Below are 144,179 nucleotides of genomic sequence, written 5' to 3'. Positions count from 1 at the left end.
ATAATCAGTGTATTAATAAAGGAAAGAGCTATTTCTGAAAAATATTTAAAGGCAAGGTATTTATATTTATGAATTGCATATAATTCATATAGTTCTTTATATTTAAAGGTATATTATTTTGTGCAAATGTCTAGAATCCTTGGGATTCTATTCCTTAAGGACTATGAGGCTGTAGGCTTCAGTTCCCACTGGTTGTTAGCTGGAAGTCAGCTCAGTTCCTTGCCATGCGATCCTCCTCAATGTGGGAACTTCATCAAAATCAGATTAAGAGAGAGACAGGAAGAACAAAGTCTTTCTTATGTTACCTAGTCACTGAAATGACTCCTTTTGGTGTTGCCATGTTCTGATGGTCAAAGCAAATTATTCAAGGGGAAAAGATAACATAAAGCCACCAGTACCAGGAGGCAAAACCCCTGGGGCGGGAGACGGGCATCTTAGAACTGAAGACCACAGGTATGTAGGAAGCAGACGACTTCCTGTTCAGTTCATAAATCTTGCTGTGGATCTAATGTAAATTGCATGATCCTGGTTGGATGAAGCTTTGGGTCGGCAAGTCACAGGGTAGAGGTTGAGTAAGTTGTATGTATGGGAGGAATGATAATACTTGTGACCAAGAAAACAACTACAGTAGATGAAATTGTCCCAATTGTTCATTCCCCTTGCGAGTTTCATGGTAGAGTAACCTTGCTACTGTGGGTCTTCTTGTTTCTGTACTTGATATAAACTAATAACATAATTACGTTCAGGAAAGATTAAGATGAATCTGTGAATGGTAAATCCAGATTTGAGTATTAAAGGAAACCGGGGAGCTTGAAATGCATCCCCAAACTTCTGAGGCCAACAGTAATGGAGGACTGTGAAACTTAGAAACCACAGACTGGTTAGGCCATTGGGTTGAGCAAGTATTGCATTTCATATATTCATATTATTGGGTTTTTGAAAATAAATACACATCTTAGTATAAATTCCTAAGGGAAACATGTAGTTTACTTGAAATGACTTTTCTCCATGTTTCTTTAAAATAATTATAAAGAAAGTAAAGATTCTCTGACTCAACGAAGGTAGGAAAAGGAAACTAAAAAAAAAGTGTCTTTTTTTTAAATTTCTGCAACCCATATTCTGCACATGGGAGATGGAAAATAGGATTTTAGAATGGTAGGATGTTAGACTCCAGGTAGAAAATTGTATGAGGCCTGAAATCATCCTGTGAAGAGATGAAATCTTTAGAAACCAAAAAAAGAAAAAAAAAAGGCTCAGATTACTAGCATTTGCTTCACAAAATTGCCTGTCTAAAAAAACTCCCAACTGTTTTTACCATACTCTATAAGTCTCACATCATTATGGTTTGGGAAAAATGCACATGAGACCATGATAGCAATAATTAGTTCAAATGAATGAATAAAAGAAAGCAAGATACTGTGTTCTTTTCCAGGCAACACTTAAAGGCAGAATCTTTCATTTTAGACACAGTAAATACCACAGAAGCCAGTAGATAAAGATGATGTCTTTTCTCCCAAAACCATACCAAAGGGTGAGAATTCCATTCAGACAGGCAGCTGGGACAAGGGTAGTAGGAAAATGCTATAAATTCTATTGGTCAGAAATAATGGAATGTCTGAGTTATGTTTTTTAGATATATTTAGTGATGCACAGTATTCTAGTACACTTCCAAAAGAGGACCAGAAAATGGATAGAAGTTAAGGTCAGTCTCTGTCTATAATTTTGTTAAAATATTTTTTTCTCTTCTCCATCAGTCATTTCAGTCCTTCTTAATACATCTCATTTTTTCACTCATCTTTGGTGCAGGTGTTACCAGAAATTGAAATGGTTAATGGACAAGAAAAAAACCTGCAAAACCTACACAGTGGATATTATCATTAGGAATAAGAACCAGAAAAAACAGAGAAGACATTATTTCATAACAACAAAAAGAAAGGAACTATAATGTTGGGCCCACTGGAAACATGAGGATTTGAAGACTTAGTTTATGTGAGGTAAATTAACTTTACTGTGGTTATCTTTTTCTGGCTTTTTGCTGGCTCGTCTCTTAGATTTGTCTGTCTGGGCTACTTTAATCTCGATTCTCACATCTCAGCCTGCTTTATAGCTACAAGTATCTGCCACCAGTGCCCTTCTGTGATTAATTTCTAAATAATACTCTTAAGACTATGGGGAAAATAGGAAAGCAAATCATGTGGACTGAATGGCCTTAGAGAGATGTATGTAATGTGCAAGAGGACTCTGCAGAGGTTCATCCCTTAGTTACCACAGAACTTACCTGCAGCTAAGACATCTAGCTGATGAAGCTTGCCCACCCTACCCCTCATACTTCCCAGAGGATCTCAGGGTGTGTTTTCACTGTTCCTTCCCTCCTGCTTAACATAAAACCAGATTGTGTTTCATCAAGGTACCCTTTAAACATCACCCTCAACATATCAGGCCAAAGCCCAATTAAGACCCAAAGAATATTAGATAATACCTCTTGCACCTATTGGAGGTTATTCCAATGTCATCTTCTTTGTGAAAGACATAGGGACCAAAGCTAGAAGTACAACCCCTCTCTGGATCCTGAATATGCTTATGGATCTGTAATACATCAGTTGTAAAAGGACATGGAGTCATTTCCATTTTCTCATATTCTCTCAGCCCCATGACCTCGTCTACTGGGTCTGCCTCTTCCTGCCACAATAAAATCTCTGGTTACCACATACCATATATTAGGCTACGTTCTACTGATGGCTTTGTCCTTGTCATCTTCTCGCCATCTGTATTGATGCCACACAGAATGCTTTCCTCCCAATGTTTTAAAATAGTTATGAGGATAACTGAAAAATCTGCCTTGTGTGTGTGTGTGTGTGTGTGTGTGTGTGTGTGTGTGTGTGTGTGTGTGTGTGTGTGTGTGCATGTGCGTGCATGTGTGTGTGTGGTCCTGGGGCTTGAGCTCAGCCTGGACACTGTCCCTGAGCTTCTTTTGCTTAAGGCTAGCACTCTACCACTTGAGCCACACCTGTACTTCAGGCTTTTTTCTGAGTAGTTATTAAAGATAAGAGTCTCACAGACTTTCCTGCCATGGCTACCTTCCAACTTCAGTCCTCAGATCTCAGCTCCTGAGCAGCTAAGATTATAGGCATGAGCCACCAGCACCCAGCTTTTTCTTTTTTTAGCCATTATTAATGGCATTAACATTTGATAATTATTAGAAAAGCATTTTATTGGCCAAGATTAAGCCACCGGTTACTTAGATTTTAGTACATAGGAATATATAAAATGTGTATACAACCGAATCTTGCCTATAAAACTCTAAAATGCATTATTCAGTCTCCTGACCCCAACACATTTCCTGCTTTTGAAAATAGAGAATACTAAACAGGATTTAAAGTCTTCCTTGATGACTCAGGCCACTATTATAGAAAACAATTTCATAATGATGTGATTTCCGGGGGATTATTAAGGTAGGCACAGCACTGGCTCCTACGGAGTGTCCAGGCCATTGTAGTCTTTGAAGCTTTCCTTGTTACCACTAACCTCCCTCTCTGTCAGCCCAGCCTCACACTTACATCAACATGCCTGCTGCTGTACGTGGCTAACTGGTTGCCCCGTCAGTCTGATTGGAAGGTCTTTCACCTATGCGCAGAGTACCGAATGACTCTTAGTATCTCTAAGTTCTGCTGTTGCCTGTTGCTTTCGTTGATATTAACATGCTTTTCTGTTTCTAATTTATAAACATGTTTTATGGTAATCCAGAAGAGCGTCTGCGGTCATTTTGTAGAATTGTAAAGCTGTGCATGAATGTTAAGATCTGTATTTTCTGCGTGAAAGTCCTTTGTCTCTAATATGCAGGACAACAGGTTGTGTTTCAAATGTTAAAAGTTGTTTATTTCATTTCAATGATAGACTGGTTATAGAAAATGTTTTGATGTTAGGCTTAGGAAGGAGTAAATTTAAAAGAAAACAATTTTAATATTTTAAGTAGCAACCTTAAGAATGTTCTGATATAATTTTACTCATCCATTAAAAAAAGAATGGTATTGTTGTGCCATTTGCAAAGAAATGGGAAGACTTAGAAAAAGTTGGATTAAGTGAAGTAAAGCCAGGCTCAGAGAAACAAAGGTTGCATGGTTTCCCTCATATGTGGAAGTTGGAATTAGCCTATAAACTTATAAATAAACACACTGGGTGGTATGCAAGTGTAAACAAATGTATTAACTGAAACATGGTAGATTCAAGGAAGAACTAAAATAGTATAATTCCTTACAAAGGCAGAGTCAAAGCCCAAGAAAATAAGTGCCAGGAAATGGCTTCTTGCAAGAGGTAGGGTGGGGCCAAGGGGAGAGAAGTAGACAAATGAAGAGGAGAAGGAGGGGAAGAATACAGTCAGAATTCAATGTATATGCTACAAAATTAAGAAAAGTAAGGCAAGAGGTGGGTTGGGAGGGGTGGGTGAGAATGTTGAAAGGGGTGACACTGCTCAAAATGCATTGTATTCATACACTGCTTTGTTAAACCACAACTCCTTTGTTAAACTACTTAAAGTTAATTAAAAATCTTGTTCTCATGACAAGAAAAAAATGCTCTGATAGAAGGGCCCAGATTTTAAGTTTCTAAATAAATGAGTGGATGGTTAGTTGAGTATTTTTAAAAGATTTCTTCTGCTGTAAACCAACAGTACTTAGAACCATCAAAAATGAAGATTGAGTTTAATCTTTTTGTACCAGAGTTGAACTCAAGAGTCTCATTCTAACTCTGTTTTTTCTCTCTATCTCCACCTCTTGAGCCATGCCTCAAGCTTTTTGCTGGTTAATTGGAGTAAGAGTCTCTCAGATTTTTCTGCCAGGAAGAGCTTTTAACCAAGATTCTCAGATCTCAGCCCCCTGATTTCCTGGAAATACAGTCCTGTGCCATTTGTGCTCAACTAGGCTTAGCTATTTCTTTTTTTAATTTTTAGAGGTTTTTGTCAGTCATGGGGCTTGAACTCTGGGCCTGGGTGCTGTCCCTCAGCTCTTCAGCTCAAGGCTAGTGCTCTACCACTTGAGCCACAGCACCACTTCTGGTTTTCTATTGGTCTTTTGGAGATAAGAGTCTCACAGACTTTCTTGCCTGGGCTAGCTTTGAACCGGGATCCTCAGATCTCAGCCTTCTGAGTAGCTAGGATTATAGGCGTGAGCCACTGGCACCTGGATTTGGGCTTAGCTATTTTTATATCTTCTATTGTGCCAGCACAGTGTGAAAAAACAGAATTCTCATCAATATTTGTTGAGTGTGATTTTACTGTCCAGGTGGCCATCATGCTATAAGATTCTCTGCCAACAGAAAAAGACAAAATACTCTGTCAAATATAATTCCAGTGTAGGAAGTAGTTATTTGTAGCAATTAAGTGGGGTCAAATAATCTGAATTACCTTCATGTCTCTCTTCTCTTCCACAGTCACTACCACCTTGTCTTTGTGTCTGCCACACACCCCATGCTCTTTCAATAAATGATGTCTCATTACATATTATTTTAGAACAGATTTTATGGATCCAGAATTCAAGTATTGATCTGAATCTGGCTTATATGTTGTGGTAATCTTCTTGCTGGTTGCTGAGCCTATGTCTTCATGACTAGCATTTTGCTGGCCCTGGGACAGATGAGCATATATAATTGTAAAGGATGGCTTATTTGAAAAAAAAAAAAGGATGGCTTATTTTGTGTTAACCATACTCTTTTACTTTTTTTTTCTTTGTACTAGTTCTGGGGCTTGAACTCAGGGCCTAGGCATGGTCCCTGGGCTTTTTTGCTAAAGACTAGTGTTCTACCACTTGAGCCACAGTTCTACTTATGGCTTTTTTGTAGTTTATTGACAATAAGAATCTCACAGACTTTCCTGCCTGGCCTGGCTTTGAACCTTGATCCTCAAATCTTAGCCTCCTGAATAACGAAGGCATGAGCCACTGGCACCCAGCTCATATTCTTTTACTTCTTTGTGTGTGTGTGTGTGTGTGTGTGTGTGTGTGTGTGTGTGTGTGTGTGTCCCGTTGTGAGACCTGAACTCTGGGCCTGGCTGGGCACTGTCCCTCAGCTCTTCAGCTCAAGGCTAGTGCTCTACCACTTGAGCCACAGCACCACTTCCGGCTTTTTCTTTTTACTTATGTGGTGCTGAGGAATGAGGGCCTCATGCATGCAGGGCAAGCGCTCTACCACTGAGCCACCTTCCCAGCCCCTCTTTTGCTTCTAAGTTAACACAAACATTATCCACTGTATTCATTGTGAATTCCTTGAGTCTAAGGCTGTGAGAAGTTTGCTGGGTCTGAGCAGGAACATAATTCTGTTCATGTTTTTCACATCTGATCCTTCCATGAATTGCATGCATGTCTTGCACACGTCTAGTGCCCGTTGCTTTCCTGCTCTTAGCACTTTACTCTCCATCACTCACAGATATTGTTTACCCAAGTGGCGGCAGGCTGCTATTTCCTCGAGGGTGCTGCAAAAATGGTTATAGTGAAGTTAAGCATTCGGCTCCCTGCTCGGTCTCGCCAATGTGCACCAGGAGTGCCTCTTAATCAAATGTGTGCTCACAAAGACATAATCTCTGCTTCTTGCTTTGAAAGCTGTGCCCCAACTGTCCTAGTAAATGAATGATTGCTTGTTAAACTTTTCTGTGTGTATAGACAAAAGTGTTACTCAAGAGTGTATATCATTATAAGTGATACACAATACAACAGGGACACTCTTATCTCAAAGCCAGAGCAAAAAAAGGTTTGAGTATGGTTCAAACATGAGAGCTCCCCCCACCCACACACAGAAGTAAATAACTATAAGATCACAAATTCTTGACAAGTATACTGGTCTATTGGGTTTTTATTTTTTTTCAAGTAATATTTCAAAGTAATTTTGTCTCTGGCAAAAACAGTACCTCCTTCTGGATCTACATTTATTGCCTTTGTTGTAAGTGATTCTGAAAAATCTAAGCGTGTACAACTCTCTACTTCAGATTTGTTAATTCTGTGTCTTAATATTTTCTGATCAATATTCATGATGGGCAGTTTCCATGGTGGATAACGTATCAGTAGCTTTTCAAAGTCTTTTCTCTAGATGGATGCTGGAATCTCACATCTACAAATCCTCACTCCTCAGGAGGCTGAGAGCCAGAGGATCATAGTTTAAAGTCAGCCTAGGCAGAAAAGTCTATGAGAGTCTATTTCCAACATAAACTGCAAAAAACCAAGCAGGAGAAATGGCTGAAGTGACAGAGAGCCAGACCCTAAGTTCAAAACCTGGTACAAAAAAAGTAAGTCTCTAAAAGCACTGAGAAGTACTATGAAGAAAACAGTATTTTTCTTCATAGTTTTAGGGTATTCTTAAATACACTAAAATCATTTAAAAATTAAGCTATGCCTATATATGCATTAAAAAATAGGTATCAAGTGATGGATAATTTTATCTTTCATATCCTTTCAATTATTATTAGCCAGTCCTGGGGTGCTGACCCTGATCCTCTTTCTGCTCAAGGCTAGTAGTGCTCTACCACTTGAACCACAGTGCCACTTCTGGCTTTTTCTGAGTAGTTCATTGGAGATAGGAGTCTCACAGACTTTTCTGCCTGGGCTAGCTTAGAACCTCAATCCTCAGATCTTAACACCCTGAGTAGCTAGGATTAAAGGCATGAACCACCAGCGCCTGGCTCCTTTCAATTAATTTTATTGAGTAATTTAAAATACTATTAATTTATTTATTATGAACATCCTAATTCCAGTAGGAAATGAAGCAACTTATAAAATTACTCCTTAGAATTAAGTCTCTTGAGTAAGACTTTTATTTATCCACCAGAAAGCCAAATAAGCAGGATATATAAGCATCCAAATATTCCAGAATCTTCGTCTTTAGATGACCTATGATTACCAAGACCATTCAGCTCCACTGCCCACAGTATGTAGCCTCTGGAGGGGCAGCTTCCAGATGATTCCTGACTCCACTTCTGTCTTACCCCACTTCCTACCTTTACATCTCTCAAGTTCAGATGTGGGGTTAACAAGACTTGCAGATAGACAGCAGTTTTTCACTGCTGTTCTCAGTATAGTAGGTGCTTAGAGGAATGGGGTAGAATAAGCGGCAAATGGCAATATATTTTCTATCAGGTATTGCATTTTCAAGTTTTCTTGTTTTGTTTGTTGAGGCAGAGTCTCACTATGAAGTATCAGCTGGCTTGAACTTGGAATCCTCCTGCCTCAGCCTTCCAAGTGGTAGGATTACAAGCATGTACTACCACATCTAGCTTAATTTTAGGTTTTCCATAAGAATTATTAAATTTCTTCCCATGATTCTTCATCTTCTTAATTGGGTTTTAATGTCCCAAAAATGATTTATTTTGAGTTATCACTTTCATATTTATATAGATCTTAGAAGGGGAATAACACTTCTTGGAAAAGCCAAATGATTCTGTATTATATTCCAACAAACAGAACCTTTATCTGGAAGTGACGTATCACCACAGCTAAATGTTCTCCAAGTGTGTACTTGGTCACCAGTGTAAAGAGATATTTTCCAGTCTGCATTTACCTCTTCAAAATATGGGCCTTGAGCCTAGTGCCAATAGTTCATGCCTGTAATTCTAGCTACTCAGGAGACTGAGATCTGAGGATTAAAGTTTGAAGCCAGCCAAGGCAGAAAAGTCTATGGGACTCTTAACTCCAGTTAACCACCAAAAAACAAACAGAAAAAAGTAGAGCTGTGGCTCAAGTGATAGACTTCAAACTTTGAGCACAAAAGCCCAGGGACCATGCCCAGGTCCTGAGTTCAAACCACAGGACTGGCACGAAAAAGTTACAAGGAAAGCATTTGAAGAGGCTCACTTTTAACTATGTATGACAGTATTTTTCTCCTGCTTAAGGTAACTAAAAGATATTGAAATAGCCTGTTGCCCCTAATCATTATCTTAAGTGGCTCAGACTCCGTGGGGATGCTGCCATCTCTGGACATACCCATCTTCCCAGAGACTTGCGATGAGAAATACAAATAAATGAAATAAGTAAGTGATAAGCAACAAGCAAGCCAGGCACTGGTGACTCATGGCTGTAATCCTAGCTACTCAGGAAGCTGAACCCTAAGGATTGCGGTTCGAAGCTAACCCAGGCAGGAAAAGCCATGAGACTCTTATCTCCAATTAACCACCTAAAAAAGCCCTCAGAAGTGGAGGTGTGGCTTAAAGTGGTAGAGCACTAGCCTTGAACAGATAAAGCTCGGGGACAGCACCTAGGCCCTGAGTTCAAGCCTCATGAACAACAAAAAAAGCGAATATAGTAAACCCTTGGTGTCTTTGGGTACATTGTTCTAAGGAGCCCACTGCTGAGGAAGACTGACTCAAGCCCTGGATACACGGCAGGAGCTTGATTCATTTTTTCTATAACATTGCCCAACTTTCACTAAAGACATGCTCCCTCTCAACAAATCTTGTATTTTCACTTTATCTCTGATTTTTTTTTTTGGTCGGTCATGGGGCCTGAACTCTGGGCCTGGACGCTGTACCTCAGCTAGCCACAGCACTACTCCCAGCTTTTTCAGCTTATGTGGTACTGAGGAATCGAACCCAGGGCCTCATGCATGCAAGGCAAGCACTCTACCACTGAGCTACCTTCCCAGCCCTTTATCTCTGAAATTTAGCATGTTAATGCGTGTGTGTACAGGGGGGCACACTAGTACCAGGGCTTCAATTTGGGCCTGGGTACCATATGGGCTCCATCTCTGATGGTCTCTAAATTCTGTAAGTCCTTGGACCAAGAGCTCTCACTTGAACTTCTCAGGGGCTTCCCTGAAAGACAGTGTGGACATAACATTTTCCCTTACATTGTTTTTTCTATGAGGACCAAGACACAGACACAAATACCCACAAATACCACTGACCCCCACAGAGCTTGTAGTTCACACGAGGAAACAAATATTATGTACATACTCTGAAAAAGATAGATATATATATATATATACATATATATATATATATATTTATATATATGTAGGTTCCAGAAGGAAAGGTTCTGTTTAAAGGGAGTATAAATGAATGTCCTAATCCTTTTTCTGTGACTATAACAGAGTACCTAAAATGAGTCATTTTTAAACTAAACTATGGCTTAAACTATGGTTCTGGAGGTAGGAAAGTTCAAAATTGGGAGGGGCATATCTAGCAAGAGCCAGACGGCATGCCACAGTAGGAGAATGTTAGAGAATAGCAGGGGTGGCATGTGTGAAAGAGGAAAAAAATGGAAGTAACTCTATTTTGTAGCAGTCCACTCTAAATAACCCAGACCTGTGAGCGCAAGAAGTCACTCTACCCTGAGAAGAGGACATTAATGTATTTGTGAGCGCTCTGCTTTGTGACTCAAAGAGCTTTCAACAGGGCTACATTGAGCACTGATGTCTCAGTGTACATTTTGGAGAAGACAAACTATATCCAAACCATAGCACCAGGTTACCTGGTTTAGATGGAGGAATCATCTAAAGCTTCTGCAAGGTAGGTGATGGGTAGGGAGGGAATAACATCAACAGAGTACTGGTCATCTGTGAAGGCCCATTCTTTCGATAAGAACCACTCCTATAGCTGGGTGGGAGGGTTTGTTTGTTGAAAGGACTGGAAAAAACACCACAGAAACCCATGTGCAGAAGTATCAGGATCATCATTAGACTGAATTGTTTTTTAGAAGATCAAAAATGATGGCTTATGCAAATTTGAAACTTTGAAACTGCTTCTTTGAAGATAATAAAACTTATTTAACAATTGATGTAACCAAATTAATCACATTATTAGGGTTTATCTAAAAATATCTTTGTGGTCTGTGTTTATTAAGAACTCAGTTCAACTATATGTAACAGAAAACTGAGCAGCAGTGAGAGAAACCACATCTACACAAATATAGAGCTAACCAGTGCCTGGGTTTTGGTGACTCAAAAGCACTTTCATTTCTCTTGGCCTTTCTTCCAGGATAACATGGTGGTTTCTTTGGCTCCAGCTCCAATCACTCTCGTGCCTTTCTAGCAAGGGTAGGAAACAAAAGGTAGGCTCTGTGGGTGTATCAGAAACACTGAAACCCTGAGCAGTCCTGCAGGCTTCACATAAAATTCCTTGGCCAGAAATGTATTACATTGTTATTCTAAGTGGTTTTTGGCTGTATATCCAATTTTTTGTTAATAAGGAAAAGAATGAGAACAGGTGTTAGTTGCCGGGGGTGGCGGAGTGATCACAGGTTTGAGCCAATGGCATCCAGCAGTTAAGTGCCTTTAAGATTGAGGATTCTTTAACACATTCCATGAGTAGAAATGCCTTTTTTTTTTTTTATCTATACCCACCCAAATGACTTGGTTACATGAGTTTCAAAAACATTATGGTTTACATAATAGCAACTACTATGGCCCTTACAGTCTGAAGGAGTCTGTTGAAATGAAAAGAAGACTTAAACCAAAATGAATCTTATAATAACACAGATGAGTTTTCTTTAGAGTTGCATATTGTCCTATTAAGTAAAAGTAGAGCCCTTAAACTGTTCTGGTTCCCTTATTTCAGGCAGGTAGACATGTAGCTGGCTTCTCTGTGTTGTACCTTGGGGGTGAAAGAAAACCAAGAAATAAGCTTTCTAAATTATGTAATCTACCCAAGACGTGTGTCACTTTCAGATTATCTATGGTACCTGTAATTACAAAATTCTAGATCAGCCTTGCACGTTGGTGTGTTCTGAGGTCTTTGTTTAACTGGGCATCTTTCTGGATTCAGCTTGGTGTTAGAGCCATGAAGGAAGCCTTGCCTGAGTAAGCATCTGGGATTCCATGACCCACGTGGCCTCAGGCGTCATTTCAGCCTGGTGGTACACATGGTTCCGTGTGGTTTTATGGTTCACGTTGTGCTGTCTCTGCTCCCTAAGTACACGTTTACCTATAGTAGTCCAACTACATAGCATTCCCCATTTCTTTCCATTTCTACCAACCTTAATCTTGTATAGTTTCTACAAAGCTTTGCATGGGCTTGTGTGACCAATAGCACAAATACTAATGAGTAGGTCATAAAAGACTAGTTTCTGTACCTCTCTCTCTCTCTCTCTCTCTCTCTCTAGCTGTTGGTCGGTCTATCTCTGTCTTTCTCTGTCTGTGTCTCTCTGTCTCTTTGTGTCTATATTTGTGTCTGCTGTGTCTGTGTCTTCCCCTCTTCCCTTCCCCCCCCCCCATGTCTCTCTCTCTCTCTCCTTCCCTCTGGTCCTTCCCAAAAGCTAGCTTCTAAAAAGTGAAGTAAAGACAAGCATCTTTAGTATGGAAGTGACAATATGATAACAAATAAGTCCCACTGCCTACGGCCAGTGAGGAACCAAAGTTACCTACCATCAGCTACGTATGTGCACCACCTTGAGAACAGTCTCAAGCACAAGCCAAGCACTAGATATTAGAACTTGGGGACAACAGTGTGGCTGCAATATTGTAGATAATCCTGAGCCAGTGTCCCAGCTGCACCAAAACTATGGGAACTATTTGTTTGTGAGTGGAAGGCATGAAGTTTTGGGGCAGCTTATTTTACAGTCACAGATAAGGAATAATAGGAGAGTTGGGTGGACCCAAGCCTCTGCAGAAATCAAGAAGTGAACTCTAATGAGGGATGCCTTTTGATTAATGGGAAGAGGCGGATGGATACTTGTGCCAGTTTCCTGTATTTCAGGAAAATTCTCTAAGATGTTAGGTGGGCTTCTCAGGTGGTCCTCTGTTCCTTACAGTGGCTGTTTTCCCCTTAACTACCTTACTCTCCTGATCTCTCTCTTTCTTCCTTGGATCACCTCCTAAATAAGCTCCCTGCCAGTTAGCCAGCTGCCAGGCTCTTCCATCAGGGAAACCCAAGCTAACACAGTAAGGGAGTAAGTACCCTGCACTTGCAGGAGGGTGTGAAGAGCAGTGAGTGGGCATGTATGGAAGAGACAAAACACAGCCCTGCTTTCCAATAACTGGCTCTTACGAGCAAATCATTAGTTCTAGGAGAGCTAGAGCACTCACTAGCTCCTGAGGGAGGGCATCAATCAACCAAGGGCTCTGCTCTGTGACCCAAACACCTCCCACTATACTCTACCTCCAACACTGAAATGTACCAGCCTGTGTTTGGGTGGGGGCAAGGCATAGAGTGGGGTCACTTGGTTAAATTGGAGGAGCTAGCAAAGGCCTGTGCCAGCAGGAGCAGGTAAGCTGGGGGTATCTTTTGTTTTTAAATGAGAATTCTAGCAATTCACTTGCTGAATGAGAGCAGAGGCTTAGCCTGGCTTACGTGGAATGTACAAATAGGAAGTTTATTTTATTGGAGAACTTCTTTAGCAGTATAATGATCAATTCCATTTTCTTTTTCTATTCTTTTAGGGAAAATGTGTGCATTTATCCATGGTATTAGCCTTGAAAGTTTCCTAATCAGGCATTTATACGTGAAGGGCACTTGTAAGCCTTTTCTCTTGGCATTAATCAAGAATAAAATAGCTCCAGAGGGAGACACAAAAGGTAAATTCTGCATATTGCATTCCTCCATCCTCAAGAAAAGGAGAAAGTTAATTCTCAATAGGTCTCATTGCCAAGTGCGGGCATAGTTAAGAACTTCCTAAGGGCTTTGGTGGGCGCAGAGGGGGCACTCCGACCTGCCTGCTGGCACTGTGGTCCACTAGATTAGCCAGGGCTCATTGGGAAAGTATTTTCCTAAGGATGAGGAATTCAAACTTCTTTTACTTTGTGGTTGTCTTTGCCCACAAACAATGGTTTTGTATCTAGTATGTTTTGTGGGAAACAATGGAATATGCTGTTTGGATTCATAACAGTCAGGAGCTCCAGGACACTGGGAGACAAAAGCAGGTCTTTCAACAGGTATTTAGCTCATTTGTCTTTTTTTTAATTAAGCAATTGTCACTGTGGCACTAGGTTTTGTCTTTTTTTTTTTCTCCTTTGGGTGTCCATACTGGTGCTTGAATTTAGTGCCTGGGTGCTACCCCACGCTTTTTTGCTCAAGGTTAGTGCCTTACCATTTGAGCCACAGCTTCACTTCCAGTCTTTTGTTGGTTTACATAGATAAGACTCTCCCAGATGTTTCTGCCCAAGCTAGCTTTGAACTGCTGTCCTCAGATATCAGCCTCCTGAGTTGCTAGGATTCCAGATATAAGCAACCAGTGTCTGGCTTTTTTTGTCTTAACACAGAGTTTTCACGCATTAATCATCTGAAGTCTGGAGGGATACTTTAAAGGCAGAAATTAAGGCAACTAAAGTTGTGGAGTACCTTTGGTTACAACACTGTTCTTTACCTTCCTATGAGGCAGATAAAGAGACAAAGTCAGCCAGGCACTGGTGGCTCATGTCTGTAATCCTAGCTACTCAGGAGGCTGAGATTTGAGGATTGTGGTTCAAAGCCAGCCCAGGCAGGAAAATTTGTGAGACTCTTATCTCCAATAAAACATTAGAAAACCAGAAGTGGTGCTGTGGTTCAAAGTGGTAGAGCTAAAGAGCTCAGGGACAGTGCCCAGGCTCAGAGTTTAAGCCCCACAACCGAACAACAGAGAGAGAGTCCAAAGTCCATCTGTAACAGACTCAAATCCAGGCCTATAACAGCATAAACTTACTGTTGTAGCCTCCAGTCTACCTTACAAGTTCAAATTCAGAGTTGCTGTGAAGATAAAAGTGACTTTAATCTGTACAGAGTTGTCCTCTAAATCTGGTGTTCAACATGAGCATTATCAAAGGAGAGGGGATCAAGTGGGAATAGGGAAAAATAAGGACTACATCAGTACAGTGGACACTTAGATCACAGAAACAGAGCAAGTGGAAGGCCAAGGTCGCTCATTCAGCAGAGTAGCAAGAGGCGCTCAGTAGTGTGGCCGCACTTGTAATGAGGCTGAAGGCACCAACCCTTTCCAAAATTAGTTCAACCCAGTGAGTTAAGACTTTCTTGGTGTCATTTTTTGAAACTTTTCCAATGAGAAATTTGGAGACAAAGAAGATGCAACCATGTCAGTGATCTAACCTCTTCTTCTAAAGTAACTTTACAAGATAATTGAAAACTTTTAGGGATGTCTTTACCAAGCTCAAGACCCTAAATTCCAATTTGTGGCCTTATGCTCTTAAGACAAAAAGCTGACTTTCCTAGTACCCGCCTTTTCACTACAACCCCCACCTTTCCTTGCTCCTTCTGGGGCAGAGGAGAGGGCACTGCCCTGGAGCTTGTCTGTGAACTGAGCTCCATTGAGAGCTGATCTTTTGAGCAAAGTATCAAAGCAAGCCAGCTGTGGATTCGAGAAACAGAGGGCTCTGCAGCTTTGGTTTAAGACTCAGGTCATAGAAATCTTTGAAGGACTTGAGCTCTGGAAAGAAAAAAAAAAGGGAAGCAAGTTCCAAATGCACACAGATAGTATCTATAAAGCAGAGTCCAAGGGATGAAGTAAGGGACAGATTTTTTTTTTTAACAAATAAAATAGAGCAATATTTTTCTTAATGAATGTTGTCTCCTTCAGTGTGAATTACTACAGAGACAAAATTCTTTCAACTCTGTCTCTATTGCTCAAAACAAAGTTGGCAGTGTTTGCTTTTTAATATCCACAGTAAAATGCATTTATCCTTTAAGAAATTATTTACTTATTTTCTTTAGAGTCAAAAGGCATTCAGAGCCGAATAAGTTGAGAGAAGGCTAATGACCAACCTGAATTGTGATTGTAACATAATGAGGATGTAAAGTAATGAGAGTATAGATACATGAGCGCAAACTTTCTAAGGAAGTTTCATAAAAGCACTAAAAGTATTTTTTGTGACAAGTAGCATTAGTTTGCCATAGCTGCCATAACAAAATAGCATAGACAATCTGTGCGCAAACTACAGAAATCTATTTTCTCAAGGGCAGCCAGGTTTCTTCCTCCTGAGGCTTCTCATGCCCTCCTACCGCTTTTGCTCTGTGTACTCCTGAGACCCTCTGTGTGTCCAAACCTTTTCATATAGACATCAGTTATAACCAACTCTTTGCAGGCACAAATCTCCAGCTACAGGAGTTAAGAATTCAAATAGGAATTTTGGAGAAACACAAGTCAACTCAGGGTACCATCTTCACTGAATTTCCTATGTGTTCCCTTCTGAGGGATGCTGTCATTTTCCCTTGCAAATACTGATGTGTTCATTAAAAAGTAATTATTTCCATCAGTGGATAAATGAATAAACAAAATGTGGCATCTACATGCAATGGAATATGATTCAGCCTTTAAAAGAATTGAAATTTGGATACATGCTACTATGTGGCTCAACCTAGAGGACATAATGCCAAGTGAAAGAAGCCTGTCATGTCCCACTGCAGTAAAGTACATGGAATAGTCAAGTGCATACAGAAAGAAAGCAGAATAGTGGATATCAGAGGCATAGGGAGGAAAAGTGGGGAGTTAAAATAATGATGCTTTCTATATGGAAGGACAAGGAAGTTCTGATGATGGATAGCAATGGCGCTTGCAAAACAGTGTAAATATTTCATGCCACTGAATTATACTCTTAAGTGCTTTTAAAACTGTAAATGTTATTTATGTATATTCAACCCTAACTTTGAAATTCTTAAGTGTTATGCATAGTGACTGGTCAAGAAATAGAAGCCATGCCAAGAGCCAGTGGCTCACACTTTTAATCCTAATTACACAGGAGGACCATAATTCAAAGCTAGCTCAAGCAAGAAAGTCCATGAGATTCTCATCTCCAGTTAACTAGCAAAATGCCAGGAGTGGAGGTGTGGCCCAAGCAGTACAGCAGTAGCCTTGAGTGGAGAAAAAAAGCCAAGAAAGAAAGAGAGAGAAGAGACAGAAAGAAAAGAAGGGAGAAAGAAAGGAAGAAAAGAAGGGAAGGAGAAAAGAAGGAAGGAAAGGAGAAAGAAAAGATGGGAGGAAGGAAGAAAAGAAGGAAGAGAGAAAAGATGGAAGGAAGGAAAGAAGGGAGAAAGAAAAGTTGGAATGAAGGAAGGAAAGGAAGGAAGGAAGGAAGGAAGGAAGGAAGGAAGGAAGCCACCCAGCCAGGTAGGAATACCTGCAATCCTAGCACTTGGGAGGCTCAGGTAAGTGGAGACCAAACTTGTCTAAACAGTAAGACATTGTTAGAAAAGAATAATCTAAGTTTTCCAGTACATATGGTTTAATACAGCCTGCCTATTGAAATAAAAGATACGTGTATAAACCCAGATGTATAGAGAACTCAGGACAGAATGGAGGTTGAATAGTTAAATTTAGGATGCAATGCCTTAATTCTAACAATTGTGATCACAGTCATACACAGCAATAGCAGTTCAGCATCCTCAATAATGCTGTTATGGTCCACAGTGGCCTTTCTAACCAAGTGTGGGCTGGGGTCAGCAAATTCTCTGTCCAGGATTCGGCCCCTGCCCAGGACCAAATCTAATTAAATCATAAAGCAAATTAAGTCTGGTTCTCGATTCCCTTCTTGTCTCCTTCTCCATCAGTTGCAATCTTGTTTCCTCTTCCCACAGTGCACCAAGAGATTTCAGAGCTGACATTTTGAGGCCCTAATCCTCTTGCCTTTAGTTCTCCATCCCAATCCAGATCTGACACAAATAACCAGAGCTATCCCTACTTGCACTTGTGCTCCATGCTACCTATCAAACCTTCAGAGTACTGTAAGTCATGGAAAGAACCACGATCTATTGTAAAACATAGGATTTATAAAAGAATAAGTTGAGAAAACATGTTTTGATTTTGCTTATTATTTAAGAAAACAAATTTGGCCAGGCACTGGTGATTCATGTCTGTAATCCTAGCTACCTGAGATGTAGAGCTCAGAAACATTGGTTTGAAGCCAGCCCCAGCAAAAAGTTCACAACCTTTCTCAGCTCATAGCTGGGCAAAGCAGCATATATCATTCTAGCTCTATAGAAGACTGAGGTCAGGTGGCTAAAGGTTCTGGGCCAGCCTAAGCAGAAAAGTCTCTGATGTTCTATCTCAATGGAAGAAGCTAGGCCAGGGGCAAGGGAACAGTAATGACTCTTACTCTCATCCTAGCTACAAAGAGAAGCAAAAACTAGAAAGATCTTGGTTGAGGTTGATGTCTGGGCAGGAAGCAGGACCACTTCTAAAACGTTAAATACATACATACATACATACATACTAAATACATTCATACATATATGACTGGAAGCCACTACCAGTGGCTCACACTTGTAATCCTAGATACTCAGGAGGCTGAGATCTGAGGATTGTGGTTTGAAGCCAGCCTGGGCAAGAAAGTCTGTGAGACGCTTATCTCCAATTAAATCACAGAAAAAACTGAAGTGGTGTTGGGGCTCCAGTGGGAGAGTGCTACCCTTGAGCAAAAGGAACTCAGGGACAGTACCCAAGCTGAAAGTTCAACCCTCAGGAAAAAAGAAAAGAAAAAAAAAAAAGCTCGAACCATCGCTCAGCAGCACAATGCCTTCCCTACAAGCATGAGGCCCTTAGTACTGCCAATCATCAAACAAAAAAATAAATTCATACTACAATATAAATGGCTGAAATAGTGACTAGCAGAGGGAGGTCATTCCTTAGTCTAATAGTTTACCTCTCGCTTCTTACTGTATTTGGTTACTCTGGGCCCAAGTCATAATTTTTTTTCTGCAAGATCAAGGTCAGAGAGGAGTTGTATTAGAACCTGGCAGTCCCCTGTGCCTAGCTCTTTTCCACAAACAACCGACCCTGCACAAATGCCACTAGAAAGTGACATTGCTTTTGTTAGCCATCTGCTTGACCAAGATAAGCATTCTCAGTAGTAGCATTCTTTCAAATAGGGAGACACACAATCAGGCTCCTGTTTTGCCTGGCTTCCCTGGACTTGTTTTTGAAATAAATGAAAAGCTATACCAAAATAGCATTACATTTGACATAGTAGCTTGGTTACTTTATTAAGTGAATGATTGTGATCTTGTAAAAATATTTGTGTACGTTGCTTCTAGTTACAAGAGACTCAAATAAAATTATAAAGTAATTCTTCAGAAAAAGAAGTAAAATACTAGGCTTTTTGATGTTTTTCAACGTTGGAAGGCATTTCAATCAATTCAGTACTTAACGGTGGTCTCATGACACTGGAGACTATCAAATCAAGAATTCGAAGTGTAAACTTCTGCCAGGTGCCAGTGGCTCACGCCTGTAATCCTAGCTACTCTGAGTCCTGAGAATCATGGTTCGAAGCCAGCCCAGGCAGGAAAATACACGACTCTTCTCACCAATTAGCCATTAAAAAGTTGGAAATGGAACTGTAGCTCCACTGTAGAGTGTTAGCTTTGAGCCAAAAAGCTCAGGGATAGTCCACAGGTCCTGAGTTCCAGTAGCCTGAATCTAGAGGTGAGGAGTGAAAGTTGGGATCTGGCCGTGGTGAGCATTTGAAATCTTGAGCCCAGGAGAGAATTCCTCAGAGGCAAAAGTCAAGGCAGGGCTCCTGGAGGGAGAGCCGCGCTGCTGCTTCTGTTCACTGGGTGTCTAAAGTAGCTTCTACTAAAAGGAAAAATGTCTTCTGGATGGCCCCCTGCCCCCTGTCTGGTGCTGTTTTGATCCTCCTCTAGCCCAGGAGTGAGGAATGGGAGAGCAGGGAGCCCAGGGCCTGCCATTACAATTGCAAACTTGGTAAGCTTGTTAGATCACCTGAAAAGCAGACTTGGGTGAGGAGGAAACCGAGTAATTGCAAAGGCACAGGGTAAGTACCTAACAAACGCTAGCACCCCAACTTGGTCCTGGTACAGGGGGGTCTGCAAAGGTCAACTTGAGTGCTCAGCTGCAAATCACCCAGGCCTGCCAGCAGCCCTTTCCCTGAGGTCAACCCAGGGAGGAAGTCCAGCATTAGCCAGAAGAATGAGGTCTCTCCCCCCCCCCTCCAAACTCCACAGCCCTGAACGGGAGAGAGGCAGGCTAGGCCCACAGCAGGCCTGGGTGGACCTGGGTGCTCTGACTCCGAGGAAATGGCCCCGCAAGGGGGTTCGCGTGCAACTGAGTTGGGCGAAGGTTCTTCTTCGTTGCACACACCAAGTAAAACCGAACCAGGAAGATGCATTGGGAGCAGCTGTCTCTTGAGATGGGATGTGGAAGCCTTCGTGATTCAGGGACTGCGGTGAGGGCGGGCGCGGGATGGCACTGCGGGGGAGGAGGGAGGGAGGAGGGAGGGAGGGGGGAGGGAGGGGGGAGGGAGGGGGGAGGGGGGAGGAGGGAAGATGGAGGAGGGCGCGGGCCCCGGCTGGGAAAGCGCAGCGGCCGTCCGCCCCACCGCGGGGTCCCCGGGAGCCCGCGCTTCAGTATCGCTCCGAGCGACGCGGAAAACCGCCCTGCGCCCCACTACCGCGCGCGCCGCCCGGGGCCCGGAACGCTTTCAAGGCGGCCGCTGGGACGCGGAACCGAACCGCCGTCACCGTGGCCCGAGGCGTCACCCATCACCCCTGACGCCGTGGGAAAGCGGGGCGCCCTCCTCGCCCCGCGGCGCACGGCCCGTGTCCTCCCCGGGCCCCAAGTTCAAGAGCCCCGCGTTTCCCAGGACCTTTTCCTGCCGCGGCGGCCTCGCCCCCCCACTTCCTCCCAGTCTCCCCCCACACACGCACTCTCTTCCCCTCTCCCTTCTTCTCTTTCTCCCTTTCTCCTCTTTTTCTCTCCTCCCTCTCCTCTCTCCTCTTCCCCCCTCCCTCCCTCTCTTCTCTCTCCTCTTCCTCCGTCTTTCCCCTCTCTCCTCTTCTTTTTTCTCTCCCCTCTTCTACTCTCCCTCCCTCTCTCCTTTCTTTTCTCCCACCCCTCCTCCTCCCCTCCCTCCCTCTCCCCCTCCTCCTCCCCTCCCTCCCTCTTCCTCTCTCTCTCTGTTTCTTTGGGAATGGGCCAGTGGCGTTTGAGAATTCGAAAACGGAACCGACGACCTTGTTTTCTCTGCGGGCTGGCCCCTGCCCCTCCACCCCAGCCCCCGCCTCACGCGAGCCCGCGGGGCCTGGCCACAGCCTGCGGCTCTTCACCGGGGTCACACACGCGCACACACGCACGCGCGCGCACACACACGCGCGCGCGCGCACACGCACACAGTGAAGGACACTCTCCCCAGAGCTCCACTTCGCCGGGCACCGCACGTAGGCAGGAGGCTCCCCTAATCGGCAGATCACTTAACCTGTTTACCCGGCACCTGACAGGAAGGTGGCTCGCTTGAGTGGAAAGGACAAAGGCCTGTGCGTCAGGAGCCGGGGGTTATGTTTCCACCTCTGAGGAGGTCCTAAGCACCTCGGCGGGCCCAGCCCCACTTTCTCCATTGAGAGCCGCGAGAAAGGCGCTTTGAGAAAGCCCCATTGAGGATTAGCGAGATAGCATCAGCGAGCTGGGAGGGAAATGCTGAGCAAATACGACGGGCTGAAATCACTTCTCCGTGCAATTAATCCGGCCTTTGCTTCCAAGCCTTTGGCATTGTTATATAACCTAATGTGTACAGATGTGTGTGTGTGTGTGTGTGTGTGTGTGTGTGTGAGAGAGAGAGAGATTTGAATTCTGAATAAAAGTCAACCACTTAAACTACTGGAGAACTGCAAACAGCAGACCCCCTAAGCTTGACAGATAAAGCCATATCTTCATTTTTGCTCAACTTCTCCATACTTTCCCTTCTCTCCTCTGACTGCTATGTTAACTTTCAAATGGCACTCAATGGCCAGGGTACCCAAAAATAAATTTGAAGTGTTCTCTTTTTTGCCTTGCCTGCCCATACACAAACGTTTATCTTAAAAAAAAAATTAAGTAATTTGAGCAAGAAGATAACTAATAGCACACAGCTTCTAGTATTTTCCAGGACACTGCCATATTCCTGTGGACAAGAGGCCGCCTAGGAGTGCTCTCTGTCCAGTGATGGATGAGTCGAGGCCGGGACCCAGCTCTGCTGTGGCCTGGTGTCCTCTCACCCACAGGCCAAGCTCCCCTACCAGGGTACCTTGGGGCCAGATAGAAACTTCTGGGCTTATATCTAATGTCAGTAATGTATATCCTCTACAGTGGCTTTTGTGGTTCCTGCTTACATTTGAAAAACTAGCCTCCTGAGGATTCTAATCATCACAGACACCTCTTCCAATTTAAAACAAAACAAAATGTGTTCTAAAAGGGCGGTTGATTTGTAGGCAAAATGTTACTCTCTTAAAAATCAAATCTAAATTTTAGAAAATCAACTGGAAGAGAAGGAAGGAAGAGGTGACATTGCCCCCAAAGAAATGTACTTATGGGCTGGGAATGTGGCTTAGTGGTAGAAAGCTTGCCTAGTATGCACAAAGCTCTGGGTTTGATTCCTTAGTACCACATAAACAGAAAAGGCCAGAAGCTGTGGCTCAAGTGGTAGGGTACTATCCTGAAGCAAAAGACGCTCAGGGATAGTGCCCAGGCCCTGAGTTTAAGCCCTAGGACTGGCAAAAAAAAGAAAGAAAGAAAAGAAAAGAAATGTATTCATTATCTGACTTACGAAATGGTGACCCTTTGCAATATTATAATAAAAACTTTTAAAAATCAAATCAACCTAGTCCTTTATATCAGGTGGAATTACAGACAATGTGCAAAGCATCCAGCTCCTTGCTCTTTGTCACATGTGCTTCAAGGGCCACAAGATTGGCAGCAACATCAAATCCCAGGGGATGGAGAAAGCCACCATGAGGCACCCAGTGCACCAAGAGAAATGATCAAGTGGTAGCCATCTTTCTTTAAGATGCTCATTGGTCTTTCAATTTACAGAAACTAAATATTTAGAGGAATCATTAAGTAGAGTATTGTTACAAGCAGGTATCACATTTTTGATAGCATATGATTTACTAAAAAAAACAACAAAGACCAAGGATGGTGGCATACATTTATAATGCCAACTACGTAAGAGATAAAGACAAGGAGGATGAGATTTTAAGTGGGCAAAGGAAAAGTTAGCAGTACGCTATCTCTAAAACAAGTTGAGTGTGATGACACACATATATGGTCCTAGATACTTGGAAGGGCAAAGTGAAAAGATTGAAGTTTAAAGAAAAAAAGACCTATTTGAAAGACTAAAGCATGACCTTAGTTTAGACATGGCTTAAGTGGTAGAGCACTTACCTAGCAGGTACAAGGCCCTGAGCTTACTCTCCAGTAATAAAAAATAAGTAAAAAATGAAATAATAGCCTATAAGCCCTTATAAGCCATTATGAACTCACTGAACCAGTTTGGATCTTAACTATTTTCCAGAGGCCCATGTATTAAAGTCTTAGTCCAGGAAGTGGAGCTGTGGCTCAAGTGGTAGAGGGCTAGCCTTGAGCTGAAATGCTCAGGGACAGCACCCAGGCCCAGAGTTCAAGCCTCATGATCAACCAAAAATAAATAAACAAATATAAAATAAAGTCTTAGTCTTCAGCTTGGCTCTATGGGGAGGTGGTAGAAATGTTAAGATGTAAAACCTAATGGCAGGTCTTATGGGCACTGAGGATTGGCCCCACTTTTTCCTCTTTTTGCTTCTCAACTGTGTAATGAATAAGATTCCTCCACCAAGGGCTCCTGCCATGATGAACTGTACTACCATAAACTCAAAGCAACAGAACCAATTGATTGTGGACTAAAACCTCCAAAACTGTAAGCCAAAACAAACATTCCTTCATTGTAAGTTGATTATCTCAGGTATTTTGTTACAGTAATGGAAAGCTGACTAACAGACAAGTTAAAAGATTAAATTTCTCAGTCTCATTCTACCTTTTGTACTGACCATAGCTAAGTCATTTCATTTGTCCTTCCAAGTAATAAGTGCAGGAAAAAGTTAATAAATGCAGGAAGGCAGGACGGCCATAAAACTGCCTGTGAGGTAAGAGGGCTAAATACTTTATGTTCTTAATTCTCTTGTAAGGAAATTGCCTGGTGAAGTGACACCTACTCCAACAATGGCTCTAACCTTACTGCCCACATACAGCTATCAAGTAAAAAAGCATTTCAAAACAAAACAAAACAAAAAACCACCAACCCAAACTTAAAAGCCTGAGCCGTGTATTGAAGGTCATTTTTTTTTGAGGAACAAATCATACAGTATTGAGTCTGGTTTTTCCAAAAATGGGATGTAAGAAAAAAATATCTCATCTTAAAGTTAAGCTTAGCTTTGACCATCAAGACTACATCCAGACCAGTGTGTTGCTTTTCATAAATCTCTCTTGCCTTCCAGCTAAATTGTCTAGACAGAAGATTCACTACTATTTCATTCTACAGTAAACAATTGCAATAAGACAGACTACAACTGATCATGTGAAAGAAAGTTTAAGAGGGCTAGGAATGTGGCTAAGTGGTAGAATGCTTCCCTAGCATGCATGAAGTCCTGTGTTTGATTCCTCAGTACCACATAAACAGAAAAAGCCAGAAGTGGTACTGTGGTTCAAGTGGTAGAGTGCTAGCGGTATGCAAAAGAAAGCTAAGGGACAGTGGCAAAAGAATTTTAAAAAAAAGTTTAAGAATTCAAAATAGAAGTGATAAGAAATTTAAACAATAATCATCATAGGAAGATTTTACCTGAGTCAACTTTCCTTGAAGCACGAAAGAAGTGGAGGCCATCAGTATATCACAGTATAAATGACAATTACAAACTTTAATCACTAAGACAATGTAACTATTTTGGTCATTGCACACCATTTAGAGAGGCATTGATAGAATAATTTCAATACAGATTTCTACCTAAGATAGAAATGAACGGAAACAGGCTTTTGTTGATTGTGAAATATGAAAGTAGAATTCCTCCTTGCTCAAGAATGTTAGCATAAGCCAGGCCCTGGTGGCTCATGCCTGTAATCTTAGCTACTCAAGAGGCTGAGATCTGAGACTCGAGGTTCAAAGCCAGCCCAGGCAAGAAAGTCTTATGAGACTCTTACCTCCAATAAACTATTCAGAAAAAGCCAGAAGTGGTGCTGTGCCCAAGTAGTAGAGCACTAGCCTTGAATGTAAAGAATCTCAGAGACAGCACCCAGGCCCCAAGTTCAAACCCCAGGACTGGCAAAAGAAACAACCAAAAAAGAGGTGTTAGCTTAATGAAGCATTTTAATAGAAAAAGCTAATAATGCCTTAGTTTTATGTATTATTCTAATGGGTGGTTTCTATTTATACCTTAGACTACTAGGGATAGCTAGTTTAGTGACAGCTGAGGAAAGATTGTCATCCTCTAAATAATTCAATTGCTCTCCTGTTTTCTTTGTCCAAAAACAAATGTACTCTTTACCTGAGTTATGCAACTATAACTCCTCTGTACAGCAACTTCATAATAACATTAAAAAGGGAAACAAAGAGATGATTCATAAAAAGCAACAGACTGATCTGATCTGGATAGTCTTGACCCTATCAAGACAGTGAAAACTGGGTTTAACTTTGAGGTGAGAGATACTTTTTAAAATCGTATCTATCTGTCTGTCTGTCTATGATTGGTTGTGGGGCTTGAACTCTGTGCCCGGGCAATGTCCCTGAGCAATTTTGCTCATGGTTAACACTCTACCACTTTGAGCCACGGCATCATTTCCAGTTTTCTAATAATGAGTTAGATAAGTCTCGTGGACTTTGCTGCCTGGGCTGGCTTTGAACTGTGATCCTCAGATCTCAGCCTCCTGAGTAGCTAAGAGTACAGGCATGAGCCACCAGCACCCGGAAGATATTTTATACTTATGTCCCATTTTTGGATAGATGATATCTCGCTCAAAGCTTCTTGGCTAATTAGTAAAGAACTAGGAGCTGGGAAGGTGCCTCAGTGGTAGAGCGCTTGCCTTGCATGCATGAGGCCCTGGGTTCAATTCCTCAGTACCACATAAGCAGAAAAAGCCAGAAGTGGTGCTGTGGCTCAAGTGGTAGAGTGCTAGCCTTGAGCTGAAGAGCTGAGGGACAGTGCCCAGGCCCAGAGTTCAGACCCACAACCAGCAAAAAATAAAAATAAAATAATAATAAAAAGAACTAGGACTAGAATCTTGGTGTTAGACTCTGTTTTGGCAAATCTCCTTTTGGAGTTCTATGACCAAATGTTGGTTTAGGGCACCAGAATAGTCCAAAACTAACCTCCATCCAGCAGTCCTGGGCCTGAGGTTGAGGTTGTGCTTATTTGTAGCTGGCTAAAGGTCTGCCATTGTTCTGACTTCTTCATGCAGCAGGAGGATTTCCTCCTAAAACTAGAATCTGGCCTGCTGCTTCTTTTGGCTGTTGAATCCCTCCCTGCCTTTCCTTGTTAGAAATGAAGAGAGCAGGAGCCAGCTGTGTGCCTGTTCTGTACTGTTAGGTATGGCTGTGCCCACCCCCCTCCTGGCAGAGTAAACAGCTACAGTGAGTGAGTGGGATTAAGACAGCCCAGGCTAACCTGGAGGCCCAGCACATTTGCTGGCCAAGAGAGCAGCAGAAGGAACAGCATGCTGCCAATGATGTATCCTTCATCCAATGCCCTTTCTGTAGATTGAATACGTTTATCTTTTCCTCTAAGCACGAAAGATAAGTGTCTATAAGCCTGACGCACAGCCTGGGCCCAGATATTCAAAGGGCAGTTATTGTTGAAGGTTATGTAACTTGGCTCATTGGGAACTGATAAAACATCAAAATCACACAGTTCTGTTTGTTTCTGTTGTCACAGTGAGATATGAAGCAGGGAAGAAGGAAGGAAAAGATTTAAAGACCTGTCAGGTAGCACACGGATGCTCATGTACAAGCCAAACTGTTTGATCTTCTAATGACCACAGAATAAGCTTCTGAGAGCGTGTGTGTGTGTAAGGGGGTCAGGGCCCATCAGGCTGAGCAAGGCTGGAGGTGAGACCTGGCATAGGACTTCCACATTGGTTCTGCTCCTCTTCAGAGTTGGAAAATGAGGTCCCTTCCTCTATGTTTCTGCTTCAGTCAATGGCATCTTGTCTGCTCATTTGTCTGTTGGCGGCTCTGCTTCTTCTCCTCTTCCTCTTGCCCATCATCTGTGTCCCTCAGTGCTCCCTCCTAACCCTCCCATATCCACCTGCTTCTCTTCATCCCTAGTGGCATACCCTGGGTCCAAGCCACATCCATGTCTCCTCCTGCAGGCCTTCAGTAGTATCTTAACTAGTCTCTCTGCAGCCGATCTTGATACCCACCCCAGTCCTTTCTCCACTCAGCAAGCAGGATATCTTTTCAAAGGGCAATCTAATCTATTTAAACCATCAGTGGCTTTTTGTTTCTCTTAGAACAAAACTGAAACTCCTTCACATGAATTTACTGAAAGCTTCCTGGGGTTCATTCTTCCTGTCTCCTTCTTCAACTTGTTTTGCTGTTCCCTTTGTTAGGGAGCCGTCACCTACCCCAGCATCCCAGTGCTGGTATAGGTCCTAATGTAGCAGAAGGGCTAAATAAAATTTCCTCAGTTGAGTTCAAATCAATTTGGAAGTACAATTTCTAAGGGCTTATCCCAGAAAGCTGCTATCTCTTATAACATCCATATAAGCAAAACTTCACAGTGAATTTTACTCAATTATTGGCTTAACTCACACCTATTGATATCAGTTTATAAGAACTATTTGTTGAGGGTTTGTCTGTTTTTCTAGTTGGGCTCTTTGAGTTTATATCAACTTATAATGATCTGAGGGAAGATTTCAGGTGAGGATAGTTTAGCAGGGGACAGAGGCAAAGCTTTATAAAAAAAATCTAGTTTTTTTTCACAAGTATGTATGTATGTATGTATGTATGTATTTTGCTTTGAGACAGGATCTTGCCCAGGTGGGGTTGAACTCCTGGGTTTCAACAATGTTCCTGCCTCAGCTTTCTAAGTAGCTGGGATCCACTGTGCTAGTTCCCATATAATTCTCGGTCTCGTCCATCCCTTCTGTCCCCTTCAAGTCCTCCAAGATTTCCTCTGACCTTGTTCTTAACAGAAACAACCTATTAGAAAGGTACATCAAGGTGGAACTCTTTCTTCCTTCTATCCAGATGTATTTTCATTAATGCTCTCTTCTTTCTTCCTCTTCCTTCCCTTCTTCATCCTAGTATTTCAGAATCCGCATCTTTTTACTTTTTCCTTCCATACTCTCAATTCCTATCTTCCTCATGTCTTTGGTCTTTCCATTATGACTTTTCTCTTTCAGCTTTAGTTTCTCTCCCGGATGGGATTCTCCACAGTGCTCATGCAAGTATTCAGTCTTGAAAAATTCACAATTTTTTCCCCCAAATTTCTTTTTGCACCTCCATTTATTTTTGTATTTTGCTGGTCCTAGAGCTTGAACTCAGGGCCTAGACACTTCCCTGAACCTCTTTGTGCTCCACAGCACGACTTCTGACTTTTTGAGTAATTTATTGGAGATAAGAGTCTCACAGACTTTCCTGCCTGGGTTGGCTTCGAGGTGTGGTTCCCGTATCTTAGCCTCCTGAGTAGCTAGAATTATTGGCATTAGCCACCAGTGCCTGGCTTTCCATTTAGCCTTCATTTCTGTCTGTCTGTCTGTTGGTTGTGGGACTTGAACTCAGGGCCTAGGCACTATCCTTGAGCCTCTTTGTGATCAAGGCTAGTGCCTTGATCCACTTGAACCACAGTGCCAATTCCGGTTTTTGAGTGGTTAACTGAAGAGTTTCAGGGGGACTTTTCTCCCTGGGCTGGCTTTGAATTGGGATCCTCAGATCTCAGCCTCCTGAGTAGCTAGGATTACAGGCATGAGCCACTGGCCCTTGGCTTCTATTTCTCTTTTTATTATTATTATCTAATTGCTTGAAAAATTAATTTACGGTTACTACTGTTAGTAGTAACTAGTGCTGTTAGTAATAGTTAATTCCTACTCTTAGCTTTTTTAAAAAAAAACAACTTCTCACACTTGCTCTCATGGCAGTATTGCTTGTGACCTCTACACTTTACTAATGATGTAAACAGAAAATCCAGAGTGACCACCGAACAGCTAAGTTCAATGAGCATGTGAGTTTTATGCCATGCATGAAGGATTCTATTGGGGATGCAATGAAGCAGAAGCATCATTCCTTCTCGCCTAGAGCTCAGGGTCAGAGAAGCTCATAAGTGAGTACAGAACATGAAGTAAGTGCTGTATGGAAGTGATATCACACGGGAGCTACCTAGAGGAAGTGACTAACACTTGAGCAGAATGCCAGTCATTCAGCTGAGAGTTGCAGGAAGACGCGGAGATGGACAGGGTTAGAACTCTGTACTATAGAGAACAGAGTGCACAGGTACAATGACTGAGGAGAGCAGACTTCCTAGGATTGTGGACAAGTGGAGTGTTTATAGGATTCTGGAACAAGATGGTGCTTAATCTGGACCCTGAGACACGGGCTGGATGTGGATGTTTTGGAAGTCAGATGGCTAAAAACTCAAAGGCTTTCATTCCTAAAACACTGCAGCATGGAAGGCAGAAAAAAATTTCATCTGCTGGGGGGGGGGGGGGGGGGGAAGGGAAGGGGGGGGGAGGGAAGGGGAGGGGGGGGGAAGCCCCCTGAGTTTTAAGTATTTTCAAGGAATTGGAACCATACCTGTGCAGATACCGAATGGTATTTCCTTCCTTTAATCACAAGTACAAAATATTCTTAGTGAAATGGGGTATACACAAGGTTGGGGGCACCACTATGAGTATGAGCTCTTCATCTGCTCTAGGCACCCTAACTTGCCCTCAAGGAGAGAGGATCATGAAACTGTAGAGACGACTTTACCTCTCTCTGGTTTCTAGGTATTCAGCTCTGACGATGAATGATATTGTAGACCTTTTCCCTGCCCCAATTCTTTTTTTTTTTTTTTTGTCGGTCGTGGGGCTTGAACTCTGGGCCTGGGCGCTGTCCCTCAGCTCTTCAGCTCAAGGCGAGCGCTCTACCACTTGAGCTACAGCGCCACTTCTGGTTTTCTGTGGTTTATTGGAGATAGGAGTCTCACAGTCTCTCCTGCCCGGGCTGGCTTTGAACCGCGATCCTCAGATCTCAGCCTCCTGAGTAGCTGGGATTACAGGCGTGAGCCACCAGCGCCCGGCTCCCTGCCCCAATTCTTAACCTTCCTACTCGGTGCTGTTGGCAGAGGAAAAGGGGACAATATTTCATTTGTGAATGAAAGGGCACAGATAGAAAGGTTTAGAAACAGAAACAATAGCTCCCTCCCCCCCCCAAAAAAGGACTTACAATTGGCTGAAAATTCTCAGCACCCCCACTAAGTTGTTCTGAACTCTCAGGACACTCTGACCACACCATTGTCTAGGGAGACAGGACTGGCTTCTGTGGAGTGGTTTATTTTTCAGTTTCAGCCAATGCTACCATCAATCAGGACATCATAAATTAGAAAGCAGGATTGCCCTAGGATAGGAAAAATGAAAGCACACATCAGAATAAAGCAGAGAGGGGAGAAATCATTTGCACTTTTGCTTTTCTGCTTCTAGAATCAGGCATGTGAATGCTATTTTTATTAGTCATATTGTGGCTGCCCTGGCTCTGGGATCAGTAATGAAAACATTACAGAGTGCTGAGGGAGGCCTAATCCCTGCGGGGAGTACAAAGAGGACAAGGGCCTGCCTTAGGCAGGCAGGCAGGCGCAGATAAACACGACAAAACAATAAACAGTGAAGGTGAACAAGGCCACAGGAGGAAGAATTTAATAATCCAGGGCTCTTTTGCCAGTGGAGAATAACCCCCTTCACAGCCACCTGCCAACTTCGTCTCGGCCACTGAAGGACGACTGAAGGAAGGTCAAAGAGGCTCTTTATGCATCAATGCCTGGCCTAGAGCGTGCAGTTTTCTGGCTTCAAGGGAAGTTAGCATTTTGGCGTGTGTCATGCCCCATGATATCTGAATGAATTAGACTTCACAACTACTCTATAACTCTAACTTAGTCTCTCTAATAACCGAAGCACCCAATACATTTTGTCCTCCATTTGTAAGGTCAGAAACTAGATTGTATGTTAGAATAATTATATAAATTAATGTATATAGATCTCAGAATGATGGAACTTAACGATTGTATACACTTGTCCATTTTCCTGTTGGTTCTCTACTAATAGACATCGGGGTTCATTGACATTTGCCAACTATGCATAAGGCTCTTTCTGGGAACGTATGTTTTCATTTCTCTTGGTCTAGTACCTACAATGAAATCTCTAGTTCATAGGGTATACGTAAATTTAACATCAGGAGGAACTTCCAAACAGATCTTCAAAGTAGTTGTGACATTGTTTTCTTGCCTGAAATGTATGTGAATTCTATGTATTTTTACATCCTCAACAACATGTAATATACATGGGAGTATTCTAGCCATTCTAGGTAGACATGTGAAATGTTATCTTACTGTGGTTTGAACTTGTGTTTCTCTAGTAGCTCTTTATGTTTACCACTTTTTGGTTTTGTTTGGGTTTTGCTTTTTGTGAGACAGGATTTTCGCTATGTAGTTCAGGCTGGCCTCCAACTCGTAATTCCCTGTCTTTAGCTTCCTCTGTGCTGGAATTATAGACATATGCCACAATGCCTGGCTAATACCTTCCATTTTTAGATGTGCTTATGTTTATTTTGTAAATTGCTTATTCAAGTCTTTCATATATGTTAAAAGTAATATTTGGCTTTCTATTTGTAATCTGTAGTTCACTATATATTGTACAAATAATCCTTTTATCAGCTGTATATTTGCAGTTACTTTTCCTGTTCTGTGACTTGCTTGTTCATTTCCTTAATAGTGACTTTTAGCAAACAGAAGTAGTCTAATTTGTAATATTTGGTGGTGGTGATTTTTGCACCTAGTCCAAGAAACACTTGCCTTCTTCAAGATGGTAAAGATATTCTGTACAAAAAAGAAAAGTCCTGTCTAGACACTTTATGGTTCTTAGTTTTGTTTAGGAGTATGATCCATCTCAAATTAATTTTATATATGAAATGAAATATGGATCAAAGCATGCATTTTTCTCCACATTGATTTTTAGTTGGTCCAAACATTTATTAAACATACTTTTCTGTACTTGAACTGACCTGGCACCTTATTTTGGAAATCAATTTTCTATATATGTGTGAATCTATTTCCAGAGGTTTCTTTTTCATTGATGTTTGTCTATACCTGTTTTACTACTATGTGTTTGTGTTTGAATTCAGACCTTCAATCCATGCGCACATGCTGCCCTACAAACTCAAGCATATGGTCACCAGTAGTATTGCCATCTGTTTAGGACTTAATACTCATCAAATCTTTAGTATGTTTATATTAGTATGTTAATAGTCCTAATTAATTGCCTACTCTGCTCCAGTGTTCTCTCTGCTCCTGTAATCTTTTTTAATTTTTTTTGAATTTTTAAACTTTATTTATTTATATAATTAATTATTTTACCGGTCCTGGGGCTTGAACTCAGGGTCTGGTCTCTGTTTATTTATATAATTAATTATTTTACCGGTCCTGGGGCTTGAACTCAGGGTCTGGTCTCTGTCCCTGAGCCCCTCTGAGCTCAAAGCTAGTGTTCTACCACTTGAGTCACAACATCATTTCTGGCTTTTTTTTTTTTTTGGTCAGTCGTGGGGCTTGAACTCTGGGCGTGGGCACTGTCCCTCAGCTCTTAAGCTGAAGGCTAGGGCTCTATTACTTGAACCACAGCGCCACTTCCGGTTTCCTGGTGGCTTATTGGAGATAAGAGTCTCACAGAAAAAAAAAAAAAAGAGTCTCATGTAGGTTCCTGCCCAAGCTGGCATTGAACCGTGATCCTCAGATCTCAGCCTCCTGAGTAGCTAGGATTACAGGCTTGAGCCACTGGCACCTGGATTTTAATTGTTATTTTAAGGAGTTGTACAAAGGGGTTACAGGTTTTATAACTCAGATTATGAGCGCAATGCTTCTTGGGTATTTCTACCTCTTCATTCACTACCATATTTTCCCCTCCAATTCCTACCCACAAGTTACATAGTATTTTTTTTACTATGGTGTATATAGCGTACAATGACTTCATTCACTTCCCCTTCTATCCTCCATTCCAGTGCCCCCCCCAACCTTGCCCATCTCCCCCCAGAGGAAGAAAAAACAAATAAATTAAAACAAAGAGGAGTTTTGATAGAGGAGTTACACATTTGGATCCCTCCCTTTCATATTTAGTCAGTTTGTGTGCAAATACATAAAGCTCTGTATAAGTTATCACGTTTTACAGTATTTTACATCTAGCTTCCACATATGAGAGAATATGCGCTGTTTGGTTCTCTGAGCTTGACTTACTTCACTTAACATAATTAGTTCTGGGTCCATCCATTTTCCTGTATATGACATAATATTATTCTTCCTAATAGATGAGTAAAATTCTGTTGTATGTAAGTACCACATTTCCTTGATCCATTCATCTATTGTAGGGCACCTGAGCTGTTTCCATAACTTGTCCTTTGTGAGTAGTGCAGCAGTGAGCCTGGATGTGCAAGTGTCTTTAGCATATCCTAATGTGTAATATTCTGGGTAGATGCCCAAGAGTAGTATAGCTGCTTCATAGGGTAGTTCTATATTTAGGTTCTATAGGAATCTTCAAACCATTATCCAGAGTGGTTGTACTAATTTGCCTTCCCACCAACAGTGTGATGGTTTCCTTTTCCCCCCCTTTCCTGCATTCTTTTTTTTTCCCCCCAGGGCTGAGGACCGAACCCAGGGCCTTGCGTGCGCCGGCGGGCGCCATTCCGCTGGGCTAAACCCCCAGCCCCATTCCTGCATTCTTGATAGTGGCCAATCTTACTGGAGTGAGATGGAATCTCAACATTGTTTTGACTTGCATTTCCTTTATGGCCAGGGATGCTGAGCATTTCCTCGTGTGTTTATTGGCCATTCTTACTTCTTCTTCTGAGAAGGCTCTATTTAGTTCCTTTGCCCATTCATTGATTGTTTTATTCATTTTGGTAGGATTAGTTTCTTGAGCTCCTTATATATTTTGGGTATTAGGCCTATCAGAGGTATAGCTGGTAAAGAGCTTCTCCCAGTCTGTTGGCTGTCTTTTGAGTTTTGTAATTATGTCTTTTGCTGGATAGAAGCTTTGTATTTTGATGTAATCCCATTTGTCAAGTCTCTTTCCTACTTTCTGTGCCCCTGAGACTCCTTTCAAAAAGTTCCTGATGATGCCTATAGTTTCTAAGGCTTCTTCTACTCCACCTTGCAGTAGTTATAGGGTTTCAGGTTTGATGGTGAGGCCTTTAATCTACTTTGAGTTGATATTGGTATATGGTGACAAACAGTTTTCCTATAATCTTTGTAAGTTCTTACAGATGTACTGTCTTCATTTTATTGAGGAAGAGACTAAGGCATAGAGTTGCTAGATTACTTCTGTAAGGCCACACAATTAGTCAGTCCTAGAGCTGAGATTCCAAACCAATCTGATGGTTCATTTTCCCCTCTTATAGCAGAATAATGAGGTAATGTAATCTATTTTAACCCAAAATGTGCTCCTTACAGATCACTTAGAAAGTGTATTGTCTTAAGGTAACATCTTGACCCTGTATTTACTTACTCAGCCAATGTTTGTGCTGTTCTGTTCTACTAGTACATCTTTGGCGTGGTTGGCGAAAGTATTACAGAGAACTACTTATCACATAGAAGGAATGAACAGAATATCAAATGGAGATGAGTGAAGAGTGGGAACCTATTTATGTTTTATATAGACTTCTATATGTAGGCCGAAATACTCCTCTACAATATTTTTAGTGTGGCTGCCTTTTGACTGTGACCTGTCACAAGAGGTCAGGGTCAGAATTTTCTTCTTGTGCTATCCTGTCAGTGCTCAACATTTTAGATTTCAGATGCTCAAGTTAAAGATGCTCACACCTGTATAATCAAGAATTTGCCTTCTTGAGTTCTCTGAGTCTGGTCTCCTAGCTGTGACCATACCACAGTTCCTGGGACTTGGGTCTCACACCTCTTAATCAGTTCCAACAGCCACGGAGCACAGGAGTCAAGTGCACAAAGGGAAAAGAATGCAACCTGATCAAACTGCTCTGACTTTTAAAAAGAGCAGAATCATGTTGTTGTTGTTATTGTTGTTTCATTTTGAGACTACTTCTGGACTGTCATTTAAATGCTACCTTAGACCGTGGAAAGTCCTCTGAGTTACTACATGTGAAAAAAAAATACCAGGTTCTAGGCTAGAAACTTTTTAGAAGCAACCATGAGTTGAATTTTCATTCATTTTTTTGACCACTCATCCATTTGTCTATTCATCCATCCATTAATCATTCAACAGGCAGTTAGTCCTATGCTAAATGCTGCTTGATTGACATTTGTATTCTCTGTATCTTTGTCCAAGTTATTTATTCCCTGCTCTTAAAGAAGTATGAGATAGAAATTATTATGAACTTGATAGAACTCTGATGGGAAATAGAGGAGACGCAGAGGGTAAGAATATTCTAAATGTAAAATATATGGAGAAAGCAGAATATTATTATTCTTAGGGTTCTGCTTCAGCATTAAGATACCTTGGAATAGTGTTAAATTCTGGTAGTACATTTACTCTGTGTGTGTGCATGCCAATATTGGGGCTTGATCTCAGATGAATTTTATTTATTTTATTTTATTTTTTTGGGTCCGGTCATGGGACCTAAACTCTGGGCCTGGGCACTGTCCCTCAGCTCTTCAGCTCAAGACTAGCACTCTACCACTTGAGCCACAGCGCCACTTCTGGCTTTTTTCTTTTTGCTTATGTGGTGCTGAGGAATCGAACCTAGGGCCTCATGCATGCAAGGTAACCGCTCTACCACTGAGCCACCTTCCCAGCCCCATCTCAGGTGAATTTTAGGACATTGTGATAATTTAATTTTTGAGATAGGATGAATATTTGAGGGTACTGGAAAGTATTTGTAGACAGTTCATGTGTTAGTTTAATATTAACAATATTTCCAGTTTTATAAGCCAGTTGATTATGTATATGAGTGTAAGACTAACTGATAGACTTACTTAGCTTTTGGGGGGAAGAATGGAGTGGCAGAAGTAGTATTAAAGTGTTTTGCCAGCTTTTCCTAAGTTTCATCAAATAACAGCACGGTGGGTCTGATGGTCAGGGTCACTGGTTTGTGGAAATTGCTTCACTTCTATCGCCTCACAGACATTTTCCAAAATACTTTTAGGTTTCCAGCTAAAGAACTGTTGTCATGCCAGGGCCCTGAATTATGGCAAATATCTGAAGCCAGGAGCAGAGACTGCCAAAGCTAGGCTGGGAAAGGAACAAAGAGAGGGCCAGACCCAGAAGCTGGCAGGCCCTAAGAGTGCTTAGAAACTAGCAGTTAAAGATGGAGCCAGAGAATAAGAGTCAGAGAACTGCGCATGTCTGGGCCATGCCAGTGGTCAGAATGGTCAGTCAGGAGGTGGCTACGAGAAGCTTGGAGATAGAGTTTGTATTTCTCTGCTGGGAAGCCTTTTCTAGGCTTTACTTTGTGGCCAAGGCTGCTCTTAGGTGTGCTGGCCTGGTGATCCCGGTGGAGAGTTGCTTAGACAGTGGGGAGAAGACATGTGTAGACCTGCTGGATGTCAAGGGCCAATGGCAGCAGCGCAAGTCCTCTCACTTCTGCCTTTCCCTGTGTCAGATGACTGCTGTTTCTCATCTGGAAAGCTTTTCTCAGTACAACAGTGGCCCCTCATCTTCCCCAATTCTAAGGAGATTAGTGAGTTACAAGGCAGGAAGTTGAATGGCTTGGGGCTTTAATCTCCTGGTTATTCCGAGGCTGTTTGATGTTAGCTCTTCCTTCAGACTTGGGCTTTGAAAAGGGCTTATTCTTTTTCTGTGACAGAAAAATGACCAGGACACAGCCATATTTTAAGTTCCAAGAGCCCTTACATCTGTCTGTTCATGAATTCTGTGTACAAAAATACACGGTAATGTTTACAGACCATTTCTTTTATTCTGTCAATCTAATGCATTTTTGTTTCTTACTCCTCTTGGCTCATTTTTATGCCATTAGAGCTGGCCTGAGACCCATGGTGGTTGCTGGGCAGGGGAGAGGGGAGAAATACATGCATGCAGGACCAAGCACACAGGCTTAGCCAGACAGTCCTCTTTAATTGTTTACTTACTTCCCCCTTAACAAGTAGCATCAGGCCCGTTACCATGCTTCCTAGCAGCTGCAAACTTGAAAACTGCAGCCTGACTTAGATAAATCCAGCTTGGATTTTAGAATCTGAAAAAAAAAGTAATAATTTAAATGTTTTGAAGAGTAATAAAATACTGTTTCATATGCATTTTAGGGGATCCAGTTTACTTAAAAAAACAATATTTGTAATCCAGATGAACTGTACTTATATAGTACATATGAAAATTTGAAAATTTGATGCTCCTAATTATTTTACAACTTCCATCATCAGTTTGGCAATGGTTATTTGCTCAGAAAATGCTTTTGGGGCATCCACAATACAAAAGTAAATGCTATTTTTATTTATATCCACATCATATGACATTTTATTCCCAATATAACTGGGCCACTCATCCTGGTGTGGGATATGAGCTGTTGTGTATGGTCTACATCATCCCCACTTCTGTTTTCCTTTATTCATAGGTATAATTATTTTCTTGGACAATCACACTCTCCTGAATAATCAATTAAATCTGCTTTTGGATAAAAATCAGCTCTAGGACTTTATAGCTTAGTTGAGCAGAAACAGATGAATGCTTTGCTCGTAAGCTTCCAAGTTTGAAAATGGTACCATTTTTCCCCCTTAAGAAATAATAGGTTTACAGTTCTGGATTTGGTCACTTCTGTCATGTGACCTTTCCCTTTAATTTTCATAGCACTGTGATCATTATTCAATGAAGAACTCAAATGAGAGTCAGCCCAGGACTCTGGAGCTCAAGTCTGAATAAGAAGAAAGAGAAGGCAGATGGGAGGAGGGTTCAGAAGAGGAAAAGGAAGTAAAGCATGGATTTAGGGCAACATGGCTGCTGGTGTGTTCTGCAGAACACTGCCTGTCCCATCACAAAGCCTCCAATTAAGCCACAAAGCACAACCAATTTCACTCTTATCCAAGAGAATAGTCTGTCTTCCTGAGGAGGTAGCATATGGAAGCTGCTGCTAAGGCTTTCCAGTCCAATTAAAAGGCAGATAGATCAGAGGATGCAAGCTCCTGAAGCTGTCTGATCTTTTGCCTATGATTTGTCTCCAGTGCGATTGACAGCCCCAACCAGCAATTATAACACAGAGACTGGTATAGCTGGAGAATGGTCCAACAGGGAGCAAAGTCTTGACCATTTACATGAGTTAATTATTAAAGGTTGTCAGATGTCAGAATGGGAATTGGTAATATGGTGGTTAAACGCTCACCACATGTCTAATTTGAGTGTTATTCACTATCTTCAGCACCAGTTCAAATTAAATCTACATTAATGTCTGATGACTCCCAGCTGTGCAGCCTACAACTTTATTTATGTACTCTTCTGGGTGGGAGGGGGAATTTGCATACCAGATAGTGCCCGAAGAGATTATGAAAGATGTGTATTTCTCTTTGTTGGAATAAGCACCCTATAAGCTCATCCTCAGTGCTTAATATGATCTGAGCCAGGCACCAGTGGCTCATGCCTCTTATTTCCAATTAATCAGCAAAAAGCCAGAGTGGTAAGAGTTCTAGCCTTGAGCTAGAACCTTGAGCTTGAGCTAAGGGACAATGCCCAGGCTCTGAGTTCAAGCTCTACTACCAGAACATAAAGAAAGAAAGAACAAATAAAGGAAAGAAGGAAGGAGGGAAGAAAGGAGGGAAGGAAGAAAGGAAAAGTGTTGGTCTGCAAATTAGCTTCTTGATGCCACTCCAGCTTTTTGGGTTTTTTTTTGCCTGTCCTAGGCCTGGGAACTGTCCTTGAGCTTCTTTTTACTCAAGGCTAGCACACACCACTTGAGCCACAGCACCACTTCCAGGTTTTTCTGTTCATGTGGTACTGAGGAATTGAACCTAGGGCTTCAAGCATGCTAGGCAAGCGCTCTACCACTAAGCCCACAACACTAGCTTATGGAAGATGATTCCAGGTGAAACAATATGCGTGTTGTTAATGGGAACTAAATCAGCCACAGAGAGATCAGAATTTGGTTGAATAAAAATAAAAATTAGGAGCCGGGCGCCGGTGGCTCACGCCTGTAATCCTAGCTACTCAGGAGGCTGAGATCTGAGGATCATGGTTCAAAGCCAGCCCAGGCAGGAAAGACCATGAGACTCTTATCTCCAATAAACTACCAGAAAACCAGAAAACTGGAAGTGGCGCTGTGGCTCAAGTGGTAGAGCGCTAGCCTTGGCTGAAGAGCTGAGGGACAGCGCCCAGGTCCAGAGTTCAAGCCCCACAAGTGACCAAAAGATAAAAATAAAAGAATAAAAATTAGACCTGTCTCAACAATACTTCTCTATTCAACTTGATGAGAGGCTATGTTTAGGGTTGCCAAAATGCTTTTTTGGTGGGGATAGATGATCCTAATTTGGAGTCTAGTTCTCCAAACAGGTGTCTGGAACTGTAGCCATGGGGCCCACCTGCTTAGCATTTGGTTAAGGAAGTCTCCAGGGGTCTTGTGCCATGCCAATGATGTCACAGCAGGGTTCTACGCATGCAGAAAGGCAGGGAGCAGGTGTCATGCGGCTCAGAGGTACTTTCTGATGGTGTCCAGGGATTGCAGAAGCTCTGAGCTTGGTGGCCGGTTTCCAGCAATCCAGAGGGCTGTGTGGGGAAGCCTTCATGCAGAAATATTTTGGGGTTGTGGGCATACATATGGCTTTGTGATACATGCTGAATGAAGGGGTGTGGAAACTGGTGGGAGCCAGGTTGGCATGTTGGCATTGCATATTCTTGGCCATTGCATGGGCTGTCTTGTTAAGAAAAACAACAACAAAACAAACACACACACACAAACACACACACATACACAAAACCTACACACTTAGCAAGCAGCTTGTGTTAGGCCTTCAAGAAAACTAAGCACTTATGAGAAGACCAGAATAGGAAATCTTTATTTATGAAACAGATTGTATGGACTCTATGTAAGTCATACCATCTCACCATATATAGAAAATTGTAATGAAATGACCTCATAAAATACATGAAATATTTTAATAAAATGATATTCACTCTTAATATCAGTATAATTTGAAACAAAATGCTGAATAATAGATAGATGAAGGAAAAATAGGACTTTGGTGAGATTTAAACATTTCTGATCATGCTGGAAGAAGAATTTGAGAACTACAAGTGGATGTAAATAAGTCAAAGAGCTGGTTTTGTGCTAAACACACAGCCGGAACTATGACACGGAGCCCTCAATCAGGGCCAACAGACTATCTGACTGTTTCCATCAGAGTGTCTAAAAAAAGCTTGTGTAGGGTATTGGCCTCTGGGCAGGAGCAGGAGGCCAAGTGCAGGCCTCAGCCTGGTCAGTCTGGTTAGTGTTCTCTTTCTGTCCTCCAAGTGGGTGATTAGGAATCCAAAGTATAATGATCTGTTACGGACAGAGATCACAGTGTCTGTGGTTTCCAGAAGCTGCTGCTGACATTGTCTTGACAAGAGCTCCAGCTCAGAGATCACTCAAGTGTAGCTGTGGGCTTGTTGTCCTGAGAAAACTTTAGGATTGGGGACTATGGGCATGGCAGAGGGTGAGGCTGCTTTCTTTCATGAGAGTTTGGTGACTGAGCTGGATTACAGTGTTCTTGCTTATCACTTACAGTAGTTTATTTTCTTCCTGGAGCACACAGCACCTGTGACTGTTGAAACAGCAAGACTTTCTCAATAACAAGCAGGTGTAATGACTGCACCAGGGTTCTTTGGGGCCATCTGAAGCCGATAGCATGTGGCATGAGGGGAATACTCTTACAATGGCACATAGATTTTCAGACTGAGCTTTCCTTTGAGTTTATTCTGGCATTCTGTCTTCATAATCAGTAATGAGCCCCATCCTTCTTCTCTGTTTGCAACTTCTCTCCCTTTCAGAACCATCGTATTGATGACTTCTTCTGCATTTGACATCACACTTCTGCAAAGGCTCGAGTTCATGACTGGGATAGAAATTACATTTGTGTGGGAGTGTTCACCAGGTCTCAGGCAACACAGCACCTAGGAAAGGTGATATAACTATGTTAGTTCATATCATCCATCTCAAGGTGACACAAACCAATCATGTTTACTAACTGAAGCTGCAGATCAGTCCAGTAAGGCCCCCCCTTAAGGACCACTTAAAGTGGGGATAGACTAGTTTCCTTGTTCACTGGTTGACCAGTGGCCTTTATAATAGGGCAGGATGGAAGAAAGCTGTTAAGCTTGGTCCTAACCTTGCCAATCCTTTCTTTACAAGATGGGTGATCTTGAGCAAGTTGCTTAGGTCTTCAGCATCTTAGTAACTTGGTTTGCAAAGCAGGTGAAGCAACAACACAGGCTTGTTATGAGAAAGCAACAGTACTATCCACAGCCCCGGGTATGTGGTTAGCACTCATTTCAGGTGCCCGTCTTGTTCCTGTGACTTTACACTGTGGGTGTCATGATGTCATGAAGACATCTCCTCTTTTAGTTATTATATGCATGATTCTTAATAGTTCATATGAATGATGCCTTTTGAAATGTACTTTTATTTTTCTAACACCATAAATTCCACCAAATTTATGTTTTGTCTAATGATCTGGTTTTTTTGTCTGTCTTCTCCTTAATATAATGAATCTGGGGGGGAGGGCGCTGGCAGGAGGTGCATCTATCTTGCTTATTTCAGTGTTTCTGGTGATACTTTCACTCAGCATTCTTTTCATTCTGAAAAACATGTGTTGGATAAATAAGTCAATCTGACTCATATGGGATGAAGGAGAGGGAATCCTGATGGAAAGATAGATGCTTTATGGACCAGAACCTGAGCTACCCACTATCCCAGATCTCATGCTTTTTACTGGGACACTCACCCTTGCTGCTGCTCAGTGGAGCCGGCTTTCTCCTGGCATGGCCTTGGGCAGAACTGATTCCTGAGGTAGAGTGTATGATGAAAAGAGTTCAAGACACTAGTAACTTGAAAAACTTGGAAAACCTTAGGACAATTGAACTCTGTCCCTTTATTATCAGCCTGTTCTGGGTCACTATCTACTAGGCTTTCACTGGGAAAAGTCTCTATCATGTTAGGTTTGTGTCCATGACATTTCCTTTATCTTTCCTGTCTTGTACTGTTACATTCTCTCTTTGCTGCACAACTCAGGTTTATTCTTCAGATTTCAACCTAGAGGCCACTTTCTGTACCTTGTAAGTATAGGTGCTTTTGAATCGCCTTTTGCCCATTCATAAAGGATATCATACTACACTGTAATTTCTTTATGGGTTGTATCTCCCTCCAAACTTGAAGTTTCTAAAGAACAAAACATATGATCATCTCATATGATACTCAGAACTATTACAGTGCCTGGAAGTTTAAGATAGAAACTCCTTTGTGAAAACCAGTTTTATGGTGGGGACTGGCGAGGCTCATGCCTGTAATCCTCTCTACTCAGGAGGCTGAGATCTGAGGATGACAGTTCAAAGCCAGCCCAGGCAGAAAAGTCCATGAGACTCTTCTCTCCAATTAAGCATCAGAAAACCAGAAGTGGTACTGAGCTCAAAACTGTAGAGTGAAAAACTCAGGAAGGTCACCCAGGCCCTGAATTCAAGCCCTATGACTAACAAAAGAAAAGGAAAGAAGGAAGGAAGGAAGGAAGGAAGAAAAACATTTTTTGTTTTTTACTAACATGGCAGGTCAAATCACTCACAGGACTAACTACATAGCTAGCAGAAATATTGTGGAATTATTAAAGACAACAGACTTTTATCGCATTTGCAAAAGAAGTCACTCATCTTCCCCATTGTGATTGACTTTTTGTAAATGAGATGACTGAATTCGTTTCTACTCCACCGAAGCCCCTATGGGTTCTACACTGATTATTTTGGGGTTCAAGACTGCTTTAGTTTAGCTCTATTTATGAAAGGGAACTGAGGCCACAGGCCAGGGTATCTGGCTTTTTTCTCTGGTCCCAGCACAGGTGAATGGCACAGCTCCCATACTTTGGGCCCTAGAAAAGTTATTTGGGAACCTTTCAGCTAAGTGAAGTATGAGAACTTTTAACATTTCTGGGAGCTAAGCAACCAGGAACAATTCTCCACTGTTTTCAACCAAGACAAACCAAAAGAAAAAAAAAGAAAGAAAGGAAGGAAGGAAGAAAAAAGCAGAGATGGGGAGAAAACCCTGGTCTCTGATAAATAACCTTTCCATATGAAGTGCACATCAGTCTGACACAAGTAATTAGCTGTCAGGTGCTGGGCTTTGCTGTCAGAGGCCAATTTTCAGATTAGTGTTAATTGCAGGGGCCCCCTAAAGGCCGCTGCTCCCAGCCCTCCCAAACTCCTTCTGTAGGCTGCTCTTCTAGACTGCTGCCCTACCCAGCCCTACTACCCACCCCAGCTCTGTTGCCCCTCCTTCCTAGCCCTGCTGCCCCCCCAGCCTGCTACCCTCCCTAGTCTGCTGCCCTCTCCAGCCTGCTGCTCACCCCAGCCCACTTGCCCTTAGAGTGTTATCCCAGAATTTCACCTCCCAGCCCCGGCCTGCTGCTGGTTTCACTGCAGCCTAAAGTAATGGAGGTGGCAGGGTGGAATCAATTACTGGCCAGTGAAGACTTTCCCACAGGTCTAGGCTGGGGGAAGGAGGGCTACTCCTGCTGCCCAGACAGCTGGTCTGACTCCACTGGGAAGAGAGCCTGGGGCAGGGAGAGTGGGCTTTGCATTAGACCGCTGATGGCCATACATTATTGACAGGGTCTGGCAAGTGCTTCTCCTCTGCTCTCAGGGTTTCATGCCTGTGACGCCTGTGCTTTATCCCAGCATCCTACTAACTAAAGAAAAGGAGGCAGAAGTCCAAGTGCAGCTTACTGATGGGTTGATTCAGGAGGAAACAGAGAGAAAGCATCATCAGATCACCAAGGGCTAACAGAAATGTTAGGAAATAAGCTATTTGCACAGTTTTTCTATTTTTAATGCATTTATGTATTCACAAGTAAGGTTGTGCTTTGTGTCATTTTGGCCCTGCTGAGGTCACACCACAGGTAATTCATGATAGACTTACGCTGGTGCCATCAAGAGTTTAGGGTCATTTCCAAATTGCAAAACATTTCCGGTGTTGGGCAATGTAGGATTCATTTGTGGTTGGCTGCATTTGGAAAGCCCTACACTCAAGTGTTCAGCTTAGCAGTAATAAGAAAATCTCCATAAGGAAGGTTTGTGCTACTTATTCACCATGGTGCCTTTAGCTGATATTTTGAGCAGGAATAACAATTGAAATGAAAGCAAACTATATTTTGCCATTTTTCCTCTGCCTTTGCTTTTTAAATTATCATTTAGATTAATACAAACAAATAACTCCACATTGTCTTAACACTATCACAAGCTTAATTAAAAGAGTTCGGGGCTGGGGGTTTAGCCCAGCAGAAGGGCGCCAGCCCGGTGCATGCAAGGCCCTGGGTTCGGTCCTCAGCCCTGGAAAAAAAAAAAAGGAAAAAAAAAAGCAAAGATTTCATATTATATAATGTATCAAAATTCATTCACTAATGAATAAGCACTTTAGAGACATTTTAATATTCCAATGCTGTATGTAGCTATCCAGCTGTTCATTATGAAGGTATTAAACCACAACAGGTATATTGAGAAAGTAATATAAAGACTATTGCCACATTATAAAAAGTTAAAATATTTATGTAGGAAAATATATTCTTAAAAACTTCTTAGTCTTTTTCTCACTTTTTTTTTGCTTTTAGGAGACTAACATTAAAGCTGATCTCTCTCTTTCTCTTCTCTCTTTCCCTTTTCTCTCCACCATACCCTTCCTTCCCCCTCTTCCAGAAACAGGATTTGAACTCAAGGTCTTAAGTTTGCCTCACTTGCTTATTCAAGAATCGTACTCTATTATTTGAACCATGCCTCCAAAGAGCTTTTTGCTCTTTATTTTGGACTCTCATGAACTTTTCTGCTCTCGCTGGCATTGACTTGTGATCCTCAGGATCTCAGCCTCCTGAGTAGATAGTATTACAAGCAAGAGCCACCTTGATTCTTTTCTTTTATTGTATATAAAATTTCTATGGATCTTTGAAGGAGTTTAGCTTTTTTTTTTTTTTTTTTGATTGGTCATAGGGCTTGCCTGGGCGCTATCCCTCAGCTTTTCAGCTCAAGGCTAGCACTCTCTCACTTGAGCCACAGTGCCACTTCTGGTTTTTTCTGCTTATGTGGTGCTTAGGAATCGAACCCAGGGACTCATGTGTGCAAAACAAGCACTCTACCCCTGAGCTACCTTCCCAGCCTGGGAGTTTAGCTTTATAATTGAAATATTCTGGGATTACAAATGTTCAGCTCTATAAATCAAATAGGCAAATAAACATAAGTCTGGAATGTAAGAAAGTGGAGACCAGGGCATAGTAGTTCAGCCTATATTACCACTACTTGGTAGAGGCAGAAATTGGGAGGATTGAAGATTAAGGTTAGCCTGGGCAAAAAAAAGTTTGTGAGACCATTTTATCAACAAACAAATTGGAAATCATGGTACACATAATCCCAGTTATGCAGGAAACAGAGATTGGCCTGGAAAAAGCAGGAGGTACCTCAAATATAACTAAAGCAAAAGAGGAAAGGGGCATGGCTCAAGTAGTAGAGTGCTTACCTAGCAAGCACACAAGGTCCTGAATTCCAACCCCAGTGTCTTTAAATAGATAAATAAATGAGTAAATAGAGTAAAAAGTGGGGTATTGTAGTAAAATAGGTCCATACCTTTGAGTAAAGCTTTTCAGATACTAACCTAAAAGGCCTGATAGAAAGGTCTTACAACAGTAGGATTGAGCAAAGTCTGAGATCCACCCAGCCATAACTTCCCTTGTCAGTGAAGAGTTACTGGGAGAGAACTTCCCTTTTCCTTGTCACTAGCAAGTCTACCTGAGCCCAAAGGAAAGCTGGAGATGGGAGAATAAGAGGTGGCTTCAGACCAGGGCCCTTCCCACCTGTTCTGAGCAAAGGGGCTGGAAGGGGTAACTTAAAACTACACCTGTGACCACATTTAATCCTTCTAAAAATGGAGATCTGCGACTAAAATCCCTGTGCAATGTCCTGGTTGGCTTCTATGGAATCTTGAATCTCCAATGAGATTCATGATTGAAAATATGTCTATAGTAATTGTCTTTTAAGGGCTACTGTCAAATCATTCTGCCTCACTTTCAGCATGGAAATCTCATGTAAATTGAGATACACCCATTCTGTAATGTGCTTCATTAATTTACATTCCACCTTCGGAACATTCACCCAATTTATTCCATTGTTTTATTGGCAGAACACTTTATAAACCAGAGTTGGATGGCTGCGCTAAGGGCTGCTCTTCCGAGCTGTTGTCCTGTCCTGCGGGCGCTCTCAGCTTTGATCACATTGCAAAACTGTCCTCTCCCTCTGTTCTGTCAGGTGCTCAGTCGTAGGAGGTGCCTGGCATCTCTCTCTCCTGTCTCTCTCTCTGTGTCTCTCTGTCTCTCTGTCTGTCTCTGTCTCTCTGTCTCTCTCTCCCTGTCTGTCTGTCTGTCTCTTTCTCTTTGGATTTGCAGTAATGAGGTTTGACCCCAAGGCTTTACCTTTGCTATGCAGGTGCTCTATCACTTGACCCAGCCTTTGTCCTACTGGTTGCTTGAGTTGAGATAGTGAATTTGGAGAGGACAAGGGGAGGGGGAGGAAATAGAGAGGCGAAAAATTTGGATGATTCCCATCTCTCCTCCGTACATTTCAGCCCAGGGAAAGACAAATGGGCTAGATAAAATTGGGGATCATCAAGAGCTAGGTTTCTTCTCTTGCTCCTCCTCTGGGAATTACTTAGCTACAGGGCTCAACATGGTCATTAGTTCAGGCAGGGGAGTGGGGAGTGGATTTAGGAGGTTTTATATGGGGGGGGAGCGGAGCATCTTGGAGCTGCCCTTGACTTACTCATGACATGCATGTTCAGAGTCCCTGAGTGACCAAGGGCCCATGGTAGGTGCTCAACAGCAAGGACTGTGTAAGGCTGGGAGATCAGACGAGGGTGGGACCAAATAGCCCTGCCAGTGCCAAGAAAAGCCAAGGGGAGGCCTGGAGTGCAGGGAGGGCCGCTGCCATGGCGGCTGCGGATGTCACGACAGACACCAGCTTAGTGCCCAGGAAGTGCCAGAGCCAACGATTCCCAGGTGGGCCCTGAGCAGCCGCTCTGCAGCTGGTCCAGACAACAGCAGGCCAGTCTCAGGGCTGAGGCACAAGCCACCCAAGGTCGCTGGGCCCCTCCCTGCACCCAGTCACCCTTCTGGAAAAAAAAACAAAAAAACAAAAAACAAACAGTAACAACAGAGGGAGGAGAAGTATAATGAAGGGAACCGGGCATCATTTCCAGGACCTGCTCAAATGCATTGCACTAGCTGGAAGTCAGACAGTGATTTCATTCCTGCTTTCTTATTTCCTAGCCAATGGTGCCAAATCAAATCAAAGGCAGGAGAAAACAAAACCTCATTTTCTGCATGCGAGTTGGAGAATTCAGGGTCCCTCTGCTTTCTCTCAGTAACTTGAGTCCCCCAGAGCAGGGGAGGTGAGATGCACCTGTGATTAGGTGTTTGTGTTGGTGAACACAATGTAGAGATGCTAGCCTGTTTCCTCGTTTGTAAAATGTCAGGCCATGGTAAGAAATCTCTAATATCTTTTTTAAAAATAATTCAGGAATTCCTCTTGGCAAGAATAGGAAAAGATGCTCCATAGTCATCTGTGGGATATGGTAGAGTTTTCCAAATTTTCCTGCTGCAGCTTTCTAGCAGCAAAGAAGAGAGAACATGTACCTACAACGTTTGTCCTAGGTATGGCTTATAGCTTTCTACTGCAGGTGGGGAATTTCTTTCTTTCTTTCCTTCCTTCCTTCCTTTCCTTTCCTTCCTTCCTTCCTTCCTTCCTTCCTTCCTTCCTTCCTTTCTTTCTTTCTTTCTTTCTTTCTTTCTTTCTTTCTTTCTTTCTTCCTTCCTTCCTTCCTTCCTTCCTTTCTTTCTTTCTCTTTCCTTCCTTCCTTCCTTCTTTCCTGCCTTCCTTCCTTCTTTTCTTTTCTTTTTCTTTTCTTTTTTGCTACTGAGGATGGAATCCAGGACATTTCACTTGCTTTGCCATTGAGCCCAGGAATTTCTTTATGATCCTGCATTTTCACAAAGGTACAAGGATGTTACGTCATTTTCTCAATCTATGTGTGTTTGCTGTAACATAAAGACAGTGCTTTTGATTATCAGCACCAACACTGGGCCTGGGTGCTGTCCCTTAGCTCTTCAGTTCAAGGCTAGTGCTCTACCACTTGAGCCACAGTTCACTTTCTGGTCCTTTATTAGAGATAAGAGTCTCATGGGTTTTTCCTGCCTGGGCTGACTTTGAACTGTTATCCTCAGTTCTCAGCCTCCTGAGCAGCTAAGATTACGGGTGTGAGCCACCAGCAGTCAGCTCCCACCATCCTTTAAGAAGGCCTCAGTTTCCTCATGTAGAAGAATGGTTTTTCTCAGGATGGAATGACTGCCTTGGAGAATAAACAGAGCTATTGGCCCACTATGGTGCAGGGAGAGGTGTCTGCACACCCCTGCCTGCCCTCCCACGCTGCTCCTATCCCCACAAGCAGACTTCCTGCCCCTCAGACCTCTCATCATTTCTGGCTCCTCAAAAGATGGCAAAGAATGTTGGTGCTATGAAAGGGGAGCAGCTTAATCACTTGTGGGAAATTTGCATCCCAATTTGTTTGTGTTGTTTTTGATTCAATTCCAATCACTCAAAAAAAATATTGAGGCTGGGTACCTGTGGCTCACACCTGTAATCCTGGGTGCCTGTGGCTCACACTTGTAATCCTCACTACTAAAGAGATTGAGATCTGAGAACTGTGGTTTGAAGACAGCCTAGGCAGAAAGTCCATGAGACTCTTCACTTAAGCAGAGAGAGAGAGAGAGAGAGAGAGAGAGAGAGAGAGAGAGAGAGAGAGAAAGAGAGAGAGAGTATAGAGTGCTATTCTTAAGCATAAAATAAAAAGCTCAGGAACAGCACAAAAAGTAAACAATAAAAACTGAGATAAAATAAGAGTGGATATACTCTTCTCAGATTTGGGGCAGCATCCAGGCCCTTATTGGAGATGTTGGAGGACTACGCCAATGCGTCTATACACAGGCTGTGTCCCCACCCTCACCCTCTCATGCCCTGACTACCACCCCGGTCCCTCCCCACCACACAGGAATGAATTCACATCCTGGGGAGGGGTGTACCACCAATAGCATCTGACCCGAGGAAACAATTTCAGTTCCATCAGAGGCCTCCTGTGGTTGAAGTTTACACAGAGTACTGCCAAAACCCACTCTCCTGGCAGACATGCTGTGCAGACTTCAGGCCTATTGGGAAGGCGAGGCTAGTTTCTTCCTTTCAAATGAAAAGTCGATCCAAGATGTTTGTGTTATTTCAATGTTGTTTTTCCTATGGAGGTGGGGGGTTGGTAGGGTGGGGGTGGGAAGTTCTTTTCCTTGTTCTGATATTTTCCAGAGATCAAAATTAAAACACAATGTGCTAAGAGTAATCAAGCCTTCAGAAGAATTGCATGTACTTTTGATTTCTATAAAAACCCACGCAACACTTTTTTAACCTTGCATTATGTGCAGAGGTACACACATGAGGGAGCAAGGAGATTTAGATCTCAGAGCACATAGCAGCTTCCTAAGCTTAGTTAGTGGGTATTCTGGAGGCACCAGTAATGATCCAGTGGCCCATCTGTAGTTGGCTCTAAGGAATTCACCGAAGGTGGTTTCTGGTCTTTTGGAAGGTTCTGAATGAAATTCAACATTTAGACAGGGATTTACTTCACAAGGACTTTGTGAGTGTATGTACCTATCTTGAGGCTTGAATTTGGGGCCTGGGTGCTGTCCCTGAGGTTTTTTTTCTCTCTCAAGGTTAGCACTCTACCCCTTGAACCACAGCTCCACTTAAGCTTTTTGGTGATTAATAAACGATACGATTTTCATAGACTTTTCTGCCTCGGCCTGTGTAACTAGGATTACAGGCATGAGCCATCAGCACCCAGATAACATGAATATTTTTTTAATACAGCCCATCCTGGTCTGGAACTTGAAATTCTCCTGCTTTAGACTCTCAAGTGTCAAGATTACAGGCATGTGCCACCACACACAGAACTTAATGATTGTGCGTGTATAGGGGTGTGTGTGTGTGTGTGTGTGTGTGTGTGTGTGTGTGTGTGTGTGTGTGTGTTTGAGACTTGAATTCAGGGCCTCAATGCTATCCTTTAGCTTTCTTGATCAAGTCTGCCTCTCTGCCACTTGAGCCACAGCTCTGCTTCCAGCTTTTTGGGGGTTAATTGGAAATAAGACTCTCACCAACTTTTCTGTCTGGGCTAGCTTTCCTTTTTTTTTTTTTTTTGAATCTATTTTGGCTATTCTAGGACTCTTCTGTTTCTATATAAATTTTAGCGTCATTTTGTCAATTTTCCCCCCAAAATATGCTGGGTTTTAACTGGAATAATTGATTTGAATGTATAGGACAATCAGAGGGAAAACTGCTAGTTTAAAATGTATTATTTAGTTCATAAACAGCATATAACTGTTTTACAAATTTTCAGTGAAATTTGTTAATGAACGTCTTATTGATTGATTGATTGATTTGAGATAGGATATTGGCTAGATAGCCAAGGATGATAGCCTTAACTCACCATGCAGCCAGAGTTTGGCTCAAGGTCTTCCTGCATTGACTTTGCTTCTGATGGGAGCCTGGACCACCGTGCCTGGCTTTTAGGAAGTTTCTTTCTTCTTTCTTTTCTTTTTTCCCCCAATTCTGATGGCAGACTTTACGGTTTTATGTATAAAGGAAAGGGCTCTATCACTGAGCTATATCTCCAGCCTATTAATTCTTGATTAATTTAGCTCTTTACTTTCTTTTAAGAAAGTTTTGTTGTTGGGTGCTGGTAGCTCATGCCTGTAATCCTAGCTACTCGGGAGGCTGAGTTCTGAGGATCATGGTTCAAAGCCAGCCCAGGCAGGAAAGTCCATGAGACTCTTTTCTCCAATAAACCACCAGAAAACTGGAAGTGGTGCTGTGGCCCAAGTGGTAGAGCATTCGCCTTGAGCTGAAGAGCTGAGACCCCAGAGTTCAAGCCCCATGACCGACAAAAAAAAAAAGGAAAGTTTTGTTGTTTTCAGAAAACAAATACTACACTTACTTTGTTGATCCATTTCTGAATATTTTTCTACATCTTTTTCTTTGTGTATGTTAATTGTATAAGGGGTTTCATTTTTGTGGTAGATCTATGTATGCAGATATGCATGAAAAATTCATCCTCCATTACTTGTTCTCTATGTTTTACATTCCTAATGAATTTAATTATTCTGTTTTTATACATGCCGAGAAAGTGCTTTGATCATATGGTATGCACAATGATATATGTCTCCTGGATAGAGTTCTTCTCGCACTGACCTTACTAAGAAAGGAACAGAAGTGGGGAAAGACAGAGTGAAGGCAAATGAAAATACATCCTTTCTTAAGTAGGAAAGGTTGGGGAAGCAAGAAGGGACTGAGATGACTTGAAAGACACAGTGCCCTGGGAGAGGCAAGTTGGCTGTCTGGAAGTCTGCTCGACAGACACCAAAGTGAATAAACACATGCATCTCTTGGAACCAAACCCAGGTCTATGACCTCCTGTCATACCTTTGAGCCTTTGTCATGTTCGAATTAATAACGAATTGCTAACTTGGCAACAGAATGCCAAGAAATACTATAAGAAGAAGTGAGAATTTCTTATTAGTCTCAATTTTCTTGGGAAGAAATAATATAGATTACTGCATGTAATCAAGCCGAGTACTGGTGGCTCACATCTGTAATCTTAGCTACTTAGGAGGCAGAGATCTGAGGATCACAATTTGAATCCAGCCCTGGCAGGAAAGTCTGTGAGACTTTTATCTCCAACTAATTACAGAGGTAAGAAAACAACCCAGAAGTAGAGTTGTGGCTCAAGTGGTAGAGCACTAGCCATGAAACTCAGGGATAGTACCCAGACCCAGAATTCATGCCTAGGCCCAGAAAAAAAAAAAAGGAGGAGGAGGAAGAGGAGGAGAAAGGAGGAAGAGATCCAAATAACACAATGAATCCTGTTATGGCACACACATTGCGGTCTCCTTGGGTCTTTTTCTCTCCAGCTGTGAAGGTGTTAATATGGAAAGGAATTTGAGAGACAATGAAGCATTGTCTGAATGTCCGGCTTCTGTGGTGTGGAAAGGAATGTATTTCGAGTTTGGATGCTCATGGACGGCTAGTCTGCAAGCACCTGCTCTGTCTTACAGCACATAGCTAACGTTCTCCTCTCCTTCCTGGGTTAGCTTGGTTAGTGTGTACATCTCTAGAAAAACTAATTATCTCTCTTCATCGTAGTGTAGTGGTGCAAGCAGAAAGGGGAGAAGAAAACTTGCAGACATTTTTGCTTCCCTTGACAGCTCTGTCTGCCACTGAATGCTGTGACACTGGTTAAGCTTGCTTTGATCGCCATGCCGTCGTCTGCACAGAAAGAAGAGGAACCTTTTGAGGTCCTGCTTTTCTATGAGTCTCTGAAGAGAGACTATCTGGGCAGAAGCACTTTTGGAAAAGGAGCTGAGCATGCACATTCTGCCCCCAGGGCAGCAAAGACTGGGGACAGGCAGATTTCCAGTGCTATGCTTTTCTTATACCATATTTCTGCCAGGGAAATCCCTGGTTACTTTATAACCCTAATATTATTAAGACTATAATTCATGCCTAGCTGTGTTCCTGCTGTCTTGTTGTCTCTTTGCCTCAACTACTCCTGATTTAGGAGAATCATTCTGTGTAGGGTCATGTCACCTTCAACCTTGTATAGGAATGCTGCGGTGCCTACATTCTAAATCATCTAAACACCCCTCACGAAATCAGTAATGCCAGTCTATTCTTCTATGGTGAAACAGGACAGATATGTTTGTGGTTATCCACTCTGTTAGCCTTACCTCAATAACTTACAAAGTGGAAAAAGTGACTGATGCTAGATAGGCATCTGTAATAAGTAATCAATCCTGTATACTTTTGAAGTGATGGTATGGCCCAGAGAAAACATCCAGTCAGCAACTGGACACACAAGTCCAAGGCCAAGGGGAAACTCACTTAGCAAAGGGGATTGTTGGTGCTCATAATCTCTTACTTCTTTTCTTTCTTTCTTTCTTTCTTTTTTTTTTTTTTTTTTTTTGGTCGGTCATGGGGCTTGAACTCTGGGCCTGAACGCTGTCCCTCAGCTCTTCAGCTCAAGGCTAGTACTCTACCACTTGAGCCACAGCGCCACTTCTTCTTACTTCTTTTCTTGACATAATAGTCATATGTATTTGTATTTCTTTTTTTGGGGGGCGGGGTCCAGTCGTGGGACCTGAACTCTGGGCCTGGGCGCTGTCCCTCAGCTCTTCAGCTCAAGGCTAGTACTCTACCGCTTGAGCCACAGCGCCACTTCCGGCTTTTTTCTTTTTGTTTATGTGGTGCTGAGGAATTGAACCCAGGGCCTTGAGCATGCAAGGCAAGCGCTCTACCACTGAGCCACCTTCCCAGCCCATGTATTTTATGTATTTTCAAAATCTTAAATAATGGCTTTCTATCAAATAGCTTGAAGGAAGGTTATGTCTGAAGCTAAGAGTGCAGGTGCTGTCAAGAGTAGTTTATTTTTCTACATTTTTATACATTTATTTATTTTATTTTATTTTTTTGGGTCCGGTCGTGGGGCCTGAACTCTGGGCCTGGGCGCTATCCCTCAGCTCTTCAGCTCAAGGCTAGTACTCTACCACTTGAGCCACAGCGCCACTTCCGGCTTTTTTCTTTTTGTTTATGTGGTGCTGAGGAATTGAACCCAGGGCCTCATGCATGCAAGGCAAGCACTCTACCACTGAGCCACCTTCCCAGCCCCTATACATTTATTTTTTATTGTTATTAAAAAGATGATGCACAAAGGGGTTACAGTTACCTAAGTCAGGTAGTTAATACATTTCTTCTTCTTTTTTTTTAATCAATCATGGGGTTTGAACTCAAGTCCTGAGCACTGTTGCTGAGTTATTTTGCTCAAGGCTAGTGCTCTACCATTTTTTTTTTTTTTTTTTTTTTTGGGTCCGGTCGTGGGGCTTGAACTCTGGGCCTGGGCACTGTCCCTCAGCTCTTCAGCTCAAGGCTAGCGCTCTACCACTTGAGCCACAGCGCCACTTCCGGCTTTTTTCTTTTTTTGCTTATGTGGTGCTGAGGAATCGAACCCAGGGCCTCGAGCATGCAAGGCAAGCGCTCTACCACTGAGCCACCTTCCCAGCCCAGTGCTCTACCATTTTGAGCCACAGTGCCACTTCCAGTTTTCTGGTGGTTAACTGGAGATGAGTCTCAGAGACTTTCCTGCCCAGGCTGGCTTTGAACTGCAATCCTCAGATCTCAGCCTCATGAGATTACACAGGTGTGAGCCTATAAGTACATTTCTTTTTGGACATTGTCACCCCTTCCTTCGCTCTCTCTCAGTTTTTCCCTCCTGTCCCCACCTACAAGTTGTATAGTTCATTTTCAACATAGTGTCTAGTGAGTACCGCTGCTGCATTTGTTCACCCTTTGTCCCTCCATTTCTGTGTCCACCCTCTGCCCTCCCAAAGACAGATAAATGAACAAACAGGACAAAAAGAGAAAACAGCAACAAAGCAAAAATCTCTTGTTTCCATTTTGATAGAGAGAAGTTTTCTTTTTGTGTTCTGGTGTGTTCCTTGTACATATCTTCATTTCTAAGTCAAAGACAGTTCAATGTCAGCTCCATCTTGATGGAGACAGTTCCTTAAGTCAAGGGGACATTGGAGGCAGAATCCAGGCACTAGGGAGGGCTCTCTCATTTCCTCATCCTCAGGAAGCTGGGTACCCCCAAAACTCCCCTACAATCCAGCCTCTCCCAGCAGGCCTGAGCTGTGGGTCTCCCCTGGCAGGACGGCAGTTCTGACCACAGCCATGCGCTGACTCTGGGACACGCGGAGGTAATTAAGGGCTAGTTTCTGCCACGACCTGCTGACCCCTTTATAGGAAACCTTGAGAGAGAAAACGATGGGCTGTTTTCCTTTTGAGTTAACGCCTCAGGTGCTTATAACTTCCATTAGAATCACAGCATCTCGTGTTTCTCACAAGTATTCCAGCTGAAGCACCATCTTCTCTCCCTCCTCGTCCCTGCCATGGATGGCCCTCTGCGGCTTGGTCATGTACTGACTCTGTAAAGCTTAAACATCAGCCAGGTAGAGAGGTCACTGTCTCCAGGCAGTGCCTGAACAGGTCACCTATGTCTCCTCCCAGCCTGGGGCTGAGGCCCAGGGAGGATGGTTTCATGCCTGAGATACCTCATTCATCAACTAGTGCTGTCTTCGCTCTCCCTCCTCACATCCAGTATCACTAACCTGGACAATTGGTTTTATTCAGCAGTTTGGTACATTACTTCTCTGACCAGAAGGCAGGCCCTGCACATCCTTCTGACTCCTGGGCTGTCATTAACATGCTTCTTAACTTAGAGCAGCTGTTCTTCTCCCCGTCCTCCCCTCCCCCAGGCTTTATTCCTTGCAGGGAGAATGTGTTTTTGAATAAATGAGAGTTCTGGAAAGATAAGGAGTTGCCTCTTTCAGTGTGGACACCTCTTTAATTTAACCATGTTGATGAATTCCCTCCCCCCTCCCTTCTCCCTCCCCCCCCTCGCCAAATATGTTATTTAGTACCTTCTTAGGCTGAATAAATAGGACATAATTTAACTTTATCTTGATGCCATAAGAGCATTACAGGGAAAGTTTCATTGCTTCACCCAATATAATGGATCCCTAGTGTCTGTGAGGATGGAGAGGCCTGAGATTCTGTGAGTCTGACTTTGTTTTGTAAACTTTTAAATGGACTTGCTGTCTCTGTCTTGTTTTTGTTTCTGTTTTTATCAAGCCATATCATTCTGCTTATCAACGCACCTATTTTCCAAAACTTTTTTGCCCTAGTTTACTGTGGACATAGAAGGTCAATATGTGCACGCACTTGCAAGCATGTGTACACTTACACGCACACACACACACACACACACACACACACTCACACATCTACATCCAAACAGAAGTGTACATAGCTGCTTGTATGTGTTAAAGTTGTGAGATAGGACCTGAGAGTTTTCTAAACCAAATATCATGTGAGTTTTCTGTTTTGACTTTCCAAAGGCCATATTCATTCTTTTTTTTTTTTTGAGTGCGAGAAGGAATCATTTTAGAAATAGAAAGTTGCAAGACTAAGCTGGGCGCAGGTAGCTCACATCTGTAATCTAGCTACTTAGGAGGCTGAGATCTAGATTTCAGTTCAAAGCCAGCCCAGGCTGGAGATTCTTGTCTCCAATAAATCACCAGAAAACCAAGTGACCCTGTGGCTCAAAGTGGTAGAGTACTAGCCTTGAGCAAAAAGAGCTTATGGACAGCACTCAGGCTCAGAGTTCAAGCCTAACCAAAAAAAAAAAAAAGTAGCAAAACTAAACTTATTCTCAAATTCTAGGAGCTATCTTTCTTTCTAGAAAATTCTTACATACTTTCATTCTTCTGTTGTCACTTAGAGTAAGCCAAGGTTCCTAATAGGGGATTGTTTTTATGAAAAGATCTTTCATTATTCCAACTTCACATAAAACTACTTTTTTAAACTATCTTTAACAATGCTATCATGATATTCTCAAACCATTGTCATTTAAAAAAAAACACAGGTGCAAAAACAAACTGGAACCATAGAGCTCAATCTTCCTCTTTCTCTTTCCCTTATTGTTCTCTTTGGCAAAGTCTTGTGGAAAACAGAGTAAGTGACTGAGGCCATTTGACAGAGTGTAACCCATACCAGTCCTATTGTGCAATGCCTTGAACCTAAGTCCTTTTCAACTAAATGGAGGTATATTTTCTTTTATATTGTTGACTTTGACTAAAGCTTAGCAAAGAACACTTGTGCAACATCTTCTGGATCAATTTATCATCTGCTCAGAGTAGACATTCATTTTTCTCATCATTAAAGGGAAACCAAACCCATCTACATAATCCTCCATTCTGCTTTGTTTCTTTCCAGGACTTCATGTTGTAGACTCTGAAATATTAATGAATGGATGTGAACTTTAGTGTGCTCTATTCTCTAACTCAGCCCCAGTGGAGCAAGGGCACGGCCCGGGAGTGGGAGGATGAGAAATGCACTCCTTTTCAAGACAATGTTACTCAAAGTCAAGTTGCTAGACTCTGCCTCCCAGTTTCCCAAGGTATTTGTTTCCACTCAGATTCCTGGGCTGGACTTGACTAAACAATATTTCTGGAGGATGGGGCTTTGTAAATTGCTACTTAAGTAGAATAGATGGTGCCCACATTTTCTATTTACTTACTATAATTCTGTATCTTTGACTCTTCTGTGAACAGAACTTAGGTAGTAGCTAGCTGGGCACCATTGGCTTATACCTATTCTCCTAGCTCTTCAGGAGGCTCAGATCTGAGGATTGTGGTTTAAAGCCAGCCCCAGCAGACAAATCTAACAGACAAATCTAAGAGTCTCTTATCTCCCTAACCAGAATAAAAGGTATGGTTCAAAGGGTAGAGTATCAGTCTTGAGTGAAAAAGCTGAGGGAAAGTGCCCTGGCCCTGAGTTCAAGCCCCAGTACCAGAATACACACACACACACACACAGAAAACAAAAGCAATCAGTTATACTGATTGTACGAAAAAAATGTCTCTCACTTAGATAGCAGTATCCTTTTCACTTTTTAAAGTATTTTCCTACCTAGAACCTCTGAGGTGTGCAGGAAGGTTCCTCACCTACAGTTTGTACATGGAAAACAATCCTCTGTGGCTTAATGATTTGTGCAAACTGTAACCATAGCCAGGAGGCAGGACTGTCTTGCCACAAGTCTTCTTGCCCCATTTCCCTGCATGTTTGCTGTGCTAGGATCCAAGGCACAAGAGGAGGCTTTATTAAAGTGTCTCTTAAAGACAGACAGAGCTGCAATCAGTGGCTTCAGAGCCATTCCACATGCTGTTGAGTGTGCTGTGTATTGGCTTCTAGAAGATGAAAGCTTGGGCAAAGCCCTGGGCAGGGGGCAGAGATGGGAATCTTCAAAACAAAGAAAATCTCATTCTTCTCTGTTCATCCCCTTCAATTTTCTGATCTTTTTCCTCCACTCCCTCTTTCTTGTAAAGCCTCAAACAACCAAAATAATTATATGAAATTAAGTCAGTAAAAGCTAGGCTTGTTTCTTTAAGATTGATGTGTTAACATTTGGGCAGTTTTCTCAGGAGTCAGGGAGATTATTATTTCTGAGCATGGCTGAGGGTATTTCCCTGTTCTCTGGGCAGGGCAGAGTTTCCCCAACCCCCAGCCCAAACTTTATTTTTGGATACCTCCTCTACAACACAGCCTGTGACCAGGCCTTTAAAAAAAGGTTTTAATTTGTGTTCAAGAATTTTCTTCTCTTTGGGTCCCAACTACTCAGTGTCTCAAAAAAAAAAAAATCTAAAAGAGATATGACAGTGTCTAAACTCTCTCTGTGAGACGGAATGTAAATGTAGCATTTCCTTAAACATGTGTACGGAAAGGTTTACAGGCCTGGGATTTGGAGGCGGCAGGAAGGTGAGGAAAGTATTTTCCAGATCCACCTGTCTCTTCTTATCTCTATATCAAGATAAGCAGGCTAGCTGGTTATAGAGAAAAGAAATATTTTCATGCAAATTATGTGGCCATTCCTCCCCTCATCCTCCCTACCCCCCCCCCCCACCCCCATGAGCAGAAGCTTCAACAACTCAGGGCCTAGTGCTGTCCCTTAGCTGTTTTGCTCAAGATGGAAACAGCTCCACTTCCGACCTTTTTTGGTGTTTAATTGGAGATAAGCATCTCACAAACTTTCCTGCCCAGGCTGGTTTTGAACCACAATCCTCAGATCTCAGTCCCCTGAGTATCTAGAATTTCAGGCATGAGCCACTGATGCCCCACTAAAGACTACATTTTGTTGTTGTTGTTGTGTTGTTTCAGTACTGAGGATTGAATTCAGGGGCTCCTACTTCCTAAGCACTCACCCACTTTAGCCATGCCTCCAGCCCTTATGTTGCTATTTTTCAAGTAGCAAAAATGAAGGTGTGACTTTGAATGTCTCTTTCCCACTGGGTGAAGTAAAACGTGAAACCCTGAAGGATGATTAGGATTCTTTGCTCTACAAAGTGTCTTAGGTGCCCAGGACTGCAGCCAGGCTGAAGGGAGAGGAGCAGAGTCAGGTTCAAGAGGTGTCTGCCTGCCTTGACACATCATTGCTAATTATGATGCCTTTGTAAACCCCTTCCCTTTAGCTTCATAGGGCTTGTAAAAGGTGCCCACAAACTTCTCCCTTCCTGTGCCTCCCTGCCCCTAGGTAGAAATTCTCCTCTTGCAGGAAGTGCAAAAGAAAGTTCAAAGCTTTCTTTGTCAAAAGAAAGTGTGCCTGATCCAGCAAAAGGTGATTAGGTAACAATTAGAGCAACAAAATGCTAGGCCTCTGCACCACTGGGCAGTGCTAGCTCCTGCGGCCCCTGCCCCTAGTCTTTCTTTAACATATTTGCTGAAGCTGGGTGCCAGGGGCTCATGCCTGTTATCCTAGCTACACAGAAGGCCGATCGATTCTGAGGATCACAGTTTGAAACCAGCTGGGGCAGGAAAGTCTGTGAGACTCTTATTTCCAAGTAACCTTCAAAAAGCTGGAAATGAAGCTGTAGCTCCAATGGTAGAGCACTAGCCTTGAGCAGAAAAAGCTAAGGGACAGCACCCAGGTCCTGAGTTCAAGCCCCAGTACTGGCAACGAACAAACAAACACACTTGCCATAATGGATAACACCAAGAAGAACCAAAGCCATTGGCAACTGTGGGCTGTCGGGGATGTGGGGGGGGGGGGGGTATGGAGAGTTCTACATAGTGTGTAATGGAATCCTCCTCCCCCTCCTCCCCAGCCTCCAATCCGCATTACAGAGGCTAAAAGATCAAGCTTAAGGAAAGAAGACAAAGATGGGGAGGGAGTGTACAAGGGTGCACAGACCCCAGGGCAGCCCTTGGATCTCTGGTAATTTTCTGTATGACTGCTAGGCTTGTTTCCTTGCTATAAAACAAGCCAGTTCAACCTATGTTAAAAGAAGGTTAAAAGGGTCATAAATCTTTCCGGGTATGGAGGATCCGTGGAAAAACGCAGCCTGATGTTTTTTACATCTGTTTTGGGTTCTCAGCCTCAGCTGGCAACTCGCAAGCCCCATTCAACGAGGCTGAGCGGCAGGTATAGCGTGTCCCCACTTGGAGCAGTGGGGATGAAGGGTGAGTGCCGGGCAGCAGGCAGGCCCCCAAAGCCGGCCCGCTGACACGGTAAACCTATCCCCCGAGCTGGTGGAAGGGAGGGTGCCGGATTGACAGTGTAAATGGGCAGCACACACAGCCCTCGGAGAGGCTGGCGGCGGGTGGGAGAGCGCTGGCGGAGGTGGGTCACACGGAGATTGAATTTCAGCTGAATTAGATCAGAGCTGTGGGAAACAGCTCCTCCTCCACACAGCCGGTCTCCTAGGAAGATGTGGGAGGGCGGCTGGGGAGACAGAGGCAGGCAGCTGCGATGAAATCCCCAAGTCAGCTCGCAGCAGCTAACAGCTAACTTAATTACTGTCTATACCTCTCTCCAACGTGCTGGCCAGCCTTCCCCAACTCGAGGGTGGGGGGTGGGGGGGAGGGGGATGAGGGCGTCAGACTAAAAGGCTCTGGACCTTAAGGAAAAGATGAGGCGGGCAGCAAACCCTAGTTTGGGAGCGAACCTGCATGTGTCTCTCAGGAGCAAAAGCATGTCTGTGGACAAATCAGCTGCCAGAGGCCAACTCCAGAAGGGACTTTGGTGGCTTTGTCCAGTACCTTTAGGGCTTGGTGTCTAACAGCATTTCATTAACATGCAATGTGAGTCCTCCAGGCCACGACGGTGGACTCTGTTCCTCCCAACTTCTTTCTCTACTTAATAACCTGCCACCATTCCCAGTGACCCACAATCCCAGCTCTTTCCAGGAGAAGCATTGGAAGGGTGGATACATGAAGAGGAAAGTTTGAGAACTAAACTGGGAACCCCGTTAGTCCCATTACAGAGGGGCAAGAAGTCAGCGGCTTGGAATCCACCCCCTCAGCAGGGGTGGGGAGAGTCCTTCAAGGAGGAGTGGGAATACAACATTTGTTCCCTAACGCTGGCACCAGAGTGCCTTTCTCCAGGGCAGCCGGGCCCTGGCATTCTGTTCACGCCATCTCAATTGGAAGCCTTCAAATGATTCTTTTTTTCATTTCCCGTTATTTAACAAGAGGCTGGAGGCATGAAAATTCCTACACCAGCTCCCCTTGAAGCAGGCAGAGAATGACTCCCCAGGCTGCCACGCTTCCAAACCTGGTTTGCACATCAATTTTGAGCCTGTGGCTGCTGATAAAAAAGAGACCCCCAGACAACAGCCCACGAAAGATATAGCTTTCTGCATAAAGCTTGTGTGTGTGTGTGTGTGTGTGTGTGTGTGTGTTTACTGTATAGCTACCATATCTAGATCTGAGGGAAACCTGCCAGGATGTCCCCAACAAGATGAATAATCATTTGTCTGTGAAAGGGTGACACCTAGATCAGAGCCAGTACACTGTGTTGAGATCTGGCCCAATGTTTGGATCTACAGTACCTGCCACTTTGTTGGAAGCTCCTGACTCACAAAAGAGACAATTAGCATCTTGACCAGTACTCAGGTGTGGTTTCCAAATCCTCTAGAAGTGGACAACCAAAAGGGTGTCTGGGAAGATTGCAGAGATTCTGAGTCATTGGAAATGTATTAAAAAGCTATATGTATTTCCCTGTCCCCCAAGAAAAGAGATTTTCCAGAGTCCAAGACTCCCCCCAGATTTTAGAACCACAGCTTCATATGAACACTTTTCCAAAGGTAATTTTAGGGGGCCATTGGCTCCCCTCAATCATAGGATCTACAAAGTAAAAAGTGCCCTGTCTGCTCTGGTCTGTCCCACCACAGAGCCTGGCTGTGACTCACACGACTCCATGCAAACAGTAACCAGGAGGAGAAAAACAAAAGCAGGCAGGACATACCCACAGCCCCTACCACACGGTTACCCTGGGCATGGGGTATGACTCCTCCCAAAATGGCTGCATTCAGTGGCCACCATGGCTCTACAATCTGTACTCCCAGGCTAGTGATAGGAGGAGACATTACTAGTGAAGAGTGAAAATAGAAAAGAAGACCTTAAAGAGCTTATAATCTGGTTCAGATTTGATGAACCTATTGAATAATGAAGTTAGGTAAATGCAGAACAAGATTTGAAGCCATTCCATAGACAAGTCTGCTGGTGTTGGCAGGGATCCTACTTGTCTGGTAGGAAAGGTGGCAAGGGAGAGGTGCTGTCATATGCATTTCGGAAACATAATGATGCCAGAATCCAATAGTTCTTTCTGGAGTTCATGCCCACTTTCTTCCTGTAGGTGTATTTTGCCTTTAGAAAAATCCAATTTTGATGGGTAAGCTAATTTCCCATAGTAGAGAGTTAGGAATAGTAATAGTTATTTCCATTAAATAGTAGGTACTGTTAATGCAGGAGTCACATGAGCAGAGTTTTACATAGTTTATCTCAAGTAATCTTAGGACCCCTGGATGAGATAGGTACAGGTGCTCTCTAGGAGAATAGATTTGTTTTCTCCACCCCTTAAAGAATTAAAAGGCAGGGAAATGTTTGAGATGAACACTAAGTTTATTTGGAAGTGAAAGGAAAGCCTTAAAAGCAAAATAGTGAGCATCTCCATGTAGAGAGGGGCTCCAAAGAGTCCAGTGGAGAAGGCAGGGTTTTTTTTTTTGTTTTTGTTTTTGTCCGTCATGGGGCCTGAGCTCTGGGCCTGGGCGCTGTCCCTCAGCTCTTCAGCTCAAGGCTAGCACTCTACCACTTGAGCCATAGCGCCACTTCCAGATTTTTCTGCTTATGTGGTGCTGAGGAATCGAACCCAGGGCCTCATGCATGTGAAACGAGCACTCTACCACTGAGCCACCTTCCCAGCCCCGAGAGCAGGTTTTATAAAACAGGGTTCCTCTGTATTTTCTCCCTTGTTGTTTGCACTGATTGCTTGATGGCTTATGCACTTGCCACCCCAACTCTTTGCATTGGCTGAATGGACACACAGGGCATTATGGGAAGAAGAAGCACTTTGAGAGGGAACCCCAGACATTATGGGGAAGAAGCAATTGAACAGGAGTTTGAGGCACGATGGGAACGAGAAGCTGCTTGATATGACACACGTTATCTGCACATGTTTATCCTCATCTACCTAAGGTTCCCCTTCCTTTCCTCAGTACTGATTGCTTCCATTATTCAAATGAACAATTAGTCACATGAAAGATGTTAAGGCTTGGTTGAGATTACTACGTCTCTGCGCACCGGTAGAGAGAATGAGCCTTGTAGACTGCATCGTCAGCCCATCCCCAGCCCATCTGATCCTAGTTAGAGAGAGCACTACCACTTGAGCCACACCTCCATTTGCAGTTATTTCCCTCCCCCACCTAACTTTTCTTCTTTTTAAATTTGTAAGTAGTTGTACAAAAGAGTTACCATGTAATAAAAGTTTATTAATACAATGCATCTTGATAAATGTCACACTCCCAGACTTTTGCAGTTAATTGGAGATAACTGTCTTGTAGATTTGTCTGCCTAGTCTGGTTGTGAATCCCTATCCTTAGATTTCAACTCCTGAGTAACTAGGATTATAGGTAGACTACCAGACTCCTAACTCAAAAGGTCCAATTCTTACAAATGTTTTCAAAATATATTGTCAGTTACATACATGCAAATTATCACAAGCTAGTCAAAACTTTCCTGGAGGTAGAGAACAGATCAAATTTTTCACCATTTTTACCTCTTTAATCAGTAGAATATCTGCACTAGGTCAATAAATAATTACTAGATAATTATCAAGTAAAAGAATGAAACTGTTCTTAGGACAGCAATTAGAATGCCTTACTTCTCAGAATGGAAACAGATCACCCTGACATCAGGCATTGAGAAATGATAATGGCTCACCATGCCCAAAAAAGTAGGCTCATATTTTGAGGAAGAAGAAAGATAAGAGAGCCAAGGGCTGGTGGCTCCTGCCTGTAATCTTAGCTACTCAGAAGACTGAGATCTGAGGATCACAGTTTGAAGCCAGCCCAAGCAAGAATTCCAGTAAGACTCTTACTTTCAATTAACCAGTAAATAGCCAGTAGTGGAGCTTGTGGCTCAAGTGGGAGTCCTAGCTTGAGCAAAACCCCCCGCAAGAACAGCTCCCAGGTCCCTAAATAAAACCTTAATATCACCCCCACCCCACACACACAATAGAGAAAGAAAGAAAGAAAAGAAAATATAGTGAGTTCAGCACTAGTGGCTCACACCTAGCTACTCAGGAGGCTGAGATCTGAGGATCAAAGACAGCCTGGGCAGGAAAGTCCATGAGACTCTATCTCCAGGTAACCAACAAATGAGACTCTGTCTCCAGTTAACCACCAAACAACTAGAAGTGGAGCTGTGGCTCAAAGTGGTAGAGAGCTAGCCTTGAGCAAAAACGCTCAGGAACAATGCCCAGACCCTGAGTTCAAACCCAATGACACTATGTATGTATGTATGTAGATAGATAGATAGATACACACACACACAGACTGTTTTTCTTAGATTTAATTATTTCTATTTAGCTAGGAGGAATAAAAAGTTCTTGGAGACTAAAATTTCTATATTGATAAACTTAATACATACCTTTCTCTGAGAGCACAGTGAATTTGAGTATTTTGATCATTTTAGTTTCCATTTTAGTTTCCATACCCAAATATAATATCTCCCTCCCCTCTTCCTCTGTGTGTGTGTTTAATGTTTGTCTGGGCATTTAGTATTAGGAAACTAATATTTCTTTTCTTCTTTGTTGGGAATGCATACAGTTAATCAAAATGTAATACTTTGGTGAACCACAGATCAAAAGAATGAACATTTTAAGAACTGTAATCAGAGACCAGAATTGTAGCTTAAGAAAAATAATTTCTGTTGAGACTCATGCTGAGGCACACACTACCAAGGGAACTGCAATTTTCCAGGCTTGAGAATACTCTTAGAACTATGGAGAATCTGTGGGTATCTGTGGGTGGCTTATTCCTATAATCCTAGCTACTCAGGAGGCTGAGATCTGAGGATCATAGTTTGAAGCCAGCTGCGGCAGGAAAGTGTGTGAGACCCTTAACCAGCAAATAATTGAAAGTAGATCTGTGGCTCAAGTGGAATCTAGATTGTTAGCCTTGAACAAAAAAACTCAGAAACAATGTCCAGGCCATGAATTCAAGCCCTAGGACCACTCCACTTTTTTTCTTTTGAGATATAAATGAACACAAACAATACAATTTACAAAATAGTCCACTGTCACATGCATGTATTTGGCAAGCTGTAAGATCTGTAAAGCAAATTCACAACTAACTTCTTCCAACCTTACTAACCAAAAGACTACATTTGCTTTAACTAATATGTGTATTCTCCAACTCAAAGGCTGTTTAATCACGCTCCTCCTCCAGTTAAAATAAACCAAAAGGAGAGTCCTAAGTGTCTATGTTTTTCATAAACCTATATCTTATATGGATCACCAAAATTGATTGTGTTGATCTTTGGGGCTCTCTAAAATTTAGGTAGATAATACAATTAGGTCACCCGGTCTAGGAATAGGATTTGTCCAGTGACATGAATGAATTGATGACTTCCTATATATTTCAGCATCATAAACATTTGCTCTTTCTTTTGCAAGAAGAAAAGAGCATGGTGGAAATGGAGAAGTTGCTGTTTGGTCAGCAATGCAGGAAAGGCTTTGTGGGTTCTGTCCGTAGACACTAGTAAGCTGGGGCATGGGAAGGCTGGAAGCATCTCCAGCTGTCCCACCTACGCTGGCTCCCTAAGCCTGATCCCCTTCAGGAAGCCAAAGGTAACCAGAGGACGACACAAATTGTCTCCTACTCAGAGTGTCCTAGATTTAAGTATCCATATATTATGAACTTGGAAAGAACTTTGTTTTTCTGGGTTTCTTCCTTACAGCTCAAAGAAGAGGTATTTGCCAGTCCTGGACCTTGAATTCAGGGCCTGGGTGCTGTCCTGAGCCTTTGTGCTCAAGGCTAGAGCTCTACCACTTGAGCCACAAGGTAAAATTGAAAAGTTATAACTGGCTTTTTTGTGATTAATTAGAGAAACGAGTCTCAGATCTCAGCTTCTTGAGTAGGTAGGATTGATTATACGTGTGAGCTACCAGCACCTGGCTAAGTATATATTTTGGGCATTTAAATCAATGCAACTCCCAAAGCCTTCCTACAAGAATAAAATTTTTCAGGAGCCCAATTAAGATGCACAACAGTTTCGTTATGAATTAAGCCTATTCATTAATTAAGAACCTATTTTTCTAGGTTCTCTCTGACACCCCCCCCCGCCCCCCCCCCTCCCGCCAAGTTCTGAATCTAAACCTTGTCTTCCCCATCTACTTCATGAATAAACAAGAAAAATAAATGTATTGTTGAGTGTTTATCACAGCTAATTGTACATATCCAATATTATTTACTAAGTGCATATTGGGGGATGATTACCAGTAACTTATTAGACATTAGGAAATGGGTGACTCCTTTTAGTGAGCCATAAGAGGTAACTCTGGGCAGAAAGAGATTTTTTTCAACTATCAAGTTACTGAAATTTCTTGAAACTGTAAACCGAGGCAGAATATATCACAAAAGGTACTTATTTGAAAAATAGGAGTTCAGGCTTTCTTCTTCTTCTTTCTTCTTTTATTGTTTGCTTTTTTTTTCTTCTTTGGAGGCTTATTTTCTTTTCCCTTTCAGAAAGTCCAGATTAGGACTGTATCTTTGCCTGACCACCTGCAAACAGACTTTAGAACAATGTAAACGTTCTCAGCAGGATACTGATGCTGATGGCCTGCCTGTTGACTAAGCAGAATGAGGGCTGTTTTTAACCGGAGGCATTCCAGATCTTTCCTTAGGGATGTCTCTCTAGGGAAATGAGCACTGCCCTCAAAAATCTACTGAAAACCTGAGTAAGAATGAAGATTTATGGTGAGAGGCAGCACTGGGGCGGAAGCCGGCTATCTGGAAGCTCATCTCTGTGTTATTGGAGAAATGCTCTTGACAGGATATAGTCTGGTTATCACAGAATCTTCTCAAGTTTCATTCCCATTCTGCTTACAAATGCCCCAAATATAAAGAGATGCATTTCATTAAGACAGCCTTTTAAGAGGCGGTTTATCCCAGCTGTTGCTGTCCATCTTAAACACCTACCTTTTCACCCCACTGGGGAGTTTACATGTGATAAGGATTGTAAAATTTTAAAAAAAAAAGAGGGGGGGGAGGTGGAAGCCTTAGAAATCTCAGCAAAGGAAAAACACAGAGGTTGGATAGCCTCTGGGAGTTGGTGTAAGAGAAGGGAAGTTTTAAATTCCAAGCACTCCTCTTCCCCAGAGAGGAGACCCCAGGGGGTCCTGATTGTCTGCTTTGAGAGCTGTGGACTGACCACAACCACACACCCGGATGCATAGTCACTTTTCCAGTCACGTTAAGGGGAGGAATTCTTTGCCTTGCTACTTTTGGTACATTCTTGTCAGAGCTGGTGGTAAAATGGAAGTGAATGGTGCAGTTAGAAAGAGGAGACACCGACCTCAAGAGTTTGGTCCCGGGCATGTCCCATTCCTGTCAATGAATGATTCTCCGCTCCCGTTTCACAGCAAGATCGTATAGATGCACACTCCCAGATGGCCAAGTGCAAACTGTGGGCAAATGACTGAACTTTCTTTCACTCTTAGATCTGCAAGCTCGGAGCCAGAGGTTGTCTGTAGAGATAATTCGAGGAGATTTTCATGGGGCTTGGGGGAAAGTTAGCATTAAGTGCTAAGTGGGGGAAATAAGAGGGGGGATGATGCCAGCATTCCGGCAGGACCCGGTGCAGCCTGAATTAATGCATGGGGTTGGAGGTGGGAGACACCTCCTTTGTCAGAGCGGAAATAAACCTGTGAGAGGGGTTCCAGCCTGCGCACTCCTGCAGAAGGGGCGCAGTGTTTGAAGTCTGCCTAGTGGGTTTCAGGAAGCTGAGGGCATCAGGTTTCCATTAGGCCAGACAGCGGCTCCAGTAGGTTCTCACAGTGACATGGTAACAATTAAGCCTTCTGCTACTGGTCCTTCGCCTGGGGTGAAGCTCTTTTCCTCCTTACCCCAGGGACTTAAAGTCGCCCTGGTTTCCTTATGGCTGGGTTTCCTGCCGATTCCCATTTCTTGGTGTCTAATCTGAGACCACTCATTAGACCACACAAATTGCAACGATAGTCCCCAGCATGCAGACCCTTTCCAAACCTCCAGTGTGCCTAGAAAGAACACTACATTGCTCTGAAACATGAGATTTCCTTCCTGTGTAGTCAGATTGCCCCAATCACAGGTATATATATATATATAGATATGAAAATAAAAGAATTATAATCCATACCCTGAAGCATATTGTTTTCTTTTTGAAAAGGAACAGGTCAGAACAATCATCTCCTTTTCAGTGATGAGAGAGATACATAAATGACTGTAATATGAAGCAGAAAAATAAAAGATTTTAAAACAATGCTATTTTTTCCCCCAAGAATGAAAAGCACATTTATAGATTGAGGCTATTGGGTCAGAGAAGGTACTGTATGAACTAAACCTTAAAAAACAGGTAGAATTTGCATAACTCGGAGCTATGGGGAAGAAAAAGGACCTGACAGGAGAGAGAAGAAAAGCCACCGAACTGTGGACTTGATTTTAAGCTTAGTTTACTGATTTTAAGCTTATTTTAAGGTTATAGGTGGCCGTGTCACCCACAACAGCTAGCCATGTTCTCTAACAAGGGGCTGTCATTTCAGTCCAAATGACAAAATACAGAGGTAGTACAGAGGCTTATCAACCATCCAAGTTTTTTTTTTTTGTGTGTGGGGGGGGTCAGGTTGTGGGGCCTGAACTCTGGGCTTGGGTGCTGTCCCTCAGCTCTTCAGCACAAGGCTAGCACTCTACCACTTGAGCCACAGCGCTACTTCCGGCCTTTTTCTTTTTGCTTATGTGGTGCTGAGGAATCCAACCCAGGGCCTCATGCATGCAAGGCAAACGCTCTACCACTGAGCCACCTTCCCAGCCCTAACCATCCAAGTTTCATCTCAATCAACCTCTGGGATGTTGAAAATGTTATCCATTGGAAATGAATTTGATATGCTTCACCTATTAGACTAAACGGAGCCTCATCTATTTACATATGCTTAGAAGACTCAGCTTAATGTGGGGAAAAATCATCTAACCAAAAGCTTGGTGTTGTAATGAAGTGTTCAATATAGTACATTGCTTACTGAAAATCTATATCCTCCCACAGGCAGCATGGAAAACTATAGGCCTGGGTGAGCCCTTCTGAGCTGTGGCTTCCAGCTGTTTTCAGGGTCACCATAGAACAAGGCACCCCATGTTCCTTACTTGGGAAAAGATCAAATTCAAAACATCTATTGAATTTGAGTTACTTTTTCTCCATTATAAAGTCAAAAAATCACTAAGTTGAGCCATTCTAAGTTGGAGACTTGCCTCTTAGAGGATTGTTTGAAACATGGTATTCTTAAATCATTACCACCACCATAGGTGATACTGAATCGGGTTATGGAAGTGAGAAATACCATGTCCAAGTTTGATGAAATACCTGGGCCAGGCTTGAGGAGTGTAAGGGTTATTTAGGTGATTAGGCTGACAGAGGCTATTAATAGGAAGGATAGAAAGGTAATTGAAAACTAGCATACCTCAGAACCATCTGGAAGACTTGTTGAAAAATCCAGATCCCTGACCTCCACACCAGTTTCTGATTTAGTAGGCTTGCTAAAAGGTGTGAAGAGTGCATTTCTAGTAAGTTCCCTGAGCACTCATACTTTGACAACTCCTATTGAGGACAGATCAGCCTACCCCAAGCATCTGCCCTGATATGAGAGATACATGAGAAATCAGGCTGCATAGTAAGGCCACCAAGGAAATGTTCAAATCAGCTTGCCATCAACTCTCTGCTTTCTTCCCTGTTGATTTGCCTTATGAACAGAACAGTAAACATTCTTGTTTTTCCCCTTTATTTCTAAAAGGCTTCTGGTTTCCAATGAAAGAAGAGGAAGAGGAAGAAGAGGAGGAGGAGGAGGAAGTGGAGGAGGAGGAGGAGTACTGCTTTCATACATCTAGAAGAAACTACTGGGAGGTACAGGTTAGGAGGATCATAGTCTGAAAGAGATCCAGGCAAAAGTATGAAACCCCCATCTAAAAAAGAACTAAAGCAAAAGTAACTGAGGACATGATTCAAATGGTCGAGTGCTTGCCTAACAAACATGAGGCTGAGTTTAAGCTTCAAAACTGCCAAGAAAGAAAGGAAGGAAGGAGGCAGGGAGAGGAAGGAAGGGAAAGAAAAAAAAGAAAAAGAAAAAAGGAAGAAATGAAGGATGGAAAGAAAAGGAAGGAAAGAAAGAAAGAAAAGAAGAAAGGAAAGAAATGAGAAGAAAGAAAGAGAAGGAAGGAAGAGCAAGCTATGGTTAAAGCTGAATATAATTTCAAAAGACAGATTCCATCAATCCTTTACACAACAACCATATTTCTCTGCCAGGACATGTGGCTTGTTATGAGCTTGCTATTCTGAGGATTTATGTACTGGACTGCCTTTATCATAGGAAACCCACAAATACAGACACACTGACCAAATGTACATTATAAGCTGGACTTTCTGATTGCTTTTCTAAGATATTCATATTATTTCTTTAGTATATAAGCAGTAGTTGCAATTCATTTTTATAAGCAGTAATAATTATTTTTAGCTTTTGCATAATCAAATAAAACTACTCTTGGTTCCTTTTATTTTTATAGAAAAAATAATCCTGATTAAGTGGAGGGACAAAGACTACCAAATTTGAAAATGTTTTAATGTTTATTCTGTCTGAAATAAAACAATCTCAAAATCTTTTTTTTTCTTTTCCATGGGATTTTATGTGAAATTTTCCCAGAATTTGATAGCTTGATTGAGGTGTCTCTTACGTGTTTAAAGATCAACATATTTTATGCTATCTTCTGTTTTCAAAACTGTACTGTTGCACTTTCCAAAATTTCCTTTACTCTTTTGACTATTGAAGATAAGAGTTGTGTAGTATGCAAATGATAGTAATTAGAGAACATTATAATACACACAGTTAATAGCATGATTCATATTTATGAAGTACTAATTTCATATGAATACCAAAAATATACACTGATTATACTGTTCAAATCTTGAATTGAGCAAATAAACAGAACAGCTAGGGAGAGAATTTTATAACAATAAAGAGTATCATTTCCTGTGCTCACGATTTAACACACGAAGGAAACCTAAAATCTATTACATTTAAGGTGTTTATGTAGAAAATAAAAGCCATACATGCACGTAATCAGGGACTGTTGGTGCTCATTTCTTCCTAAAAGTGTAGAAAACACACCGCGCGCGCGCGCACACACACACACACACACACACACACACACACACACACACACACACACACACACACACACACACACACCTTGCCACACAGATACTAGAGGGGTAGGAGAATATGATTTGTATTGAGACCTGCAGGACCTTCAAAGAGCTGAGTCACTTGTGGGCACCTGCTTGGAGACAATGACAGAGTAGGACCTGGATCCTGTGTGTTTATTTCTTAGAATCTCTAACTCCTTGACTGGGTGCTGCTGTCTATACTTCACCAAGGAGCATAGCATTTCTTCTTTCTGAGAGAAGAAATGACATTTATAAAGTTATCTTAGATTTTTTACCTTGTAGTATTTATTATCTCCTCTTCCATATCTTGAGTGCAAATGGACCGAGGATTAAAACAAAACAACTTGGTTTTCCCCTCTAAGCTACTATTAAAGGTAGCTTTAAAACAGTTTATTTTTGCTAGGTACCAGTGGCTTATGCTTGTAATACTATCGCTACATAGGAGTCTGCGATCTAGAGGACCATGGTTGGAGGCCAAGTTAGGCAAACTAGTTTGTGAGACTCCAATTAACCAGAGAAAAGCAGGGCTGTAGGCATGGCTTAAGTGGTTGAGTGACAGCTGGGAGCATGAAAGCTGAGCCAAAGTACAAGGTACTGGGATCAAAACCTGGAATTGACAAAAAACAAAAACAAAAAGGGAGCTGGTGTGTGTGTGTGTGTGTGTGTGTGTGTGTGTGTGTGTGTGTGTGTGTGTGTGTGTGTGTGTGTGTGTGTTTATGTGAAGATGATGTTTCCATTCATTTTTGACATGTGAAGTGAATTGGGTATGTTCCTTTTAGTGCGTTTATGTATTATTTAGTGCTTTCAAGCTGCAGGTATTTGATTCTTCAGGATAAATAAGTCATCAATGCAACAGATCAGGTGTCTTTTAAATAAAGGAGACTAGATTCAACATAAATACATCAGCTAATGCATTTAAATGATTTCTCACTCCCTTTGTACACATTGTGGGAGAATATACTTCTATTTTATACTTTTTGCTCAAACTTCCCCGCCCCCCTTTTGTGATAGTCCTAGAGCTTGACCTGGATGGGTGCTTGTCCCTGGGCTTTTCTCCTCAAATCTAGCACTCTACTTGAGCCATTGTTCCATTCCTGGCTTTTGGTGGTTTATTGGAGATAAAGTGTGTCAGGAACTTTCTTGCCTGTACTGGCTTCAAACTGCCATCCTCAGATCTCAGCCTCCTGTATTGCTGGGATTACAGGTATGAGCCACTGGCACCCAGCTTCTCAAAATGATTAAGAAGAAAAGCAAAATCTATCCAGTATTAGACCCCAAGCTAAGAGAGACTCTCATGAGTCTCCTGCACAATCTCTGCAACCTCTCTCCCTCTCCCCCTGTGTTCTTGACCTGCTCCATATTGACCCCAATGGATATCCCCACTGCCTACCCTCTCCAGCCCTGCCCCTGGGCTATGGAGTCCTCCTGGACACCAAAATGCTCTGTGTGGCACGAATGCTTCAATACTCAGAGGCCTTTCCTTGTCTTCAGTGTCTCCCTACCTCTGCCCAGTGCCTGTCCCCAAGCCTCACAGGCTTCTCAGGTCTCCTGCCCCATGCCCTTGCCTTGCCTTGTGCTTCAGAGTAATAAATAAAAGTGAAATAAGAAAGCACCCCGAAGGCCAGAGATTGCAAGCACCATCACAGTATATCCGCTCACCTCTAACTTTAGCTCTGCTTCACTTCACATCCCAAACTAGATGCCTGGTTTCTTTCCAGAGCTGAACTCATTACCCTTTGCCTCCCCTGCCTATACCATGCACAGGGCCTCAGGCTTCAGTTCTCCTCCTGGAACTTTCTTTGCCTGCAATGTCCTTTTCTTTCATGTTTCTTTCCTCCCTTTTGTCTACACACAAATAGTCTTCCTGCCACTCAAAGATTAAACAACAACAACAACAAACAGCTTCCTCCATCTTCCCTCCCTTTCTAAAGCTCCTGCTCTAAGAGCTCTGGCCTTCCCATCTCACAACAGCGTAAAGAATACAATCCCCACTTTGCCTTGTGTACTATTTACTCTATGGAGCTTCAGCCTGCACCTGCCTGTCCTTTAGCTGAACTTGGCCTTAGTTATCACACAAGCAGAGGTAGACTGCCCGGTGAGTGGGGGCTCCACTGCTCACTAGATGTGTGACTCTGGACAAGTGAACCCCCTCTGTACCTCACCTCTTCATCTGTAAGATCCCAGGGATGATGCTAGTGCTCCCAAACACAGCAATGAAATAATAACAGAATGCCCATTTGACTACAGAACATGGCAAGCCCAGAGATAGATAGAAGATGATTGGTCCCGGGCCATCTTTCCTGTCTCCAGTCTGATACCCAGTAAATCTTTGTGACTCACTCTCATTCTAGGTCAAGGCCTGATGACTGGTCATGTCCACTGATACAATGGTATCCAGGAATTTTAACCTCCATGCTTCCTTGCTTGGTAGGTAGTTATGAGCATGCCTCAGCTCCTCTGTGAATTCCTGTAGTATGGAGTGTTTTTGCTGGAGCTGACATGGCAAAGTACCACAGGCTAGGTGGCTTAAACAACAGGAATTTAACCCCTTCTAGTTCTGGAGGCTGAGGAATCCAAGAGGAATATTGCAGGGTGGACCTGCAGGGTTGGTTTCTCTTGCAGCTTCTTGCCTTGCCTTGTAAACATAGGTCTTCTTTGTAGGTCTTTTTATCTTTACATATTGTCTCTGTATGTGTCAATGTCCTAATCTCCTCTTAAAATTAAGGACACTACTCACATTGGAATAGGGCCACCGGCATGGCCTTATTTTCCTTAATTACCTCTTTAAAGTCTCTGTTTCCAAGTATAGCTACATTCTGAGGTATTGAGGTTAAAAGATATGAATTTGGGTGGAGCTATAGCTCAGCCCATAATACCCCCAGAATTTAACATGGTATCAGTCACATGTGGTATTAATTAATGAAACAAAATGGGAAGAGACCTGGGAAGGGAAACCAGGCAGGAAGCAGAGGAAAACAATCCTTTGAGTGTGACTCCTATCTGATTGGAGAAAACAGTGGAGAAAGCAAGGAAGGTTAGTCATCACTTCTGTTTTCCTTTCAATCACATGGCCTCCGACAACTGGATTATTTCATTAGAGTTAGGTTTCATTCTTCTGGCAAAATGATACCCCTGGGAAGGATGACATAATAGAAAGAGTGGAGCAAGAGAGATTTTGCTTTTGTTACTCACTTCGATGAAGCCTTCAGGGCCTGGCACATAGGAAAGACATGTGAGCTGTTGTTGCTATTATTATAATGGTATCGTGACTCCAAGCTTAATGAAGGCAGGGATACCTCATGTCTTGGTCATTGCTGGGTTCCCTGTCCTTATTTGATACTTAGCAAAACACAGAAGTTCAATATATTTAGCTTTTTTTTTTTTTGGTAGTTTATTTTTTTTTGTTTTTATTGTGAAAATACTGTACAGAGGGGTTACAATTACATGGGCAAGATAATGAGTACATTTCTTATCAAGCATTCTAGCCTCCTCCTTTGTTTCCCCTTTCCATCCCTTCCCATCCTCCCCCCTGACCCCCTATATTTAGCTTTTGTTTGTTTGTTCGCGTGCTTATTTTTTTTGTTTTCATTTGTTTTTCTGAGGGCTTTTAGTTTTCTTTAATTATCTTTCGTTGTACAAAGTAGTTATCACTTTCACTTGAACTTATCCTTTGGCCTCAACCTGCCAAGTGCTTTGATTATAGGTATGTACTACTATGCCCAGCTCAGCTTAATATATTTATTAAATAAATGAAGATATTTACTCTCTGAGGTTCTATGTCTCATCTCTGAAAGTATATCATTGTGTTGGGCATTTATTATATGCATAATTTTAGTCCCCAAATCAATTAGTTGATACTATTTATTTAGTATTTATTTATTGGAGTTTTAACTCAGAGTTTTGCCCTTGGTAGGCTTGCACTCTACACCTTGCACTTTAACCCAAGCCCTTTTGCTTGAGTTATAGAGAAGATTTCAATGAGCATGTCAGTTAAAGTAGCTTTCCATATCCATTTATCAGCCAGGAAAATGTTTGGCTTCAAGTAAGAATAAACCTAGCACAAGCCTAAACTAGTAGATTTTTGTCTCACCTATTAAGATATCCAGGGTTAGGCCAAAGCAAAGACTCAGTGGTGTGGTGCCATCCACATTTGGCTCTTCTTCCTTGTTATTATCACTTCAAAATCACAAGATAGCTGCTGTGCCTCTGGGCATTGTGTCTGCATTCAAAAAAAAAAAGGAGAAGGGAAAGTTCAAAGGATCTGAATCCTTTCTTATGTAGCTCTGCATTTTATTGGCCAGGGAGGCTCTCCCTGGGATATTCTATTGGGGTTCATGGCTTTATGTCACTCTTACCACATTTTCTGCCTTTTTAACTGTTTTCTTACTTTGTAGCATGCTCTTTATTTATTTTATTTTTTTTTGTAGCATGCTCTTATTTATGGGTTAAGTTCCATTAATCTCTTTTGTTTGTGGCTTTGAAAAGATTTTCTGGCAAAAATAGGCATTCTCTATTTGCTTATTACTGAATAAACAAAAGACGATTTTTTTTTGTCTCTATTGCAAATAGACTTCTACATACAATATATACCATCAACAGGGGCTGGGAAGGTGGCTCAGTGGTAGAGCGCTTGTCTTGCATGCCTGAGGCCCTGGGTTCGATTCCCCAGCACCACATAAGCAAAAAGAAAAAAGCCGGAAGTGGCGCTGTGGCTCAAGTGGCAGAGCGCTAGCCTTGAGCTGAAGAGCTGAGAGACAGTGCCCAGGCCCAGAGTTCAGGCCCCACGACCAGACCCAAAAAAAAACAAAACAAAAAAATATATATATACCATCAACACACTAGATAGCCAAAATCCTGCTCATCTTCTGAATTGTGACTGGCATGCCATCAGGATCCTGTTGAGTGACATGAATTATAATGGTGGTCCTATCCACTCCATGGAATTGCTAGGAGTGACAGGGTTTTCTGGGAGGTCCAGATTCTCTCCAAGTTTCCTTTGTGGCAGCTTAGCTGGCCGATGTCCTTGGGTTTAGGGAGAGATTCAGCTCCTGCTATGTCAGGATTCATGTTCTAACCCAACAAACTTCCTAGACATATAAGCAGTCTGAGCCGGGTGGCTCACGCCTGTAATCCTAGCTACTGAGCAGGCTGAGATCTGAGGATCACGGTTCAAAGCCAGCCCGGGCAGAAAAGTCCATAAGACTCTTATCTCCAATTAACCACTAGAAAACCGGAAGTGGTGCTGTGCTTCAAGTGGTAGAGCTCACGCCTTGAGATGAAGAGCGCAGGGATAGCACCCAAACCCTGAGTTCAAGCCCCACAACTGACAAAAGAAAAAGTCTGAAACATTACATACATACACATGGGTTTGGTCAGATGCATGATCTGTGTCAACTCAAGGCTCTTAAGAATAGATAAAGTAGTGGGTCAACAACTCAATGTGTAGAGCATGGTCACTGGTGGAATCTAGATGAACTAATAGAGCAGTGTCTTTTGCAGGGATGATAATAGCCCCACAGGCATCCCTTACTCTAAGGAAGAGATGGAATAACACGATGTTCAGCCCAATCCCAAGGTCTCAGTAATCAATGGGGAAAAGAGTTGCTGAATGCTGCCTTACCTCAGATGAACTCTTCATGGCCTCATGCCCTTATCCAATGGTAATAAGGTGCTGGAATTAACGTAGATGTATTTTCATCACAAATCTTCCAAATATATGGCCTAAACCCACAGTGCTTTCCTCTTCCTCAAGGCTTATGGCCATGGCTTTGATGCATGGAGGACTTCAGAGAACACAGAACCTCCTCAGCTTGAGGAGATCTCCACTGTGGTAGCCATGTCTCCAGCAACTTCCTGTGCACATCAAAGGCCTGTCCAGGAACCATCAGAAGTGAGCAGGAAAAGCCTGGTGGGGATGGAGTCCTACAAAAGCAGGTAGGGGGAGAGGTTGAGATGTTGATTTCATTATATGTAACAGGAATCCACTGTAAACATCAGCCTTCCTTCCCCATTCCAGTCCAACAAAGCCCAGGGAAAAGAGAGCTCCAGAATCCATGAATGAAAATTGCTGGTACAAGGTGTTGAAGACAGAGCAGGGAACAATTTAGACAGAGCACCCACTATAAAAGAGCATATATTATGGAGGGAGCATTTTAGTCTGTTTGGCTGCTTTAACAACATACTACAAACTGGGTAGTCCAGAACCAAAAAAATGCATTTCTCATAGTTCAGTCTGAAAAGCAGTGGTAGGTTCAGTGTGGGCTGAGGGCATCATCCGGGCTCTTTAATGGTTGTCCTCATGTGGCTGAAGACCTCAGGGTATCTCTGAGGTCTGTCTTAGGAGGGTATTAACTCCCTTCATGGGGGCTCTGTCTTTTTGGCCAAAACCACATCCCAAAGGCCTTGGTTGCTAGTGTGATTGCCTTAAGGAATTAGGATTTTAACTTATGAGTTTGGAGGAGACAACAACATTCCGCCAGAAAAAGATAGAAAATAAACAATTTTCACAATAAAATTGATGAAAGAACTAAAAATTGCATATAAAACACTTTTTAAACCCTCCTTTTTTTTTTTTTAGCATTTTCTAATAAAAATAATGTTTAAACAATTAATTGAGAATAGCAGGAGTCAAGAGAGAAGTTTGGGGGGTGCGGGGGGAAATCCTAAGGAGGGAAACACCAGTTTTTCTCCATCTCCACTTAAAGCTTCAGCTCATAACCAGCATCCCTGAGCCACGCTAGGCCACACATTCTCTTTCCTGCAAGTGCACCTTGAGTCTCCCCACGGTCGCACATATGGTCTGGCACTGTGATTGATGGTATGCTGTCTCTGTGGCTGTACCTGGAGCTCTTGCACAGGCTCCATAGAGCCTTGGACAATGGCAAGCCCATGGCAGAGGCAGGAGAAATATATGGTGAATGTCCCACAGAGTGAGTCAGTGAAAGGGAGTCACGTTGCAACAGGTGAGGTTTAGGTCAGACATAAATGCTTCTTGTCAGGCGCGTGAAATGTTAAAGCAGCTGTGAGGGGGAGGCTGTGGTTCAAACCGTGTCAGGCTTCAGTGCAGGCAGGATTAACCCCAGGGCTACAGCATACTGGCAGGGTTGGGTGCAACTCAGCCACTGCACAAGCTGCAGAGAGACAAGGTCAGGTCAGCTCCTGTCCACAGAGGGCCTTTGAAACCATGTGGGTTTTAGAAGTCAGAAATGGAGGGTGTCACCCTGTGTGGGAGTCTGATGCATCTCAGGACAAATTTCAGAATATATCTACCATTTACTACCTGGACCAGAAAAAAGGCTGTGTGTGGGGGGGAGGGTGTGTATGTGTGTGTGTGAGAGAGAGAGACAGAGACAGATAGAGAGACAGAGACAGAGAGAGCACACATACACACAGAGAAAGAGAGAAAGAGCACTCCCTCTCTCTCCCTCAGACACAAAGAAAGAGAGAGATTTGGAATTTTTATAAAATGATACTTACTTTATCCAGGATGTTGCCTGTTGCCATGTTAAAAAAAATCAATATAGATCTTGAAATCATCAGTTTCAGGCAGGTAAAATCCAGACTGTCTATGCAAAGCTATTTGATACATTTGGGGAATACAAATACAGGGGAATGAGAAATGAAGCGTACTGTTTATTCATTAGCATGGAAAGCAGAGGTTAAGGAAAATCAAAATCGGAGAGGGAGGGCTAAAAAATGAGAACATCCCCTGGCCATTGTTTTTCTGCCTTGACCAAGAACTGCAGCAGAATTGCATTCTGTATTATGACTTAACTCACAGTCAATTGTCTCTCTACCTATGTACTTGAAATAAAGGCTCCAGATTGTGATTTTATGAAGCAAATTGTACAAAGGAACAAAAGGCACTCACTTTTACAATGTTCAATGCACGCTGATAGTTTTCAGTCTCCTTTCTCAGAAATGCTAGGGAATGGAATGGAGAGCATGGTGGCTGTCAGTTTGGAAAACACTGCCCCGGGCAGCTTTAGAATGTTTTAGTTAAATGATTGGCTGAGGATGAAGCTGCTTCTGTAATGTGGGTTGCTGGAATTTCTCAAGGCCCGGGGTCTGGGCAAGAGTGGCTGTTCTGATTCTGGACTGCTCTGGGCAGATGTAGAAGCCTTTTAACCTCGTGCTCCCAAATCACCCTTTGTGTGGCAGGGTAGACTGCCCCCAGTGTCACCTCCTGTCTCTCAAGCGTCAATGAACCTTTGCGTCCCTACCTACAAAATAGAAAAGCATAAAAATCACAGTGATTCAGACTTTGCAAAAGAATGGACTTTGTTGAAGATGATTATAAATGTTTCTCTGAAAAAAAAATATGAATTTAAAAAAGAAAAAAAATATGAATTTACTTAAGAGGTATTTTGGAGTTCTAGATGAAAAAATTCAGAATCTTCTCCCTTGTACTCTGAAATGCAAATAGAGGTTGGGGCATTGGAAAAATGAAGACCCTCCTGTCCTTGCCCCTATTTTTAACCTCCTTTTATCAGACACACAATCTGAATTTAAAAAATTTAATTGGCATAGCCATTTCCTTGGGTTATTTAGAGAGTGGGTGCTTATTCTCAGCCAGCAGAAAGAAGCAATTGCACCTCCATGTAAGAAGAGTCGGGCTAAAATCCTGCTAATGGGTCCATGTAAGAAGAGTCGGGCTAAAATCCTGCTAATGGGAGGGGGAAAATTCTTCCACCAGCACAATATTATAAAATGTTATTCTGAGTGCCAGGTATGGTGGTTTATATCTGCAAGGAGGATTGAGGTTCAAGGACCAGCCAATGGAAAAGCAAGAGACTTTGGGTGGGGGGAAAGAACTACACTAAACTCAAAACAAGTGATGTTGTGTCAGTGCTGTTGGATTAGAAATGCCATTAAGTCTGTGGATGAGGAAGCAGAAGGTCTGGCGTCCTTCACTGATCAGAAGCTAAGCCCAGGTGGAAAGATTCAGCCTCTCCTTTGTCCTGGGTTCTGGGCAGGCTCCCAGTCTTTGTATTCACAATATGTGCATCTAGTCTCTCACTCATGTTAGCTACACTGAATGCTGACAAGATAGCTATGGGACAAACAAATGACAAGATACTTCAGACTAGACTCCTTCTTGAGATGCCCAGGCCTTGAGGTTACTCCCTTGGTAACAAGGCAGTGACAAGAGCCAGGAAGTCTGTTGTCCCTACAGTCCAGGAGTCAATCAAGAAACTGGTACCTACACCTGCCATACACCTGGCCAGTGGTGGTAGCCAGGGTATGGGGCCAGTGTGTGCTCTGCTCCTTCCTTTACAGGTTCTGGTGTGGGTCCTGGTGGAATCCACTTGTATCTTCTAACCAGAAGTGCTGACCCCTGTAGGAGATAGAGTCGGCCCTCTGCCAGCACCTGACTCAGCACCTTCCTTAGAGAAGGAAAGAAGGGTCCAGCACACCTGCGCTGACATAGTGATGAGGCATGGACAATCCCTAGAGATCTACTCCCAGTTCCAGGCTTATTTGGCTGATTTCTTACTTCCAGTCTGCTGTAATTATCTTTAGGCATCCAGTCATCTATTGCCTTAAAGATATAAAAACTCTTAACATATTCTTTTTAGCACTTACAGTGTTCAAGTTTTTTTTTTTTCCTGTTTTCCCTGAAATGTTGACTATGCTTCAGGAAATGAGACCTTATTTAAAGTCCCAGCCCATCTAGCTTTTCACGTTGGGAAGATAGGCTATTTACATATATGTAGGAGACCAGCTGAGACTTAGGTATGCTTGTATTTGTGAGGTCAATGCTTCTGCCTGGAGATAGCTCTGGTGTGGAGAAGGATATGCTTTCTACATAGAAAGTACACGAGGGCTAGCAATTATTTGCACTAACACAACTAAGAATGATACAAGTGACAGATGCTGCCATCAACTCACTATGAGTACATAAGGCTCATTTATTGAGGAAATTATTCAATTAACAAAGAATTGGAGACAAAACAGTTGTGCAATCATGTAAAACCAACTAGATCTTCTCAGTGGGAAAGTATAGTGAATAAGTGGCCCCATTTTCTACAGATGTTGGAAATCACTAATAAGGCCTAGGTCTACAAAAGTTAACAGCAGCTGGGTGCTGGTAGCTGGTGAAATGAAATGGAAAGACAAAGTTTTCAATCCCAGATAAATTTAACAACCCATTTCAAAGAAATCCTTCTTCTAAATAGTCTCCTTTGTGTCTGTTGCTAATGCTTTAATCATTGTCCCGATTAGCTTCCCTTGAGCCAATTGTAATGGCAGCCAATCCTCTAATCAATGTACTCTCCACAAGGCATGGAGCGATCCTTTTAAACCAATTCCCAGAATAAATAAATAAGGTAACCTAACATTGAAGACTTGATCAGTTAACCTTCATTATGTTGCAAATAATAGGAGACATTACACAATCTGCTTAAACAAAAAGACCAAAACCAACACAACAACAAAAAATATCTTCAGATAGGATAGCCAGAAGTGAGAGGACTGGCTATGGTATGGTATGACCAGTGGTCCAGGGGGGTGACCAGTGACAGTCTCTTTGGGTCTCTCTGAAGCATCCCCTGTGGTGTTGCTAGTCCTACACTTGCAGAAGGAGCCAACATCTTGTAGAAGTGCCCACTTTCCTGGGGACTTTCAAAGGGAAGAGAAAGAGACTGCCATTTCAGTGGAGTAGGCAAGAATCCAGATGGAGTGCACATGCTCAAGTAATAAGCCCAGCCTTGAGTCCATTCTGTAGTCAGGGAAATGAAAAAATGTTGATTGCCTAGAGCAAATGAGAAGGTATCCTACTATACAGCTAACTTCACATGAAGTACTGAGGTTGAATAGCAATGGGAATCCACAAGAAATAGGAGAATTTCTTGGGGACTCAAACCTGGGTGGGTCTTAGTTCATACCATACCCATCTCTTTTGCATACCCTATACTCAGCCACATGGGATGATTTGATGTTTTCTGATATTCACTTGTAAATCTTCATTCATGACATTCTAAAATCTAGAATATGTCACCTATCCCTAAGCATACTGAATACCTACTCATCCCTGAAGGTGTAGCTGAAAACTTATTTTTCATCTGGGACCTAGCTATAATCCTATAATCCTAGCTACTCAGGAGGCTGAGATCAGAGGATTGCAGTTCAAAGCTAGATCCAGGCAGGAAAATCTATGAGACTCATCTCCAATTAACCACCTGAAAACCAGAAGAGGAGCTATAGCTCAAAGTGGTTAGAGTACTAGCCTTGAGCAAAAGAACTCAGGGATAGCTCGCAGTCCCTGAGTTGAAGCCTCATGACCACCACCACCAACAAAAAAAGTAGAAAAGAAAAGAAAACCCATTTTTCCAGAATAGGAAGCTTTTATAGATCCCTGGTCAAATAAATAATTAGCCCCTCCATTTTCAGATTAATCTGTGTCTTCACTTCACCAGGTGTAAGTGGTTCTGAGAAACTCTTCCTCTTTGAGCCTCAGCTGCTTCTTCTTGAAGATGCAGATAATACTAGTTCATATGTCAAGCCATTGGGGAAACTAAATGTGTGAAGAGTCACAATACCGTTGAAGAGTAGCTTGAGTCTGAGAGGCGTCAGCAAGTGTTTTATTTTTAATATACCAGTGAGCCTTGTGGTAGAGTGACCTTGTATTCACTCTTCAGTGGGCTTGTGAGCTGTTGGAGGGGGACTATAATATATTCATCGTTCTATCTTTCTTTGACCTACTTAACAATTATTTTTGAGTGTCATTATGTGCCCTGTACTGGGTTGCAGAGAATAGGACATGCTCATTGTCTAGTTTTCTGAAGGTCTAGAACATTCCCAGAAGAGAGTAGGTGGTCACCAAGTATTTATCGAGTGTAACTGAAATTAGTACTGACAGAAATCTCTGCATTTCCTGGCAAGGTGGCTCAAGTGTATTGGAGTAGAGCCAGACCATAAAAGGCTGGTCCAGGTCCAAAAGCTGATGAGAATAACCTGGACTCAACTGAGCACGCTGTCACTTGGGATCACTGCCAAGGCAGCAAACAAAGGACATATCATTAGGATGCGTGAAGGGGCATGACCACCATTAGGTGGTTTCAAGGACCCACCTACCGGAAGACCCAGGAGGTGAGAGGCTCTCAGAATGCAAGGTTGTATATTCTGGTGTGGTTGGAGGCACACACCTCTGACCTATAAAAAGTGAGGAAATGTCTGTTACCCTGTCACAGCTTCGTCCTTCTCTATTCTTTTTTTTTTTTCATTTAACTTTGTCTTCAGGTGTATTCATATAGGCATTTTGGAAAGAAAAGGTTTTGCAGTATCTCAGATAGGAGACATTGTTGAGTGCTTGGAAAGGACTAAGAGCTGTAGAGGGAATAGAGAGAGGTGAACAGGACTTGAAACATTTAGGAAGCAAACAGACTGGACATAATGATTTGAATGTGCTAATGTTTTAATGGAGGAAAGTTTGTTCTGAAAACCATCCACTTTTCTTTCATTCTGGCAAACCCAAATGATATATGTTATGGCAAGTAACAGAGGATTTAGTGTTGGAATTAGCTTTAGGATTTGCATGTTTAGCAGTCCCACATTCTTTTATCTGCTCTGCCATCCATAGCACTGGCTTCATTCTAAGGCTGGTTTTCCATCAAACCAAGTGATGGCAACCTCTACTGAGCTATTTACTCACATGAATGGGAAGAAAGTATTGCCTTCTTTTTCTGAGAAGTCTAATGTAAGCCTCTTCTTTGATTTCATAGGCTAGATTAACATAGACCTGCCCACTCCTGAGCCAATTACTATCAAGGACGATGAGATTATCATGGAGGATAATCATGAGGTGTGCAAAAAGTTTCAGGTGAAATAGATAGCTATTGGAGGATCAACTGCAATGTTCACTTGCTAAGGCAACAAGGTAGCAAAGTGTCCATTTGCTGATTCATGGGGAAAAAAACCTGGAAGGAACTAGTCTTGGAAAAAGAGTGGTAAGTCCATTTTTATTTTACATAGGAACTCAAGAGCTGGGAATGTGGCTTATTGGTAGAGTGCTTGCTTAGCATACATGAAGCCCTGGGTTTGATTACTCAGTACCACATAAACAAAAAAAGCCAGAAGTGGTACTGTAGCTCAAGTGGTAGAGTACTAGCGATAAACAAAAGAAACTCAGGAACAGTGCCCAGGCCCTGAGTTCAAGCATCAGGACTGGCAAAATAAAAAATAAAAAGAGTTCAAAGGATACTTTGTGCACTGGAAAATTTCCTAGGACACATTCTTGGCTAATATCATGAGCAGGAGAGCTATACTATCTGTACTGTCACTAACCCAGATTCCAGCTAAGGCAAAGATGGTCTTGCCACATTGTGGCAAAGTCACGTGTGAACATTTTCCCCCTGATTTCCTGCTTCCAAGGAAATACTCAATTGCTCCTTACTAAATCATTTCAATGTTGTGCTAGAAGCTCCAACGACAGAACAGTATTGGTGGCATTTGTTATCACTTGGTAGTTTTCGCTTTCCTGATTCAATCCTTAATGGGTTTTCTTATCTCCCAAACGCTGCAGCAGCAATTACCATGCAATTATAAAAGACAGGAGTTCAGTGCAGACATTTGCTACTCATGCAAGATTTAACCTATGTTACATTTGAGATTCACAAAAATAAAGCATCATCTTCAAGTGTCCTTTGAGTGTCCATGGTGTGCCAGTTAGGAACATGGATAATGGTATAACTGTGCGGGCTCAAGTTCTAGCTCTACCTGTATAAACCATGTAACTCAGAATCAATTACTTATTGTCATTCTGCACCTCAGTTTCCTCATCAGCAAAGTGAGATGATCTATGATGTTAACAACCGACTCTCCATCATGGTCTCCCTGATGAGTTAGTTGTACATGCAATGCTCACTAAACCACCTAGCACAAAGAAATGCTCTTTACTTACTTAGTTGTTGATTACTTTTTATAGAAATAAATTCTTGCTAAGAGCCAGTGGCTCACACCTGTAATCCTAGCTATTTATGAGGTGGAGATCTGAGGATCACGGTTCAAAGCCAGCCCAGGCAAGAAAGTCTACAAAGCTCTCATCTCCAATTAACAAGCAAAATAATGGAAGTAGAGTTGTGGCTCAAATGGTAAAGCACTAGTTTTGAGAGAAAAAAAAAAAAAAAAAGCTCAGGGACAACACCCAGGCTCTCAATTTAAACCCCAGAATCTACATCAAAAACCCAAACCCAAACCAAAACAAAGCCTATCCCAGAGGGTGATGCTGACCTTTAGGACTGTTGAGTACTGAAACTGCCATCTCTGCACCTCCATCTCAGCCACAGGTAGCCATTCACCTTGCTTAACCCATTACATCTAATTATAGAGCCACCTTCATTTGTCTTTTCAGACTGAGCTAATGTACTTGATGTCATTTCCTGGAGCTACATTCTCTGGCTTCCTCTTTCCCATACAGGAAAAGCAAAAAGAAACACATACTTAAATGGAGGATTTTTCAGTCTTTTAAACGTTTTCCTGGAAGATGATGTTGTTTGATATATTTGTTGATCACTAATTCAACAATCATACTGGGGAAGCTGTTGGAGCTTTGCATTAGATATAAATATATACTACTGGGAAAACTTGCTGTGGATTCAAATGAATTCTCTTTTAAATTTATTTTTAACCCAAGGCCTCACACATGCTAGCTACTAAGCTAACTACATCACTAAGCTATATCTTTCACTCAAGTTGCTTTTTAAATTTTTGTCCATGGTAGGGCTTGAACTCAGGGTCTGGGCACTGTCCCTGAACTCCTTTGAGGCTAGTGCTCTACCACTTTGAGGCACAGTTCCACTTCTGGTTTTCTGGTTGTTAATTGGAGATAAGAATCTCATGGACTTTCCTGACTGGGCTGGTTTTGACCCAGAGTCCACAGATCTCAATCTCCTGAGTAGCTAGGATTATAGGTTTGCGCCACCAGCACTCAGCTCACTCTATTTTTTCCTTAATTATTGGTATCAGCCTTGGGACTTGAACTCAGATCCTGGGTGTTGTCCTTGAGCTTTTTTTGCTCAATGCTATCATTCTACTACAGACCCACTTTCGGCTTTTTGGTGGTTAGTTGGAGATAAGGGTCTCAAAGATGGCTTTGAACTACCATCAGCAGATCTCAATCTCCTGAGTAAGGAATTTGGGCATCAGCCATAGGTGCCTGGCCTGAGTCACTTCTTTTGAAGTCAAACCCTTTTGTAGAAAAACTAAAAGAGTATGGCTCACTTTTTCAATCATAAAATAATATTTGTTTACTATAAAAATCTGGATGACATAGAAAATTAAATGGGAAGGGATCATTTCTGGCACTAACCAGAAATACTTAATATAAACTATTTAATATATTTTTCTATATACTTTTTCTACCAGTGGATTGTTTTGATCTAGTAAACATAGTATAAATATAATGGTTCAGTTAACTTTGTAAGTATTTATATTGCCGTAAATTCTTCTCAGGAATGTATGAGTTCTATGATATTTTAGCATGCTTAATTACTTTACCATTATTAAGCACTTAAATTTAAGTGATACCTAATATCACCAATCATTTTCCTTAGTATTTTGTATCCTCAGTCATTTGGGGTTATTGTTTTGAAGACTATCCCTTTCCTTCCAGATTACTTATCTGAACGAATGCTACCATCATCCATTTAGGTGTACACATGGAAACCTAGAGTTATCCCACCTCCATAACAGTGGGACTGCCAAAGTAATGGTGGTCCTGACCTCTGTTTATTCTGTCTTCTACTCATGGAGTCTGGCCTGTCTCCCTCAGCCTACTCTTCTCTGCAGTCTCTTCCATCTCTTACTGTTGGACTACTGGTCAGTTTTCAACCTCCTTCCCTTACCTCTAACCTAAATTTCTTTAATTAATCCTTCACACTACTGCCCAAATAATCTTTCTTAAAAGCCAGTCCAAATCCTAGCTAGTCAGAAGGCTGAGATTTGAGGATCCTGCACTAAAGTATCTCCAATCAAACACCAAAAAGCAGGAAGTAGAGCTGTAGCTCAAGTGGTAGAGTTTTTTTTGCCTCTAGCAAAAAAGCCCAAAGACAGCACTTAGTTCCTGAGTTCAAGACCTAGGCACAAACACAAAAAATAAAACCAGTGCAATTATTTTACTCATTTGCTTAACATTATCTGGGCCTTTCGGATGAAGTCCAAACTCTTCCATAGCACTCTTCTTAATTCTTGTACACCTAGTGTACCCAGCCTATCACACTAGAGGCCTGTGTCACCCGGTCATGTCTGTTGGTCTACCACCTCTTATTCCACCTGTGGGACATGTGCTGTCCCTACTTTTCATCACACCCTTTCTCTTCCTTCCCTTGTTCCCCCCCCCCCCCCCCAACTGCTACTTGTTACTTAAGTATCAGTGAAACCATCCTTTCTATAGGAAGTCGATTCAAAATCCTGTCTGGGTCGTTACTCCCCTAGCCTTGTCCCCACCATGGACTTCTAGTTGTCATTCTTAGCTGATAGGAGGCTTTTCTCCTTCACTGGATTTGTAAGCTACTTACAGACAGGTTCTGGATATTTCATTTTCTGCATATCTAGCCGAGTGTCCTGAGCACAGAAGATGTGTAGAACATCCTGGCTTATTGCATGCTGGATGACCTTACTCTTCTTCATTCCTCTAGTACTCTGTTACTATTCCAAGAAAAAGAATCCCCTCTTACGTTTGTAGAAAGAAGTATGGAGAAGGTATCTTAAAGCAGAAACTTCCATTGTGAGAACCAGAAAGCTTTTAAATCTTCTAACTCAATAAAAAGCCAAGAAACACAGCAAGCACATTTCCTGCTCAGCACCTAGGTGAACTGGGCTCCAAGGACAACTTACTGATTCTAAGGTCGTGACTCAGTACATGTCACTTTTCTTCCTATTGTGGGGCAGTGCATCGGCTAGTTTTATATGATTTTTAAACGAGTGACCAAAATACCTTTCCCCCTCCGTCTGAATACCTAGGAGTCACTGAGCAAAAAAAAATCACCAAAGGAATTTTGTAAGGAAGGCACTTGTGAACCAGGTTAGCGATCTAAGGTCAATTTCTCCTTGACTCCACAATGTCACTATTCCTGCCCCTCATACCTCCTTCGCACCTCGCTTTCCCTTGCTTTGCAATTCCCCTGGTCTTTTGCAGTACACACATCTCCCTTCCTTCCCTCCTCTTCCCCCCCATCCCCCCTCCGCTGGGGGGGAGGGCGCCTGGGAGAGGCAGCCAGAAGTACCCTTCCCCTCCCCCCCAGCCTCCAGCCTGCTGGGCTCCCTACAGGAAGTGATCGCTGGGCTTTGGGGCCCGCCACACGCCTCCCAGCCAGCCAGCGGCTCTAACTAATTAGTACACGTGACGAGAATTGGAAACAAAGTCTCCAACAATAGGAGCGTGGGAACCCGGGCTGCGCTGCAATTACAGCGCCCTTCCCCCACTGTCTCCCTTCCTCTACCCTTCCCTCCCTCCAAATATCCCTCCCTCCCCTTCCCGCCCTCCCTGTCCTCCCCGCCGGGAGGACTGCCTGTCCCATGCGGCTCGTCCCTCTAGCCGGTTGCCTCCTTGTCCCCCTTCATGAGGGACCCGCACACAATAGCGGGAAAGCTCGGTTATGGAACCCTGGGCTCCTGCCAGGTCACATGGGAGGTCAGCAACCCTTTGTTGGGGGGCGGGGGGCTGAGCCAGGGAGGAAAGAGGGTCACCAAGTGTTCTCTTGGCAACAGTTTAGGGGCTTGGGCATATGGTCCCTCCGAAGGGCAAGCCCCATCTGTGTCTCCCTCCCTCCTCCTGCCCCCTCAAGGAGTCAATGCGACCAGAGGCAGGGTGATGAAAATTTGCATCTGAAGATATTCATAGAGAATATTCCATGACTTAAAACAGCTTGAAGATAAAATTCATATCGTGGTATGGCCCATAGTAAGTGTATGATCTGATGATGTTTTAGTGTAATACAGGTACATACGACCACCACAACATGGATTTTAGCATTAAAGACATAAAGAAAGAAAACCTGTGCTCTGACCATCCCTCCCCCTCCTAGTCTCCTCAGGTCGAAACCACCACTGTGCTTTATGTCACCTATTGGGACCCTGTTCTCCACATTGCATAAGAATGGGATCATGCATTGCCTCTTCTGACTGGTTTCTTTCAGTGAGCAAGTCTTCAAAGTTCATGTAGGTTGCACCACATATCTGCCCTTCTTGCCTTTTATGCCCAAATAATACTCCACTGCAGGGTCATAATCACATTTTGTTGCTAGACATTGAGATTCTTTGCACTTTTTGGCCATTATGAATAATGGCCAAGGATCTTCATATGCAAGGATCTATGCAAAAACGTTATTTCTCTTAGATACATAGGAGCAAAATTATACATTTGATGGCAAATTTCTGTTTGACATGTAAGGAAATGGCCTATTCCAAATTGGGTATAAATTCCCAGCTTGTATCTGTAGTGCAGAGTTCCTTCTTCTCCAGATCGTCATCAATACTTGCTACTGTATTGCCTCTTTTTGCTGCAATCACTGTCTTAGAGGTGAAAGGGATTCCTCAACTATACAATTAAAAGATTTGATGAACTCTTAAGGTCTTTTCTAGTGCTAAACTAAATCGGTTGCTAAAACACAATAGTATCACTGTTTTTCAGTGAACACTGAAGCTGAAAGTAATTATTTACAAACATGTATCTAACTGATATCAGAGTTGCACAAGAATGCCACAGTGAAGGACTGAGTGGGTGTGATACTCTCCTCCAGCTGCACCCCCCATCCCATCCCATTCCCAAATCTCAACTTTTACTGCCTGAGCACACAAGTTATTAAAACACTCAGAGTGATTAAAAATGACACCATATATTCAAAAACATCAACTAGTAGTAAAACAGTATTCTGAATTGTGTTGTCCAACCCCCAAGTTATTTTCCTGGAGCCGGAGTGTTTGATCAGGTTTCAAGTCTATTTAGATATAAGCATAAATTCTCATTTATAGGAAACTGCCTTTATAATAACAGTTATAATGCTTCTGTTTACAGGACTCAATGCAGATCACCAAAGGGGTGGAGTACTGTGTTAGATTAATTTTGTTTTTAAGTCAGTCAGTATGCTGTATTTATAGCAATGAAAGAGGAGGGGAGAATCCCCTCTTGGCTTAACCTAGTTATTTCTCAAATTCAAAAATGACTGTCATAATCTTACGTTTATTTCAATGTAGTATTTTTCTTCAACGAAGATACCCATTGCATATAATGATTAAAATGCATTCCAGTTGGAAGAGGTTGTATTTAGCTTAGATGAGAGGAATGGGATCCATCACCTCCTTTGGTTTTGCACTGGTTCTCAGTCCTAGCAGCATATTAGAATCACTTGGGAGGTTTTGAATACATTTGTTTGTTTGTTTTGTCAGTCTCCAACCCAAACTAATTAATTTCCAATCCTAGTTTTTGTGTCTGTGCCTCTACTGAGGCTTAAACTCAAAACCTGGGGGCTGTTTCTTAGATTTTTTTTTTTCCTGTAGGCTAGTACTCTACCACTTGAGCTACAGCTCTACATGAGGCTTTTTTTTTTTTTTTTTTTTTTTTTATCTTAGAGACAAGAGTCTCACTTTTGTGCCTAGGCTGGCTTTGAACTGCATTCTCCAGATCTCCGCCTCTGGAGTAGCTAGGATTACAGGTATAAGCACCTGCTCCAATCCTAGTTCTTTTTTTGGGAAGGGGGCGGTGGTAGTGGATGGGTGGTGGAAGGGTGTGGTTGAGGTGGAACTAACTGGAGTTGTATTTTCTACAAGATCACCAATTGTTTCCAGAGGTGGGCATAGCCCTACCCTGTGATCCTCAAGATGCAACTAAAGAGTTGGAGCAGCAGCAGGGGAACTAGATTAAAATGCAGATTCTCACAGCCAACCCAGACTCCCAGAGTTGGAAACTTCAGGAGGGGAAGGCCTCCCAATCTACGTTGTAATGAAGTCTTATAGGTGCTAGACTTTGAGAGCTACTGATGATCTAGGTGTAAATTCTCCACTTTTGGCTACATGTTGACTTAACTGAGAACTTCAGAAATATTAATGCTCAAATTCCAATCCCCTATACACTGATTTTAAATCAGATTTTAAAAAAAGTTCCTCTCCCCACCCCTAAGATTCTAGTATGTGAACCAAAGAGCTAAACCAGCAATTCCTTAACCAGCAACATTAGCATCATCTAGGGGCATGTTTGAAATACTTATTCTTGAGTTTAACCCAGATCCACTAAACTAGATGGCTCTGAGAACTAGGTACCCAAACTTGTGTTACATTATTTTTTACTCCATGTTATCCTAATCCTGTCCATATGAGAATTACTAGTCTAGATGGCACACTTTACTAGGGTTTTAAGTTGGAATAGAACTGGGTGCTAGTGGCTTATGCCTGTAATCCTAGTTACTCAGGACTCTGAGATCTAAGAACTACCATTCTAAGCCAGCCCAGGGAAGGAAAGTCTGTGAGACTCTTATCTCTGGTTAACCACAAAAAGCAGGAAGTGGAGCTGTGGCTTAAGTGGTAATGCACTAGCTTTGAGCACAAAAGCTCAGGGATGGCACCCAGATCCAATGTTCAAGCCCCAGGACATTGGGAAGAATTGGAATAGATATGTGGTCTAGAACTGTATAAACTGTATATATATACATATATATATATGTATATATATATGTGTGTGTGTATATATATATATATATACATATATATATAATAGTCTTTGGGTACAACATAGTTTATTACAAAACTATGGACTACAAGCCTTGGAGGAACATAATTTCTTAGTTTATATCACTAATGTGTGTTATTAAGTTCTATTATTGCCATTGTACAATGTACTTCATTTTTAATATTTTTGCCTTTGTAGATTTGAATGATGTTCTCACCCGTGCTTTTATCTTTTATTTGTTCATTTATTTGGGGCTCAGAGGCCTGAGCATTTCATTAACATAGGGAAAACAATGGCTTGCTTTCTTCTTTGTGGAGCTCTTCCCATGGGAAACTTATTGTGAGAGTCCATCCTTTCGTGAGATAGGCAGCCAGTTCCTTAAACATCAAACTCTTAGCACCACCAGCAAAATTATCACCAAGTTCAGTTACCATCAAGTTCATTTCCTCAGTTTAGGAATTTAACATATATGTTTGAATTCAGTAGTAAATTACAAAGTTCTCACTATTTCAACAAACTTGGTTGATTTCAAAAACACCTTGCTGAATACTGTGTATCTCATCCAGGTCTTTTGATAGATAGGGTTGAAGCTAGGGCACTTTGTTTCCTCCTCATGGTTAGAGCCTGGTTCTCCATCAGCAAAAACAAATGGTTTTTCTAAAACAGTGGGTTCTCCACAGGTCTTGGGACCCACAGCATCAGGAGTGCTGATTCTGATACAAGCTAAAAATGAGGGTCATTATTTTAAAGCAAGAAAAGTAGAAATGAGCTTTGACTTGCTAGCAGCAAGGCAGAATTATTCTTACCCAATGAGATGCCAAGTATATTGCTTGTTGTTCTTTAATATTCCTTTCCCTGATTCTTTCCATCCCTGAAACCACAGACTTAATCCAGGTTCATTCCTAGCAGATCTGAACTCTAGGTCTTCTGTGTGGCTTCTTTGTATAATGTCTCAACTATGTGTGATAACTTAAAATTCTCCTCTCTTTCCTTCCCTCCTTCCTTCTTTTTTCTTCTTTCTTTCCCTTCCCTCCCTTCTTGCTTTCTCTATGTGCTGGCACTAGTACTTGAACTCAGGGCATGGGCACTATCCTTTAGTTTTTTCTGCTCAAGGCTAGCATTCTACCACTTGAGCCACATCTTTACTTCTGGCTTTTTGCTGGTTGTTTGAAGATAGAGTCTCATGGACTTTCTGCCTGGGCTGGCTTGGAACTGTGATCCTCAGATCTCATGTTTCTGAGTAACTAGGATTCATAGTTATGAGGATTACTGGCACCTAGCTTGTCTTTAGTTTCTGAACCTGACTATATTGTCTTATCCCAGTTTTCCCTCACTTGAAAGAACTCAAAACTGAGCACGAAAATTCAGGAAGAGGACTATGTTTTGCCAGGAACAAAAACTTTTAAACTCAATGCTGTTTATGCTTTTAGGTTGGGTACTTCACATATAAACTTGTAAAAGTGCTGTTAACTTGTGATAACTGTCCAGGAACTGTGGCAATGACGTGATGGAACATATAAGCAAAGACAAATCAAACTATCCTCAAGACAAATCTATTCTGCTTTTTCAGAATCATGGCATGCATGTAAACCTTATGAAAAATTCTTCTACCTCATCTTTCTGGCTCTATTACATTTTTTCTGTTTGTGTAAAGTACATTGATTTTATTTCCAAAGCACACCAATGACCTGGAGATCTCCTGCTAGCCCCCCCTTTCCTTAAAGGTCCCATCACTTCCCCTTAATATCACATTTGGGGAACATACCTTTAATATATGGGCCTTGCAGGGCTAGCAGATTGGCTCAGCAGAAGCATGCTGGACTCATAATATATGAGCCCTAGGAGAACATTCTAGATCAAACTGTAGCAGACAACTGTACATTCAATAAAGATCAAAGGAAGTGAGTTGTGTCTCTGCATGCTCTTAGTGGGGATGGGTCTGCTGTACTTGGAAAAACTGTCTGTGTAGGTATAGGCACAACTGTAAAACTGGAGAAAGAGACATTGGTAACAATGAATCTGGGGACATGGTTTGCTAAATTGAGGGAATAGATAGCCTACAAGTAAGAATCTTGGTTTTGTTTTTCTCATGCACCATCAAGAGGGTCAGGAGGACTGGTTTTGTACAGTTGGAAATTGCAGGAGAGAGAAACCAAATATTTATTTCATTGTCATTTCATGAGTGGCTCGAGAGGCAGGAGAAAAACTTGCAGATTGAAAACCCATGCTCTTCTTAAATGGTGATGCTCACCAGAAAAGCTAGGCTCTTTGTAATTTATTTGGAAAGGAACCTGTCCTGTTTCATTCACTTGTAATCCATAAGAGATTTGAAAGAGCTGTTGAAAAATAGAAAAAAGATCTTTGCTCTAAATATAGATCTTTTAAAATGGGAAACATTTGTATCTTTAACTTAGGTCTTTCAATTACTGACTAGTAAAATAAAACACATTTTAAAAATGGGGAAATAGAACCCTTAGCTATAACAAAAACATCACTTATAAAGATACATCAACATTTACAAAAGGATTGAAATAGGAATGACCTTATTCTGATTTCCATAACAAAATACCATAGATGGAATGGCTTAATGACAGAGTTTTATTTTTAATTTGGGGAGTGCAAGTCCAAGGAGAGAATGCCAGTGTGTTGGGGTACCCTCTTACTAGCCTGTAGATGGTTGCTTTGTATGTGTTCTCAAGGGGGGGGTGGGCAAAGAGAGGAAGAGGGAGAACAGGAAACAGGCCATCTGGGGCTTTTCTTCTTATAAGTGTATTAATCCCATCATGATCTATACCTAAATATCCCAACTATCCCATCTCTAATACAATTACACGGGGCTTTTTTTTTTTTTTTTTTGCCAGTCTGGGGACTTGAACTCAGGGCCTTGAGCTTCTTTTGCTCAAGACTAGCACTCTACCACTTGAACCACAGCACCACTTCTGGCTTTTTCTGTTTATGTGTTACTGAGAAATCAAACCCAAGGCTTCATGCATGCTAGGCAAGCACTCTACCACTCAGTCACATTCCCAGCCCACATTGGGCTGGGACATAACTCAATAAGGATTCTTAAACACCTTTATTTCCTTTTTTCCTCCTGTAACCAGATGACCTGGCTCCAGTAGGCTTTAAGTACAGATGAGGTCAATTAACGCTTCCTGCCTGGTTGTAGGATTTTGTTCTCTTTCTAAGTTCTCAGCATCAACTGGGAAGAACCTCATTGATGTTCAGAACAAAGTTCAATGCTGGTTTTTAACTGTGTCCTCTGCATGACAGTTTTCTCCTGCCTTGGAGGTCAATTCCTTCTTAGGATTGCCACTTTGGCCTGGAACTGGTGGCTCATGCTTGTAATCCTAGTTATTTGAAAATCATGGCTCAAAGCAAGCCTAGACAGGATCCTCAGAGTCAGTGAGACTCTTATCTCTTATTAACTACCAAGAACACAGAAAATGGAGCTATGGCTCAAGTGGCAGAGTGCTCTTCTTGAGCAATAGGACAGAACTCAGGCCCTGAGTTCAACCCCTCCTCTCACCCCACCCAAGGCTGCCATTTTGCCATTCCCCTTCTCACTGGTATATCACCATAAACCCTCAGGGCACCTTTGGGTGGTAGTGTGAGTATGTGGGTGTATGTGTGTCGGGAGCCAAAAGGGAGTCTCTCAACATGATAGGCTATATCTTGCAGCTGCTACGGCCAATGAAAAAGCTTCCTTAACGGCCAATGAAAAAGCTTCCTTATTCCAAGCATATAAGTACCCCTGTGTGAAAAATAAAAATTTGCAGCTTGATCAGAATCCCTGTCTTGCTGTCATTCTTCGTGTCTCTTGTCCCTTCATTCCTTCTCGCTTAGGTTCACTGCCCTCGTTGACGTCCTGCGGGTCGGGACATATGTGGGTATTTGGGAGTTGGAGGTGTGGATTGCTGGTGAAGAATAGCTCATCCTAGCCCTTTATAGCACACTGTCTTCATCTGGATGCTGATGCAAGAATTGTTCTTTTCCACTAAAATGATGGATCGCACAAGCAGCTCTTCCAGCATCTGGTTTTAACCCTAGTCTCTGTTTCCTCTATTCTTTCCTCTAAATCCTTCCCCTGTGCTCTTGAAATAAAAGGAAAGAAACCCTTAAAAACAAAAAAAACAAACTCCCAAAGCTCCACTATATTTGAGTTCAGACAAATATGGCTTAGTGAGCTAGCAGGTCTAGTTTCAAAGTATTGAATCTGGGTCTTGCCTGAAACCTCCTGTTATATTTGAATTTTAACAATTTACAATAATCTTAGTTCTATTTACAACAAACACCTATGTGCACAAAAATCTTAGAGGATTCTAATGAAGCTATAAACCCCAGTGATGTGGTTCGGGAACATAGACCTTTGCTTCAATGATTGTAGCTTGGTACTAGTCCCATTGGGGAGGGGGGGGGGAATCCCAATTGGTTTTTGTGATACTCAAAGATCCACCTCATTTACATTCTGAGATGTAACAATAAAACATAGTTGAATTATTTAAATTATGAAAAATATCCTGCAAATTACTAAATGAATTATTTTAATTGAGAGTCCATCAGGATTTACATCATTTTAACTTAGGTAAGAATAAGCTGTAAGTTTCTCTTCAAGCAGAAGACAATGTTGTGGAATCAAACCAGGGGCTGGGATTCAGATGTGATGTTAAACAACCTTTCCTCTATATATCCAGGCTTCCTCTTTTAAAACGAGGGAAAATTATCCTTTGTTTTCTGGGTTATGTTGAGAAGCCAATAAGTTACATATAGTGGGTAAAGTGGGGTTAAGAAGATGGTAAGTGCCATAAAAATATTGGCTATTAAAATATTTCTGTGTTAGTACTGAAGCTTGAACTCATGGCCTTATGCTCTTACTTTGCTCTTGGGCTCAAGGCTGGCATTTTACCATTTGAGCCACCCCTCGACTTCTGGGTTTTTTTTCTGGGTAATTGGAGATGAGTCTCACTAATTATTCTGCCCAGGTTAGCTTTTAACTATGATTCTCAGATCTAAGCCTCTTGACTAGGTAGCATTTCAGGTGTGAACCACTGGTGCCCAACTTAAGAATATTTTTAAAGTATTAAAATTACTCTAAAAAAAGAAAAAAGAGTTCTGGCTGGGTGCCAGCAGCTCATGCCTGTAATCTTAGCTACTCAGGAGGCTGAGCTCTGAGGATAGAGATTCAACAGGCAAGCCCAGGCAAGAAAAGCTGTGAAATTTTACCTTCAATTACCACTAAAAGGCTGGAAGTAGAACTGTGACTCAGTGATAGAGTATTAGCCTTGAGCAAAAGAGCTCAGGAACAGCTCCCAAGCCTTGAGTTCAAATCCCAGGATGCCCCTTCCCACCCATTCCCTCACCCCCCCACCCCAAAAAGGAAAAAGAAATAAAAGAAAGAAGGTCTCTGATTAGTCAGTAAAGAACTTTCAAAACAAAAGTTGTATTTTTAAGTTGCTTTTCACATATGATTACTTATTTAGTTGTGGGTCAGCAGTCAATATTTTTCCAAAAGGAAAAATTTACCTTTATGCTGGAATAAAATTTTCCAGAATTCTCTGGGATGTGGTTTCAGTGGAATATGATCAGGTATTATGTAAAAGGAGGTGTTGTGGTTGGTGAATTGGAGACCAGCCCAGTTAGACTGACATAAAAGGGGCCTCCTTACTGGGGACTTCCCTGTGTCTTGCATGCTCTAATGCTCTGAGATCTCCAAGGTCTGGGTAGTTTCCCTATGTTTGCACAAAACATGTTCTTTTTTAGAGGACTGTGAGAGGTGACTGATCTATGAAATAAACACAGATGGGCATTTACAATATCTTCCTTCCTTCCTTCCTCCTATTCCTTGTCCCCTTCTTTCTATGAAGATCTACTGAGTGGCCTACCCTGAAGGAATTCAATGGCAGAAGGAAGATGACCTACTGAGGCTTCTTCTTAGGTGGTGCAGCAAAGCTCAGGATGAGGTAGCTCAAAATATTAACATCATCCAGGTTAATCATGTCTTGTTTTATCTTTCAAAAGCTCACACAAATGAGGAAACTGAGACTCAGAGGAGTATAGGAATGGCTTATTGTCTGTGTGTGTGTGTGTGTGTGTGTGTGTGTGTGTGTGTGTGTGTGTGTGTGTGATTCCTGGGGCCACTGTGAAACCACTGAATTAAATATCCCTCAAAGCAAATAGCACTTGCCCTCATTTAAGGGAGTTCATAGCAGAGGTGAACTTTATGGTGTGACTAATCAATGGTCAACCCAGTGTCTGAAGCAGGACTTCTGGAGAAAGCAGCAAGCCTGAATGTAAAGGAAATAAGTGCTTAGTCAAAACTGTGGGATAAATTTTGGGCCACTTGCCCTGTGGTTTCTGATTTGGGATGTGCACATCAAGAATTCATCTCCGAACTCTCACTGTATAGCTTATTTTTACATTATTTATACCACTGCACACTCAGAGGGATGTTTCTTAATAAAAGAGTGAAAAGGTACCACTCTGACTAATAATGAATAACATAGAGATTTTACTCAGAAGAATCTGATGCTCTAAATAAGCGGTGCCGATTCTGTCTCATGATATTCAAAGCTATTACTTACTTTGAGATGCTGGTTAATGTATGCAGTTTCTAAATAATTACATTACCTTTCAACTTCATTAGATAGCCAAGTGTCAGAAGACAATATTGGGATAGCCCAGTGCTCATACTTCACCAACAGAACAGGCACATAGCTTACTTATAATAGCAGTTATTGTTTATTTAATGTTTACTAATAACCACACACTCTAGGATGTGCTCTACACAATTGATATTATTTACCTGTGATATTGGAAGATAACTATTATTCATATACCTGTTTTACAGATAAGATAGCCAAGGCTTAGGGAAGTTAAATAACCTGCTCATCATGCATTTGGGAAGGTTTTGTGAACAAGTACTTTTTATTATGAAGTAATCTTCCTAGATTAAAACTAAAATTGAAAGCCAGGTACTGGTGCTTCATGACTGTAATCATAGCTACTCAGGAGGCTGAAGTATGAGGATCGAGTTCAAAGCCAACCCCAGCAGCAAAGTCTGTGACACCTCCAATTAACCACCAGAAAATTGGAAATGGTGCTGTGGCTCAAAGTGGTAGAGTGCTAGCCTTGAGCAAAAAAGAGCTGAGGGACAGGGCCCAGACCCTGAGTTCAGCCCCATGACTGACAACAACAACAACAACAACCAACTACAACTTTATAACTAGAAAATAGGTGTTAGTAAGTTTCAACAAATTGCAACATATATGAGGCAATACAACTTATTTTCCATTTTTCAGGTGCTCTGCAGATTCTGATAAAACTGGAAGGGAAAGGGGAGGAGGGAGAAAAGACACTGTGGCTTTTAGCCTCATGGCTCCAGGTCTGGCACAGTGCCCAGCACATAGTAGGGATTTTCTACAAGTTTATTGAGTGAATTTGTAAATAAGCAAGCCCTAAGTGTTTCAAATACAAACTGGCTTCACTTTAAAAGTTGTTTGGAGAGACTTTTTGCTTCAGATTTGACTGGGAGCTTGGATAGAAGCTGCCCTTCTTTCTTGTCTCTGCTCCTAGAACACTATGCTCAGCGTCCCTTTGGAGATTACCTGCATGCACTAGCACACTGAGAGAGCAAGGGCTTGTGCGGTCTCCTGCTCTGTTGAATAGAGAACTGAGGACTCCAGGTTCTTTCCTGATTATTGTGTGTGACTTCCATCCAGTTGGTACCCCAGAGGCCTCTTTCACATAGCAATGCTGGGGTGCTATGGGAGGATAAACTCCTTTCTGCTGCATGTCCCACTAGTTCACCCCTGGTGAGACTCCCACTTAGTCCTGCTGGAGAAAGAATTCTTTAATCTAGAGGATCTCTATCAGGAGGATCCTCACTGTTAGCACAGTGAAAGGCAGCCTGCTGAAATGTGAATAAATATCTATTCCTACTTCTCACAGGCCATGGAAGGAAGTAGGCTTGGGAGCAGAGGAAAAGTAAATTACAAAAAGTATCACCTTTCCCTTTTCCTCCATTGAGAAAATGATCCCTTTCTTGAGGGGCTTAGCAGTCCTGTTCCAATGGGCCTTGAACTCAGGGGCCTCTAAGCAGTTCAAGACAATGCTATGCCTCCTATTTAGCAAGTGGTGGGAAATTGGGCCTTCTGCCTTTGGCCTCACTCTCTCTGGTCCCACCACCCACGGGAGGAGCTGCCACCCCTTCCTTCCTGGTGATAACTGATAAACATTCATCTCACCTGGATCTTAAGTCCTGCTTGCATTCACAAAAGGCCTCCACAAATTCGTAAAGTGTCTCACCCCCTAGTTTCTCCTTATCAGAAGGTGCTTCTAGGTGTTGAGGCATGTACAGCCATTTTACTTGTGTATTGTCTGACTTCCTCCCAAGGATGTGAGTTCTAGAAGGATGGGGCCTATCACCTTTGGGTCTCTTTTGCGTTCTCAGGTGCTAGCTTAATGACAGACACGTAGAGAGCACCAAATAAGTACTTGTTAGATGTGTTTTTTAAAAAAAAAATGACAGTCAATGTTAGAGGAGATAGGATTACTACATTTTTTTTAACCATAAACACGCACAGGTGATAAATATTGGTACTTAAACCAATGTGGAGTTAAGCATCCTTGAGCCCACCCTGGCTTTCCTTCTCACCCATTAAGTTACAGCTTGTCTGTCTCTGCACAACAGCCAGATTGGGCCATTGCAGAAAAGATAGACTTGCTGTACGTTGGAAGCTGGAAAATTTTACAGAACCACACAGGAATGAACATACTGATTCTTGGGCAGGATGGCCTGTCACTCAGGGGAGGAAATGGAATGAATGTTCTAGGGGCTTGTGGAAGGTGGAGGCATGAGTTAGTTTCCTATGATTGCATCCTCAAGTACTGGAAGGGAAGAGGCTAATAGTATTCTGTGCCTTGACTGAAAAATGGAAAGGAACCTTGGAGGGGAAACTAGCTCTGGAATAGCAATTCTCAGAAGGCTCTGTCATCTGGGAAGAAAGGCAGATAAAGCAGTCACTGAGAATGACGTTGGATTGATAAGGGACAGGCAACGTGTGGACTCTTAGGAAGCAAAGGGGTTTAACACAGGGGGCGTGGCTAGCCCTTGCCTAGCAAGCTTGAGACCTCCAGTTCAAACCCCAGGGGAGCAGGATTTCAGGCCCTCTGAGAGGCTGCAGGGAGGGTGAAGTACAATGAGAGATTAAGTGGGAGCTGGTTGCAAAACATTTGTGAGGAGGTGGGGGCAGGAGGGGAATATGTGGATTAGGGTCAGGCCACACAGTGCATGGTTTCCTAAGAGTACTCAGATGGCTTTAAGATCAATAATTAGGCACTCACACAGTGAGGATCCAAGGGAGGATATTCTTAGGAGAGGAACACAAGGGCTTAATGCCCATGTGCCTCTGCGCATATAAAATCTTTATCGAAATGAACTCCCAGGAAATGGAAACAAGAGGTTTATTAGTGATGGTTTTTTCTTTTTGTCTTGTTTGTTCATTTATCTGTCTTTGGGAGGGGAAGAAAGGGATACAGAAATGGAAGGACAAAGGGTGAACAAAAGCAGCAGTGGTACTATGTTGAAAATGAACTATACAACTTGTGGGTGGGGAGAGGAGGGAAAAACTGGGTGAGGGAAGGGGTGACATTATTCAAAAGGAAATGTACTCATTACCTGACTTATGTAACTGTAACCCCTCAGTACATCACCCTTATAACAATAAAAAATAAAGGTCAATGATTAATGTGGTGTAATTACAAAGGTGAGACATCTCTTGTGATACTCGTCGTTGATTAGACTTTCCCTCACTAACAGGACTGCAAATTACAAAGGTGGACTTGAGACAAATTGTGCTGTGCCTTGGATAGAGTTAGAAAAGACTGGGATTTAAAAGCAACCCCCCCCCCCCACACTATTCCTTTGTGTCTCCAAATCCTGGAATCCGAAATCAGTTTTGAAAGTCAAAACGATCTTTTCAATTTTTTTTAAAGCCCGTTTGAAACATTGTCTTCTTGGGGGACTTGCACAAGTTCATAGAGCATCCGGTACACGGCACAACCGAGGCCAGGAGGAGGCGGTTCGTGTGCGTGTGCGTGCGTGTGCCGACCATTCAGCAACGTGCGTTCCCGCAGCGAGGCCGGCCCGGGCGGCCGACGCCCGCCCGCCACCCTGTCGCCCGCTCAGAGGCCCTGGCCGCCAAGTGCTGGGGGAAAAAATAACAACAATAAAAAACCCCAAACATAATGACCATCTCCAGGGAGTTTTGTTTTCTTTTCCCTCTCCCAACTTAGCCGAAAAAACAAACGCTCTACTTCCCCGGAAATGAGATGCACAGGGGAATTCATTCCATCCCAGAGGCTGGGAAGTCCTGTCCAAAAGAGCCTGGCTCCAAGGGAGGATAAGGTCCGGGAAAAGAACGCCACCGAGAAAACCACGTCCCGTCCCTCCCGGTGGCGGGGGGCCTCGCGATGACGGCCCCCGGGAGTGCGCCGGGCGAACGGGAGTTCCCCTCTCCCCGATTCCCCGCAGGATCCGGGGAGCCGCCGGCGATCGGCCCGGAAAGGTGCCCGCCCCGCCAGCAGCGCGCGCATCCCGCCACCGGGCCCCGGCAGCCACTCAGCCGAGATTTACGGTGGCCCCGGTGGCGGCATCCGGAGCCCGCTGGCGCCCAGGCTCCGATTACAGGTTCACACGGGGAAGCCGGCCCGCAGCCGCCCAGCTCCGGCCGGCGCGCCCTCGCGCGCCCCGCCTGGCCATTCTTCTCCATTCATGCGGACGCCCGGGGCCGCCGCCGCCGCCGCCAGCGCGGCCGCCGTCGCCGTCGCCAGCCGCCCGGATTGGCTGGCGGCCGGGGCGCCGGCACTTTCCCACGGCCCGCGGCGCGTGCGGCTCACCGGCGGCGCTGCAGGCGCGGCCCTGGCGCGCGGCCAGGCCAATCCGGGCGCGCGGGGCGGGGCGGGGCCGCGGCCGCCGGCGGGCTGGTGTCCCGGCTCGGCCTTCCGCGCCTCCCCGCCGCCGGCCCACCGCCGCCTGTGCCTCCCCCCTCAACCCCCCGCACCCCCCTGTAGAGGCCCGGCGGAGCCCCTGCGGAGCCGACGCACCGCCGCGGGGCAAGGGCGGGCACGGGGGGCGGGGGCGAGGTCCGCCCTCTCTCTCAGCCAGGGCTCCGCCTCTCCCTTGAGCGGCTGCCAATCAGCCGAGCGAGAAGTGGGATTGGCCAGAGTGAGGCTGTTGCCTGGGAGCTGCGGCCCCGCCTCCCCGCCCCCTCGTCCGCCTCCCCGCCTCCCCCGCCCTTCCCTGGGCCCTGGGAAGGGGCTCAGCGTGGGAAAGGGATGGTTGAGTTTTAACCCGAGGCAGAGCGCGAGCGCGAGCAGAGTGTGCGGAACGCCGGCAGCCGAGCGCGGAGAGGCGCCGCGGTTGTTAACTCCCCCCTGTCCGCCGCGCGGACCCTTCCCCGGAGACCCCCCCCCCCCGCAGCCAGCATGAAGCGAGCTCATCCCGAGTACAGCTCCTCCGACAGCGAGCTGGATGAGACGATAGAGGTGGAGAAGGAGAGTGCGGACGAGAATGGGTGAGTCGGCGGCGCGGAGCCGCGGCGGGGCGGGCGGACTGCGCCCCCGCGGCGCTGACAGCGGGGCGGGCGCGGGCCGCTCGCCGCCCGCCGGGAGCGACGCGGGGCTCTTTCCAACCCAAGTTGTCCAAACAGCACGCGTGCAGGGGTGGGGGTGACCTCTCAGGCACCTCCTTCTCTCCACGGAGATTCTCTCTCTCTCTCTCTTCAGAAACTTGAGTTCAGCTCTTGGTTCCATGTCCCCAACGACATCTTCTCAGATCTTAGCCAGGAAGAGACGGAGAGGAGTGAGTCTTTACAATGTTCTTTTCTTTTTAATGGGGGGGGGGGGGGTTGCTGTTAATTAACGTTCAGAATCACGCTTCTTTTCGGAATTGACAGTCGTGATGGAAATGTTCTCCTTTGTTTTGCTTGTTTCCCATAGATCATCGAGAAGCGCCGACGAGACCGGATCAATAACAGTTTGTCTGAGCTGAGGCGGCTGGTTCCCAGTGCTTTTGAGAAGCAGGTAATGGAGAAAGTAGGTAGAGCTCTCCGTGTGGTTTTCTGCACCTTCTGAATCCTTCCCTGCCCCCGCCTCCCATCTGAATCCTATTCGTGCCTTGGAAAATAGCCATATTGTGAGTGATGAATTCATACATCGATACCAACGGCATTTGTGAAAGCAAACTGCTTTTGCTTTCAATCACACTTCTTGATGTACAGAGCATGTACATATGGGTCTATGTGTGTGCATATTTTAAGTCCTCTACTTTGCTATTCTCATCTTTTAGGGGTCTGCTAAGCTAGAAAAAGCTGAGATATTGCAGATGACCGTGGATCACCTGAAAATGCTTCACACTGCAGGAGGGAAAGGTACAGCCCATGAATCCTGGTGGGGGCTCTGCGTGGTTGGGGTGGAGGGAGCTGTAGGCGCAGGCCAGGATTGGTGCAGTCATGGCCTGCTTTTGCTCTGGGGGTGGGGAGAGAACAGTGTGTGGCTGCCTGTCAGTACATCTTCAGCTGCGCAGGAGATTTTCCTCCGTGAATTCTTCACCCTAGCCTGCTACAAATTGAGCTAATGGGTCTTTCAGAACATGTCAACTGTGACATACTCTAAAGTTGTGAGGACCCTGATTCTAATCAGGTAGTTTTCACATTTATCCACTGCTATTTTGAGAAAAAGCTTGAGAAATAGATGATAATTTATTTTGACGTATATGGATGGGTCTTGATGTCACATACGAGATTTTGAAAACGAGCTGCCAAGTGACTCTGGAGAAACGAAACCTGTTGTGGTTTTAAGTAGAGAAAATCCTAACAGAAGGTAGGAGAGCAAGGTCTTGAGTGTCTGTCTCCAGCCGGAGAATGAATGCTCTGCTGAGGACCACAATGCCTGAAGAGTTCCACGATGATAACTTACATCTGTGTGTCTAATGAATTTCACTGCTCTGTGGTTTCTCTGTCCTTGATGTATTTTTTGTTGTTGTTGAGTGAAAACATTAAAGGATGAACATAGTTTCATCTGCTGGGAGAGTATAATTCCAGTTTCTGCTCAGCAACTTCTAATTGAGCTTTGAACTTGCATGAGCAATGTTGATTAATGCAAAGATTTTCATCAGCTCCAAAATATGAATTTCCAGAACCCCTGAGTGCCATTTTGTGTGTGTGTGTGTGTGTGTGTGTGTGTGTGTGTGAGAGAGAGAGAGAGAGAGAGTGTGTGTGTGTGTGTACTGGGCTTGAACTAAAGACCCTGGGCTCCATCCCTCACTCAACTCTGTCACTGTACCACTTGAGCCACAGTTACACTTGTGACTTTTTGCTGGCTAATTGGAGATAAGAGTCTCACAGCCTTTTAACCATGATCCTCAGATCTTGGCCTTCTTAGTAGCTAGGATGACAGGCGTGGACCATTGGCACGGGTTTGAATGAATGCTCTTTCAGCGCTGTGGGTATTTGGAGGCAGGCTGCCTAGGCGGTGAAAGAAATGCGGGGGAAAGGATGAAAGGCTCGAAGCCCTGAGGTTTTTCTTTTGTTCCGTCCTCCAGGCTATTTCGATGCGCACGCCCTAGCTATGGATTACCGGAGTTTGGGGTTTCGAGAATGCCTGGCGGAAGTCGCCCGTTACCTGAGCATCATCGAAGGACTAGATGCTTCTGACCCTCTCCGCGTCAGGCTGGTGTCGCACCTCAACAACTACGCCTCCCAGCGGGAAGCGGCGACTGGCGCGCACGCGGGCCTTGGACACATTCCCTGGGGAAGCGCCTTCGGACATCACCCGCACCTCGCGCACCCTCTCCTGCTGCCCCAGAACGGCCACGGGAACGCGGGCACCGCCGCTTCGTCCACGGAGTCTCACCATCAGGGCAGGTTGGCCTCGGCGCATCCAGAGGCGTCTGCCTTGCGAGCGCCCCCTAGCGGCGGCCTTGGACCGGTGCTGCCCGTGGTCACCTCGGCCTCCAAACTGTCCCCGCCTCTGCTCTCCTCGGTGGCCTCGCTCTCTGCCGCCTTCCCCTTCTCCTTCGGCTCCTTCCATCTACTCTCTCCCAATGCACTGAGCCCTTCGGCACCCACGCAGGCTGCAAACCTTGGCAAGCCCTATAGACCTTGGGGGACAGAGATTGGAGCCTTTTAAAAAAGAACTCTAGAATGAGGGGAGGGGAAAGTTTAAGAATCCCAGTTGAGCTGGACTATTGCCAACATCACCTTAAAGTCGTCAGTAAAAGTTTAACAAAAAGAAAGGAAAAAGGTACATTTTCAGATACTTTTTGTTAAAGACTAAAGGTTTGTTGGTTTACTTTCTTCTTTTTACATTTTTATCATGTCATGTATTAGCAGTTTTTAAAGACTAGTTGTTAATTTTTGTTTAAAACATTAAATTTGAGGTAGGGATTATAGACACCACCACATCGTGATAGGTTTGTATTGTGCTTGATAATACTTTGTAAGCCTATCTGTCTAAAAATGATTCCATTTTTGCCTCAAAATTTGTTTTGGGACTCTTTTAACATTTAGTGTTTTGGGCCTGTTTTTCTTATATACTTGTGGTCTGTTTTTAGGATTAATTTTCCAAACCACTATGCTCAACGTTAAAATGATTATGTTTGTTAATATTTTGACAGATTAAAGTGTTGTATAAATAATATTCTTTGGGGGAGGGGAACTATACTGAATTTTATATTTCCAAACAAAGCGTTGACAAATCAGATGATGAGCTTTATCCAAGAATGAAGACTTAGAGAATGTTCTCTGCCTCCTCCAGCACTCAGGCGAATATACAAACTAGCAGAGTCCTGAATCTGTAGGACCAAGTGCTGTTGTCTGCAAGACTTGCCATTCTGGCAGTTTCACACTTAGGAAAGAGTCACTGGTGAGTGATGGCAGGGAAGACACTGAAGTCGATTGTAGAGAACATGCCTGCATTTACCAGTCCCAAGCAATGCAATGAATATTCAATCTCACGGATCTCAAATTCTCAAGTGTTCAACCTGGATAAGAGATCACGGTATGCAGGTGGTCAATTGGATAGTGGAGTGGAACCTGTTAAATGCATCACGTAGCTTTCCTGGAACGGCCACATTTTCTTTTAACTGGAATGTTTATGTTGTTTCCCTGTGGGTGCATGGAAATGTGGTGGTTGAGATACTGAAAAGGGCTTTGCTGCCAGCTTCTTTGATTTATTTAATTTGGTCTATGAAAGTGTCCTTTTTACAGGCTTGTTCCTTTAGCAGGTGTAGTTTCAACAACCTCCACTGAACTGGGTTTGACCTCTGTTGTACCATGTGTTGTAACTAAATAAAAAGAAAACAAAAGTATTCTGCTGTTTGGATATGGCTCACATTGGCCTCCATTTTTTGGCTAACCAAAGTTAAATCACCTTTTGTTTTTGTCTACCGATTAATTTGCATGTATGTACCAATATCATTTTTCTTGGGCTTGTAGATGGTTTGAGTGTGTGCTATTACATAAGGTGACTTCATTATGATGCAGAACGTTGGGTAGTGGTGCAGACACTGTGTCAATGACATTGTGTCATTTCTGCTGTTAAGTCAGATGACCTGGCCCTACATTGGCCATTTATGGACAATGAAGACACTGAAATCAGACTTGGAATTGCAGGGGTGAGAAAGAAGTCTGCTAAAAATCTTTCAAAATTGATGGAAGTGGCGCTGAGTTGACCATTTGACTAATATTTTCTGAGAGTACTTAATGTGTGCTCAGAACATTTACTCAGTTGTCCAGAAACCTGAATGTTCTGTATCTGAGCCCCTGTGCAAAGGCTTGGAATCCGTGGCTTGATGAGCAATGGCAGGCTGTAATTTCGCACCTGCACAGCTCCAGGAAACTTGCCTCCTTTCCTCCTATTTCCAAGGAATTTGCTTAACTCTTCGGTGGCACTGGTCTCCTGAGCTGCATCTGGGGAAGCTGACATATGCTTTAGTTTAGGACAAAATGCTGCCAGAACAGAGGCAGTAATGTGGGCCCCCAGGGAGAAAAGTGCCTTCTCATTACCTTAAAAGTAGTCTCCTTACTTCTTAGCTCTGTAGGAGCCCCTCTTGATCCCGAGGGTGGTGGAAATCAGAAGGAGAAAACACATCCTGGCAGATGACAAAATAGAGCCTTTCCTTTCCTTTGTTCAACTGCATAGCTCCTTTCCTCTTCAGTGAGAAAGCACAGACAGAAGGCAAAGGGAGTTTGTTGTTGTTGTTGTTGTTTTGTTGTTGTTGTTTTTTGTTTTTGCCGGTTGTGGGCCTGAACTCTGGGCCTGGGTGCTGCCCCTCAGCTCTTCAGCTCAAGGCTAGCGCTCTACCACTTGAGCCACAGCGCCACTTCCGGCTTTTTCTGCTTATGTGGTGCTGAAGAATCGAACCCAGGGCCTCATGCATGCAAGGCAAGCACTCTACCGCTGAGCCACCTTCCCAGCCCCCAGGGAGTTTGAACTTGAGTATTGACTTGTGTGTTCTTGGGAAGGGACTGAAGAAAGACTGGCATTTGAATTTCAAATGCTAGATCCCACTCAAGCTTTTGCTGGGTAGCCTCAGCACAGCCCCATTCTCAACGCTGCCTGTGCCATGCAGACATTCTGTCTATCATAAGACTGCGGTGGGAAGTGTTATGATAATTTCTGCCAAGTGTCAGTTTAATTTTAGCAACTGCAGTTTTCAATGCACTACAGCATTCAGCTGTGTAGACGCTGATGAGCTTTTCAGGCTCTGAGGAAAGAAGTGTGGAGCTGGAAGACATACAGACTGTCCCACTGGTCATATCAGCAATGGCTGTATCATCATTTGGGTATGCAGTACATTTCTTTTTTCCAGGAAGGGGAGAGGAGAGCGTTATTTTTGAGGTCACATACAAAAACATTTTGGCTGTTTCTTAAACCCCTTCCAGGTGATAGATTGCTGTGCAGGTGGGATTGGTGCTCCCTGGAAAGCAGAATGAAATTATGACTGAGCCAAAAATCCATAAGCAAATCCCACTTCTATTGTTAATCAATGCTGTAAGAAACAAAAAACTATATTAGAGGTATTAGTGCCAGTGGACTTTTGTATTATGTATGTTTAGAATTCCTTTACTTGTGGAAACAATGTTTTTTGATAATCTAAATGTTGGCCTTATGAGAAAAATAATATCATTAGTCACGAGGGTTCTAAAGATCTTAATAATAGCCACTTATTTTTATTATCCCTATTACCACACATTAACAAAATGGAGGCTGTAGGGAAGAATTCTTGCATAAACAACTATATAATAGAAAAATTTAAGAAATATTTTTAATGTATTCAGTACAGTTAAATTGGGATGTGATTTTTATTCACTTTTATTCCTTGCCCCATTCTGGTGCTCACTGAAATCATGATATTTTAAATATAGATTACTTAAATTTAAAATCCCCCAGGAAATGTTCTATCTTCTGGTTATATACTCATCAGCCTTTCTGGTCTATGTCAGTACCTCAGCTTTGATGCCCTTATTAGTCCCCAGTGATGATTTATAATTAAAATAACTTCAGAGCTAACATCATCTGAGACACTGCTTCAAATGTGGCCTGATTTCTTTCACAACCAGAGCTCCAGGGAAAGGGACATCTTGGGAAGGAGGCTGAAATTCTACTAGCTCTCCCTGCATCTCTAATGGCCAAATCTACCTTTATCTAATTGGGTGGCTTTGCATAAGTCATAAGAGAGTTTGATCATTGCTTTTGTTACCTGCCAAGTATAGTGGTTCTACTAGATGGGGTGGTGGTGGTCCCTGGTGCTAGGGGACAGGGACAGGTTTAATGGGAAGAAGGCCAAGTGTCAACTCAGGTGAATGTTAATCATGGAAACCATTCTGTCTGAATGTCTTGCTCCCACACAGAAATTTTGGTCTATTGTTATCAGATCTTTCAAATTTTTAAAAGCATCATCAATTCTGATTTTTTTTTTGTCAGTTGTGGGGCTTGAACTCTGGGCAGGGGTGCTGTTCCTCAGCTCTTCAGCTCAAGGCTAGTGCTCTACCACTTGAGCCACAGTGCCACTTTCAGTTTTCTGGTGATTTATTGGAGGTAAGAGTCTCATGGACCTTCCTGCCCAGGCTGGCTTTGAATCCCGTTCCTCAGATCTCAGCCTCCTAAGTAGCTAGGTTTACAGGCGTGAGCCACTGGCTCCTGGCTAATTCTGAATTTTTATGTGGAATTACCCAATTTTTTTGGTTGGTAACTTAGTCACCAATATTTCTCTTTCTGACAGCAAGACAGGGTCAGTGGGTAGCAACCATTTGTGTTTCTAGGGGGTCTGATCTGAATGGCTCTTTAAATGGCCAGTGTCCTTGTCATGCATGTCCTTTAAATTTGCTTAGGAAGCAAACACAAGCCTCAAAAAACAAACAAACAAAAACCAATGCAGTAAAGCCAATGGTGCATGCTTATAATCCTAGCTACAAAGGAGGCTGAGATCTGCAGATCACAGTTTGAAACCCACCTAGGCAGAAAGTCCGTGAATCTCTTATCCCTAATTAACGAAAAAAGCCATAGTGAAGATGTGGCTCAAATGGTAGAGAACCGGACTTGAATGGAAAAAGCCAAGTAAGAGTTATTTGACACCCATAAAATAAAAATAAAGAATATTGGTAATTAGGCAGTTACAGGTGATAGCACATTTCTTTTTAATTTCTTCTGGGTTGTTCCATTTCCTCTAGATAAAGTAAAGATTAAAAAAAAAAGTATCATGTTTTGTTTTAGCTCACAAAATTCTTTCAGGGGCCAGTGCATGCCACATGGTCCCTGAACTCATCTTGCTATGGAAGTTGTTGGTGTGGTAGCCTCAAATGATAGAGCGAGCATGTATGGCTTGTGACTCAGCACACTGAAGTACTAACAGGCGCCCGCCGTCTGGGTCCAGGAAGTAAGAAGTGGAAGCAAAAAGCAAGCCGTTTTGAACTTCAACTTGAAATATAATCCCTGCCATGCTTTTGATGAGCTGCAGGGCTTTTCTCTCAGATGCTGCAGAGTTCTGCATGGGGTGGGGGCTGGAAGAAGGGAGGGAAAGCCCAGAGGAAAGAAACCCAGGCCTTTCTTTGCAGGCAAGTCTGTAGGTTTTGACCCTAGAATGGTTCCCTGGGGTCTGTAAATCCCAGCAAAACCCCAAAGTAAACAAATGTCCCTGAGAGATGGGCCTGGGGAAGCCACCAGGTCTCCAGATCCTGTATAGACCAGCTGTAATATCAAGCTTCTTTACAGTTTGGATTCAAAAGTTTCCATTGTATTTGCTATTTATGCAAACATTCTTCAGTAAGTGTTTTCTGTTGGATTTTTAACATATCCTCAAGTTAGAAGACCATGCCTGAGTTTGAAAGCTCTTGACTAAATTTTTGCTTTCCTTTGTTTTAAATATGTGATGGGCTTATTGGGATATAATGCCAATGTAAGTAACTAAATATCTGTATGGGGTGAAGTTTTAAGATGAATTTTTAACATGATTATTTGAAGGACTTATAAACGGAAGTGATAAAAACCAACAGCTAATGAGAGCTCAGAGTAAGTCTTGCCTGATAATCCTCCATTCCTCTCTGTGTGTGTGTGTGTGTGTGTGTGTGTGTGTGTGTGTGTTATGGGTACTGATATGGGTACTTGAACTTGCTGTCCCTGAGCTTTTGTGCTCAAGGTTAGCTCTCTACCACTAGAGCCACAGCTCTACTTCTGGCATTTTTTGGGCCTAACTGGAGATAAGACTCTCAGGGACATTCCTGCCCAGGCTGGCTTTGAACTGTGCTTCTCAGATCTCAGCTGCCTGAGTAGCTAGGATTTCAGGCTTGAGCCAGTTGTGCCCATCCTTCCCTCCATTCCATTTGAAAAGACTTATGCTGCTGAAGATTTCGATTTTGCAAGATAAATCCACTTGTCTAGAACCTCCAACTGCTAAGAGGCAAAGCTAAGATTTGTTGACAGATCTAAACTCCATACTTAAAAATATATATTTAATTTCATTGATTTCAACTTGGTCAGGGTGTCCTGTAATTCTTTTTGGAGCTGGGGAGAGAAGCTAGGGCCTCATGAAGCTAGGTGAATGTTCTGAGTTCCAACTGAGCTCCAGCTCTAGCCCTTCCTATGATACATTTTAATGAGTACAATAGCCTGAAAATACAACAAGTTTTTGGGTGAAGATGAGCTTCCTGGGACAGATGGAATGAAGCAGAGGTCATTCCACTCTGAGTGTTGTGACACTCAGGTATTTGAAAATATACAGGTATTTCAAAGACATTCATCTTCAGGAGCTAAAATATTCCAGGTATGCATCGCGAGTGGCAAATCCAACCTCCTGGCCTCTGTGTTCAAAGTAGCTTTTTCCCCCTCATAACAAAAGAAAGCCATACCAAGTCTTGAGACATGTAAACTTACAGGGGACTGGACAAAGGTTAAAAACAATTCTAAACTTAGGTTTCAGATATCATAGAATTTCCTGCTGGAGGCTGGTAGCTCAAATCTGTAATCCTAGGAAGCTGAGATCTGCAGATCACAGTTCAAAGCCAGTAGGGCAAAAGAGTCTGTGAGACTTGATCTGATCACCAATTAACCCCCAAAAGTCAGAAGTGAGGCTGTGGCTCAAGTGGTAAAGTTCTAGCCTTGAGTAGAAAGGTCAGGGACAAGGCCTAGATCCTGAGTTCAAGCCTCAAGACTGGCACACACACACACACACACACACACACACACACACACACACGCACGCACACACACACGCACACACACACACAAAGTGAATAATATATAGACATCAGTGTCATACATAACATATTCATCAATTAATGGGAATTTGGGTTCCCATCTTTGCTAATGCGAATGATGCGGCAGCGAACCTGCAAGTGTGGAATCTGTATAATATTCTAATTTCATATACTCCCAAGAGTGAGCTTTTTGGATCATACAGTTGTCCTTTTTTAAAAAAATGTTGGAGCCTGTATACTGGTTTTCCATATTGGCTATTCACATTGGTGTCCATTCCAACCAACAGTGTGCAAGGCTTCCTTTCCTTAACTTCCTCACCAACGCTTGTTATCTTGTGTCTTTGATAATAGCAATTCTGAGAAGTGTGATGTGATAGCTCCTTGTGGTTTGACTTAACTGATTTCTCATTAGCCATTTGTATGGTATATGTTTTTTTAAAATATGTTTTTAATTGTAAAAATACTGTACAGAGGGATTACAGTTACATGAGCAAGGTAATGAGTACATTTCCTATCAAGCATTGTTACCTCCTCCTTTGTTTTTCCCTTACCATCTCTTCCCTCTCCACCTCCCAAACTCCTCCTCCCCATCCCCTGAAGTTGTAAAGTTCATTTTCAGCATAGTGTCTTGTATATCTCATTGTTACAATGGGTCAACCTGTATCCTTATTTAAGCATTTTTCCCTTCTCCTCCCCAAATTAGAGAAGTCTATATACAAGATGCAGGGCACTGACATCAAATACAGTAAAACCAAGGGTTATTCCGTGGGGGAGGAACATACAAAGCAACAAAAAAATCACATGGTACATTGTAAATACGTTAGAAACAATAGCAAGAAAGGAAAAAAAAATGCTTGTGTCCCTATCTTGGGGTCCATTTTGCTTAACTTCATCTTACCTGGTCATATGTACATAGCTTTTGACCTTTTCTGCTTGTCCCAGACATATACTAGGTTATTATAAATAAGGGAAACCATGGGACCTATGTTTCTTTGGGCCTGGCTTACTTCACTTAATATAATTTTTTCCGAGTCTTTCCATTTCCTAACAAAAGGGGCAATGCCATTCTTTCTGATGGAGGCATAGAATTCCATTACACACACACACACACACACACACACACACGCACGTACACACACACACACACACACACACACATACACACCACATTTTCTTGATCCGTTCATCTACTGAGGGGCATCTGGGCTGGTTTCATATCTTAGATATGGTAAATAATGTCGCAATAAACATAGTTGTGCTGGTAGCTTTAGTATGGTCTTGTTTGTGATCATTTCGGTAAATGCCCAAAAGTGGGATTGCTGGGTCATAGGGGAGTTCTTTTGAGGAACCTCCATACTGCTTTCCAAAGTGATTGAACAAGTTTACACTCCCACCAATGCAGTAGGGTTCCCTTCTGGACACATCCCCTCAAGCATCTGTTGTTATTAGAGTTCTTGTTTATAGCCATTCTAACTGGGGTGAGGTGGAATCTCAATGTTGTTTTGATTTGCATTTCTTTTATGACTAGAGAGGTTGAACATTTCTTCATATGTCTATTGGCCATTCTTATTTCCTCTTTAGAGAAGTTTCTCTTTAAGTCTTTAGCCCACTTGTTTATCGGGCAGTTGTTTCTTTGAGGATTTGTTTTTAGAGGATTTAATTTTTTTTTTTTTTAAGGAGCCATGTATTTTTTATTTTTTTATCTGTAAGTAGGTATAAAAGGAGTTGTCCTTTAACAAAGCAGTTTACAAACAAAGCAGTGCATCTTGATCAAGACCAACTCCTTCAACAATCTCACCCATCCCTCCCCTCCCCACCCAACCCTCAATCTTCTTCATTTTGTAGCTATACATTGAATTTTTGTCTCATTCTCTCTCTCTCTTCCTCTGCCTCCATCTATCCCTTACCTGCTTCCTGGTATTTATTGTGTTGAACTTTAACTTTGCCTTTCTAAAGAATTACACGACAAAGGATATATGTTTTCCCTTTTATGTGGAAGCTAGATTTGGATTATAAACTTACAAGTAAATACTTTGGGTGGTAGGCAAGTGTATATAAATGCAAATATTTTTTTGTTTTCTTTTTTTTAATTTAATTTTATTTTATTTGTGAACATACTGTACAGAGGGGTTACAATTACATGGGCAGGATAATGCGTACAAGAGGATTTAATTTTTTGAGTTCCAAGTATATTTTAGATATGAGACCCTTGTCCATTGTATGGCTAGTGAAGATCTTCTCCCAGTCCGTGGGCTTTCTATTGATCTTGCTAGCTATGTCCTTTGCCATGCAGAAGCTCTGCAGTTTCCCATTTGTTCAACCTTTCTTTGATTTGTTGTGTTTCTGAGTCTGTATTAAGAAAATTTCGGCCTGTGCCAAGGAGACCTAGCGTTTCTCCTATTCCATCCTGTAATGTTTTCAGGGTGTCTGCTTTGACTTTGAGGTCTTTGATCCATTTGGAGTTGATTATGGTGCAGGGTGCTTTAGTTTTCTACAGGTGATAACCAATTTTGCCAGCACCATTTACTGAAGAGGCTGTCTTTCTTCCATTCTATTCTTTTTAGCTCCCTTATCGAAGATTAGGTGGCTATAGGTCTGTGGGCTCATTTCTGGGTTTTCAATTCCATTCCATTGGTCCTTGGTTCTTGTGCAAGAACCAAGCTGTTTTGATTACTATGGCTTTGTAGTAGAGTTTGAAATTTGGTATTGATATTTCTCCAGCACTGTTCTTTCTGTTAAGGATCATTTTGCTATTCAGGGTCTTTTATTGTTCCATATGAATTTTTGGATTGCTTCTTCTATTTCATTGAAGAATAAGGTTGGAATATTGATAGATATCGTATTGAATTTGTAGATAGCCTTGGGAAGTACAGCCATTTTCACGATGTTAATCCTTCTGATCCAGGAGCAGGGAGGTTTTACCACTTCCTAAGTTCAGCTTTGATTTCTTTTTCAGGTCTTTAATGTTTTCATCATAGAGATCCTTCACTTCTTTAGTTAAATTAGTTCCTAGGTATTTTATTTTTTGTAGGGCTATTACAAAAGGAGTTTCTTTCCTGATTTCGGCCACACTCTTCTCATTGTTGGCATACAGAAAAGCCATTGGTTTTTGAGGGTTAATTTTATACCCTGATACTTTGCCAAAGTTTTAAATTTGGGAATGGAGTCTGTGGGATTCTTTAAATACAAGATCATGTAATCTGCAAAGAGGGAGAGTTTTACTTCATCTTTCCCTATGTGGATCTCCTTTATGTGTGCATCTTGTCTTATTGCTATAGCTAGGCATTTTAATACTAAATTGAAGAGAAATGGAGAGAATAGACATCCTTGTCTTGTTCCTGAGTTTAGAGGAAATGGCTTTAGTTTTTTGTGGTTAAGTATAATGCTGGCTGTAGGTTTGTCATATACAGCCTTTCTTGTATTGAGGAATATTCCATGGATTCTAGTTTTTCCAGAGCCTTCATCATAAAGGGGTGTTGGATCTTGTTGAATGCTTTTTCTGCATCTATTCAGATAACTATGTGGTTCTTATCCTTGCTCTTCTTGATGTGATGAATTATATTAATTGATTTGCATATATTGTATCCCTGAAATGAATCCTGTTTGATCATGTTGTATGATTTTTTTGATGAGTTGTTGAAGTCGATTGACCAAAATTTTGTTGAGAAGTTTTGCATCGATGTTCATCAAAGAAATGGATCTATAGTTCTCTTTCTTTGATGAGCTCCTGCCTGGTTTTGGGATGAGGGTTATGATGGCATTATAGAAAGAGTTTGGTAGTGAACTTTCTCTTTCAATTTCATTGAAGAGTTGGAGTAGTATTGGTGTGAGTTCTGCTTTGCAGACCTTGTAGAATTCTGCTGTAAATCCATCCGGTCCTGAGCTTTTCTTAGATTGGAGGTCTCATTGCTGTTTCTATTTTGGTGCTTGATATGGGTCTGTTAAGTTGGTTTAACTCATCTTGGTTTAGTTTCGGCATGTTGATATTTGCTAGGAAATCGTCCATTTCTTCCAGATTCTCAAATTTATTAGCATAAAGGTTTGAGAAGTATTCCCTTATAATGTTCTGAATCTTGGTTGTTTCTGTGGTGATGTTTCCAGTCCCATCTCTGAATTTGTTTATTTGGGTGTGTTCTCTTCTTTTTCTAATAAGATTTGTTAAGGGTCTGTCAATTTTTTTAATTTTTTTTCGAAAATGCATGGTATATGTTCTTTTTTTTTTTTTTGCCAATCCTGGGGCTTGAACTCAGGGCCTGGGCACTGTCCTGAGCTTCTTTTGCTCAAGGCTAGCACTCTACCACTTGAGCCACAGTGTCACTTCCAGCTTTTTCCATTTATGTGTACTGAGGAGTTGAACCCGGGGGTTTCATGTATGCTAGGCAAGCATTCTACCACTAAGCCACATTCCCAGTCTGAATATGTTCTTTTGAGAAATATCTATTCGGGTCCTTAGCTCACTTCTAAATTGTGTTGTTTTAGTTGTTGAGGTGTCAAGTTTCTTTTTCTTTTTGCCAGTCCTGGAAGTTGATCTCTGGGCTGGGTGCTGTCTCTGGGCTTCTTTTGTTCAAGGTTAGCACTCTGCCACTTCTGGCTATAGTGCCACTTCGGGATTTTTCTGAGCGGTTTATTGGATACAAGAGTCTCATAGACTTTTCTGCCCAGGCTGGCTTTGAACTGCAATCCCCAGATGTCAACCTCTTGAGTAGCTAGTATTGCAGGTGTGAGCCACTGGTGTCCAACTTAGAAATGTTTATTATTATATATATTTTATATTTTATAACTATATTATAATTTATATAATTATATATATTTACAAAGAAAGCCAGAGAGATTTTGGTGTGTACTATATCAAATCTGTAGATTCTTTTGGGTGCTTTGGACATGTTAACTATATTAAGTCTTTCAATTCATGATTTATTTGTATCTTCTTTAATTTCTTCTGCTATGAAAGGAACTATAAGACTTTCATGTCTTTGATTAAGTTTATTAGTATTTTATTTTTCTGTTGTTATTATGAAAGGATTATTGGAAATTTTCTTTTTAGTTTTATTTTGATCAGTTGAGGACCTTGAACTCAGGGTCTGGGTGCTGTCCCTGAGCTCTTTTTTGCTCAAGGCTAGCTCTCTACCACTTTGGGCCACAGCACCACTTCCAGTTTTTGAGTGGTTAATTGGAAGTAAGAGTCTCATGGGAACTTCTCTGCCCAGACTGGCTTTGAACCACAATCCTTAGACCTCAGCCTCCTGAGAAACTAGGATTATAGGTGTGAACCATCCATGCCTAGCATAGACAGTTTTTTTGTTAGTATGAAGAAATGCTATTGATAACTGATTTTTGTAAGTTGGTTTTTTATCCTTCAACTTTATAAAGTTTGCTTAAAAGTTCTCACAGTATTGTGAGTCTTTAAGATTTTCTACATATTATGATTCTGTCATGTGCATGATTTTATTTCTCCATTTCCAGCTTTGAAATCTCTTCTTCTTCTCCTCCTGCTCCTTCTTTTTCCTCCTCTCCCTACTTCCCCTCCTCCTTATCACTTCCTTCTTTCTTCCTTCCTCTTCTTTCTCCTCCTCCTTCCTTCCTTTTTGTGGGTCTAATTACTATGACTAGGAATTCAGTACTATGTTGAATAAGAGTGGTGAGAGAGCAGATAAACATCCTTACTTGGATCTTAGAGGGGATTCTCCTATCTTTGATTATGCTAGCTGTGGGCTTTTAATATGTGTGTATTATATTGTTTCATTTACACCTATTTTGTTAAGAAATAAAAAAATCATGAGTGGATATTGATTTTGGTCAAGTTATTTTTCTACATCTATTGAGATGTCAATTTCAAGATGTGGTCAAGATAGTTTTATAGTTGTTTTGGTTCTCTGGAGTCTTTTGTGGTTCCACAGAAAGTGTGTGTGTGTGTGTGTGTGTGTGTGTGTGTGTGTATGTGTGTGTATGTGTGTTCCTATAAAGTTTGAAATCCAGAATTCAAATGATATGTACCAGAATGGTTTTACATGTGAAATACAGAAAGATATCTGGAATTGATTTGATTCCAGATTACTAGCATGAACCCTTAAATAGTGACCTCAACTTTTTGAGCTTCAATCTTGAAGAATAAAATATTAACAGAACCTTTATGAAGTGCCTGGTATCTAAACAAGGTGTCAGGAAGAAAAATAATTTAATAAGTTCTTTGTAGTTTAATCAGGGTGGTCCCCAAGGAATATCAAATTTCACATAGAAGAAGAGCATCTCTTTGGGTTGTAGAACATGGAAAAGTTTGGCCATGAAAGGCAAGGAATGCTGGATTTAGTGGTTTACATGAACTCCTCATAATAAGGAGCAGAAACCCTCATTTTGACCTGGTAACATCCAGAAAGTTATGTTCTGCAGTAGGAGTGGGCTGGGGTAAGGGGATAAAGTGAAGCATGAGAAGGGAGTCGAAAACACTAGAGCAGAGATCAAGATCTGAGAATGGCAGTACCTCTTGTGGGAATGTTGAGAAACAAAAGGTTTGCTCTGTTTTCCTGTCCAATCTCTCCTCATGTGGTAGAAATAAAGGTTGTCAATTTACCCAGAGTTCCTGGAATCTCTGCTGCATTTCTAGAAACCTTGCTGGCCAAAATATCCAGAATAGTCCCTATTAATATTTTAACTAGATGATCACACTACTTTCAGGTAAAGTATCTTTTTGGAACACACAGGTTGATTCATATATCCCCAGCTGATCAACTGCAGAGAACATGTAGGCCATTCCATTCATTGACAGGTCCTTGTGACTGCAGCTTTCTGGGTATTACTTACATTACAGCAGAACTTTCTATACCGGAAGTGCCAGAGTTGAGTACAATATACAAAAGTAGGGGAAGAAGAAGTTTTCAGGAGAGTAGTCAGGCCTGTAGTATAGAATTAAATTGTAGCTGCTGTTAATCAATCTTCAGCCAGAAAGAAATTTCCAATGAAGAGGTCAGAATAAGGATTTTTTTTTAAAGGATGCAAGCATTTAAGACTGGTTTTCAAGTTATTTTTTTTCTCTTTCACCTATTGCAGGAATTATGCCTTTGCAACCCTCAGAGCTTTAGTGAAAAATCATAATAACTTCCTGTTAATGTTGTTCCAGATGGTGGATCTGCATTTAGCTGTGTATTAGGATCATTTGGGAAAATTCTAACAATCCTGGCAGCAAGTTCATACTCTAAAAACAACTAAATTAGGGGTACTACCAGTCATTTAAAAATATCTCCCAGGTGGGGCTGGGGAGGTGGCTCAGTGGTAGAGTGCTTGCCTTGCATGCATGAGGCCCTGGGTTCGATTCCCCAGCACCACATAAGCAAAAAGAAAAAAAATCCGGAAGTGGCGCTGTGGCTCAAGTGGTAGAGCCCTAGCCTTGAGCTGAAGAGCTGAGGGACAACGCCCAGGCCCAGAGTTCAGGCCCCACGACCGGACCCAAAAAAAAAAAAAAAAAATATCTCCCAGGTGATTAAAAGAAATGTGCAGCTGAGCTTGATCATTGCTTCTTGGGGCAAATGGAAGAAGGAGTTGAGCTACAGCAACACAGAAGAGGCCAGCTGCTGAGACCCTGGCTACTTTGGAAGGCAATGGTGAACTCAGCCATGCAGGCCCCAGTCATTGGCCCCTTTACCTCTTTCCATCTTTAGACATTGTCTAATAATGATCAGAGGATAAACTCTGATCTTCATCGTCAGCACTGACAATAGATGACCATTTCCCTTGAGTTGATTTGACATTTTTCTGCAGATCTGGAGTTTTACTCCTTCTAAAGACAGTGACCTATCAGTTGTCTAACCAGCTGTGATACTTTCCATGTTAGCCATCTCTAGCCTAGGGTTTCTAGACCTCTGCTAAGGAGAGAATAGTTGATTCCTGGGAGACAGGCAACTGTGAAGGTCACTGGGGAGAATAGCTGTCACTATAAGAGAGGAGAGTGATCAGGTAGCAAACAGTTGAAGATAGGGTCACGGAGGACTAAAACAACCTTTGGAAAAGGATCCAGTACCCTGAATTCTTTACAGCTCTGCCTAGAAGAATCTCCTCCTTTGTTATTTCCTCTGGCCTAGCAACTTCACCTGGCTCTGTATTCCTGTGGCACTGTTGTCCAGATTGTCCTCTAGGTCAGTTGGCTGGACACAGGAATGTGTGGCTTGGTTAATCAGACACTTCAAGCAAATGTATTTTGTTTCAGAACTAGACTACAAGTCTGACTTCTTGCACTATCTTTTTTTTTTCCTGGTTCTGTGTCTTGAACTCTGGGCCTGGGTTCTGTCCCTGAGCTTCAAGGCTTGTGCTCTGCCACTTGAGCCACAGCACCACTTTCAGGTTTTTTGGAGTAGTTTATTGGAGCTAAGAGTCTGATGGATTTCCTGGCCAGGCTAGCTTTAAACCATGATCCTCAAATCTCAGCCTCCTGAGTAGCTAGGATTATAGACATGGGCCACCTGCACCTGGCTCACTATGTTTTTCTTTACATGAGAAAGGAACTTCACCTTGTTTAAGATACTGTTTTAGCTGGGTACCAGTGGCTCATGCCTGTAATCCTAGCTACTCAGGAGGCTGAGATCTGAGGATCACAGTTCAAAGCCAGCCCAGACAGGAAAGTCCATCAGACTCTTTTTTTTTTTTTTTTTTTTGGGTCCGGTCCTGGGGCCTGTACTCTGGACCTGGGCACTGTCCCTCAGCTCTTCAGCTCAAGGCTAGCGCTCTACCACTTGAGCCACAGCGCCACTTCTGGCTTTTTTCTTTTCTCTTATGTAGTGCTGAGGAATCGAACTCAGGGCTTCATGCATGCAAGGCAAGCGCTCTACCACTGAGACACCTTCCCAGCCCCCATCAGACTCTTATCTCCAATAAACCACTAGAAAACCGAAAGTGGCATTGTAGCTCAAGTGGTAGAGTACTCACCTTGAGCTGAAGAGCTGAGGGATAGCACCCAAGTCCAGAGTTCAAGCCCCACAAGCAATAAAAAAAAAAGATACTGTTTTAATTTTTCCTACTTCGTGCCTCTAATTCTAACTGATATAGAAAGGTAAATTCAAATCAATTTTTGGACAAAGAGAATCAGGGTAGCATTAGAAAGAACTTGATATATCGGTGGTCTCATTTATCAGGAAGACAATCAGAGCCAGAGCTCTAAATGGGTTCACTTTAGATCACCCCACTGAACAAATATTTATTTATTTTTTTTTTGGGGGGGGGTCCAGTCGTGGGCCTGAACTCTGGGCCTGGGCGCTGTCCCTCAGCTCTTCACCTCAAGGCTAGCGCTTTACCACTTGAGCCACAGCGCCACTTCCAGCTTTTTTTTTTTTCTGCGTATGTGGTGCTGAGGAATCGAACCCAGGGCCTCATGCATGCAAGGCAAGCGCTCTACCACTGAGCCACTGTCCCAGCCCTGAACAAATATTTATTGAGCCCGTCTATGTGGGAAGTCTTTTGCCAGGACTCAGGGGTACAAAGGTGAAGCAGAATATGATTCTAGTTACCCAAAGCTTCCCCCAAATGGAGCTAAGTGGGCAAGTTTCTTTCCTCCCACATCGTGAACCCCATAGTCCCTGGGGTAGGCTTTCTGGTGGCTCTGTACAGTGACCCCCAAGCCAAAGACTGAAGTGTGACCTTGGAAAAAATGGACATAGGACATAAAAGGAGGGACAGTCAAGGGACTCATCACTTGGGAGAAAGGAGAGAAGTTATTGTATTTACCTTTGTTATATCCAAACTAGAGAAAAATGTGCAAAATGTACACAATAAACCCCCCACCCCTCCAGTGCCACACACACTTAGGGGTGTGAGAGCACACTCCAGTACACATGACACACTCCTGTGCTCACTTCTAACACAGGAAACCTTCGCAGGATGTATCTTCTGCGGATTTAAAAATACCTTGTGTGTTTGGGTGCTTGTTTATATGGTTCATGTGAAATGGGGGTGGGAGCAATAAAACAATACAATCTTTGGGGGCCTCTAGGGAGAATCTCTGAATCCCCTGGATAGGAAGTTCCCTAAGAAATCAGGAGCCACTTAAATTCCCACCAAACAACAAAGTACACACAGCCAAGATAAAAGGAGAGTGGGGGTGGAGAGGGAAAACTAAACAAAACACCTCACCCTGGTTTGGGGAAGCAGGTGCACCCAATACAAACAATATCATTTCTGCTATTATTTGTGGAGTTTAGGAACAAAACAAAGCAAGAGAAAACAATATGCAACTCCTCCCCTCCGGGGTGGGGGTGGGGACCTCCAAGGATGTGCCAAGCAATGAGATAAAAAGGTTGTTTCTCAGCCTATGTACTTACAAAGAAAATAAAATTAATACAAACAAACAGACAATGAGGAACCCGGGGTCCCAATCAAGTTAAAAGACCACTGAGTTTTATCTTTGGATGGGCTTGTGGATGGCTTCACCTTTCAGCATCTGAGTGAATCACTTGGAAGTGTAAGGGAGGGCTGCATTTTCCTCTGCATGCAGGGCTGTCTTGGCTTTGAAGCAGTCTGCTGAAGAGCTGAGATCTTTGTGTGTGTTTGCACTGTGGGTGCAGCGAGGTGGCGAAGGGCTGGGTTTGGTGGCAGTACAGAGGCAGAGGAAAGCAGAGGCATCAGTGCCAGGGACAGGGCTGCAGAGAACTTCTGAATTCTGGGATGGTCCTGAAGACATGTCCAATATGGTCAGATGTTTCTATCAGCATTTTTTTTAATTTTAATTTTTAAAATGGTTACTGTAAAGGTGATGTACAGAGTTACAGATACATAAGTCAGGTAGAGTACATTTCTTTGTGGACTATGTCATCCCTTCTTTCATTCTCTCCCTCTATTGACTTTGTAAAGATAAATTACTTTCCTGCCTCTGAAGCGGCTTTCCAAATTGTATAAGCATCTGAGTCTACAAAATCTGAATCTACCCTGAATGGGCTTTAATGAAGTTTCTCTGAAAAGTCCTTTCCAACTCAGTAAATCTCATCAGTTCTTTAAGTACAGGGATTATAATGACATTCACATTGTGTGTGGCTGAGGTGACATGAGCATGTGACCCTGGGGGCAAAGGTTGGGGAATGAGTAGACAGAGCTGTCTTGGACCTCTTGGTCAGAGGTCCAATGGACTAAGGATAATAATGGTGAAGGGCTGGCCACTCCATTCCTTAAACTTTCAGAGACCCTGCAGGGATCTGAGATGGCTTCTGGTAGTTTATCACATAGTATTTTAAGGCTCTTTGTTGATCAGATAACAGGAAGAATTACTCTTCACTCTGCTGCAGGGTCAGGTGAGGGTAAGAGGCCTAAGACAGTCCCCAGGCTCCCTCTGCCTGAGGATGCTGGCAGGTTTGCACTTGTCCTGGGGACAGTAGCTGACTGATGGGGATGACTCAGGCCCCTTCCAGAGAGCACCCAAGGGAAGAGCAAACTGACAGAAGCAAGGACAACCAGCCCTGAAAGATGAGAGGTTGTGCTGAACACAACGTGCTGTTTGTCATTTAGATTTTCTTCCATCTCCATCTCCAAGGATCTTACAATAATGACAGCTTGGCAAATTAAACAGGCATTTCACTAGGACTGGATTATACTGAGAGCCCTGGGCAAAACTGCAGCCCAGTGTGATCTGGGACGAAGGGTGTTTTCTCTGTAGATCATGTTCAAAGCTGGGTAGAGAATTTAACTCCCCTGGCTTCTAAGAAAGAGGCCTTTCTTTTTTTAATTTTAATTTATTTTTGGTTGGTTGTAGGGTTTGAACTCAGGGCCTAGGTGCTGTCCCTGAGCCTCTTTGTGCTCAAGTCTAGTACTCTACCAATTGAGTCACAGCTTCACTTCCATTTTTTTTGAGTTAGGTTAATTGGAGATAAGAGTCTCATGGGGGTGTGAGTAGGGGGCTAGGAATGTGGCTTAGTGGTAGAGTGCTTGCCTAGCATGCATGAAGCCCTGGGTTTGATTCCTTAGTAACACATAAACAGAAAAAGCTGGTAGTGGTGCTGTGGCTCAAGTGGTAGTGTGCTAGCCTTGAGCAGAAGAAGCTCAGTACCCAGACCCTGAGTTCAAGCCCCAAGACTGGCAAAAAATAAAATTAAAAAATTAATTAAAAAAAAGAGTCTCAGGAGGATTTTTCTGCCCTGCCAGCCAGCTTTGAAACACAATCCTCAGATCTCAGCCTCTTGAGTAGCTAGGATTACAGGCATGAGCCACAGGTGCCCAGCTGAAAGATACCTTTCTTTATAAGCACAGGTCATCTGGAGCAGATACATTGAAGACACAATGCTCCTGAAATCTCAACAGTTCTGAGGAGATGTGGGCAATTTGAGTATTAGCTGGAAGCTGAGAAAGAAAATGTCATCTTGAGACCAGAAGCCTGGTGACCTGTCCTGGAGTCACTCACAGAACCTGACCAGGAGGAACCGAGCTTGGGAGTAAGTACCACTGTGGGACCAGATCAACAGGTGGTGGTGCTAGCTTATGCTATAATACTTGATCATATCCAGAACAATTGTATGATTGCCACAGCCAGGCATCACGGTCAGCTCTCTACATCCCTTATAAAGGAGTGTCTATTATTATGGTTGCTCAGTAGATGAGGAAATTGAGGGAACTGAGTTCTGAGAAAGTAAAAATATTGCTCAGGACTATGACCCAGTTGTAAGCATGGGGTTTGAGCTTCAACTGAGTCTCTTTGACTCTTGAGCCCATCTCTATAACTTGTATGTACATGTACATAGTCAAGTAGTGGGAACAAATAAAATTAGAAAAATTGTCTTTCTGTTGCTCTTATTATGAATTTATTCTAACCATCAGATTGTTTGTATGACTTGTAGTACATATTAGTATGAAAATTAACTTAATTGTATCTGTAGTCTTTACTTTTTTATTCAAAAATGTCTACAGCTAAGCTCTGGGACATGCTTTAAGAAGTTCTTATGTTAATTCTAAAATGAGCAAGCGATGGAACTCTTAGATGTTTTCCTGTATTGTACCACGTTGTTGCACTTCTCCACCTCTAGGCACTTTTCTCTGGCAAAAACCACAGCTTTAGCATAATTCAGCCTGATCGTAAGAACCACTGTCTTCATGGGCACATTTAAGTGATTGAACAAAAGGACAACTTCAGTTTATTTCTAGAAAGTCAGGCCAAATTGTGAAGGTTGAATCGTGCCTCTCTCTCACTGGAAGGAGGAAATTGGAGAAATGTTCTGCCAAAATATGCTTACTGATGTACTGCCATTGTATATACAATAGTCAAGGTTTATTGTAGGCTTAGAGAACTCAGCCACACAGAACTAGAAGACATCGGCTTCTCCAGGTATGTAGAACAGATGTGTTGGTATATATGCATTGCTCCAGCAGGAAGAAAGGTACTTTAAGTTCATGGACCTACAGGATTCTCTCATGTATCTTTTTTTTTTTTTTTCAGATGAATCCATTGACTACGTTAGGAGTGAACCAGAATTTCCACAATTCAAAACCCAGTGGCTGGTAAAGGTTTGCTTGCTGAGCACATAGTTTGGCATTTAAATCTGCCCATTGTTTATAACATATTTCATGGAAACGTTGACTGCCCAAAGGTACAAGTTGTGATTCTGACTATATATAAAACTGGATGGGGAGAGGGATCATAAGTTTAGGGGGAACCTATTCTATTTTGGATAAAAATAGTTCCACTCAATCTATTGCTTTGCAAGGAAAACATCAATTAGATGGAACAATGTTCCCTGCAGAACATAGATGCCTCGTTGTCTCTGGAAACCTCCTTTGAATTTGCTTTGGACTGCGTTGTGTCTTCTGTTAGGAGGAAATTATCAACAACAAGAGGAAATCCTGTACTAGTATTGAATAGTCCTTATTTTAAAGGTACTTCCCTTCTTGTGGACTTGTATGTAATCAGAACAACACTATTAAATGTTCAAGTTACTTTACAAGGGTTGACTTTCAGCCCCATTTTTTTTGAACATTGACTTATTGTGCTTAAGATATAGTCAATTGTTGGCCTACAGAGCATTCTTCTCAGGCTGTATGAACCTTGCTAAGGTGAGGCAGAGGTTAAAGTGTCGGGTCGCAGGAAGCCAGAGGTCCTTAGAGACACCCATGTATTCTAGAACACACAATGACAAATAAAGGCTAAAATTACTCTGGAAAGAGCCACTTGAGTCACACACTGGTTTCTTTCTGAGCAGAACTGACCTGTCTTCAAGTTAGAGAAACTGTGGTAAGCAGCCTAGATTCTCCACCCATAGGTTTGCCTCAGCCAAAAGATGGGAGGAGTTAGGACAACTTGGTCTTGAGGCCAGAAGTGTGGAAAAAAATTACAAACTTATTTTTCTGCTTTTAGGAGTAGCTAATCTTTTTTTTTTTAATTTAATTTAATTTTATTTGTGAATATACTGTACAGAGGAGTTACAGTTACATGGGCAGGATAATGCGTACATTTCTTACCAAGCATTGCAGCCTCCTCCTTTGTTTACCCTTCACATCCCTTCCCAGCCTCCCCCCTCCCCCCAGGAGTAGCTAATCTGTACCTATGCTCTAGGTATTCTATAGAAGCAGGAGCAGCTCAGGAGACATATCTTGCTGCTTCCCTTGCCATGAGTCTGATAAACAGTCTATAATGGCTGGTTGATATTAGGCCTTAGTGCTGAGCCACTAAGATATGGCTTCTCAGACTTCCTGGGTGAGGTATTCCCAGCAAAGTAAAGATGAATCAGACACCCTGATAGGCCAGGAGGTGTCAGCTCAAAACAGCTAGGTTCAACACAAAAGTTCTTTGAGTCGTATCTTGAAAATGTGTGAGGCGCTGGCCTTTCACTTCAGTATCGTATCAGTTGGTTCAAGCAAATTCTGAGGTGATGGAAATCATTTTGGGGGGGTTCCACTGTATGTTAAGGTAGCCACTAGCCACATGTGGCCACTGAGCACTTGCAAATGTGGCCAGGGTGCCTGAGGGAGTAAAATTAAAACTATATCTCATTTTAATTCTTTCCAACTTGAATAGTCGAAAGACTCAACCATGATCTGTTGATGGGTAGATCTGAAAAATCTGCCAGGCAGCTGCAGTGCTGAGTGGCCACCATTTCCCTCAGGACTCTTGGACTCCTGATAGAGTTGGTCATCGCTAGACTTTGCTTCCCACTTTGTTCCAAATATCTGGAAAAACTGTTGGGGGTGGAGGGGGAAGGGCAGCAGGAGGGATCCCTGCTCAGACTGCTGGCTCCAATCCCTGAAGATCCCGAAGCCAGTTTCCCAGAATGGCAGTGCATTGTGATTCCACCAGGGAGCACTGAAGAATAGTTCCTGCTGCCATTGTCCTCTGCAGAGAGCATCCTGCAGCTCCCATGGCAGGACAGCAGCTCACACTCAGCATTTGCCAGCTGGCTTCCTCTCTCTTCCTTGTAGTGGTGCTGACATTTCCTTCACATCCCTTTGCTAATGGAACTTGACAGTCACAGCATCAAATATCTTTAGACAGCTCCATTTCCAGTTTCAGTAATGCCTCATTTCTTTCTTTCCCTCTTTCCCTCCCTCCTTTTCTTCTTGTTTGATTTCTGTAGTTTCAGTTTTGTTTTGTTTTGTTTTGGTGGTGCCTGTCCTGAGGCTTGAAATCAGACCTGGGCATTGTCCCTGAGCATTTTTGTCCTCAAGGTTAGTGCTCTTGAGCCATAGCTCTTGAGCCATAGCTCCACCTTCTGCTTTTTGGTGGTTATGTTAGAGATAAGAGTCTCATGTACTTTCCCTCCCTGCTGGATTTGAATCAAGATCCTCAGAGCTCAGCTTCCTGAGTAGGTAAGATTACAGGCATGAGCCACTGGCACCCAGATTTGATTTGCTCCTAAGCTTTAAAGTGCTCATTGTTCTAAATACTGCAATGAATTCTCCAGCATAGTTTATGAATCATTCATTGGCCAGCATATCTACACTATATATATATTATCTGTACATCAATCACCTAGTACCCGACTCAGTTGCCAGATAAAGTCTTGGTATTGCAGATGTATTCAAATAAGCCCCATTTTATTTAATAATGACCCTAAAGCAGAATAGCAATGATGCTAGTAATTCTGCTTTAAGCAAACAGATGAAAAAATTTTGACTTAACGAAGGGTGCTGAGTGCTAAGATATACAGCCCAATAAGGTATTTTAAAAGAGACCACATTCATATATTTATTACAATAAGTTGATACAATTGTTCCATTTTATTTTTAGTTATTTTTATTCATATTTACTCTGCATGAGTTGTAAATTAAGCTGGAATATAGGCATGTGTGTCTAAGAAAGAAAAAATATAGTGTTATAGAGTTTGGTACTATTCTTGATTGCAATTTTCCATTTGGGTCTTGGAACACATGCCCATAAATAAAGAGTTTGGGGTTGCTGTAGGGATTTCTTTCTCTTTCAACCAAACCCAAAGATAATTTTCTATTTCTTTGACTCCCAACTCCCATGTCATTACAATGAGCTTGGAGAATGAAAGGCCAGAAACATTTTATGTCCCCCACTTGCTGAATATTTCTGATGACAGATGCACTCCAGTCATTCTGATTAATAGACAATTTTAGCTTCCTGAATCTAGCTATACTGTACCTGCCAAATGTAGGCTAGTAAATTCTAGAGAATTTACACAATAAGCAGTCTTTACAACGTAGCTATTCTAAATGGAATGCAATCTTCCTTTGGCAGTTTAGGAGGCGTTTTGGGGGTCCTGCAATACCTTAAGAGTCATAATTATGAACAGTAATCACACCTCAATTGTCCAGCATGGAGTAATTATGTTTGCCTTAGTTTTCCAGCAGACTGAGTTCAAGATAAACAAACATTTGCTGCAAATAAAGTAATTTATGATTGCATATGTAATAATGGCACGTTAGTTTTTGGTCTGTATTTGAGTTAAATTTATTATTCTACATTCTCAACATAGAATAACATTGCTCATTTGGAATGTCTTAAAATTTGCTTATCAATGATTAAATTAAAAGTCAGAAAACATTCTTTTTAGAAATGAAGGTATTTTTGGTACAGAAGGTACAATCCAGTTTGAGTACAAGTCAGATTTTGAAGAATGAATCCTGCATAAGAAAATGTCTAATTACAAAAACAATTTACTCATCATAAATATGGAAATCACAGAAGAATTTTACCAAGTGATCTATGATCTTGTCACAATGAGTAACAACTGTGCTTTCCTCCCATATGTACTTATGAATATATACTATATATTTGTATATGTATATGTATATATACATATATGTATATATAAGTGCATATATATACACACAAAAATAATTGTATAAACATAGCTATGTATCATGCTTCTCTTCTAAAAGGTATTATCATTTGTATTGGAGCAAAGAAAAATCTGCCCTCACTAATATGGACCCATATCTAATCCATTGAGGGTGACACTAGAAGAGGAGGAAGTGACAATTTTTTTCTTCTTGAATTATGATATTGATTCTCTTCTTCTGCTCTTAGACCTAGACTTACTGAGTCTTGAGCCTTTGGACTGCATGATTTTTACCAGCCACTACCCTATTCTCAGGCCTTCAGCCTTAAACTGAGAGTCCTACCATTGACTTCTGTGTTTCTTAGAGTTTGGACTAATGAAATTATACCACCCCTTGTTCTGGTTTTCTGGCCTGCTGATGATAGATCATGAGACTTATGTGTAACAGTTCCTCTTGCATATCTATATATCCCATTGACCTGATTTTTCTGGGAACCATGACTAATGTAGTGCTTGATATATGTTAACTGTGTTATTGGCAATTAAAGGATTTATAATTTTAATGGACAAAATAATATGTTATTTAAAATTATTGAAGTCAGTTATTATGATAAAACCAGTCCTAGAAAAATGAGATAATATAAATAAGGAAAAGTGAGGGAAAATCTTTAATCCCAATAATTGCAAACCTTGTGATATAGTTAGTAGTGCATATATATCATCTATTTGGAAGATATTTTATTGACAGATTTCATAATTTATTCCTTGGTAGCCTGCCTGCCTGCCTTCCTCCCTCCCTCCTTCCCTCTCTCCCTCCCTCCCTTCCTTCCTTCCTTCCTTCCTTCCTTCCTTCCTTCCTTCCTTCCTTCCTTCCTTCTTTCCATTTTTGTGCTGGTCCTAGGGCTTGAACTCATGGCCTGGACATTGTCCCTGAGCTTTTTTGCTCAAGGTTGGCACCCTGCCACTTGAGCTGCAGTTCCACTTTTGGCTTTTTGGTGGTTATTGGAGGTGACTCACAGACTTTCCTGCCCCTGCTGCTTCAAACCTTGCTCCTCAGATCGCCTTTTGAGTAGCTGGGACTACAAGTATGAGCTACTGAAACCTGGCTTCCATCTTTTTTTTTTTTCAAACTGCTATTTGTTCCTGGGTTAAGATTATTAATTATTTTTCCTTTGAGCCCCTTCTGGACAGGTACTTCTAAAGACACTTGCTTGGCATAAGCTCCCGAAATGTGAAAGCACAGGGACCTACTTTATTGATTTGTGTTTGTGTCAGTCTTGAGGCTTGAACTCAGGGCCTGTGTGCTGTCCCTGAGCCTTTTTACTCAAAATTAGCACTCTACTACTTGAACCACAGCTCTGCTTTTTGGTGGTTCATTGTAGGTATGAGTACTTTTGACTTTCCTGCTTGGGCTAGTTTCAAATTGTGATCCTCAGCTCTTCACCTTCTGGAATAGCTAGGGTGACAAGCATAAACCACAGGTCCCTGGGTAGACATGGCATTTTAAGTCTTATATTAGTTGTGCTTTTCCTTGTGTCAGGTACTGTTGTAAGAATTATAAACAAACAACTAACTTTTGGCTTTACAGCTATCAAGAAGGTTGGTATAGTTACTTCCCTCTCTTGAATGACCATGTTGTAAAGGAACAGCGAGGCAAGAACAGCTGGCTGAGGTAGAGCTGTGGACAGGAGGAGGCTTAGGGTTGTCATGCAGGTGGCATCTACTCTGGACTCCCAAGCCCTTCAGCATTTCGAGATGCTATCTCAGGAACAGAGAATGCTGCTAGTACTAGACAGTCAGCTGAGCAAGCACAAGGTTTAAAGATCACTGACACTTGTCTTGAGCCTGGTGGGAGAGAGGTTTGTGTGGGGGGTCGGGGTGGGGGAGGGGAGTGACTGGAGAGGTCACAACCCAGCTAGATGTACTAAATGAAAAAGCATCTGAGTACCACCAGTCTTTTTTTTTATTTTATTTTATTTTATTTGAGAACATACTGTACAGAGGGGTTACAATTACATGGGCAGGATAATGCGTACATTTCTTACCAAGCATTGCAGCCTCCTCCTTTGTTTACCCTTCACCTCCCTTCCCAGCCTCCCCCCTCCCCCCCCACCCAATCATACCCCCCTCCCCCCCACACTGACATTGTAAAGCTCGTTTTTGACATGACATTTTGTACTTCTCATTGTTGCAACAGGTCCACCTGAATCCTTAAACGACTTGTTTGTCCCCATCTCCTCCACAAGTTATACTGACATCAAATATAGTGAAAGCGGGAGTACCACCAGTTTTTAAATTTAAAAAGAATCTGGAAATTCAGACTTTCATGTAAAATTTCCTGATAATTAAATGATGGCTCCTGTGATTTAAAAATAATGTTGCATAAGGGACCCTTTGTAGAGAAATAATTAGGTGTTGTCACGAGTTGTGATTGAACCTGTGTTTGCGTCTAATTCTTTGCCAATTCTCCTTTCATTTCTTTAATTTAGCTTTCTGCATCTTCTGTAGAATTCCAGTTCTACAAAGTGACAAGAATCACAACATTATGTTTGTTATGAAGGACACTCAATATTTTTTGTATAATACAAAGTGAATATTAGAAGTTGTTTCACATTTCCAGGCTGAATAGTGGTGAGGGTTTAAAGGGACCATTATTATGCTATCAAGTGTGAAAAGGTGGTGTGATTCAGAAAGTTCTCTTAAAATTCATTTCTTATTTCCAATTAGGAAAAAACCCACAGACCCCTTAAAGCATAACCTCCAGCATCTTTTCAGTTCAGGACTCATGGTGATATATACTGCTGTTCATTCAGAAAACCTCATATTCCAACTCTCTTTTCTGGCTTCTTTCTTCTAGATCATGCTGAATATCTAGTCTCACTCAATGAATAGCTAGGATTGCAATTGCAGCAAGCCAGCCACTGGTCCCTTGCTAGACATGGAGTTTTAAATCTTATATTACTTGTGTCAGGAACTGTTCTAAGTGCTTAAAAAAGTTTTGATTTTACAGAGAAGCAAAGCATTTTTTAAAAAAAATTCTTTTTTACCATATGGATGATATTGACCACCCAATACACTTCAAATTTACTGTTTGTTATTTTTTTGTGGTGCTAACCACTTTATTATTTTTTAAAATTTTTATTTATTTTCATTTTAAAGGTGATGTACAGAGGGGTTACAGTTACATAAGTCACGTAATCAGTACATTTCTTTTTGAACAGTGTCACTTCTTTCCTTGTTTTCTCTCAGTATTTTTCCTCCTGACCCTGCACCTGCCCCCCTCCCCTAAGTTGTATAGTTCATTTTCAACATGGTGTCTAGTGAGTATCACTGCTGAATTAGTTCATTAGAAATGGTGGGGGGGGGGGGGAGGCTGGGAAGTTGGCTCAGTGGTAGAGCGCTTGCCTTGCATGCCTGAGGCCCTGGGTTCGATTCCTCAGCACCACATAAGCAAAAAGAAAAAAGCCGGAAGTAGTGCTGTGGCTCAAGTGGTAGAGCGCTAGCCTTGAGCTGAAGAGCTGAGGGACAGTGCCCAGGCCCAGAGTTCAGGCCCCACGACCGGACCCAACCAAAAAAAAAGAAATGGTGGGACAAGGGGTAAACTAATTTAATGTTTGTTATATACAGAATCCTAGAGTCCAGGTTATGAGAATTTTTTGTTTGCACATGCAACTTTTCCCACAATAGAGTTAGTTTCCTGCACAAACTAGATCTCTAGATCTAGTGCCAGTGTCCCCAACCCCTATTATTTCTCATATTTAATATATTATTATTTCTCATATTTAATATATTGCCTTCACCATGCCTCACAACCCTAATGTGACAACCTAATAAGATACCTTTTTAGCTGGGTGCTGGTGGCTCACACCTGTAACCCTAGCTACTCAGGAGGCTGAGATCTGAGGATCACAGTTCAAAGCCAGCCCTGGGCAGGAAAGACCATTAGACTCTTACCTCCAATGAACCCCTCAGAAAACCAGAAGTAGCACTGTGGTTCAAGTGGTAGAGCGCTTGCCTTGAGCTGAAGAGCTGAGGGATAGTACCTAGGCCCAGAGTTCAAGCCCCACGACCGACAAATAAAAAAACAAAACAAAACCCTTTTTGGACTAGACACAGTCATCCTTCATCAGTTGTCCCTACATGAGGGATGACCTGGTCAGTTTACAAGTCACCAAAGTGGTCCAGGTAAATAAGGTAAAGAGGTGTGAGCCTGCATCCCAGATGTGAAGAATGACAAAAGTCTCAGTGTATGTGATGAATGGCCTGGGGTACACTGAGGCTAGTTCCTTGTGAGGTAAGGGTTTTCTGTCACCCTCAAATAGTGAGAAAATCTTTTTCCCTGTCAGATGTTACATTTACCCAGCTGTACGCAGATAGGGCCAGACCACCTGGAAGATGAACATGGTGTCAGCTAGAGCTGGAAGCATCTGCATTTAGCTACATATTTAGATGGTCCAGGAGATGGGAGTTTGGATCAGTGATTGTACTTGTGGAATTTTCTTTTTTTTTTTTTTTTTTTTTTTTTGTGGGTGGGGAGCAGGCAGGGTGCTTGAACTCAGGGCCTGGGCACTATCCTTTTGTGCTCAAGTTTATTGCTCACCCACTTTGAGCCACAATGACATTTCTGGTGTTGGGGTGGTTAATTGGAGATAAGAGTCTCATGGACTTTCCTGCCTGAGCTGGCTTCCAATCATGATCCTCAGTAAGTCCTGAGTAACTAGGATTACAGGCGTGAGCCACTAGTGCACCTGATGTACCTGCGAGGTTTTAAATGATGATAGAGATAATTAAGTGATGACACCCATCAGAGGCTAATGCCATTGAAATTCAATTTTTGTTACATTTTTCAGGAGAGAAGAACATCACCACCTGCAGGGCCATACAAGGCTGTGGGTGGAATGCTTGCTCTTTGCTGAAGTTTCTGTTGCAAGGCCATTATAATTATTACAAGTCTGTTATCTTGGAATGAGCTAGTTATGGGAAGACAGTCTCTTCCTGTATCCCTCAGATGTCAAAATACCATAAAATACGGAAAATAAAAAATATGACTCATAGAGTGCCCAGCACTTCTAGGTTTGCATTTCTAACAGAAGTGTGAATTGATCAAAGGGATAACTTCTTGTATTGTCTCTCTCCTAGGTCTTGTTTCAGTTAGATTAGATAATGAGAATAGGCCAGTTCTTGTGTAATTTGAAGCCAGCTTCATTTCCTGGTTCTCACACACCAGCCTGACATTGTTGTGTTTGAATTTACAACATGGCCAAGGATGTTTATGTCCCCACCCAGACAGCTGCGTTCATTGAAATAGAAGAAATGATGATGATGTTTATTTCCCGAATGGTAAAACCCTGAAACTCTTGGTCTCTAAAAATAGGTCACTGTTTTACTTATTGGTGCACTGGAATTGTTTATCTAAACTCAGAACTGTCTCACAATGGTTCTCCGGAGTTAGTTAAAAGTGGGTCTTACAGTGTTGTGAATGTTTTCTTTTTTTTTTTTTTAAACTAGGTCTTTGAAATTCTGCAGATTCTTATTTTTGAAATAAATGGAAGATGCTGAATCCTAATTACAAAAGTATTTTCTTTTTAAAATAATGATCGTAAAGGTGGTGAATGGGGGGGGTTATAGTTACAAAGTAAGGTAATGAGTACATTGCTTTTGAACACTGTAACCCCTCCCTCATTTTCTCCCACGTACTACTCCCCCCTCTGCTCCCCACCAGATTGTAAAGTTCATTTCCAACATATTGTCTAATGAGTATCATTGTTGCATAAATTCATCCTTTGTCCTGCTGTTTCTGTGATTCCCTTTCCCTTCCACAGATCAGATGCACTTATATACAAGACAAAAAGTACAGAAGACTAAAACAGAAAGAAAAAATAGAAATAACTGCATACAGGACATAGCAAGAACCTTACTAGAGTATTTTCATGTATTTAAAGGACAGATACTGTGGAGCTGTGGCTCAAAGGATAGAGTGCTAGGCTTTGGGCACAAAAGTTCAGAGACAGTGCCCAGGCCCTGAGTTCAAGCCCCACAACTGAAAAAAAAAAAAAGGACCAATTCTGAGAAATCATGGATTTTGATGATCATTTCTCATGATCTCTAAATCAGAATTGCTTGTATGATGCTGAACTCTGAGTTAAGTTTCTATGGCTGCCTCACTCCCAAATTGCATTTAGAATAAAACAGTGCAGAGGAGCCAGCAAAAGACCCCCTCTGGTGGGTGTAAGGCAGCAAGGTAGTCAATCCTCTTTAGTTTTGATTTTAAAAACATTATATAACTTTCACTCTGTAAACCCAAAAATAAAACACAGTTCTTTGTACAGGTTGAGTTCTCATGGAAAAATTTCAGATTGGTAATTATTTGTGTAAGAGATACTTTTCATTGTTGAATAATCTCTAGATCTAGTACCAGTCTCCCCAACTCCTAAAAGCTCTATTTCTCATATTTAATATATTGTCATCACTATTCTGAGAGTTATTAAGAATGTAAAAGAAAAAAAAATCCCAACAGGTGTTGATGAAGCCCTTTACCAGTACATCTGAATTGGTATTAGTTGTTCTCATTTTGAATTCTCCTTTCTGGTTCAGCCTATGCAGGATTCCCAAATCAGTCTAAGAAGGTTCCCCTCATTTCTGTACTATGGACTTGCATGGAAGGCACTAAAAGATGTAGCCAGTCTCTTAGTCCCGAGCATCATGTTCTGGTACCTGGTGCCATGGCTTATGATTGTAGTCCTATCTACTGGAGAGGCTGAGATCTGGGATATTGGTTCGAAGCCGGCCTGGGCAGAAAAGTCCTCCTGAGACTCTTATCTCCAATTAACCACTCAAAAACCGGAAGTGGTGCTGTGGCTTAAGTGGTAGAGTGCTAGCCTTGAGCACCAAGAGGCTCAGCGACAGTGCCCAGGCCCTGAGTTCAAGCTCCAAAACCAACAAAAATAAACATACCAAAAAAAAACCCTAAAGAAATCCCCAAAACAACAACAACAAAACCCCAACCCAAACAAATAAAAAACCTAAGCCATCTGTTCTGAGTGTCTTTGCTGTGGTTTTAGATCCTGCCATTTCTCTCCCTATCTGGAGGGCCAACCAATAAGAGAAGATGTGCAATGTTTGTCTTTCTGCATCTAGCTTGTTTTTGTTAACATGAGGATCTCCATTACTTCAAGATCCTATTGGATCTTCAAGGAAAACTTCAGTGCATCTTTGGTCCTTCCTGCTTTCCTGCCCATGAAGCACACAATTCAATCAGCTGTGTTTGCATTATTTTCTAAGTATAAACAGTGATGAAGAGTGTTTTCTTTCCAAAGGTCTGGTTTCATTTGTATTTGTGTCAGAAAATATGCCCTAGTATATCTGATCAAGAAGAATGGAAAGGTGGTTAGTAGCCCACAAGAGCCTAGCAAGGTCTCCTAAGCTGCCAGATAAACGGATTTCCCGTGGCTTAAAACCAAACACTTCATTGCAAGGACCCAGAACTCGAATACCCAACTTTTGTTGTTGTTGCTTATGGGACTTGAACTCAGGACCTGGGTGCTGTACCTGAGCTTTTTATGCTCAAGGCTAGTGCTCTACCACTTTGAACCACAGGGGCAATTCTGGTTTTCTAGTGGTTAATTGGAGATAAGAGTCTCATGGACTTTCATGCCTGGGCTGGCTTTGAACTGTGATCCTCAGATCTTAGCCTCTGAGGAACTAGAATATATAATCATGAACCATCGACGCTTGGCTACCATTAAAAAAATTTATTTTTGATGCCAGTTGTCCTAGGCCTCGAACTCTGGGCCTGGGTGTTGTCTCTAGGTGTCTTTTGCTCAAGGCTAGCACTCTAGGGCTGGGAATGTGGCTTAATGGTAAAGTGCTTGCCTTGCATGCATGAAGCTCTGGGTTCAATTCCTCAGTACTATATAAAAAGAAAAAGCAGGAAGTGGCGTGAGCCACCAGTGCTTAGCCCCACTAATTTTAATTCAGGAAATTTGATGTTTTACTGTGAGTTTTTCAGTTCATTCAATGTCTCAGAATCAGATGTTGACCTGAATGCTGAACTGTAGGTGTAGAAGGAAAAAGGGTGGAGAAAGATAAGTTGGATTTGGCCAACAAATACCATATGTGTGCATGGAAATATCACACTGAACCCCATTAATATGTACAGTTAATACATGCTGATGAGAAATTAAAAAGAGGTGACTTTAATAGTATACAAGTCATTCGTAAATTAAGTAAATTAGGTCCCAAGTAGGAGCAGCAGCTGAGAGGACTTGAGTCAATTTTTTGGTCTCTGGCTGGTGTACTCTTCCTCAACAGGTGTGTATGGGCCTGGATCCTCTTGTCCCATGGATTCTGCATGCCCTTAGGACCTTAGGAACCGAATGCTCAGTACAGAACATCCTTTCCTCTTGATTTCTGGGAGGCCACTGCTGTTATATTGTAGCTGGTTGGCCAGCTCTACTATGATTCCACCTCACATTGCAGGGAGCTGGTCTAACACTTTAAGGTGATTGGGCCTACTTTTCCAAATAGCAATTTTATATTGTGCCTCTCCGATTTCAGTCTCATTTCTCTCTTTTTAAAATCCTATGGTGTGTTTATCCTGGTTATTTATAATTACCAAGTTATGGAATCAGTTGGTGTTCATCAATGGACTGCTAAAGAAAAGAATATTTATACATATATAAGCACATATATAAGTATATATGGGTATATAGCATATGCACATTTATACATATATATAATATGTACATGACTGAGTATTTTTTAGCTATAAAGATAAATGAAATCAAGTTTTTTGAAAAGAAGTAATGGAACTGAAGATCATCATGTTAACAAAAATAAGCTAGATGCAGAAAGACAAATATTGCATATCTTCTCTTATCTATGTATTAAAAAAAACAACTATCAGCTAAGTGTTGGTGGTTCTGTAATTGTAGAGGTTCTGGAGGTGAAAATTGGGAGGATCCAAATTTGAGGTCAATTTGAGTTATCATCTCAACAATCAAGTAGTGATGGTATAGACATGTCACGGGGCTCTGCAGGACCTTATAGGTAGGTGATAATGGTCTGATGCCAATTCTGATCCCTACCTAACTAGGAGACTCTACCTGAAAAGTAAATAAAGCAAAACAAATCAAAAAAGGTGTGGGAATGTGGATCAAACTGTGGACCTCTTGCCTAGTAAGTTTAAGGCCTAAGTTCAAACTCTAGTATCTGAAAAAATAAAATAAAATAAAATAAAAAGCTCCTTCCTTCCTTCCTTCCTTCCTTTCTTCCTTCCTTCCTTCCTTCTTTTCTTTCTTTCTTTCTTTCTTTCTTTCTTTCTTTCTTTCTTTCTTTCTTTCTTTCTTTCTTTCTTTCCTTCCTTCCTTCCTTCCTTCCTTCCTTCCTTCCTTCCTTCCTTCCTTCCTTCCTTCCTTCTTTCTTTTTGTTCATTGTGGGCTTGAACTTTGGGCCAAAACCAAAAGTACTTACAAGTCTCAAAGTAGAAGGAGGGACTATTTGTGAAGAGGAAAGGGACTAATGAGGGGGAGATGGAGACAAGAGGGAACAATAGTTGGGGTAAATATAATTTAAAAATGTTATATACACATAGGAGACTCATAAAATTGATAGATGCTAGTAAAAGTTTTAAAAAGCATTTATATGGGTAGCTTCCTAACGTATTTAAATAATGATAACAAATGGAGGGACAAAGGGTAAACAAATCACTGATGGTACTCATTGAACACTATGTTGAAAATGAACTATACAACTTATGGGTGGGATGGAAGGGAAAAACTGGGAGAGAGCGAGGGAAGGGGTGACACTGTCCAAAAAGCAATGTATTTTTGCCTGGCGCTAGTGGCCCATGTCTGTAATCCTAGCTATAGAAAAGGCTGAGATCTGACAATTGTGGTTCAAAGCCAGCCTGGGAAGGAAAGTCTGTGAGACTCTTATCAACAGTTAACCATAACAAAACTAGAAGTGGCGCTATGTGTGGCTCAAAGTGGTAGTGTTAGCCTTGAGCAACAAAGCTCAGGGACATTGCCCAGGCCCTGAGTGACTAAAAAGAAAAAAAAATAAGAAAAAAAGAAAAGAGAAATGTACTCTTTACCTGACATGTATCTGTTACCCTTCTGTATATCACCTTTATAATAACAATAAAAAATGAAAATAATAGCAACAGCAAGCTGTGCTGCAAAGGCATCTTGGATCCCTAGGAGAACACAGAATGTTTAAATAATATTTGCTACTGGATGGTCTGCTTGCAGAGATTTAGGAGAATACTCTGAAGATAGTTACATTTCCTCTGAAAATGAAAAAGTGATGAATGTTTCTTAGGTCGTCAGTCAATCATAAACGAACAATAGAGTGCTTACTCCTGTTTTATTGTCACCTAAACTCTCCTTTCTATGCACTAAGCCAATTTTTTTTCCAGTCCTGGGGCTTGAACTCAGGGCCTGGGCTCTGTCTCTGAGCTTATTTATTTATTTGTTTGTTCATTGTCGGCTTGAACTCTGTGAGCTGTCCCTGAACTCTACAGCTCAAAGTGAGGGTTCTACCACTTGAACCACATTATCACTTCCCGTTTTCTGGTGGTTGGAGATAAGAGCCTCATGGACTTTCCTGCCTGGGCTAGCTTTGAACTGTGATCCTCAGATCTCAGCCTCCTGAGTAACTAGGGTTACAGGCATGAGCCACCGGTGCTGGGCATCTCTGAGCTTCTTTTGCTCAAGGCTAGCATAGCATCACTTCCTTCTTTTTGTGTTTATGTGGTACCGATGGATCCAATCCAGGGCTTCATGCATGCTTGGCAAGCACTCTATCACTAAGCCACCTTCCCAGCCCTAAGTCAAATGTTTGAGAACACAGGCCAAGGATAAAAGATTTCTAAGTTCCAACTCTTAGATTATTGTATTTGAGCTCATCTCTTAAGGGAGGCTAAGGCAGTAATATCTGCAATATAAGACATATATGTATATATATGTGTGTGTGTGTATGAAATATAAAGAATGTAAGTAACATCTGAATATAAGAAAGGAGTTTTCAGTGGTTGGCATGGTTAGGTGACATTTTTTGTTGTTGTTGTTTGTGGAGCTTGAACTCTGGTCCCAGGTGCTGTCCCTGAGCTCTTCAGAGCCACAGTGCCATTTCCATTTTCTGAGAGGTTTATTGGAGATAAAAGTCTCACAGACTTTCCTGCCCTGGCTGGCCTTGAATCACGATCCTTATATCTGAGGATCTGAGTAGCTAGGATTACAGGCACGAGCCTCCAGCGCTGGCGGTTAGGGAGCTCTTTAAAGCAGTGAAGAAGGGAGATTTGTGGCTCAGCCTCAGTCCTAGGCCGTGAAAACAGCACTAGTGAAATCCCTGTGGCCAGGGATCCTGTCTGCATGCCTCTGTGGGAGAGGTAGCACCCTGCTCTTTCCTTATTGTTTCAAACAGGATGTGACCTGCAGTAATTTAAAAGCTGTTTTTATTTCTTCCTCCTTCAGACAGTTCATCCTGCCTCTAGCTGGTTGCCTGTGAGGGATGAGAAAGGAAGAAAAATAAGGAAAGAAGGAAGGAAGTTCCTTCCACAGTCAGCGACCTGTCTCCTTCCCAGGACAAGCAAGTATTCATTGGGCGTGTTCTCCCCACCCCCTCTCCCATTTCCCCTGCCTCAGTTCCTCCCGCTCCTCACAGCTGGCCACATAGCAATCCCCGCCTCCTTTACAGAGCAATCTGGACTGGTGGCAGGAAGCAATGAAGCAGATGGAGCAAGGGACCCAGCAGCCTCTCCTCCAAGCCAGACGTCTTGTCTTCTGCCTGTGTGTCCATCCCTCTGCTGAGGGCTGAGCGGCTGCACTGCGCTAGCTGTGCAGCTCTGCCTCCTGTGTGCGGGACAGGACTCCTGCAGATGCCTTCTCCAGCCTCAGCCTGCCCCTCCCCCGCAGTGTGTCCTGGTTCTGATTGGGTGGGGGGATGACCCCAGGAAAACGCCAAAGTCCAGACACTTCTCAAATATTCAGGCTGCCAGGCCTTGGCCTGTAGTGACTGCCACCACTGCTAATTAGCAGACCCAAGTTGTCTCCTGAGTTGTCTGAGTTGTTTCCATGGCATTCAGTAGCAATTGTCTGTACTTTGGGGCCAACCCAAGTCGGGGGTGGGAATCAAGAGAAGGTCATAAATTTGGCACCCTTCAATTTGACAACTTTTATTCTATGCATTCATTTAGTGGGGCAGGGGCAGATGTGGGGAAGAACTCTTTCTAATTGGTACGTCAGAACTTGGTCTCTTTTGTGGAAAAGGAGCAAGTCTGCATTTTGATGATTCTATAACCAGTCCTCTGTGATGATCTGATTTAAACTGGGTTACAATTTCAGGAGTCTTTGTGAATTCTGTGTAGGTTGAAGCTTCTGACAAGCTTGATAGGACTCTGGGCCCCTCCAAGCATGTTTGGCAGATGGGTATATCTCTTACATCAGGAGCTGTGCTATGGCCTCCATCCATGACTCCAGCATGCTCAGTTTTCTTGTGTAAAGCACCTTGTCAAACCTTTAGCCATGAGATGCAGCCAGCACATCACACAATGTAGCTGTTAACAACAAGGGAGCATGTAAGCAGCAGTCTGGCTTCTGGGGACCAGGAGAGTTTCTTGGAGTACCTTCTCCAGTCCAGATTAAAAATGACTTTTCAAATGTGCCTTCCATCTTGTTCCTCAGAACATATTCCTACTCTCATAAATTCTGCTATAAAGATAATATTAGGACAAAATGTCATTTTTTATTTCAGCTCAAGAAAATTGATTTTGTCATTTCCATCCTTATAAGAAGATGTTGCTAGAAGACTGGCGGGGCAGATGGGTGACTCCTGGATGTGTGTGTGTGTGTGTGTATGTGTGTGGGGCCTCAAGAAAATAAAATGATATGACCAAAGTCTTTACAGAAAGGATCTATCTTATGATCTAGGTTTTGAAAAGGGCACAAAGTATGACTGAGTGCAGTAGGTCCAAGAGGGTCACAAAAGGTGGCCAGTTGAATTTGGAATTTTCCCACTTGGAATGCAAGGTTGGGAGCCAGACCTATCATCATGCCTTGGAATCTCTCCTGTAGGGCATGATGCTGGAGACAGGAGGTGACTTGTCTATCAGGAAAAGGTGTCTCATCCTGTGCCTCCCAGAACAACTATCTGACCTCATATAGGGCAGCCCTGCATTGTATTTATACATTTGTGTCTTTTCCTTCTTTTTTTAAATCCCCCCTTGGGCAGGTGCTGGGAGCTTGAACTCAGACTTGCACTTGACCTTTTCTTCATATGGAATTGCAGTTTGAAGCCATTCTGGGCAGACAAATATGAGAGTCCTTCTCTAATTAACCAGCAAAAAGATGGAAGTAGAGCTGTAGCTGTAGTGGTAGAGCATCAACCCTAGGTAGAAAAAGCTAAGGGACAAGGCCCTGAGTTCAAGTCCTAGTACTATTATGTGCGTGTGCATGTGTGTGTGCATGCACACATACACACACATACACAGCTTTCTGAGAAACATGGCAATTTTGACCTCTGTGGGAAAATGTGATCTGGCTTGTAGTCAACATCTTTTATGGGCTCTAAGGGCTGTTAACTTGGGAGGCAGCATGGGCTATTGCTCTGCTGCCGGTAAAGCCAGGCACAAGTGGTAATTAAACATGACCTTATTGCTTCCAGACCATCAGAGACAGCTGGGTGGGACCTCATTAATGGGATCTTGTTATTCTGAGTTTTGGGGGGAAAATATGGATGGGAACTGGGGGGGCAGTGGTAGATAGCAGCACTAGTTACACGTCTTTTTTTTTTTTAATGAGTTCTAAAGATTTCAAATACTTTGGCTTTGTATACTGACACAGCCCAGGGGGAAGTGTGGAAAAATCATCACCGCTCAGCAACTGGATTTTCAGAGGTAGAATGAGACACATGAGTTTGCTGATTGGAATCCCCATAGAGCTGGAGCTGAAAGATGTGGTCAAAGCACAGCAGGCTGGGTGTTCGTGGAGTCTACAGTCCTCCTGGGAGATCCATTGGGGAAATCTGCCACCTAGTTAATGAGTCCAGCACTTGTCACCATGTGATCTATTAAACTTATGTGAATATGAGC

General features: G+C 42.4%; 1 protein-coding gene across 2 annotated transcripts; it reads left to right on the top strand.

Moving 5' to 3' along the window:
• The first annotated feature begins 103,501 nt into the window (after window positions 1–103,501).
• Window positions 103,502–106,428, top strand: Hey1 (hes related family bHLH transcription factor with YRPW motif 1). 2 transcript variants are annotated; one of them, XM_042680679.1, is made up of 5 exons: window positions 103,502–103,712; window positions 103,924–103,999; window positions 104,137–104,220; window positions 104,486–104,567; window positions 105,740–106,428. In XM_042680679.1, exons 1-5 carry the CDS (start codon window positions 103,624–103,626, stop codon window positions 106,324–106,326), a joined length of 918 nt encoding a protein of 305 aa, XP_042536613.1. In that variant the 5' UTR covers window positions 103,502–103,623; the 3' UTR covers window positions 106,327–106,428. The 2 variants fall into 2 exon arrangements, with proteins under 2 accessions (XP_042536613.1, XP_042536612.1); XM_042680678.1 differs by having other exon boundaries at window positions 104,137–104,232.
• The last annotated feature ends 37,751 nt before the right edge of the window (window positions 106,429–144,179 follow it).

This window comes from Dipodomys spectabilis, unplaced genomic scaffold, assembly GCF_019054845.1.
Source record: "Dipodomys spectabilis isolate Male_0828 unplaced genomic scaffold, ASM1905484v1 ptg000063l, whole genome shotgun sequence".
Taxonomy (NCBI): Eukaryota; Metazoa; Chordata; class Mammalia; order Rodentia; family Heteromyidae; genus Dipodomys; species Dipodomys spectabilis.
Note: the sequence above shows the minus strand (reverse complement) of the source record. Positions and strands in the feature narration are given on the sequence as shown.

Bases quoted from the DNA above. Each gene is read 5' to 3' on its own strand.
- Hey1 (XM_042680678.1), top strand. From the start codon at position 103,624: ATGAAGCGAGCTCATCCCGAGTACAGCTCCTCCGACAGCGAGCTGGAT. The intron at 104,233-104,485 runs GTAGGTAGAGCT...CTCATCTTTTAG, and splicing joins AGAAGCAGGTAATGGAGAAA to GGGTCTGCTAAGCTAGAAAA. The intron at 104,568-105,739 runs GTACAGCCCATG...TCCGTCCTCCAG, and splicing joins TCACACTGCAGGAGGGAAAG to GCTATTTCGATGCGCACGCC.